Source organism: Panthera onca, chromosome E2 (assembly GCF_046562875.1).
Source record: "Panthera onca isolate mPanOnc1 chromosome E2, mPanOnc1 haplotype 2, whole genome shotgun sequence".
Lineage (NCBI taxonomy): Eukaryota > Metazoa > Chordata > Mammalia > Carnivora > Felidae > Panthera > Panthera onca.
Window position 1 is genome coordinate 18296463 of NC_138353.1, and position 139340 is coordinate 18435802.

At 52.3% G+C, this 139340-nt stretch overlaps 4 protein-coding genes, 3 long non-coding RNA genes and 1 pseudogene across 15 annotated transcripts; 3 read left to right on the top strand and 5 right to left on the bottom strand.

Annotated features, from left to right (window-relative positions):
* Positions 1–20030: 20030 nt before the first annotated feature.
* Positions 20031–37185, bottom strand: HPN (hepsin). The gene is made up of 13 exons (XM_060652176.2): positions 37005–37185; positions 36383–36452; positions 30567–30668; positions 30436–30477; positions 25209–25338; positions 25013–25135; positions 24860–24900; positions 24435–24600; positions 24155–24345; positions 21279–21374; positions 20943–21085; positions 20596–20760; positions 20031–20377 (listed from the first exon to the last, which is right to left on the bottom strand). The coding sequence occupies exons 2-13, from the start codon at positions 36396–36398 to the stop codon at positions 20339–20341; spliced, it is 1254 nt and encodes a 417-aa protein (XP_060508159.1). The 5' UTR covers positions 36399–36452; positions 37005–37185; the 3' UTR covers positions 20031–20338.
* Positions 37186–38500: 1315 nt separating this feature from the next.
* SCN1B (sodium voltage-gated channel beta subunit 1) lies at positions 38501–47492 on the bottom strand. Of its 2 annotated transcripts, none has more exons than XM_060652240.3 (6): positions 47075–47492; positions 45172–45338; positions 44151–44391; positions 39637–39778; positions 39228–39299; positions 38501–39140 (listed from the first exon to the last, which is right to left on the bottom strand). In XM_060652240.3, exons 1-5 carry the CDS (start codon positions 47112–47114, stop codon positions 39233–39235), a joined length of 657 nt encoding a protein of 218 aa, XP_060508223.1. In that variant the 5' UTR covers positions 47115–47492; the 3' UTR covers positions 38501–39140; positions 39228–39232. The 2 variants fall into 2 exon arrangements, with proteins under 2 accessions (XP_060508223.1, XP_060508224.1); XM_060652241.3 differs by having other exon boundaries at positions 39223–39299.
* A 2835-nt stretch (positions 47493–50327) lies between these two features.
* GRAMD1A (GRAM domain containing 1A) lies at positions 50328–74811 on the bottom strand. 5 transcript variants are annotated; one of them, XM_060651996.3, is made up of 19 exons: positions 74525–74811; positions 64443–64653; positions 64334–64354; positions 63776–63860; positions 63534–63637; positions 63361–63456; positions 62533–62613; positions 59222–59334; positions 58901–59051; positions 58164–58362; positions 57145–57288; positions 55430–55548; positions 55206–55348; positions 54396–54499; positions 54137–54310; positions 53952–54039; positions 52691–52798; positions 52487–52607; positions 50328–50785 (listed from the first exon to the last, which is right to left on the bottom strand). In XM_060651996.3, the coding sequence occupies exons 1-19, from the start codon at positions 74794–74796 to the stop codon at positions 50693–50695; spliced, it is 2427 nt and encodes an 808-aa protein (XP_060507979.1). In that variant the 5' UTR covers positions 74797–74811; the 3' UTR covers positions 50328–50692. The 5 variants fall into 5 exon arrangements, with proteins under 5 accessions (XP_060507979.1, XP_060507978.3, XP_060507976.1 ...); XM_060651995.3 differs by lacking the exon at positions 74525–74811 and adding an exon at positions 71769–71944; XM_060651993.3 differs by lacking the exon at positions 74525–74811 and adding an exon at positions 71091–71241.
* On the top strand, positions 71752–84512 carry LOC145713207 (uncharacterized). Its single transcript, XR_014136194.1, has 3 exons — positions 71752–71840; positions 71979–72128; positions 80726–84512. It is a non-coding gene; the product is annotated as an uncharacterized LOC145713207 (long non-coding RNA).
* LOC144614559 (uncharacterized) lies at positions 72779–74421 on the bottom strand. The gene is made up of 3 exons (XR_013552384.2): positions 74011–74421; positions 73835–73865; positions 72779–72862 (listed from the first exon to the last, which is right to left on the bottom strand). It is a non-coding gene; the product is annotated as an uncharacterized LOC144614559 (long non-coding RNA).
* A 13822-nt stretch (positions 84513–98334) lies between the features above and the next one.
* On the top strand, positions 98335–99282 carry LOC132691018 (tRNA N(3)-cytidine methyltransferase METTL2A-like; annotated as a pseudogene).
* A 6172-nt stretch (positions 99283–105454) lies between these two features.
* Positions 105455–117587, bottom strand: LOC132691058 (uncharacterized). Of its 2 annotated transcripts, none has more exons than XR_013552650.2 (3): positions 117438–117587; positions 107235–107297; positions 105455–105797 (listed from the first exon to the last, which is right to left on the bottom strand). It is a non-coding gene; the product is annotated as an uncharacterized LOC132691058 (long non-coding RNA). The 2 variants fall into 2 exon arrangements; XR_009615587.2 differs by lacking the exon at positions 117438–117587 and adding an exon at positions 117130–117237.
* Positions 117588–118505: 918 nt separating this feature from the next.
* On the top strand, positions 118506–139276 carry ZNF792 (zinc finger protein 792). Of its 3 annotated transcripts, XR_013552552.2 has the most exons (5): positions 118506–118892; positions 121811–121937; positions 122401–122523; positions 123406–126170; positions 138302–139276. XR_013552552.2 is itself a non-coding variant. In XM_060652051.3 (4 exons), the coding sequence occupies exons 1-4, from the start codon at positions 118857–118859 to the stop codon at positions 125025–125027; spliced, it is 1908 nt and encodes a 635-aa protein (XP_060508034.2). In that variant the 5' UTR covers positions 118506–118856; the 3' UTR covers positions 125028–127876. The 3 variants fall into 3 exon arrangements, 2 of the variants coding, with proteins under 2 accessions (XP_060508034.2, XP_060508035.2); XM_060652051.3 differs by lacking the exon at positions 138302–139276 and having other exon boundaries at positions 123406–127876; XM_060652052.3 differs by lacking the exon at positions 138302–139276 and having other exon boundaries at positions 121853–121937; positions 123406–127876.
* The last annotated feature ends 64 nt before the right edge of the window (positions 139277–139340 follow it).

Sequence of the window (139340 nt, forward strand, 5' to 3'; positions counted from 1 at the left end):
CAGCAGGAAGTTGTCTGGAGAGGGTGGGAATTACACACACTTCAGGATCCCAGAGTGTAGGTGAGGAGCAGCTGACAGGGATCAGGAGTGGGCGCCAGTCTCCATGAGCCCTCAAGTGCTCAGCCAAGGGCTTGTGCTTCATCCTAAAGGCAGCAGGAATCAATGCAACGCACATCCTACTGACCCTCCAGGTGACCCTACACGAGTCCCCTAACGTTCTGGTACCTCAGTTTTCTCACCCATCGAACAAGTCCTAATAGCACTTCCCTTGGCAGGTGGTTATGGGGATTGAATGAGCTAATGCATACGGTAGAGTCACTTATAGCCACCAAATGCCCACGTGCTTCCCCGTCCCAGCCCCCTTACAGGTAGGTGGGACCATGACTAGCTGTGGCCAAAGTGCTACGAGCTGTGAATGTGACTTCCGCGGTGAAGGACTGAAGACCGGGGTGGCATCACAGGGTGGAAGTGAACTTGAACGGTGCCCTGAACACTGTGGAATCTGTAGGAGAGAGAACAATCTTTGGCCGTGTTGGGCCGTGGAGATGTCAGGTCGGTTTGTTACCGCGGCGTGACCTAGACCATCCTGGCTGACCCGATAGTGTCAGTGTCAGCAGTCATTATGACTGGAGCACTTTAAGGGGGGAGGGTCCTAAGGGGCACAGTGACCCAGAGGGCATGCAGTGACTCCACTTGGGTGGCACTGACCTAGGAAGACATCCTGGAGGTGGTATTGGGCCAGCCAGTGAGATCAGGCTCAGAAAGATCCCCGTGACGATACCACTCACCGCGGGCCACCAGGGGTCTTCAGGGAGGCACAGGGAGGCATTCCGGGGCGCAGCTCCCTAGCACGGCACATAAAGTCCCTTGCAAGCCCCCTGTGGCACAGAGGTCACGGACACAGTTCTCCATGTGGACCAGAGGCTCCGTGTCCTCATGGCAGGCCCCGTAGGGCCCTTTGTGGGTGCCCAGTGGTCCACAGGAGGGCCGGTGTTGGGTTGCCTTGTCCGGCGGGCACGGGGGGCCAGGCCTATGGTTGAGCTGTGGTCATCAGAGAAGCATATGCCCTTGAAGTCGCCAAAATCATCCAAGATACCCATGTGACGGTCCCCACTGAAGCCACAGACGGTGCTAGTGAAGATCTCCGGCACTGTCCCCCCGAGGACACGGGATTTGTGAAAGGCCACGGAGAGGCCACAGGTCACGTGGACCGCGGCGGCCGAGGATGTGGAGAAGGCCCGGAGCATGACCCCAGACAGAGGCAGGGGCAGGCTGGCCTGGGACCTGCTCACCTGGAAGACAGAACAGACACCGACGTGTGTCAGGCGGCCTTGCCCAGACACCAGCCCCTCGGGGTCGGGGCTTCTGCCCCCTGTGACCCACCCTCGTCATGACCTCCAACGAATCTTCTAACATCACAGATCACATCCTGTCCCTCCCTTGCTCAAGCCCTTCCATGGCTCCTTGGTCTCCTCAGATAAAATCCAAAGTCCTCACTGTGGCCCGTGTCACCTCTCTGTCCTCATCTCGGCCCACTCAGCCCCTCACTCACTCTGCTCCAGCCACACACCAGGCCCCATTCCAACCTTCACACTGACTGTTCCCTCTTCCTGGACACTCTTCCCTCCTGTGTCTACACGACTCCCCCTCTCACCTCCTTCAGGTCTCTGTCCCAGTGCTTCCCTACCTCCCTGCCTCCACGGGCCTCTTTGGCCTCCTTCCGGGCCTTATTTTTCTCCAGAACAAACTGTATGCATCGCCTCTGACATCCTCAGGGTGCTCTCAGGGGTTTGTGTCTATTTTTTTCACCAAAATAAACAAAGTCCCTGCGCTTGGAGAACTCCTATGCTGTCCAGAGGAAGGCGGACAGGAAACATAGTGACCCCCTAGCAGGTTTGCGACTGGCATCTGAAGTGGGGGGGGGGGAGGGGGGCAGTCCTGCGGGTCAGCCCTTAACCTGTGGGGTCTGATGCCATCTCCAGGTAGATGTGTCAGAGCTGAACTGAATTATAGGACACTCGGCTGCTGCCCACAGAGAATTGGAGGATTGCTTGGTGTGGGAAACGCACACATCTGGTCACAGAAGGGCTCTGGGTGAGCAGAGAATATGCCACTCACATTTCATAGATGGGGAAACCAAGCCACTAGGCCAAGGTCAATAGTTAACAAAGGGCACAGTGGGGCTGGAACCCAGGCCTCCAAGCCCAGCACCCCACGCTTTATTGCTTCCCCACATTGCCTGTTAGAGCATCGGCTGACACACTTTGTGTGGGCCCAGTGACCATTTGCCCCACTCATGGGGTCTGGAACAAGAGTGTGAATGGAGGCCCACATCTCATGTCTCCCAGCTGCCAAACTGTTAAATGAACTATGTTCTACCCTCAACACAGAGACCTTCCTAATTCCCCGGAGGCCAGGTGTGGCTTTAGAATTCTTGATTCCGCAGAGTTTCTGGACAGGACGTGGTGCCCAGGAGAGGCTGCCCAGGCCCACTTCCCGTCTTCCCAGCCCCGGCTGTGGCCCACGCGGCAGGAGGGAGGTCTTGCATAATGATACAACCCTGTAGCCTCGGCCCACCTTGGCCGCCCCCCCCTCCTGCAGTGGGGCTTGTTGTGTGCACCTTGCCCGCACGGTCCACCCCCTGAAGATGGACGTGGGATGAGGTCACTGAGAGCCCTGGCGTTGTGGCTCCCAGAGCAGATTCTGGAAAGGGGTCAGGAGGGGGTGCAGGATCCAAGGGCACTTCCCAGAGGTCCTTGGGCTCTGCAGCCTGTGGGGAGTAGCACAGCCAGAGCTGGCGGGACCCTGGAGTGCAAGGCTGGGGCAGGGACCCTCTGCCCAGTTCAAAGGGCGGCAAAGCCCTAGTGTCTCCTTCTCCAAAGTGGATACCCCTGGGTTACCATTTCATCAGCCTGTTGTTATTTACGCTCATTAGTCATCAGGGCTCCCCGAGACCAGGACTAGAGTTAGGTCATGCCTACCTGGATCACCCCAAACTGCCCCACCGGCAGTGACAGCTGCCTTTCTTCCATGTCCATGTCCACCTGCGGGCCCACGTAGCACCCCAGGGCTCCTGCTGCCTGACCTCCATCCAGGCGGCCAAGGGTGCGGCCGGCATGTTCTGGCCAACACCTCCCGGCCAGGCCCTTGGAAGTGGTGCCGGGTCCCATTGAAGGTGTGCAGGCGGGGGTCTCCAGAGAGCCACAGTGTCCCCTAGCGCGCTGCTCTGCCAGGCTGTGGCACGACTCTCAGGGCCCACAGGCATGAGGGTGGCACCCGAACAGGTGTCCAGGCCTGTGGCACCGACACTTCTGCTCACGGGTGGCCGTGGACGGCACCTGGGTGCCCGAGATGTAGCGCCCCTGCAGGTGGCGGCCACGGCCGGTGTGCGACACTCACATGCCCGCCACCAGGAAGAACCCTTGTAGCAGAAGCAGCCGGCTGTGCGCCAGGGGGTGCAGGGCCCTGAGGAGTTAAGGCAGGCACAGGTGGCCGGGCAGGGTGGCCCACAGAAGTCGTAGTCACTGTTGGTCGGACGTGCCACACCCGGGAGAGGGAACACATGGATCGGAGGCCACCAGCCCAAACCAGAGGGAGAAAAACCTGGGATGGTTGCAGGTCAGGGAGGAAGGCAGGGATGGACCACAGGGTGCTTCCCAAACTGCCACTGTTCCTGGTTAATGCTTTCTCTCCATATGGCTTGTTAACATCATGTCCGCAGGCAACTTAAGAATTCTGGCATGTCAGGGGCACCTGGGTGGCTCAGTCCCTTAAACGTCTGACTCCTGATTTTGGCTCAGGTCATGATCCCACGGTTCGTGGGTTCCAGCCCCGCGTCCGGCTCTGTGCTGACAGCTCAGGGCCTGGAGTCCCCTTGGATTCTGTCTCCCTCTGTCTCTGCCACTCCCTAACTCGCGCTCTCTCAAAAATAAACATTGAATTTTTTTTTTTTTTTTTTAATGGTAGCATGTGATGAACAATTAGACAACTCAGGATCAAGTGCAGGAAATGTTTACAAGAGGCCTGTGAGGGACCCGGATTCTGGTTTGAGGTTTGGGTCCCCATCCCCGGGAGCAGGGCTCAGGGTCTCCCTGGGGATGAGGGGTTCCAATCGGCTGAGGAAGGTGGCATCCTAGCTGCCCAAGGCGTGAGGCCCTTCGCAGAAGGGGAAGGGGCGCTGACGGCCCCCCTCAGGCTGGCTCACCACTCAGACAGGCGGATGTCACGCAGGGCGCAGAGCTGGACAGGGGCCTCCAGCACGGCACCCGGCGTGCGGTTGCCCAGGCCACACCGGTGGAGGTCGAAGGTGCAGCCTGCATTTAGGCCATGGGCTCATCGTGCCTGTGATGTTTGCAGAAGGGCCCGGGGCAGTTCCCCAGAACCCCGCTGAGCTGCTCTCCGGGGCCTGTCCTGCAGGGCTCAGGGTCCCCAGTGTCCCGCCGGCAGCTGAGGAGACCGCGGGGACTCAGCCGGGCCCCCCCAACCCATGTGTCCTGCCTCCCCCTCCTGGCCGACCCCACCAGCCCCCTCCTCCGGCCTCTGCCAGCCTCTCCTTTCCAGACCCTGCCAGCTCCTCGTGCAGTTTTAGAAACTTGAAAAAACCCAACCCCCAGTAACAAGTAATTTTCATGCCACTGCTCCACACAAAGAAGCCGTTAGGACACGGGTTCTGGAATCGGCCTTGTTGCCTCCAAATCCCAGCTCTTCCGCTGGGATGAATTTCCAAATCTGTGCCACCCGATAAAGGAGTCACCAGCCCCCTGGGCCTGCTGAGCGCTTGAAATACGGCTAGTGTGACTGAGGAGCAAGATGTTTAAGTTAAGCTAATTTACGCTTGAATTTAAATAACCATCCAGGCTAGTGGCTGCCTCGTCGAACATCTCAGGACTAAGGTTTTGGGTATTTCCTGCCTCCTTTTCGGAAGTTGGTAGAGTGGAGTATTTAAGATCCAGGACTCTGGAGCCAGGCTGCCTGGGTTCCAGTCCCCATTTCCTACCGTGGGAAGTTGGGCAAACACTCAATCCTTCTGTGCCTCAGTTTCCCCCTCCGTAAATGGGTGTAATAGTGGTTCCTGGTACCAAGGAGCACCACGTGCTTACTACTAGTGGCCTTTCAGCCTGTCTGTCCTTGAGAGACTGCCGGCTTGCCTGCTGTTTGGCCCCAGCCCAGCATTTCCCCCAACCCAGGGCTCCCTGGCCCAGCGTGGCCACTCACCTAGGCTGTCTGTCCTGGGTCTGCCAGGCGTTGCTGACATTGGTATTTCTGGGGACAGGTGCCCCACTAGAGAGCGACTTGTCATCACTGCGGCCTCTGTGGAAATTGCCCCAGAGGCCACGGAGGCCGCCGTGGTATTTGGGCCCCACCCACACAAACAGTATGTTGCGGCCTTTGAACCAAACCTGTAGCTGGGTGCCCACCCGCAGCAGCATCTGGTCTGCCTCCCACCACATTCAGGCCTCAGAGCACTGGGTGTCCTACCCCCAGGTCCTCCACCAGCGCACGCGGTCCGTCTCCTCCTGCCACGCCCTCCCCTGCCCGGTGCCATGCACACATCCCTTTGTAACCCCCACAATAGTCACAGGGGGACAGAGAAGGCACTAAGGGACATCTCCAAGTGCACATGTCCAAGTCTGAGCTCCTCAAGCCCCGTCCCCTCACTTCCTCCATCACAGGCAGGGGCAGCTCTACCCTTCGGCCTGCAGAGGCCAGCACTCAAGTCCTCCTGGAACCCACTCTCTGTCACCCCACATCTGATTCTTTCAAAATATTTCCAGAATCCTACCACTCCTCCCCACCTTCTACTACCCTCTCCCCGATTCCAACCACGGCCACTTCCCGCCTGGACTGTGCATCAGCTGCCTCTCTGTCTACCTGCTCCCACCTGCCTCCAACAGTCTGTTCCCCACATGAAGCCACAGGGAACCTCACCCTATTTAAAATTATAACGCCCACCCTATACATACACGCAATGTTCCTTTCATGTTTTATTTTTCTAGGACTTATTACCAGCTGATATGTATTTGCTTTTTCATGTTTGCCTTCCACTTTATAATCTGAGGGGACCTGTCTGCTTTGTTCTCTGCTGTGTCCTCAGAGCTTAGAACAGGATCTGACACAAAGTCAATGTTCAGTAAAGTCTTGTTGAAAGATGGATGGATGGATGGATGGATGGGCAGGTGGATGGATGGATGGATAGATAGATACGTGGATGGATGGATGGATTGATGCATGGATGGGTGCATGGATGGACGGATGGATGCATGGATGCATGGATGCATGGATGGATGGATGTAGAGATGAATGAATGGATAGATAAATGGAGGAGTGAATGGAAGAACGGAAAGCTGGATGGATCAATGGCACGCTGCATCATTGGAGATGGTTTGATGCAGGGGAATTTCAATGAAGGGATGGATTGATGAAGGGGTGGGTCAACTGAGGCATGGAGGGATGAAGAGGTAGAGAGTTGGAAGGATCAGTGAATGGGTGGAAAGGTGGATGGATGGATGCAGCATGGGCTTGACTGGATGAGGGCAAGAGTAGGGAGCGGCCTGGACAGAGCTGAGTGGGCTTGCCTTCTGCCCTCTCAGCTGGACTTGCAGCCCTTGGGGGCCACGTGCATCTTCGGTCCCGGGCTGCTGAGCTCCGCCTCCACGGTGTAAAGAGGAAGGACACACACGGGCTGCAGTAGCTGCTATTGGAAGCATCCGCACTGAAGGAGAGGCCCCGGGGAAGGGACGTGGCCCACCGGGGTGGGCCAGGTGGTAGGTGCAGGTGCTTCGGAAGTGGACCGCAGCCCCACAGAAGGTGAAGTGATGAGGGTCTCCGGTGACCATACAGGTGCCTAGAGGGCTCTGGCAGCCCCACCGGTCACCCCACAGCCCGCAGACATCCCCAACAGGGCAGTAAGCTGGGCTGTCGTGAAAACACTCTGCTCTGTCCCTGCTGCAGCAGTGGGGGTACCATTCCCGCCAGCCAAGGTCTCCCACCTGGAGAGAGAGAGGCCACATGAGCATCTCCTGCCCAGGCGGCCGGACCTGACCGGGCACAGTGGAGCCCTGGAGCAGGCAGAAGTGTGGGCCTGGCAGCTGGACCCGAAAGAGCAGAGATTGAGGAGCTGGCTCAGCATGAGGATGGTCAGGAAGGGAAGGTGATGCTCAGAGGCAACCACAAGGCAGGCCTGGCACCCGTGACCGGCCCAGGCAGCAGCAAACTGTGATACCTGCTTCCCTCCGCACAAAGCACAGCCCATCGGGAGAGCTGTTGGGAGTAGGATCTTGGCATCTCTGGGCATCTCAGGTCAGGCTCTCCAAGAGGGGGAAAGGACAGCCAGTCCCCTTGACAGGGAGGCAGGGAAGAACACAAGGAGTCATAGAGTCCGCCCAGAGGTGGGATTAAAACGTATGCCAGTCAGTAGAATGCCAGCTCCAAACCCATCAGCACGCATCCAGCTGGAGCCTGGAAAGAGGATCTGGAAGCCCCTGTGACGCCAGGCTTCGGAACACGGCAGGAGGTGGGGGCAGTCAGGAGTACAGAAGCGTTTCTGTCTGCTAACAACGGGCTCGCAGATGAGTGCCCACCCCGCTCAACCATGACTCACCACAGAGGGAAGGATTCTTCCAGAGCCCAGTGGTGAGCCCGGCATGCGTCTGCGGGGCCAAGCAGAGGGTGCGGCCACCGCCCTCTGCGACACACAGATCCCTGACACAGATGGACACTCACGGGTCCGGGGTGCAGGAACCAGTACCTCCTCCCCGCTGACGCCGTCTGCCCCCGGTCCCCTCGCGCTGGACAGGCAGCCCACAGCCATCCCCATAAGCCTTGCTTGGCAACGTGGGTCCCGGTGTCAGCACTGGGGTCACGGTTGAAGCTCCCGCAGAGCCCACAGGGGTGACCCACATGGGGCTGTGGCAGGAGGAGGGGAAGGGGGAGGCTGTAGGTGACATCGGGGCTGAGCCACTGGCCACAGTAGGACTGCAGCACGGGGCAGAGGTCGTTCCCGTACACAAGGCTGCCTCCATTCAAGCCCACGGGGAGGCTCACCGTCTCGCTGTTAGCCTGAGGGGCGGACAGAGGAAAGGAAGGTTCAGGACAACAGGCCAAGTTCATTTGGGCCCAGTACCGCTTGGCACATGGTAGGTGTTCAAATGTTCAAATACATGTGAACTATTCCTCAGTGAGGGGGGCAAAGACCAAAGTGTAATGGTGCCCATCTCTCGTCCGGTCCTGCTCAGCCTTCTTTGCCCTTTCTCTGGGTTTCCTCGGGGAACCACCCCACCAATCCACGCAGTGGGGAAGTTCACCCCCACCCCCCTAGCTTCCAGCACCTGACCCAGCCCCAGCAGTCAGCTAGTCCACGTGACTGGGCCGGAGATGGTCACATGACTCAAGCCGGGCCAATGAGCGACAAGCCCTGGGGCTTCAGAAAGCGGTCCTCTGTCCACCAGCACTTGCTAAACTGGCCACCCTCTTCGTGGGGCCGCATGCGCTGAAAATGAAGCCACCGCAGAGGAGAGTAGGGCCCAGAAGTGGGCCCAGATTCTGGACACATTGTTTGAGCACTTGAATCCAGCTGTGCCTGAAGCCAGAGACTTTTTGTTTTCAGTTACATAAACCAATAAATTCCTTTTTCGTTCTTAAGCTGATTTGAGGTGTGTTTCTATTATTTTATTTTACTTATTTTAATTCTTTTAATGTCTATTTCTGAGACAGAGAGAGACAGAGCATGAGCAGGGGAGGGGCAGAGAGAGAAGGAGACAGAACCTGAAGCAGGCTCCGGGCTCCGAGCTGTCAGCACAGAGCCCGCCACGGGGCTCAAACTCACAAACTGTGAGATCACGACCTGCATCGAAGTCAGACACTTAACCGACTAAGCCACCCAAGTGCCCCTGTTTCTGTTATTTTAAACTGACTGTGTTCTGATGGATATAGACAGAAGAGTATCATCAGAATAGAGGTAAAAATGAGGAAACATTGGAGGGAAAATTTTTTCCCAAGGGCCTGGGATTCCTAGAACCCACATGTCCCCAGCCAGACCTGGGCTGTCCCTCTGGAGGTGGACCCCGTTCTCGTTAACCTGGATAGACACCTTTCAGATGAGCATGATGGGGCTCTGGACCTGCTCCTGCCCGCGCCCCCTCCCCCAACCCCAGTTCTACTCTGAAAAAGGGCAATGAGCCAGAGGAGCCACAGGACTCAGCAGATGGATACATGGGTGCCTGGGAACTCAATAGTCCCACCGTCGAAGATGGTGATGTGTGAGTGCCCAGATGCCAGAGGGGAGCAGGTGGCCCGTGAAGATGCCCCTCAGGGTCCCACACTTCTGCCCAGACCCACAGGAGGAGGGGGAGCCCATGGTGTGGTTGGGCAGTGGCAGAATCGCTCCCAGTGCTCCCCAGCCCAGATGGCCTCCCCGGCTACATGGTGCCTGTCCCTGTCTCCCATGGAGCAGCCACACTGGACAGGGGACACACACTCGGTGACATTGAGCCTGAAGCTCGTGTCACGCTGGCGCAGAGTCAGGCAGCTGTCGGGCAGGGCAGGCTTGGCGTACGAGCTGGGACATGTGAGAAGCCACAGACCTCGTCGTGGCTGTTGGGAGGGCAGGCCAGCTCTGGAGGGACACAAGTCACAAGGACACCGATTCACTGCCCCAAGATCAAATTCTGTTGCCTGCTGTCTCTCCAGCACCCAGCACAAGGCAAACCTCCGTCAATATTTGTTGAGTCAATGAACGTATTGAGGCCCCTCTCTGTAGTATTTATTTGTTCAACTTCGAGTACCTACTATACGCCAGGTGCCAGCCTCTGCCCGAGCTTACCTGTACCTTCCCGGACTCTGAGCCTCCATCGTCACCTTTACCCAACCTGATCTACGGCGTCCCAGTCATACCAGCCGTGGGGCTTAGGTGCTCACTGTCCTCCCGCCCCGTAAACACCGGTGCCCCACCCACTCAACAGGTGCGGCCCAGCACATAGCAGCAGGACCCCCCGGGTTGTGAGGTTTGCGCCATCAAAGGTGCGGTGGTGGCGGTCCCCTGACACCTGCCTCTTGGGACTCCACGGTGCCAGGCCCCAGCGTGCAAGGGGCATGGAGCTCCATCTCTGCCAGCTCGGGGGCGACAGTGACGTGGTCCCCTTTCCTTGTACTCACACAGCTGGCAGCAGAGGGGGCTCAGCTCTTAAGCCCCTACGGGCAAGACGTGGCCTTGCTGGGGACAGCCACAGAGAGCCCGGTACCTGCACAGAACAGGTAGCTGGTGTCATACATGCAGCCTCCACGACACGGGCTGTGGCGGGCCAGAGGCACCTCCGTACAGGGGCAGCTTGCCTCACAGACACCGACATGTGTCTGCCAGAGGCCGTTTTCAGGGCAGGATTGTTCTGCAGTAAGGAGAGATAGAAATCAGCATCAAGCGTTGGATTCAAAGCATTCTCCTCACCCCTCACTCTGACTCAGGTCAGGGTCAAGACCCCTCAGAGTCCCAGTACTGTGTTTTCCTCAGAACCATCCCAACATATACACCCACACACACACGCACACGGAGTAGGGTTGTGTCGTCTCAGACCCCAAAGCAAGAACAGATGTTTCTGTGCAGTGCACAGCCTGTGCAACTGTACACAGTAGTTCTAGACACAGCGCCCACCTTCCTCTTCACTATCTCCCTCCAGCTCACCACCAAAGCCAGGACAACACCAGGCACCCACAGGGATGTCAGTAGTTTGACAGGCCCAGGCAAAGGCAGCCAGAGCCTGACAGCGAGGCTCCCGTTGGCTGCACACTGCTCCTCCACACAGCTGTCCACGAATGGGCCCACAGAGGTCGAGGCACGGGCTGCAAAGGGGCCCGTCAGCTCTGAGAGCTGCCACAGGCCCTGGGGCCTGCATACGTAGCCTTCCTTTGGGCTGGGCGTCTGGACCATTCGGAGCTGCAGAGTCCCACCTCCTGTCAGCTGGCCTGGAACAACCCAGGCTCCAGCTGGGGTGTTTCCAGGGGGTGTCAAGGCCTTGGGCCCACACGAACCCCCCCCACCCCCCGCGACAGCGACCTCAGCTTCGGGTACCACAAGTTCCAGGCACACATCCTGGATCCACAGTTCAAGGCCGGTGCCCGTGGCCAGGTGGGTGACTGAGTACCGTGCGTGGACAGCATGCCCAGCCTCAGGGACAGAGGGGGCAGAGGAAGCAGACACCCTTCCAGCTGTGGGACAGGACACAGCCCGGGGTCAGGGGACCTCAGCAGGTTCACTTCTGGGGGAGGTGTGGGCGTTAACAGCAGACCATGTGAAAGCCCCGCTCTGGGGAGTAGGTGCAGGTGGGCAAGGAGGAGGCCGGGCTGAGTCCCGGGCAGGCACTCAGTGGGTGTCCGGTGTCCGGGTGGTGACTGCCAGAAGGTGGGAGGAGAACCAGGAGCTTGGGGTCCTGGACGCAGGGAGAAAGTGCTTCAGGGAGGAGGGAAGGGTTGGGGTGTCTCAAGCCACGGATGGCCAAGCAGGATGTGGGCTGAGGATGGGCCACTGGGGGGACGGGGTGGGGGGTGCTCATCAGGACTGGTCTGGCTGGTGTGAGCTTGAAGGCAGACAGAAGCCCAAGCAGAGAAGCGTCACAGAATGGAAGGGGAGGGGTTGGAGGCACTGAGCACAGGTAACCCTGTGGGGGGTTTTGCTGTAAAGGGTTTCGAAGGCAGGGGGCAATCGCTGGAGGGGCTGAGGGATCAAGGCAGGTTTGTTTGGGTTTTTTTTTAACAAACGTAAAGAAAATTTTTAATGTTTATTTATTTTGGAGTGGGGAGAGGTAGGGGCAAAGAGAAAGGGAGAGAGAATCCCAAGCAGGCTCCACACTGTCAGCACAGAGCCTGACGCGGGGCTCGAACCCACGAACTGTGAGATAACGACCTGAGCTGAGGTCGGAGGCTCAACCGGCTGAGTCACCTAATCGCAGCCTGTTGGAACAAGGTGAGAAGGATCCAGCAGAAAGGGGCAAACTGTGGGTGGACACAGACCAGTGTGCATCAGAGTCCCCAAAGTCTGGCTGAAACAGACTGCTGGGCCCCACGGAGTGGTGACCCGGGGTGGGACCCAAGAGCTTCCATTTCAACAAGTCCCCAGGTGTTGCTCATGCTGCGGTCTGGGGACCCCACTTCGAGAACCATCGACGCAGAGGCGAGAGAACAGAAGGATCTCTGGGTGAGGCCCGGGAACAGTCGCAGGGATGGAGCTTAGTCAAGGACCAAGGCCACCGTCACCACAGCTGCTGGGACTCAGAGGGGGCCCCAGAGGGTTCCCACTGTGTTTCCCAGCGAAACAGGAGGCGAGACTGTGGCAGCGCAGCTGAGAGTGGGGTTCGGGAAAGGAGGTGTGAGTGCTCATCCAGGAGAGGCAAGGGAGGGTAGCCGGGAGCTGGGCAGGTGGCCCCTCAAGTTCACGATCACAGATGTGAAGCCGGCCCAGGGGCGAGTGCAAGAGGACAGGGGAGCCTTCTGGAGTGGGGTTTGCCTGATGAGCGGGAGGGAGGGGAGGGTGCTGGCCGGCCGGAGTCACAGAGCCCGGAACTGGAGAAGGAAGGGCGCGGGGAAGCAGCAGTAGGGTCAGTGGGTCCGTGGGCTGGATGGCCAGTGAGGTCGGCCAGTGGCTAGACTCAGGGGCAGCCAGAGACTGGCTTGTGCCACAAGGAAAGCGGCGGTGAGTAGGGGTGAAGCTGAGGCTTTGGAGGGCTGCCCTTCGGGAGGGGCCGCGAGAGGCCTGTGGTGAGGACCCAACCCTGGGAGGCTCCACGTCTCCCGTGACCCTCTGTCTGCCTCGGGAGAGTCCGCCGTGCGATTCGCCATCCGCCCACCGTTCGTCCACCTGTCCGTCTGCCTCCCCGACTTCGTCTCACCACTGCTTCCTTCAGGCTCTTTGACAGTCCGTCCCTGTGGTGCCCATTTTCCCACTGTGCCCGTGGCTCCCTGGGTGCCCCTCCTTGCTCCACTCCTTGCCCAGCCCCCAGCCTCACTCATTCACCAGCCCGTGTCCTGTTGGGCCTCGGGGTCTCACCACCACGTCCTGGCCGTGGACCACCTGCCCCACGAGGGTCTCTGGACCACCCGCCCCACTTTCACACGGACGCGGACGCCAGGAAAGCAGGGCCAGGACAGCCTGACAGGGCGGGAGCTCGGCCGCTTCTCAGCAGTGTATGCAGACGTCCCGGTCGGGGGGGGGGGGGGGTGGGTGGAGGGCACCCCGGTGGCGGGAGGGGCCGGCAAGGGAAGGGCTGTGCACATGCGCTTTGCCGACCTGCCCGCTTCAGCCAACAGTGCACCCGGCCTTCCCGCCCACGGTGGCACCGGTGGCTACAGGCATTACTGTTCCAGAAAGAGGCACAGAGAGGCAGGAACTGGACTGTGGAGAGAGAGGGGCTGGGGCCCGGACTCCAGGTCCTGAGAGAGGACAGGACAGGGGCACCCTGACTCCTGGATTGGAGAATGGAATGGGTGGGGGGTGTGGACCCCTGGTCCTGGAAGAGGAGAAGGCTGCGGCCTCGGGCTCCTGGTGCCCGTGGGCTTGGACCCGGGAGCAGGCAGGTCTGGGATAAGAGCCCCCACCGCCTCACCACTGTAGGCACAGCCATCGGGGATCACAGGGGTGTCGGTGCGGCAGGCCCAGTACCCGGGGAGGCCACATTGCTGCTGTCTGCCACCGACGGGACGTCGGGGGTCCCGGATCCTGGGATGGCGAAACAGTCCCTCTGCTGGCCACTGTCGAAGCCCACGTGGTGTGGGATTCAGGACAGGGTCAGCCAGGCCATTTCCTCACCCTGAGGACCCTGGGCAGCCGCTGTTGTTTCCCCACCCACGTGGGCAGCCATGCCCAACCCCCCCGCCCCAGGCCATCATGGGGCTCCCACCGCTGGCCACACCCACGGCCTACTGGATGTCCTTGTAGAGAAATAGCACCCGGGAGGCACCGCTGGCCATGGAGCACCACCTGGAAGGTGTTCACCTGCAGCGGGGAGTGTGGCCTACAGCCCCGCTCCTCAGCTGGGCTCCATCTGCCCCACAGAGCTGGCTTCTTCCCGGCTCCCCCCTGTCCCAGTCCCCTGTCCACGTGGGCCTCCCTCTCGCCTGCCCTCCTTCTCTATTTTTCTCTCTCTCTTTTTGCCTCAACCCTCCCTTCCCCCAACCATCTATCCTATTCTTTCACCTTTTCTCACTCTCTGTCTCCCTGCTCTTGCTCTCTCTCTCCTTCCTTCTCTATCCCTCTCCCAGTCTGTGTCTTTCCATCTCTCTGCCACCCATTTTCTCTCTCTCACTGTGTCTCTGCTTCTCCTCTCTCTCTCCATCTCTCCCCATGTCCCTCTCATTTTTATCTCTTGCTCTTGCCCTCTGTCTGTGTCTCCCACTTGCCAGAAATCAGACTCTTTCCCCTGGGGGTGGGGCCAGAGAGCCCCAGCCTGGGCCCTTCTCCCCTCCCCCATCCTCACCTCCATCCATCCCCGGAAAAGGGAATCGGGTCCCAGGTGGCCACGAGCAGGACTCCTGGGCTGGGAGACACGTTGGGGAAGGCGTAGGCCAGATCCTGGGGGCCCGCTATAGTAACTCTGCCTGTGATTCTGCAACATACACAGCCCTGACTCGACGTGGACCCATCTGCCCAAGACGGGGCCACAAAGGCCTGGCCCAACTCCCAGGGAAATGCCTCAGGTGGGAACAGGGCCACAGCCTCCCCAGAGGACACCAGCCCATCGAGGCAGACCTGGGGGAGGTGGGAAAGGAAGAGTTGGGCTGGGGATTGTCATCAGGTCAGGGACTGGAGGGACAGGGCCCAGGGCCCAGAAGGACAGAGGAAAGGAGCAGATACAGACAGGATCAGTCAAGGACCTGTGGTCAGGGGTCAGGGCACTCACACTGGCCGTCCCATGCATGACCTCAGAGAAGCCATCATCTGTCCTCTGCAGGGAGGGCCTCATCTCCATGCTTCAGCCCATAAGGGTACAGGGGCAAGGCTGGGGACATCGTGACCTCTCAGAACTCCCAGGGAAGGGTCATGTCCCCTCAGTCCCCAAGGGCAGGGCTCACCATATTGGGAGCATGTCCCGCCTCACCTCTGATCGCCTCGCTCCAGGTCACCTGGCTCTGTGCGACCGAGGGGAAAGGGGGTTCGGCCAAAAGCTGGGGTCCACCTGCCACAGCTGACCTACCTCCAGAGCCCTCACTGCCCCCTGCCCACCAGCAGCAGCCAGAGCATCCCCATGGTGGCCTCGTGTACTGGGTGGCTGCAATGGCTTATCCCCAGGGCTGAGGTGGGGGCCCGGGAGGGGGGCTGGGGGGACTGTCAGTTCTGCTATCCATGGTTCGTGGATCCAGCAGGCCTAGGAAGCTCCCAGGGATCCTGATCCTCATCGGGTCTGGCCGGGGCTGGGCCAGGCCTGTAGGTGGGGGTGGGGCAAGGAGAGCAGACAGATGGTTTCCAGGCCCTCCCAGGGAGCAGGGTTGCCCCAGGCCCCAGGGTGCAGGAGGAGCTCCCCACTCCATTAGCAGGCCTCAGCATGAGTCAAGCGATCCGCAGACAGAGAACTGGAGCTCTGCTGCCTGGGGAGCTGACGATGCAGGGGCTTCTCCTTCGCTGGACCCCGCCGGCAGTGGGTGACAGACCGTCTCGCAGCCTCCCGGGACCGGAGCCAGCAGGTGAGGACAGACGGTCAAGGTATGCACTTGGGGAGATGGAGCGGCTGCAGGCCCGACACGGGGCCCACAGGGGGCGTCTGCAGAGAATGATGGGGGATTCTGTGGTAGAAAATCTCAGTTGAGCATTTGGGAGCATGACTGGGGGACATACCGGCCGAAGGAGAGGTGCACCTGGAGGGTGAATGAGGAACCAGCAAAGGGGGCTCGTGCTGTGCACCTTGGAGACCGGTGGGGGCTGCCTGGCAGGGGAGGTTCTGAGTGAGGCAGTGGGCCCCCATTGTCAAAGTGGGGGGTCCCTGGGACACTGCTGTAATGCCCCAAATCCAAGCCAGCCTTCACCTGGTCAAACCAGGTGGGACAGAGGGGTGCTTATACCAGGCCCTGATCTGAGTGGACCCCTCACCTTCCCCTCCCCTCTGAGGAATCTCGGTTAAGGCCTCTCATCTACGTCCCCAGAACACCCCAGCATGGGGCCCCGGGGACCCCCTGGGAGGAGAGTCCAGGCCTGGTCAGCGGTGGGGGGTGGCTGGGAGTGGGGGCACTTCTGGTCACATTCCCAGCTTTGCCCCCTCAAATGCACCACCTAGTAGAATGTCAAACCCCACAGCCCCTGCCTCCTGGCTTGCACGAGGGTTAAGCCAGCATTTCCCAACGTGTGGCTCCTGGGCTACAGTCCGTGCAGAAATTCTGAGAGCGCATAGGAGAAAGTGAGGAAGCATTGGTTATTAGTTTACTCATATTTTTCAATCTAATATTTTGTATTTATGTTGAAAAACATGCCACTGCCACACGAAACCTACAGTTTTAGAAATATCGCCACTAAAGTCAAGGCTAAGTTGGAAAAAGAGAAAGACAAAAAGAAGGAGAAGCAGAAAGACATGATCTAAATAAAATAATACAAGTGGGACCAGTGGTATTTGTTGCTGGCCTGCCTCCCCCAAGACACCCCCAGAAGAACAGGGTTTTGTCTGGTCTCCAGTTGTGTCCTCAGTGCTTAGAACCGCGCTTGCTTGGCACGTAATACGTGCTCAATAAATACTAGTCGAAGGAAGGAAGGAAGGAAGGAAGGAAGGAAGGAAGGAAGGAATAATACAAATTAAGAAAACCACACTCAAATGTCTGACTTTGAGGAAATAATGAGAGAACATACATAAAACCCTTGGAAGCACCCAGACATAAGTGCTAAAAAATATTCATACATACACTTATTATTATAAAAAATTATTATTATGTACAAGTGCACCAAATAGACATTCTGGGCAAATGCTGACTGGCTGAGCATGAAAATCAAGATATGGCCAGGGCACCTGGGTGGCTTAGTCGGTTGAGCATCCGACTTCGTTCGGCTCAGGTCATGATCTCACAGTTTGTGAGTTCGAGCCCCGCATCAGGATCTGTGCTGTCAGCATGGAACCCACTTCAGATCCTTTGTCTCTCTCTCTCTCTCTCTCTCTCTGCACCTCCCCCACTCATGCTCTCTCTCTCAAAAATAAATAAACATTTAAAAAAACCTTTTAAATAAATAAATCAACTCAAATCAAGGTATGCCCAAAGCTGAATACCACCATCCTAGGACAAACTTTTGAGATGTAAAAGCAAATCTGAAAATATATTAAACATTTCTTGCTGTCACAGCCTTATTTTCCACAATCACAACAGGCAAATCTTTCAGGCTGAACACTTCAGGGAGGGATAATTTCCCCACTTTGTCAGCTGCCAACATGCTCGTCCGGTCAATAAGTTTCTGTGGCGGTTCTAGAATGCGGGTCCCGAATTCTATCAACGGACTGAGAGTTGGGGTCGGTCTCTCTCTGCTCTTCTGAGACTGGATAGGTTTGTGATGGCTTCGACCAACTGAGTCGACCAGAGGGGAGGCTGAGGTGTAAAAGGCAGTGTTTGTGGAAAGGCTCACTGTGGAGCCCGAGACACCTGGGAAGTCCAAGTGTCCTGGGGTGGCCATGCTCAGAGGCCAGCGAGCTGATAGCTGAGCCTAACCTCTGAGCTGTTCCAGCCCCAGCACCAGACATGGGAATAAAGCAGCTCTCCTAGTCCGGTTTCCGTCTACCGACTCCTTCCTTCCCATAGATCTTCCAGCTGAGGGTCTGGACGTCACGGAGCAGAAACAAGCTGTCCCTGCTGTTCCCGTTAGACCTTCTGAACCACGGACTCCATTAGCATGACGAGATGGTTGCTATTTTACCCCTCACGATGGTTGGGGTGTTTTGTCATGCAGCAAGAGGACTGGAACAGCTGCTCACTTAATAGCTGACACATTTAAATAGTATTACTTCTTCTGCAGAAACTAAAATCCGCTCCCTACTCCCACCACGCCTTGAACGTTCACAGTGATTATTTCCGATCATCGCAATCATTGTTAATCAGGGTGGCATTTTCCTTGTAAGAGAGCTGTTGTGGAAGACTGTATGTTCCTCCTTCCGCTGGACGGGGAGGAAGCCAGCTTTACAAACCACACGCGGGGCTTTCCACCCCAAGTCATCCAGAAGGCTTTTCTATATTTGAAAGCGAATATTCAGATAAAAAGTCTATGAGCGCAAACCCCTGCTTGTGTCCCGGATAGGGTTACACCCGGTGGGCCGAATAGTTCTGGCTCCGAGATGCGTGCCAATGACACGGAAATAAGAGTGTTGATCTTCGACTTTTCTGAAGACCAAGACCTCAGCAGAACATCAAAACAGTCCTGTGTTGTCATTAGTTTTCTCATATCTGCGTGGCTCCTTGGGGAGGGGGCGAGGTGGGTGGGGACAAGAGGAGAAACTGAGGCTCACCGACCCTCAGCAAATAAAGGAAACTGGTAAATGGCTATTGAGTGGGCGCAATAATGGTCGCAGAAGCCAGCACCGCCCCATGGCTGGCATGTTTTCAGTACATCTGTTATCGACTTTTAATGCCCAGACGTCCACTAGATCCGCTAGAGCAGGGCTGTGTCCCCTCAGAGCCCCAGGGCAGGCCATGCCCTCTTCAGTCCCTTGCAGAGCAAGGTCATGTCTGCTCTGCCCAGCCCCTCCTGCCAGGGTAAGCTCCTCCAGGACTTGGCTCCACCTGCTCAGGACCCCTACGGTGGGCCATGTTCTCTCAGAAGCCCTGAGCTTCATAAAACACACGTACGGGTCATTTTTCAGCTAATTGCAAAAGAAAATTTATGTTCACGATGTGCAAGTCGAGTCCCAGATGGGATGGGTAGGATGTTCCGTTCACATGCGGACATTTGGAAAACCTGCCTGGAGCTTGCGGATGAGACGGGAGGAGGGGGTCGGGCGGGGCTGAGGTGCTCCCAAAGGACAAAGCAAAGCGATGGTGAGGATCAACCACACTAAGGGTTTGGTATCCAGGGAGTGAGGCTCGGAGCATTTTCCAAACGCTCAGTTATCCAAAGGCACTGTCCTGTGTCTATTCATGTTTTAGGAAATTGCTCGGATGGACAACACATTATAATTTTTATCACCGAAAGTCATGGGAAGCAGGCACCCGTGAGCATTTTCCTGCAGACCAGCTGGTTGTCAGCAACACATGGATAAGAAAGACCAGGGCAGAAAACACTTGATTTCTCCCAGTTTAGGGGCAGCAGCACCCCCTGGTGGCCGGCAAGCCTCCAGGAGATCTGCAGATGCTCTAGGGAACCCGGGGAAGCTGGGACCCGACCTCCAGCCCAGACCAAGGAAGGGGTGGTTGTCTCAGGTTCTGCTCACAGGGCCTGGCACTCCTGTCTCCATCCTACAGGGACCCAGTTTCCTGTGTTGGCCTATGATGAACGTCTTTTTTCCCCCACTGGGTATCCACATCATGTTTTTAGAAAAAGTGCCCCATTTTCCATTGGGGAACACCCTATAGTCAAGTCATACAGTTCTTGAGGGTCAACCTTCCTAACTCCATGCATTACGTGCAGTGATTTGATGAGGGATGAGGATATGACCCGAATCTGTCCAGAGAGAGCCAGGCCTGGACCTTGCTTAGCTACTGGTTAAGAATTCCCTTTCCACTGGGGCTGCTAAGTGGTCCGTGAAGATAAGCCTTGTATTTGGGTTGAGTGGGGGGGGACATCTCTGTCTCTGGTTGTAGTGGAGTCTTCTTGGAAATAAAGCTGGCATGGAGAAAAGTAGATCTGAGAGAAGAAATGAGGCACAGTCCCGATAAAAAAGTATATGAGCAGCTGGATCCAACAGTACCTGAAGCCGATTGCTCCAGGGCAGTTTCAGCTAAGTGAACCAATTATTATTTTTTTTCCTCTTAAGCCAGTGGGGACTGGAGGATAATGCTCCCTGCCTGATTTGTGCCAGTCCCTAACTTCTCTCTTCCCTCCCCCACAAATGTCCTCATTGCTGTTGCCATTTGCAAACTCAGAGGCCACGTTAATCAAAACCATCTTTATTATTTAAAGAGCATCCTGTCATCAGGGGCACCTAGATGGGGGTCCCCAGATGGCAGAACAATATTTACAGGGGGGTCAGGAGGGTGAGGCTCGGGTGGTCCCAGGGCTGAGTGGGCCCGCCACTGTGGAAGAGAGGAGCCTGGAGGGAGGGTACCCTTGGACCTGTGGGCTCAGCCCAAGAAGAAAAATGTCCCATTCCAGGCCCAGGGTGAACCCCACCAGGTGGGGCTGGAGCCACCTAGGCGAACTTGGGCCCTGGAGGCGTGCACTTCAAGGAGAAGCCGCAGGTCAGAGCTGGGTCACCATGCCGCTGGCTTCGGAGTGAGTCTGGGGAGAGACAGCTGGGGGCTTCTGAGGACTGAGAGGTTTCCCCAGTCCCACAGCTCCCCTCCCCTCCCCAGAAGCCCTCTGAAATCCAGCTGTTCCCTAGGCCGCCCTCTTCTAGGCCTGAGCACAGGTTTCCAGAAAACCCCGCCTTCTCCCTTTTCCCCATTAGAGTCCCAAACACTCCCGCCCTCTGGCTCCCATCTGGGCCCAACGTTCACCTTTATGGCCTGGAAGATCCACTCCCGGAAGTCACTGACTTTGGTGTAGACACCTGGCTTCTGGGCCAGGGCACAGCCGGTGCCCCAGCTCACGATGCCACACAGCCGCCAACGTGGCGTCCGAGAGATGCTATCCTCACACACGAAGGGGCCACCGCTGTCACCCTGGTGGGGGAAGGGGAGGCCTGGCTGGAGGCCGAGAGGGCATCCAGGAGGCCCTCTTGAATGGCCAGCGGCTGTGGCCACAGAGCCCCCTGGGCCTGAGATAGGGAGCCCGACCGCCCCCTGCCCTGGGTCTCCATCCACGGAGTGGCAGGGGCTAGGGGCTACCCCACACAGTCCCTCACCTGGCAGGCGTCGATGCCACCCTCAGGGTAACCGGCACAGAACATCTTGGGCTTGATCTGGTTCGCGTAGAAATCGGGGCCGTTGCAGACATCGTTGCTGATTATGGGGACTCGGGCCTCCTGGAGTACCCCAGCCTGTTGGCCTGGGGGTGTGCGGGCAAGGCTGGCCAAGGCTGGGGAGCGTGCGCGGCCCCCTTCCCTCCTGGTGCCCCCCGCCCGGGCTCCTCAGCGTCCCTATGCCCCGGGGCCCAGAAGCATTCGACCAGCCGGACTGCTTTTCCCCAGCCCAGCTCAGTCTCCCTGACGGCGGCTCCGCAGACAGAGGACGGGACTCACCGTAGTACTGTGTGTTGCCCCAGCCGGTTACGGTACAGATCTTGCCATCCACCAGGGCCTGGCCGGCAGCCGGGAGGCACACGGGCTGGATGTATTCTGTGCGAGAGACCACGTGGTCCAGCCTCTACCAGCCTGGCCCACCTTGTACCAAACCCCTGTCCGGCGGCCTCAAGCGCCCCGGCACACCCTTTCCTCGGTTCTTTTAAAATGACCACGGGAAGAGTTGCCATCAACTGAGTTAACCGTGTACAAGGCGCTTTCCTGTATCCTCCAAACTCCCATCAGCCCGGGGGGGGAGGGGAGAGGTACTGTTAGCCCATTTCCAGAGGAGGGACATGAAGCCAAGTCACTTGTCCAGAGTCTCATAACGACTCAGTGACAGAGCTAGAACTGGAACCCAGGTTGGCCTGATTCCGGAGCCGGTGTTCTTAACCACGGCCCACAGGGCCAGCCCCTGCCGAGAGGGTGCCTTTGTGAGAAGTAGGAAAAGGCATCCCTATCTTTACATACGTGACTTCCAACTGCCAGAAAATCATCACAGTAGATACACAGGTCTATGCCCACAACAGTGAGAATGGTGCCCCTGAGATGCGATGTCCTCGTGCCGTGCACAACACGCACAGAGGGTTTGAATGCTCCCTGCTGGTGCCTTCACGCGCCTGAGCCTCGGAGCTCTACGCTATAAAATGGACAGAATAATCTTTTCCCCCAGAGGGTGTGGTGAGAAACTGGCGAAGCACTGAGCAGCCCACCTGACACATAGGAAATGCTCACATGAATGAGTCACAGTAATAAACAACAAAAGCAGTGACTGCTCACACGAACTGGGTGCTCACTGTGTGTGCTGCCATCGCTCGAAGCTCTTTACTCACATTCCCCTTTTAATCATCTCAAAAACCCTAGGCGGTCATTTAATGGATCAGGGAAACTGAGGCACAGACAGAGGTGAAGCCACACACTCAAGATCCCACAGACGGCAAGCCCCGGAATCTGATCCCAAATCCTATGCTGTTACCCCCTCGGCCTCGTGTCTCGAACCGAAGCCACTCCCACCCCCTCCTCCTGTGCTTCCATGGACACTTCTTTACTTCAGTATTTGTAACCCCCAAAGACAAGGCTTTGTTTTTTAAAAAAAAAGTGTATCTGGGGCGCCTGGGTGGCTCAGGTCATGATCTCATGGTTCATGGGTTCAAGTCCCACATGCTCTGTGCTGTCAGCGTGGAGCCCAGTTTGGATCTCTCCCCCTCTCTCTCCCCCACTGGTGCATGCTCTCTCTCTCTCTCTCTCTCTCTCTCTCTCTCTCTCTCGAAAATAAAAACAAAAGAAAAAAGCAAAATGTGCATCATCCCCTTCGATGGGAAAACCAATAACACGGACCATTCAAAAGAAAATAGGCATAAAAATAAGTATAATAGAAACCACAAAACAGCCCTAGCAGCACAGCCTGGGGGTTACACGCACAGATTCCCACGCCAGGCAGGCTTGGCTCAGATCTTTGCCATTTTCCAGCTGTGGGACTTTGGAGCAGAGTTCCCTTCTCTGTGTCGGGATCTTTCCCCATGTGGGAACGCAGGATTAGAGGAAGACCCACCCTCCCCAGGCTGCCGTGGGGGCTAATTGTACTATTTCATTATCATTGTACCGTTGCCTGACGGAGGCTCATCGTCGTCATTACTACGACTTCGTGGCCATTGTTTTTATGATTAGTGTCACCACACTGTGGCCTGCTGAAAGCGGAAGCCCAAGGTCTGCTCTCAATCCAGAGGCAGGCCCTGGAGAAGCGTCCTGGCCCCCAAGGGGAGTCTTGCCCCCTGACAGCAAGAAAATGCCCCAGAGAACTGCAGAGGGGCTAACTTCTGAGTCCCTCTCTGATTCATCTGTGTATTTTAAAAGCCTTCTTCATTTCATCTTTTTAATTTTAATTTTTTTTTTATGTTTATTTTTGAGAGAGAGGGAGAGACAGACCGTGAGCAGGGGAGGGGCAGAGAGAGAGGGAGACACAGAATCCGAAGCAGGCTCCAGGCTCTGAGCTCTCAGCACAAGAGCCTGATGCGGGGCTGGAACTCACGAACCACAAGATCATGACCTGAGCCGAAGTCGGACGCTCAACCGACTGAACCACCCGGGCACCCCTCTTCATTTCATCGTAACTATATTTGTTGGTAACAGCTCTTTTGAGACATAATGCACACACCATGCAGGTCGCCCTCTTCGAGTGTACGAGTCAATGGCTTTTTAATGGGTTCACATAGAGTTGGGTGCCTGGTGATCCATTTTGGAACAAAAGAGGTCCTGTATTCTTGACTCATCCCCTCCCAATCTCCCCACCCCAGCCTCGCCCCTACCTCATACCTCCCCTACCCCCTGGTAACCACCGATCTTTCTCTGTCCCCCCACCTGCCCATTCTGGAATTTCATTTTAACGGGATCATAGAGCAGCCTTTTGGGTCTGACTTTGGTTTAGCACAGTGTTTTCAAGGCTAATCTGAGTGTCTTATGTCGGTACCCTGTCACTCCTTTCGTGTGTGGATGGACCACGTTCTGTTCATCCGTTTGTCAGACGTGTGGGTTGTCATCTTTTGCTTGTCGTCAACCGAGCTGCCTTGAACATCTGTGCGTGAGATTCTGTGCGGACATGTGTTTCCGTTTCTACCGGGCGTGTACCCTGGGGTGGAATTTGCTGGGCCCAATGGTAACTCCATGTTTGACTTTTCGAGGAATTGCCGGGTGGTTTTTCAAAGTGGCTGCACCAGTCATCCCTGTTTGACGCGTGCCCGTCAAGATCGTTTCCCTTACCCCCGTGGATTCCTATGGCTCCGTCCTCTCTCCTCCCAGCCTCTGGAGTCCCCAAGGCCAAGGCTCATCTCCAGACTTACCCGTGAGGGGCAGGGGGCTGGACAGGTGGACCAGGGCGATGTCATTGCTGTTTTCCTCGCTGTTGGGGTCTCGAAAGGGGAGGTAGCCCCCGTGGTACACCACTGCCTGCACCCCCAGCTGCAGGCCATGGGGGGAGGCCTGGGCCACAGCTCCGGCAAATACCCGCCATCGGGACAGGACCCGGTTCCGCCTGCCAGGGGACAGGAGAGGAGGATGGCAGCTGCCTGGGCACGGCCCGTCCCACGTCGCCTCTCCCCCTCAGCGCTACAGGACGCTCACTCAGGGAAGCAGTGGGCAGCTGTCAGCACCCAGTCTCCAGAGAGCAGGGACCCTCCACAGAGGTGAGCTCCATCGTAGCGAAGACTGACTTGCCACGGCCACCTGCCCAGGCTGGTGTCTTGGCCCCCCACGATGCGATCCACAGGCAGCTTCCGACGGCCACAATCTGTGGGAGAGGCGGAGTCGTCACGAGGGCCCCGGGAGGGCCTGGAACCTCAGGACACAGCCCCATCCTTGGGGATCTATGGGGACAAGGCCCTGCCATCCTGGGGGAGTCTGAGAGGACACAGCTCCATCCTTGTAGGGTTGGATATGGCCAGTGGGGGGGGAGAGGGGGGCGGGGGGGGATGCCTGATGGGACATGGCCCTGCTCTGGGTTTGGGGGGAGGGCCTAAGGGAGAGGGTTCTGAGTTTCAGGGTCTCACCTTGGCAGACGGTAGCCAGGAAACGGCCCCTGGGACAGTCACTGTGAGAGAAAGACAGGGGCAGAGGCAGAAATAAAAAGAGAGGCCAATTAAGACGGAAGAAAGGGCACCGACCGCAGGCGGGTGGGCGCCCCTGCCCGCTGCCCTCCTCACCACACGGAGATGACCTCGAGCAGCCTCCGGGCCAGCGGCAGCCTCCCCTCGTCCACGCAGAAGAAGCCCGACGTGCCGTTGGCGCCCGCCGTCCGCACGTCCAGCTCCGAGTGGCCCAGGGCCCTGGGCAGGCAGGGGTCAGGCCTGCTCCTCCCGCCCCGCGCCGCCCGCCCACCCCCCGAGGGCCGCCCGCTACCTGAGGAAGCCCATGTCCTCGCAGCCCAGGCCCGCCACCCCGGCGTTGGAGCGCGAGGAGCACAGCAGCCGCCACGTGCCCTCCGTGTCGTCGAACACCATGAGCCGGGCGTCGGCAGGGCTGACCTGCACTGCAGGGCGACAGGACGGCCGCCTGGGTCACCTCCCCGCTGTGCCCACCCGCTTGCCCGCCCGACCCTGCGGGGCTCCAGGCCAGGGTCTCCGCGGAGCCAATAGGAGCTGGGGGGCCCCTATGGGCTGGGAACCCGGGGACCTTCCTGTGGCCTCCGGGCTGCCTGAGCCGGCTGCACATGCACCGCTAGTCTGACCCTTTGCTTGGCCATTTGGGAAGAGGGAAGCGGTTTCCAGCGAGCTCCGGAGAGGATGGCGTGTGCGGCTGGATCTCCCGGGGCCATCTTTACCCCCAGGAGGGGAAAACTCAGCCAACGCGGAGGAAAGCCAAGATCTGCCCCTTGATGAAGCCAGGCTTGCAAGACCCCCAGAACTGTTGGAGAAGTAAGTTCATCATTTCCCTTTCTGTTTAACCAGTTTGTTTCTTTTTTCCTTTTGTCTTCTGCAGCCTGAAGACCCTTGACACATCAGATTGCCAAACTATCTAGATACCCTATAGTTTTTTTGAAAGAAAGAAAGAAAGAAAGAAAGAAAGAAAGAAAGAAAGAAAAGCTATCCTTTCTGCAAGACTTGTCCAAGCCTTGAATATACTAAAATCCATGGCACTTCTCCAAGTAGTATTCATTCATTCATTCACCAGATAAGTGTTAACTAGACATATACTCCGTACCCAGTCCTGTGTGGGGTGATGCTGGGGGCACAAAGATGACCTAGGCAGCCCTGGGTTGTGCCCTCACCAAGCCCAAGTCCAGGGGTGGGAAAGACAGGCAGCAGAAAAAAAGTCACTCAACCAAACACCTCATCACAAGCTGTGAGAAGAGGTGGGGTGGAGACACAGTAAGGCTGGAGAGAGCCCATGGGGGGTTCCTCATGTCTGGGGCCGGTTGTGTTGAGAACTGAAGGCCCTCTTAGCCCCTCCCAGGCTGCTCCCCACATGGCCAGAGGACCCCTTTCCACATCTAAGCCAGGTCACAGGCCTCAGGTGTATGTATTTACATTTACCCCTCAGCACGGCCTGGCTCCGTTTTGGGCAGTGGACAAATTGCCAAAGCAATAAGCGAATCAGACAAAACCCCTGCTCTGTGGAACTCAAAGGCCAGTAGGTGAGACGGGGAATGAAAGGGACAAATGAGTAAAATAGATGGTGTGTCACAAAAGGAGCCGGGGAGACAAATCAAGCCTGACAGAGGCAGGGGCGTACTGGCGTGCGGGGTGAAGCTGCCATTTTCCATAGGCGGGCACGGAGAGAGCTTCGTTAAGGAGGTGGAGTGTGAATGTAGATCTGAAGGAGGGGAGAGAGTCGGGAAGGTAGGCGAGGGAACAGAGAACTAGGCCACAGGACCTGCGAGGACAGAGAACCCAAGGCTGGTGGGGGGTGCGGTGGGGGAGGACCAGCAAGGAGGCCGGAGCAGAGTGAGCGAGAGGCAGAGGAGCTGGGAGGTAGGCTGGGTCAACACCAGGACTTTGCTTCTCCCCGAAGAGAGGGGCAGCCAGGGGAGGCTGAGCCGGGAGGCCCTGACCCGACTCGGGGGTTCACAAGCTCCCTCTGCCTGTGGGCCGTGAGCAGAGCAGTGGGGAACCTGGGGAGGGGCTGCGGTGGTGTCCAGGAGGGGGTGGATGGAAGCTGGGCCAGGGGCAGGGACGGTGGGGGCGAAGGGTTTAGACTCTGGGTCGCAGGGACAGGGTTTGCTGGCAGACTGGACGTGGCTGTGAAGGAAGGACAGGGGTCAAGGACAACTCCACGGTGTTCGGCCTGAGCCATAGAAGGATGGAGCTGCCGTTGACCAGGATGGGGAAGGGGGCTGGGGGAGCAGGTCTGGGGAAGGACCAGCTGTGACCTCCTGGGTCCTTTTCTCCCGAGCTTCCTGCATTGCTGCTGCTCCAGAGCACGTTCTAAGAAACCAAATCTGGGGCAAACTCAGTTTGCCAACCTCTCAGGAGGAAGCCGGCGAGGCCATACCCAAGCCGAGTGGTCTTCCCATAGCCCCACGGATCTGGACAAGGGAGGCAGGGCTGCGTGCTGAGATCCTGCTAGGTGCCCAGCACTATGCCTCGTGCTCTCCCTGACCACCAACAGCAGGGCCTTGCCACACCACCCCGAAGCCACAGAGATCCCCATTTTGGTCAGAGGAGGGGCTCAAGCTCGGAGAGAGGGGGTGACTTGTCCAACATCACCGGGTGAGTGAGAAGCAGAGAGGGTTCGCACCCAGGCTTCGCCACTCCAAACCCCAAGCTGTGAATGTTGCCCTAGGTGGCCTGTCCAGCCCTTCTGAGGGCCAAACAGTGACAACAGGGGGACATCAGTGGGTTGGACCATGTTATACTATGTCATATCTGGTATGGGGGGTGGCTTTTGAATCTCACAACCATCCTAGGGCATAGAGACCCCTTCTATGCCCATCTTGCGGATCAGGAAACTGAGCCTCAGAGAGGACATACTTGCCCAGGAACCTACTGCTAAGAACCAGCAAAGAATTTGAACCCAGGCCTGCCAGCCTACATACTCACTGCTGCTTCTGAGGGTCTCACCTGGACTTTCACCGGCCCCACCCTGGGCACACTTCCCCCAGCTAGCACTAAGAGCCTCCTGGCTGTCCTGCCTTAATTATGGCCTCCTGCTCTGAGGTGGGGGCAGGCGATGCCTGGTGCCTCTGCTGGATGGCGCCCACCACCCCACATTCCAAGACCAAGACTTGGGGTTCAAACCATCAGCTGGGGGTGAAAAGTTTCCAAGTGTTCCAGATAGGATGAGGCCTTAGGGAAAAAATGATCACTTTATGGATATGGGTTGGGGGAGATGCGGGGAGGGAATATCAAATGCCCCCTCCAATTATTTTTGAAGCCACGTTCTGTGCCACTGTTTCTCACTTTTCAACTCTTTATTCTTGTATGAATTATTTGAAAGAAAAGAAAAAATGTGTTCCGGGTCACCTGGCTGGCTTACTAAATTGTGTGATATAGTTAGAGGTGTGAAAATCCCAGGAAAATGAGGTGGGGATATAGTTTTGCATCTGTTTTTGTTTGTTTGTTTGTTTTGTAATTTCCCAGCAGTTTTGGAAAACCCAAGTATAACTTGAGCAGTAGTGCTGACGTTGGCCGGAGCTCTGTCTGAATCACGGCCTAGTTACTTTCCAGCTGGAGGCCAAGAACAGGGTAGTTCAATGGCAACTTGTGTGTATTCATTTAAGCAAAGACTCCCTGAGCACCGACTTAGATGCAGGACACCGTCTAGGACAGCAAACAACGTGCCCCTGCCCTCCTAAAATGCACCAGAAGTACATAATTATCAGTGTGAGGAGAGTTTTACCGCGGCAACACGGATGGTGGTGGGGTCGGGGGGAGCATGAGGTCTGGGGTGCAGGAAGGCCTTGCTCAGGAACCTTAAAGCCTGAAGGTGAGACACAAAAGCAGTATTTACCAAGTGGCTGAGAACCAAGCACTGCACGGACCATCATCTCTCATTCTCCCCCGCGCCCCTCGCCGCTTACAGATGAGGCTATTGGGACTCAGGCGGGGCAGGACCGGTAGGAGGCCCCAGAGCTCAGCAGTGACGGTGCGGAACCTTGAAACTGCTTCTAGGTGTGAGCTGGAAAGAGGTGATAAGCAAAGACTGTGGGACCGGGAGGGTTCTTCAAGGGCATGAGAGTGGACCCTGGCGAGTGCCAGACGCAAGCGTGAGGTGCGGGCGGAAGAGGGGGATGGACCCTAGGAGCCTTGGAGCCGCAACGGGTTGAGATTTTAGCCCAGCGGCAGTGGGGAGCTATGGAGGGGTTTTCGGCAGGGGCACGACCCCTCTGTCCTGCCGCTTATTCAGTGTGTGGTCTTCACTTCACTGGGCCTCAGTTACCCCCTTCTGAAAAACGGGGATGATAACAGCTCCAAATTCACAGGGTATGGTGCAAAATTTACAGCCAGGGCCTGGCAGATGTTAGCCGTCACTATGGCGAGTTGCTTGGCTATTTCTCGAGAAACAACAGAGTGTAGTTGTTCTGCACAAAAGCAGATCTAGGCTACCTGGGTTCAGATCCCAGACCCTGCCGCTTACTAGCTCTGAGACCTGCAGTAAATCACTGGGCCTTTCTGTGCCTCGGCCTCCCCACATTAAAATGAGCTTTAGGGGAGGGTTAATGAAGTGACAGCATAGAGCCCAGGGGCCTGCGCCCGGCACCTGTACATGCCAAGTGCTGAGATGATGACCAACATGGACGTAGGCTTCCCTTGTCTGGATTTTCATTTCTTCTCTTGACGTGAGCAGAGCCCTTTATGGAATTGATGAGGCTCACGGGAGTGAAAAATACATGCCGACACTTAAGTTCCCCTTTCTTCCTGCTGCTCTGGGCCACAGAACGGCAGCCCGGGGCTGGCATCTGGGAAAATTCATCCATTCATTCCACATTTAGTGTCTGTATCTATTATTAGTGTGGCCATTCATTCTCAGCTGCCTGCAGACACAGCTCTACCAGGCAAGCCTAACAGCTATTCCTGGCCTCATCATCTACCAGCTGTGTGTCCTCTCTGGTCTCATTTTCCACATCTGTAAATGGGGGTCATGACAGCAGCCGCCTCCCAGAAGAACTAGAATGGGTCGCCGAATTCATACGGCACCCCTCAGACAGGTTTTGACCTTGCCTCGCAGTAAGGAACACATTTTACATCACAGCGTAGCCCTGAACCTGTGCTTTCTGGGGCGAATCATTGCGTTGCTCCGAGCCTCAGTTTCCCCATCTGTAAAACGGACTGATAAACAGTACCACTCTCGTAAAACCGAAACAGAAGATTAACAAAACTTTTTCTTACGGAGAGAGGTACACTGTGGTATTTTCTAATCTAATCTATTTTTAAAATGCGGTTTTCAACTCCCTAATTTAATTTCACGATGCACCAAGCGGGTCATGCACTTAGAGTCTAAGAGACACCAGACAAGTGAAGTGCTTAGAACAGTGCCTGGCCCAGAGCAGGCCCTCCACACGGCACAACATCGCCGCTAACTTCTCTGCACAGGCTCCCGCAGTCACTCAGGACCTTTTTTCTGGAGCTCCCACCAGGTACATGTGTCCTCCAGGGCTTCCCAAAGGGTCCCAGCCTGCTTTACTCACCCGGATACAGCGGCTCCTGATCACTCTTGAGTAGAAAGGTCACTGCAGAGAAGGTAGAGGTGAGGGCAGGCAGGCGGCGGGGGGGGGCTGCAGGGGGCAGGGGAGGGTAGAGGCCCAGAGGCCACTCTCACCAATGGCCCAGGATGCTGCCCCGATGGCCGTCAGGAGCAGCAGTGTCCCCGCAGCGAGAGCTGCCACCTTGGGTCCGGAACAGCATGGCACAGTCCGGCCACCTGCAACAGACACCGTGCTGGAGCCACCGCCAGGCCTGTCCTCGTCACGGCAGGGTCTGGGCACGGAGCCAGCTCTTAGCCCCCAGGGCTAACTTAGCACGCCTGAGCCTGCCATGCCCTGGGCCCAGTTTCTCAGGGCCGTCCCTCCCCTACAGCGTGGACAACCAGGTGTCCAGCTCCACAAGGCTTCCCGCTGGGAAGGGGCGTGGCCGGGACAGCCGCACTCCTGCCGGGTAATGATCTCTCCTCCCCAGTGTCGGTGACACATGACAGGCGCTTCCGCACTTTGCTATCTCCTTCATCGTGTTGCACCCTTTTCTCGAAACTCTCACTTCTGATAACTCTCTCAGAGGTTCTTGTGACCCTTGACCTTTGCCCCCTTGGCAGCTCACTTCCCTCCTGTTTGGCATTTCCTCACCACCAGTCTGCTCCGGTCCCTCCGTCCTTGGGTATTCTCCCAAAGCCAGACCTCTCCCGCAGGACCCAGCTCCAAGGTCAAAAGTGCCCCTGGAGGGTAAGAACCTAAGTTTGAAAATTCGCAAGCCCCACTTTGAAATATTGGTCTTACTCCGTGCTGGCAGCTCGGAATCTGGAGTCTGCTTCGGATTCTGGGTCTCCCTCTCTCTGCCCCTCCCCCGCTCATGCTCTGTCTCCCTCTGTCTGTCTGTCTCTCTCTCTCTCAAAAATAAATAAACATTGGGGCGCCTGGGTGGCTCAGTCGGTTAAGCGGCCGACTTCGGCTCGGGTCATGATCTTGCGGTCCGTGGGTTCGAGGCCCGCGTCGGGCTCTGTGCTGACTGCTCAGAGCCTGGAGCCTGTTTCAGATTCTGTGTCTCCCTCTTTCTCTGACCCTCCCCTGTTCATGCTCTCTCTCTGTCTCAAAAATAAATAAACGTTAAAAAAAAAAAAAGAGTTAAAGAATCCATGCTATAAACAAACAAACAAATAAATAAATAAATAAATAAATAAATAAATACATAAATAAACATTAAAAAACATTTTAAATGTCGGCCTTACCCCTCCCTCCCTGGGACCTTCGACAGGTGGCATCACCTCTTTGAGCCTCAGCTTTCTCATCTATTTAATGGGCATCCCCCCAGCACTCACCTAAAAATAATACTTTCAAGTTCTCTTAAATAATAGCCAAACTCTAATCACAGGCTTATTTTCTCAAGCACTGCTCTAAATGCATTCACTTACTCAGGCCTCATTTCAATTATGGTTCCCATTCTTCAAGCAGGAAGCACTAAGGCTCAGAGAAGTGGAGTCACATGTTCAGGGTGACTCAGCCAGCAAGAGGCAGTGCTGAGTCCTGAAACCCGGGCACGTTTGGTGCTGGGGCCCAAGTGTAGAACCACTAAGCCATGCTACCTCTCCCCGTGCTATAATGCCCGGCACAGAACAAGTTCTCAATAAATGCTTTTACATTAGAGCTGTGTGGTCCTGGGCAATACCCTTCACCTCTCTGGGCCTCACTTTTCTCATTGGTAAATGGAGCTCTATTCATTCATTGTCCTGTTGGAGCATCCACTGTACCTGGCCCCGTTCTAGGCTCAGGAGACACATCCCAAAACAAAACAGGTGAGATGCTCGCTCTCGTGGGGCTCACATTCTCATATGTGTAAGGTTGAGGGGAAAACATAAACAAGTAAGCAAACTCAATCATTTCCAGACCGTGGCGAAGTCTATGAAGGAAATAATGCAGGTCAGGGCAGCAGGTGGCCTCTGGAGGGTGCTGAGGGAAGGTCTCCCCAAGAGGGGACTTTTGAGCAGAGACCTGAAGGGTGACACCAGCCATGTAAAGATCTCAAGGAAGAGCGCTGTGGGCTGAGGGAACAGCACAGGCAAAATCCTTGAGGCAAAAATAAGCATATGATCTGTTTGAGAGAGGCCACTGATGTGGCCAGAATGGCATGAGCTTGGGGGAAGGCAGGCACTGAGGCTGGGACCAACCAGGGAGGCCAGTAGCCTGAGGAGAAGGGGGGTTTTATTCCCAGTGTGACAGAGGCCCTGGGGACTAAGAGCCAACCCCTTTGGCTAGGGATTGCGGGAGGGCCGAAGATGCAGGGCTGCTAAAAGCCTTTGGCAGGGCCTGGCGTGTGCCCAGCTGTCCCTGGCACCTGCAGGCCGTCCCCGGGGCAGCAGGAGCTCCCAGCTCTCCCCTCCATGTCGTGGTAGTACAGCTGGTGGGCACAGGGCCAGACCAGCACCCAGAACGGTGCAAGGCCTGGTCCAGGATCCTCCTGGGACGGCCGGCGTCTGGGTGTCTTAAGAATTTGAGAAGCCAGCAGTTCCCGTCAAGGCATGAGAAAACAAATACTCCCTCCCTCCAAAGAGGCCACAGTGGGCCAGGCCAACCCTGGCCTCCCGCCCACGCCCGCCCACCGGCGACTCTGCCCCCAACCATCTTCCTGGTTCCGGTGGGAGGTCTTGACTCCCTGCAGCCATGAGGCTGGTCCTGGTCCCTTTGTTTTCAGGTGCCTGTCAGGGCTTTGGGCCCGGCCCGGAGGCTCTGGTGTGCCTGCCGGGGTGCCAAGCGCTGCCACCCCGTGTCTCTTGGGGCGGGAAGAACCTCCTTCCACGCCTTCTGGATCTGGGGACTTCGAGTAACCCTAAAACAGGTGCCCGTGGGGGGACAGGAGGCGTCTTCACTCTGGGTCCGCCTGTGTGAGAAGCCTCCTCACGGCTCGTCTTTGCGGAGGCAGGAAGTGTCCTCCCTGTGGGCATGAGGCAGCCTCCTTGCCCTGATTCCCGGGAAGCAGGGGAGCCTCCGGGCCTGGGAGGCAGCCTGCCCAGCCTCTGCCGCAGGCACTGCTCTCTGCCCCCCAAGGGCACTAAGGCTGCCCTACCTCAGGTCTTCTGCCCCCACCATTTGGCTGCAAACCCTCACAAGTGACATCTTTGGTTCCTTGGCTTGAAACTCAGGCTCGTGGCTCAGCCCTCATCCTACCCAGCTCCCACTTCCTGAATGGAGGGCCCTCCTTTGGCCTCCGGGATACGGCACGTGCCCGATTTTCCTTCCATTTCTCCGATGGGGCCTTCCCCATCCCCTGACCCTCTTCTTACTCCCTGAAACCTGGAGTCCATAGGGTGGCACATGGCCTCCCCCCACTCAGGCCCCCTGCTCCCATATCCGTCTCACACACCTCCACAGCCTCAGTTTCCCTTTTCTGTCCTGCAGCCTCGTAGATGTCCCCGCCCACAGGACCCTCCTGGTCTGACACTGGCCTCAATGTCCTCCCAACCCCCAGGTCCCGTCAGAGGCTCTCATCCTCAGGACTGTCCCTCATCTGCAGGATGCTTACCCCTGCCACACACACAGCTTGCCAGCTCACAGCCTGCAGGCCTCCTGAGCATCTCCTGTCCACCCTCTCCTTCCCTGCTCCCAGCCCCACCTGCGCTCAGCCTCCCTTCTGGTCCAGCCTCCACACAGAAGCCCGAAGATCTTCCTAAACACAAAATCCATCCTGTCCCTTCTTTACCTAGAACCCTCCATGGCTCCCCAGTGTCGCCAGGACAGAGTCTTAGACCTTCAGCCCTGTGGTGCCGCTGTTCAAGATTCGGGGATTGAACATGTTTCCCCAAATTCCCAGAGAGTCTTATGGGGCTTTCTTTATCAGACACCCAATAGTTTCCAAAGAGCAGTCAAAAGCCCCAGAACTTGTAAAACACAAGTCAGTATAAGAGAAACGAAGACTAACCACCAGCGCCATCTTGCGGAGAGACCCAGCACTGCCAAGGCATCAGCCAGCCCTTCAGCAGAAATAGTCCTAAGAGACGTGGCTCCGGCTTGCTCACCTCACCGCTGCCCCAGCTCCACTTCCGGTATCACCTCCAGAAATAGCCGAATTACCCATGTGCCACTGCACACCCAGCGCCTTGTCAGCCCCTGCCTTTAGCCACTCTTCCTTCTGCCTGGCACACCCTACCTATTCCCTACTCATCCTGAGTGTCGGCCCGGGGAATCGCCTCCTCCAACTCTGAGTCCCCGGGGAGCACCAAGAAGCCTGCCTTGGGCACACTTCAAAGCAACACAGATGTAGCAGCCACAAGGCAGGGATGGCTCTCAGCCCTGTCCTAGCCCCGTCCTGCACTTCCCTTACATCCTTGCACCAGGTGTTAATAAGGACAGTATCATTATCCTCGTCCCCAGTGTACAGATGAGGAAAGGAGGCCCAGAGAGGCGCAGCCACCTACCCTGGGTCACCCAGCAAGTCGGCGCAGCACCAGAACCTCTCAGCATCTGTATCCAGGTTTGACTGCCGGCTCCAGCCCCGCCAGCAGGACGCCGCGACGGGACCGGCTTGAGCTGCCCGGGGGTGCACTGGAGCCCCACTCTGCCTTGCTTCTCTCTGTAGCCAGACCATCTCCGGCCACCCCTCTGGGCATGACCTGCTTTTCTCCCCAGTTCATTCACACAGGGGCCCCGGGCCCGGGGACCCCAGGAGACATGCCATCCCTGAGGTTCCAGGCTCCGTCACCCACCTGCTCAGCCAGGACAAGTGCCCCCTCCTGAGCCACTGCGAGCCTGGGCTCGCTCTGGGCCACAGCCGTGCGGCTTGGGGCTTGATCTGCCAACTGTGCTGAGACCCCACAAGGGCAGTGTCCACACTGATCGTCTCAGCCAACACAGCCAGCCCTTCCTGCCGTTCAGACCCTCATGCCACCCTGCGAGGTCTTCGTGTCATCTCCATGCTACAGATGAAAGCTTGAGGACCAGAGAGGATAAATCCGGGACCTCCCAGCCAAAAAGTGCCACCACCTGGGACCAAACCCAGCTAGCCTGGTTGCAGGAGGAAGAGAGGGAGCCGGCCCCCACTGGAGAGGCAGGCAGGAAAGGCCGTCCCCTGATCGGGCCCCTCCAGCTGGCCCCCAAGCGTGGAAGAGGTTGAGGGAGAGGCGGGCTGTTTGGAGCCCCCACCGGGGCCTGCCAAGAGCCCTTCAGTGCCAGCCACTCGGGCGCGTGTTTTCCCCCATCGTTCCTGGAGTGCTTTCTCTGCGACCTCTCCCCTCTCCATCCATCCTGGCCGAGTCCAAAGTCCTCCCTCTGCTCTTTTGCCCACAGTGCGGGGAGGTGGGAGGAATGTCTGGAATCGGTGGGGGTCTCGGGTCCCGGGGACGCCAAGTCGGCCGACCTCTGTCATAACCGCTCCAGTTCATGGCATGTGTCTCACATGCTAAGCCCCACAGTGGTGCCTTGTGTGTGTTCCGAGCTCCCAACAACCCCTGTACGTAGGCAGGTAGGTAGGTTGGTAGCATTAGGATCCATGCTTGACCCAGGGGGAAAATGAAGCCCAGAGAAACGATGTCAGTTGTACAAGACCACACAGCAAAAAAGTGGCAGGTTCAAGTACAGGCCTGTGCGTTTAGCTCCAGAGTCTGTGTCCTTAACCATGATAGCTGGTCTTCCCACCTTAGCCCCAAGGAGAAGACGGTCCAGGGTTCGCTGAGAGATCACTGGGGTGTGAGGGGAAACTGAGGCATGGAGCCAGGCAGGTCATATGGGGTAGCAGGAAGGCGGGTGGTGGCACAGCCCCACAGAAAATTTGGTTAATAGTTAATCAGGTGGAAGAGACTTCACAAGGGGCTGGGGGTGGGCCCAGGAGGGGTGCCAGAGCAAGGGGGCTCTGAGGGGGTGGAGGGCTGGGAACAGAGCACAGAGGGAGGGGCGCCAGGCAGAGCCAAAGTTGGGACTCAAGGAAAAGGGGACTCACCCTCTTTCTCCGCCATGTCACGGCCTCTTGTTAATGATTCCCAGGCTGACTTCCTGGGCCGGGGAGGGACCTGTGGGGAGATGAACCGAGAGGCAGGGCCTGGGGGAGCCGAGCCCAGCCCTGGTGCCCCCAGTCCCAGGCGCCCATCCAGGGAGGCTGGAGGGACTGGGCCCTGGCCAGAGCACGCCGTGATCACGGACGCAGATCGGGCCGGGTTCAAGGATGGGGTCAGTGTCTGACCAGCAGCCAGGGGACGCCTGATTTGCAGGGTTGGGGTCCCCCCGTGCCTGGGCCTTGGTGAGGAGTGGGCTGAAGGTCTGAATTCCTGGGGCTGAGGGAGTAGATGAGAGCTGGGGACCTGAACTCCTGGGTCCTGGGGAAAAAGGCATTTGGGGGCTCTGAACTGCTGGGTATGTGGGAGGAGGGGCGTAGGAGCCCAGACTCCCGGGTCTGAGGGAGGCGGAGACTGGGGCCCCATCCCTGTGTCTGAGGGAGCCGGGGTTGGAGCTCCAAGGTCCTTGGAGAGACGTCTGGGAGCCCCTCTGCCGGGAGGTGGGCGCTAGGTAGGGTGAGGATGAGGGGACCCGTGTCCCGGCCTGGAACTGAGGGCCCCGGTCCTTACCCTGGGGTCCGGCAGGTGGGGGCAGAGCTGAGAGATAGTGCCCTTGTCGGGTCAGTCTCCGGGCCTGGGCAGGAGCATGGTGGCCCCGCAGCAGCGGTGGCCCGGAGGCAGAGGCAGCGGCGGCGTGGGGCCTGCTAGGCCTGGCTGCCTCACCTGAGGAGGAGGGGGGCTGGGCCGGAGGCGGGGGAAGGGGCGGGGAGGGGCAGGGCGGAGGGATCGGCAACGCTGGAGGCCACCTGGCTGGTGGGGCAGGGTTTGCAGGGGCTGGACCTGGCCGGCCTGCCCCCGCATCGCCTCCTTCCGGCCTGGAGGGGGCCCAGGTGTGCCAGTCTGAGGGGACATGGAAGCGGGGGGGTTGGGCAGACAGACAGAGCAGGCCGGGGGTGGGGGGTGGGGCTGAGGGGGTGCCCGCAAGGACTGAAGGATGGGCCTTTGAACTGGAGGCAACCAGACAGAGGGCCCCGGCTGCCCCAAGCCCACCCTGCCCCTGCCTCTGCCCCTGCCTCTGGCCCAGCCCCCGCCCTACCCACCCCTCCCCCACCTTGCCCCAGCTCAGGCCTAACTCCCTCCCTGTCCTCCCCTGCTTCCTCTAGCACCTCCTGCCCAGCCCCAAGCCTGCCACTGCCCCTGCCATTTCCTGCCCCCCATGTGCAGCTCCTGAACAAGGCAGTCCGGGTCCCTGCCCCAGCCCTGGCCCCGGCCCCCTCCCCCCCAGCTGCCTTCCTACAAGTCACGGGGGCTGGTTTGCTTTGGCAGCTTCCCTGCTGCCTACAGCAGTGACCTCTGGAGCCTGGAAGTCCTACACAGGGGGGATGGGGGGCTTGGCCCGGAAAAGGCAGCACTGAGTGCTGAGGCCCAGGCCAAGTGGCCGGAAGTGTCCACAGGCAGATACACACTGTCCCGCCAGCAGCCAAGAGCGATCCACGTCAGACCCCAGGGCCAGATAAACACCCAGACACCCAAGGGTCACCATCAGACACCTGCTTGTGGACAGCCATGCACCCAAACACAGACCACAGCTGCTCACCCCACACACTGGCTCCACTCAGAGCCACAGCCTCTCACAGGGGGTCGTGCTGGCGGGGCCCCGCTGCTGCCCAGCCCCTCATCTCCCTCTCCCTCTCCCCAGCTCCCATCACAGCAGAGACCCACACTGCTGGGAAGAGACGGCTGCATTCCCTCTCTTCTCTCCAGAGCACCTTCCCTGCCCTGCTGCCCCCTGCCCTACCCAGGGCTCCCCTCTGCCCTCCCCCACCCTCCCATACCACTCACGGTCCCCACTGCGCTAGTGACCCCCCAACCCCAACTAGTCAAGTACTAAGTGGCTGTCCCCGGGGAGGGCGAGACCCACCCACCGGCTTCTTCCTCATCCTTACCCCTGAACATGCGCAGAGAGGTCCCACTGCCTTCCCCGGGAGGGCGGCTCCCCAGGAGAACTGAGGCTTTGGGATTTGAGGGGTGTAGAGGGTGATGGGGCTCACGAGAAAGACTATGAATCAAGTCCAAGAATCTTTATTTCATGAACAAAACTACTTGTGTGAAGAGAGACGAGGCTGAACGGGCCCCTTTCTAAGTGGCCGCGATCCAAGGCTGGTGAGAGAGGGCAGGGTTGGGCCGGGGCAAGAGTGCATCACAGGGAGAGGGGACCCCAGGTCCAGCCAGAGGAAGGAGGGGAAATGTTGCTGGGGGTCGGGGTGGGCCCCAGAACCCCCTGCCCCAAACCGTGCCAGCCCATCACGACCCCCCACCGGGTGGGGGCTGGGGCAGGGAGGGGCTGGGCCCCAGTAGTGTGCATCTGAAGCGGCCAGTGTGTGCAAATCAGCAAGAAGGAGGGGTGCGGAGCCGCTGCCCCCACCTCACCGCCCCCCCTCCCAAACAGGCAGCAGAAGCAGGGGTGGGGGCAGCGGCAGTATTGCTTTACCCATCATGCATGGCGTGGGTGGGCAATGGAGCAGGAGGAAGTAGGCTGGATTGGGGGTGTGAGCCAAGCCCCCTGCCCCCTCCCACCCTGGCGGCTCCGTTGGCAGGACTCTGAGGCTCGTGGAGGCCCGGGAATGGCCAGCCCCCACTGGGGGCAGGCTGTGCCCAGATGTTCCCCATTTAGGGCTGGCTCTTCCTTGAGGTGGAGCCCAGGGCCTAAAGGTGAGGGAGAGACAGGTATCAGGGACCTAGTGGGCGACACCCTCCCGGGCGCTGCGGTCCCTGCCCACCCACCTACCTTACCAGGGCTATTCGGCCACCTGGACGCCCGTACAGTTCTCTTTGCTTTCTGAGGTGATGGCCAGGTATTCCGAGCTGTGGGGGCAAAGGCCAGATGTACAGTGACCCCCATCATCAGTCTGGCCCACCCCCAGGAAACTGAGGCGGGTTGGGGTCTCCGCCCCAGGTGTACAGGGCTCTGGAGCTAGAGAGAGGAGGAGACTGCAGGCTGGGCTCCCAGGATCCACAAGAAGTCCAGGCTGGGGCCCGGAGTCCTGAGTCTGAGGGAGGAGGAGTCTGGGGGTCCAGACTCCCGGGTCCTGGGAGGGGAAGGGGCTGGGACCTGACCCTATCCATCTCTGACAACAAACATCCCTCTCGGGGAAGCCCGGGTCTGGGTCGCCTGACCCCCCTCCCTACCGACCCCACTCACGCATTCTCTTGTGCAGCAGCCTCCGTGGCCGCGGCGATCTTCTTGTAGCAATAAACCATCTCTGCCACGAGCCATATGGTCAACACCACGATGAGCACATACATCATGATCTCCGACACGATGGATGCCATGTCTCTGTTGGCTGCAAGTGCCAGGCAGGGTTAGGTGGCAGTCAAGGCTAGGCTCAGGAGGCATGACAGCCTGAGGCGCCCCAAGCCTGCTGTGTGAGCCTGAGCAAGTGGCTTGGCCTCTCTGGGCCTGGTCTGCAAATAGGACCATGCAGCTTCCCTAGAGTCGTCATCGTTACCGTGATTCTTAATAACCAGCCTCAGGTGGGCCTTGAGGTCCCCCTCACCCTGCCTCCCTGTGTGGCTTGAGGGGGCACCTGTGTCATTCAGGTGACCATAGGTGCCCAAGAGCCGTGGCTTTGCAACCAGAAGGCTCAGGTTCAAGTCCCGGCTCTGCCACTTGCCAGCTGTGTAACCTTGGGCAAGTGACTCATCCTCTCTGGGTGTGAGTTTCTCCATCTGTGAGAAGCTGATAATGACAATAGCTCCTTCTTGGGAGTGCTGTAAAAATAAGTCCGCTTCAAAAATCCTTAGAACAGTGCTTAACCTATAGATAGAATTCAATAAATGCTTACTATTATTAATACTATTACTACTGTTAAGAGTGGGAGCTCTGGGGGCAGACTGCCAGGGTTCAGATCCTGCCTCTGCCTCTTATTAGCTGTGTGACCTTAGGTAAATGACTCCGCCTCTCTGGGCCTCAATTCCCCCTCTGTGAAACGGAGATGATGAGACTCATGCCTTCCCTCAGGGTGGCTGGGAAGAGAAAACAAGTTAATATCTGTATTAAGCACACGCTTAAAATCCAAGCACACGCTTGGATGTGCTCCCAGTCAGCACTGCCTAAATGTTGGCTATTCACTGACATTTTCCGGAAACCTTCTATCCTTTCCACGGCACTGCCTCTTGCCATTGCCAGCTTCCTTTCATTGAGCCTAAATTTAAACTATGAGGGGGATGCGTTCAGCCAGGGAACTAGAGGTGGAGGCCACTGTGGCGTCATCGGCCGGATTTCACGGGTGTCCAGTCCGTATCCCCGGGCCTTTCCTTCCTGATGGCCGGGACCTCATTTCCCCACTGTCCTCACATGGTCTTTCCTCCCCTGTCCGTGGGCACTTTCTGCTGCTCCAACCGGTGCAGATGGCACCGATGCTTTCTGGGCCAGAGTGAGGGAGGGTGCGGGCTGGATGCTTCTCCCCTGCCTCTCTGCCGGAAGGAGCTGGGGAAAGGGTTCCACCCATCATTCGTTCGTTGGTCCTTTCGTTCATTCATTCATTCATTCAAAAGATACGAGTGTATCTCATATGGTGAATGCACACTTTCAGCCAGGCTCTGTGCTAAGTTCCTTATCTGGGCATCTCTCTGAGTCTTTGAAACACCCTAAGGATAGAGAGAGTTCTGGCTTCCCATGTCAGCTGACCTCAGGAAGCACACTGAGTTGGATATATGTTGGATAAAGCTTACACCATCGGGTTCTCATCCCTGCTCCTGGAACTCAGTGCCCAAACGGATTTAGGTAATCTGGTGTCTCCTGCCCTCCCAATCAGATTAGGACAGCGACAGGCACGGCTCTGTAACCCATTTTCCAGACAAGGACACTGAGGCTCAGAAAGTGGACGGTGCTAGGCAAGGAGGCACAGCCAGGGTTGGACTCGGAGCCAGGATTCAACCCCAAGCGTTAGCAGCTGCAGGGTCTGGGCTCTTATCTGCCCTGGGAACTACTACAGCCGAAGAAAGACTTGGTAAAGGCTGCTGTATATCAAGTGCAGTTCCCATCAAGCCGTATAGACATCCCAGGAGGTAGGACTGTGGTTCCCCCACTTCACAGATGAGGAACTGGGGCAGAGGGTAATAGGCACCTTGCCTGGGGAGAACTCCGATTTCTTCAAAACCCCCCAAGTCTTCTAAAAGCTTCACCTGCCTGCCCCCAGTAGAAGCCCCCAGGTCTGAGGCCCCCGCCCGCATCTGTGCATGCCGGGTTTCTCCCTCGCCTCAGACGCTGCTCTACCTCAAGGCATTCTCCACCCGTGCTGGGTATGTCCAAAATAGAATTAGCCCTCTGGTCCCTGTTTGCTGGCTCCACTCCTGGTGGGGGGACTCCCGGGTGCTTCTCTGGTCTCCTGCAGCTCTGCCAGCTCGGCAAAGGTCCCACCACCAGCACCCACGGGCCCTCCTCTGGAAATGACCCCTTGGAAAACCCTCCTTGGGGCTATTACCAGGAGGCAGTATTGGCTGATGGGTCATGTTGAGAATGCAGTACGATTGTGGATTATAACAAAAAAAGAATATGGTAGGTGCCTGGGTGGCCCAGTCGGTTGAGCCTCCGACTCCTGATTTTAGCTCAGGTTATGATCTCGAGGTTTGTGAGTTCGAGCCCTGCATTGGGCTCTGCACTGATGGTGTGGAGCCTGCTTGGGATTCTCTCTCTCCCTCTCTCTTTGTCCCTCCCTTATGTGCTCTCTCTCTCTCTCAATAAATAAACTTTAAAAAATTTTTAAAAATTAAAAAAGAAAAAAAAGAAAAAATATGGTATGGCCAGCAATACTAACAATGCAATATAATGGGTAATGAAAGACATACTGTGGTGGGATGAGTAGTGTTAAAAATACTACAGTATGCTGGGTAATGCCGACTCTATTATAGCATAACGAGTAAAATTTTAAAATACTACAATATGATTAATTTAAAGTACTACAGCATGGTGGGTAATGTTAAAAATACTCTTGTATGATGGATTATGATGAAAACATTGTTGTATGTTTGGTAATGTTAAAGAGTATAGTATATAGTAATACGAAATACTTTAATACAGTGGATAAAAAACACTAGAGCCTGTTGGATAATGAAGAAACCACAGACTCTGGGAAAACAGCATAGCTCTGCCTATGGTAATTGTTAAGAACACCGGCTCTGGTGGGGAGGAGAATATGGTACATAATGTTTAAAAGAGGCTCTGCTGGGACGTGGGCGCACCTGACCCCCGCCTCCCCCTCGCAGGTGCGGACAGCATCCCGAGCAAGGGCCAAGCCACAGGATGGAAGAAACCCGGCTGCCTGAACGGTATCATGGAGCCTCCCTGCCCTCCTGACCCCTGGCCTCGGCGCTGATTCAGGAGACAAGACTGACACAGATTTTGTTCAGCTACAGTGTTTGGGGGCGTTCTTGCTACAGCCACTCCCTCGGGCGGGGCTCCATCTTCTACATCCGTGGGTGGCCACCCACCCAGCATCGTGACCTACACCAGCGAGTAGCTCCGACACGTCTCCTGTGTTGAATCCTGCGGGATCGCTTTGATAACAAGCGTAAAAATGCTAATTATCAAAAGAAACCCACAGGCTCTGGCTGACAGCAGAGTGTAATGAATCATGCCAAGAACAGAAACGGCAGTCACACACGCTTAGTTGGGTTCAAATCCGGGTCCCAGCTCTGTGATCTCGACCTCCCTGAGCCCGGGGTTTCCCATCTGTAAAGTGGGGGGAGTAGTAAGAGCCCCTAGCCAGGAGGGTGGGTGGGAGGGTTCAATGAGGGACTGCACGTAGGCTCTGAGGCTGGCACCCCCCTGGGGGAAAGGAAGGACGATGCACGGTCCCCGTGACAATGCGCGTGCGCCGTGGGCCCCACGGGACGTACTTGCCATGGCTCTCGGGTGGCTCAAGTTCTGGGATATCTTCCTGACTCTAAGCCAATGGGCCACTGTGCCCTGGAAAATTCCAGTTTACACCCATCAGAAGATGGTTCAGAGAAGGGATCCAAGGCAGCTGGAGCCAAAATGATGAAATGTTCAAAAACACCTTGCATCCTTGCTGTTCAGTGTGGCCCCAGACCTGCAGCGTCGGCTTTGCTGAGAGCTCGTTAGACATGTGGCCTGAGCCCCCACCCCAGGCCTGCTGGGTCGGAGTCTACACATTAGCAAGACTCCCAGCAGGTCCACGTACACAGCAGAATTTAAGGAGCTCTGCTCCAAGGGACACACTCTTATCTCTTCCCTCACGGTCACAAAGGGAGGAGGGGCTGAGGCTCTCCGACAGTCAGAACCTCCACTGTCATCCCCACTGCTGAGGCCCCGCTGCGGGCCAGGCACGGGGGCAGCTGACACCCAGCACACCTCCCCATAGAACAGTTCAGACAACGCCCTGGGAGGTGGATACCATTATCGACCTGCATCCTACAGGACAACACTTCCTCAGAGAGGGGAAGGCACAGCACAGGTGGCAGAGTTTGGCACCCGGAACGTCCAGAGGAGGGGCCTGCCGTGGCCCTTGCCTGGGGTTGAAAGGAAATGGAAGCCAGAGCTGGGGCTGGGGAAGGAGGTGCGGCTCCCCCCGCCGCCGTGGGCGTTTGCCTGGCCCAGGCGTGGAGCCAGCCTGTCCCCTACCTGCCATCTGTCCCGCCATCTGGCTGCCAGTGGGCAACAGGGGTGAGGGGGGGAGGCAGGGTCTGACTCACCTTTGTCCACCACCTCAAGGTGGATCTTTTTGACGACGCTGGTGTTGTGCTCGTAGTTCTCAAAGAAGAGCAGCCGGTAGACGTGGCACTCGTAGTCGCCCGAGTGGTTGTAGGTGACGTTGGTGATGAAGATGGACAGGTCCTGCAGGTCCTTGGTGCCCCGGCTGCCGTTCCACACCACGCGGCCCTCGAAACGCTCGTCCTCCTCCAGCTGCAGCACCTCGTTCTCATAGCGCAGGATCTGGGGGCGGCAGGGCCGGTCACTGCCTGCGCCCGGCCCCCTACCCAGACTATTCTGTCCCTTGCCCTGACACTCAGACAGTCAGTGGACACACACGCGGGCACCGTGACCTCAGGCAGGGAGGGCGCAGGGGAGGCTAGGATCAGGCCCCGGCCCGCCCCCAACGCCGAGTGTGTCCCTGGAGCTGACACGCACACACACGCACACACACATATTCCTCAGGCGTCCTCCGGAGTACCCCCCACCCCCCCTTCCGCCTTCCTGGCTTTCATTCTCTAAAGTTCTTCCCGGCCACCAGGCACACTCCTCAGGCAGGGACAGAGGGGTCCCATCTCAGCTGCTGCAGACCCCAGCTCTCCAGCAGGCGCCCCGTCGTTTGTCATTCAAAATACGTGTAACATAAAGGAGGTCAAAAAAGTTCTGCTTCTCTTCCATAATGACTGCCTGAGACATTCTTGCTGGCACTAAATAGTTCCAACGACACTCACTCTGTGCCACCCGTGTCCCAGGAGCAACAGCCACGCGGACCCTCACACAAACCTCGGAGCTAGAGACCATCACCCTCCCATCTTTCCAGAGGAGGGAACTGAGGCTCAGAGAAGCTCAGCGCCTTGCCCAAGGTCACCAGCTGGTCACTGGGGGAGCCGGAGTTCGAATCCAGGCCACCGATAGTGGCACGTTATTGAAAACAGACAAGCCACCCCCTCCTGGCCCCTGGCCCCTGCCCGCCACCAACCCCCACACAAATGCCCACCCTCCCGCAGCCGTGCGCCCGCACACCTTGACAAACTCCTCCGTGCCCTTCTGGCGGAAGGTCCACTCGGTGAAGGTCTCGGCGGTGGTCTCGCTACGGCGCTTGCAGGAGATGCACAGGATTTTGAAGGTCATCCCGTACACGGCCTCCGTCTCCGAGTCCACCTCCACACAGCCCCCCCAGGCTGAGGACACTGCGGGGACAGCAGGCTCAGGTCGCGCAGGGCCACCCATCGCCCTAGGCAGTGCCAGGCTCACTGGTTGTTGGCTCTCGGAGACCATCTGTTTCCCCTCAATAACATTATGAATGGACAGACCCAGACACTAAGCCTGGCCCTGCCACTTGCCGTGTCCCCTTGGCGAGTCTCTCAGGATCTGTGGCCTCAGTTTCCCTCTGTGAGGGGAGGGAAACCATCGTCTCTGCTTCTGGGCGTTGCTGGGCAGATTCCGTGAGTTAGGTAAGGCCCCAGCAGGGGGCCTGCCACACAGGAAGCTCCCCCCCCCCAACCCCTTAGCAAAATAGGGCTGTCACTGTGGTCAGGAACTTCAAGTCTTTGCTCTCTAACCCAAGTAGCCACCCAAGTAGCCCTTCTTAAGAAATCCACTTGCCCAGGGTGCTACAGCATTTAGGTGGTGGGACTAGAATTCCAGATGGGTTAGAAGTTCAAGGTGGCAGAGTCTTTTCTACCATTCCTGCTCTGCAAAACCAGTCAGCCCCAGACAGGGAGCCAGGAGAAGGCAAGGCCTCGGGGGGGCTAGGTGGGCACTGGAAGCAGGGCCGACCTGCGCTCCAGCCCTGTTCCCCAGGTCCCCAAGTTCTGGTGTCATCCACTCCCTACCCAACTTCCGTCTCCTGGCCCCTCTGCCCCCAAGGCTCCTCACCTCCCGACTCCTGTCCCACCTCCTGTCAGCTTCTCAAAACTCACTGAGCTCTTTGCAGCCTCAGGGACTTTGCGTCCGCACTGGATTCCAGTCCCTTTGGGTGCCTCCTCCACATTCTTACCTGCCACCCCCTTCCCAAGGCCCAACACTCATCAGCGAATGCTATGCCTCTCCAGCTCTAGCTCTGGGTGTTCTGTTGTTTGTTCGTTTGTTTTCCCCGAGTGTCTTCGTCTAGGAATCCTGGGAACTTCTTGTCCTCCTCCTCTTCCGTCTCTCTCCAACTCCTTACGCACCTCTGTGTCTGTCTCCCCTACTTCATATCTCTTAGGGAGTCTCTCTGGAGGGCCCACGGCTTTGTGTCCTCTTTCCAGACTCAGACAGCCTCTTCCGGTCGGTCTCTCCACCTTTCCCTGCCTCTTTTACACCCCGTCTCTTCCTGTGTCTACCTGTGTCTCCGTCTGGCCCTGCCTCTCTCAAGTTTCTCTCTCCAGCGCTCCGATTTCTAACTCGCTTCTCGGCGTCTCTCTGGCACCCTCTACATCCCTCTCGGGCTCCGTCTCCCCCCTTACTCCCGATCCCCAGTCTCCGCGGAGCAAGCCCGAGTACTCCGAGTGGCTGTGTCTCTCGCGCCTTTCCTTCCGTCCCCATCTCTCCCTGTGTCTCGGTCTCCCCCGTCCCAGTCTCCGGGCGCCGCCTTCCCCCACCCCCTCCCGCCGCTGTGGGTGTCACATTGCAGCCTGCGGGGCTCCGAGAGCAGCTGACTCCGCGTTTCCTCGCCCCCGGCTGGGCGCCCGCAGCCGCCGAGCTGTGCCAGCCCGGCCCCCGCCCTCTCTCGCCCACCCGCACCTCCACCGCCCTCCCCCGCCCCGCGCCCGGCGCTCCGCGCTCACAACTTCGGAAGCGGACTTAGCCGCGCCGGGGAATGGGCCGGGGGCGGCCCTCGCCCCGCCGTCCCGGGTCCCGCGCGCGAACACCGCCGCCGGGCCGCTGCCCGGGCTGTGCCCTCCGCCGCCCCCCCCCCCCCGCCCCCCAGCCACCGCGCACTCACCCAGCGCCGCGCCGACCACCAAGGCCAGCAGTGTCCCCATGGCTGCGCTGCGCGCGCTGCGCCCCCCTCCCGGGCCGCCGGTATTAATAGCGGGGCAAGAGGCAGCGGGCCCGGGCGGCGGTTAGAATGTCCCCGGGAGCGCGCGGGCGCAGCAGCTGCGGCTCTGGGACCGGCAAGGGGGGGGGGGGGGGCGGAGGGGGGGCGCGGCCCCCCCGCTCCGGTTACCGCCGGGGGCCCAGCCCCGGGGCCCGGCGTCCGGGCATCCCCGCCGCGCGGGCGGCGGCCGCTCCTCGGGCTCCTGCGCTGGCGCGCGCGGCCGGGCGCATTCGCCAGGTGCACCGACCCCGGCCCGGCTCCGGCTCGGGCGCGCTGAGGCGCGGGCCGCGGTCTCCTGCGCACTGCAGCGGCGGCGGCGGCGGCGGCGGCGGCCTGGGGAGGGAGGAGGGAGCGGGAGGGGGCGGGATGAATCACCGCGGGGGGAGGGCGCGGCCGCCCAGCCTTTGCCGCAGCGGCCCGGGAGGCGCCCGCCGCACCGGCCTCTCCCGGTGGCGCAGGGACCGCGGCTTCTGGGCATGGGCGGATGGCCCGGGTGTCCCCTACCCTTCCCGACGCTGGGGACCCCCGGCTTCGGAGTCTGGAAAAGGTCACCCCCAGAGTCCCAGGAGGGCTTAGAGGGCGTTTGAGGGGCAAGGCTTCCGACTTCAATTTATGGAGGTCATCCTCCTGGGATGGAGGGGGACTTGGCTGGGACCTCCAAGTGACCTCCCTCTCAGATCCCTGGCATCTGGACCTGAGGGGTCACTGTGCAGGAACCCAAGTGGGTGTGAGGTGGGGGGTGTCATGCTAGGGCCACGAGAATACTTCAGACTCCACCCAAGCAGGAGGGAGGGAGGGAGGGCCATGCCGGATCTACACCACAGAGGCTTCTCTGGGGGTTTGGGGGTACAGTGTTACAGGGGGTACCTTGGTCTCTGATGTCATTCACCCACCCGCGCCTCCCACGGCTCAGTCCCCTGCCCAGGCCCCTGCTGCTGTTCCCAACACAACAAACTTATTCCTGCCTCAGGGCCTTTGCCCTCTTTGCTCTTCCCTCTGTCTGCTCTGCCTCTGCTCTTCCCCCTGGTAACCAAAAGGCTCACTCCCTCTTCTCCAGCAGCTCCTGGCTCCAACGTCACCTTCCTCAGGTCTTCTGTCCATTCCCAGGAAACTGCCTCCCCTGTCCCTTACTTGACCGCAGTTGTCACTACCTGACATTTTTCTCTTCCTTTACTTAGATCTTCCTTTCACCCCCTTCAACCCTGGGATACAAGATCCCCCCCAGGTGAGGACACTGTCCTGGGCACCACTGTATTTCCAGCACCAGAACTGTGCCTGGCACATTATAGGTGCTCAATAAATATTCATCAAATGAATAAATATATGCCAAAGCTCTAGCCCTTCGCGTATGCTGGACCCATTTCTACCTCCCAACATTGGCAGTAAGTTCTACTATTATCCCCATTTTACGGAAGAAATGGAGGCTGAGAGTGGCTCACACCCTTGCCTAGGGTCATGTAGCTAGCCTCAAGTGGAAGGATCTGGAATCCTGCCCCAGCAATGGTGGGTGGTTTGTCCTTTTAGTAGGTTCTGCCAAATGGAGAGGTTGGGGGTGGGAGCTCTGGGCTGTCAGGACCAGGGTGGGAGTGAGACTTTTGGCTGGCTGCTCAGGTCCTGGCCTCTGGTTTTGGGTGGGGTGAAGTTCCAGAATCCCCCTGACCCAGTCCTGCAGAGGAAGAGGAACAAGGATATGGGGCAGGCTCAGGGCAGAGGAACAGGAAGCCAGGGACACTGGGCACCTTTGTGGTCTGGGCCTCTGTGCCAACGCCTCCTGGGCTGTGAGATTCCTCTGCAGAAAATAACTCTCTTGCCGTTCCGAGCCCTCCCTCTGGCAGCCCGTGACAGGCAGAGAGGCAGTGAGGACAGGCCTTAGGCACTGGGCAGGGGCATCTACTCACAGCCCTATAAGCCGGTGTCCACTGAGCACCTACTATGGGCTTGGTGCTATTCTAAGCACTTTACTAATAGGAACTGAAATTCTCCCCACATGATGGGTATTACCATTATTCCTAATTAACAGGTATGGTAAACTGAGGCCCACAGTGGGTGGGTAACCTGCCACGATCACATAGTTAGAGGAGAGCCTGGCTCTGCCCTTTGCCACTTACGGCCCCTCCTGCCTCCATCCAACCCTTCCTCCAGTCCTCTCCCTGAAGCCCTCCATCAAGAACTTTCTTACAGGCTGTGTGTGACATGTCAAAGGTCTCTCCTTACCCCTCACTATGGAACCAGAACAGGGCTGTGTGAGACAGACCTGGGTTCTACCTGGACCAGAGACTTTGCCTCTAAGCCCATTTCTTCATTGGTAGGTTAGAGGTCCAGATAGCCTCAACCTGGACAGGCTGTTGTGGGGTCCCGCAGGGGTAGGACCTTGCATCTAAATGTGGAGACACCATGGACTGGGCCTGCAGCCCTCGTCTTCTGCAGAGTGGCCTCAGTCATGTAACTATCCGTCTGTGTCTCATATGGAGTCGCCGGGAGACTTAAAGGAACACCAGACCCTGGCATGGAGCCTGGTGCACACTTGGTGCTTCCTACAGGACTTACTTTTTTCTCCCCCCAATTCTTCCACGATGAGTAACATTATTGGAAACTTCCTGAGCCAGGCCCTGTTGTAAGCGGCCACGTTTATGAACTCGACTATTGTAGTAGTTGTGGCTCGCAAAGCAAAGTCCCTGAACAAGCACCATGAGCATCCCTGGGAACTTGCTGGCAGTGCAGACCCTCAGCTCACCCCAGATCTGCGGGCTCAGAAACTGCGCGTGGGCTCTGGCACTCTTTCAATAAGCCTCCAGGAGATTCTGGTGCAGCTCAAGTTGGAGAACTAGTCACTTCCAAGAACGCTGGGAGACAGGTGCCACTCTTATGCCCATTGCACAAAAGGGGAGACCAAAGCTCAGAGGGCTTGACCCCGCTCCATGTTACATGACTGCTAAAAATTAGGAGTAGAACTTGAACTCGGGCCTCCAGGCGCCTGACTCTGTCCTCACAGCCTGGCACTGGACTCTGATGACACAAGGCTTGTGGAAGATGCTAGAGAATCCCAGATCGCGTCGGTGACTTAGGCCCCAGAAAATGGACCAACCCCCGCCCCCCGCCCTTCTAGTGCAATGGGAGGCTCCCACCCGCTCCCAGGGACCTCACAGGCATAGCCACAGCCATTTCCAACCCTTTATTGGGGCTCTGTCAGCCCCAAATAAATATAATACATTAAACCCAGAGCTGAGGGCATCGTGCACCCCAGAGGCACCCCCCACAACCCCAGCTGGGCAAAATAAGTTAGCGGGGGGCCTGCCGAAGGCCAGGCCAGCTCCCTGGCTAGGCAGGTGATGGCAGCTGGACTCGCACACGCTGATCTAAAGTGCATCTCGGTTCTGTGGTCCCCATGTCTGTGTGGCCCCCGGCTGGGCCACTGGGAGGGGCGGGCGGGAGGCTCCCGGCGCTCACACCGTGCCAGCAGTGGCCACCGAGGCTCTGTGTCCATCTGTCCGTTAGGGGGGTCGGCCACATGGCTGGGTGTCCTCAGGAGAAGCTGTCGTCGGGCCGTGGCTGGGAGTCGAAGGGCGGGTCTGAGACCGTGATGCCTTGATGCAGCTTCTCCAGAGAGAACTTCATCTGGGAGGAGGAAGTGGGCAGGGCAGGGGGTGAGTACCGGCAGGGGTGACGTTCCTCCCCTTCACGCAGTTGAGGGACTGGGCAGGGTCCAGAGAGGCCACATCCCCTGCCAAGGTCACCCTGTGACAATAGTGGAGCCACACTGCACCCAGTTTAACTTCCAAGGTGCTAGAGATGGAAGGGGCCCAGGTGGCCCAGGTTCAAGTTGCAGCTCTGCTACGTACCGGGTAGCCTCGGGCAAGCCCCTTAACGGTCCCAAGGTCCCTCCGCTGAAAGACGGGTCAGTCACAAACCTGCTTCACAGGATTATTTCAGGGATCCGATGGGCAAACACCTGGCACTTGGCATACAGGAAGCGCCTGATACACATCGGCTACTCTTATTCTCCGCTGTGTGACCTTGAGCAAGTCCGAACTTCTCAGACCTTAGCACCCCCATCTAATAGATGGGGAATAACAAGAGCATCCCTCTCATAGGCTGGCCACAAAGAGCAAATCAGTGGGTCACAGCAGCACATGGAACAGCCCAAATCAATCTGTGGCTGCTGCTAACAAGTCTATGAAGCTGACCCTGTGCCCTCGGCAGTTAAGGGAGGAAAATAATGGGAATTTAACTCAGGATGGGGAGGCCCTGCCATCCCTCTCTGTGAGCGATGTGACCCCAGCCTCAATGCCTTTCCACCCTGTTCTGCACGGCCCTTCCTAGCACGAGCGTCTCCCTGCAAGTATGACCTCAGGGTGCAACGAGGCCCCTAGACGCGACTCCATATCACGGTCTACGGTGACCACACGTGATTTCACCATTACCCGCCAACTTGGGCTCTGATACCCTTGGGCGTCCAGCCAATACCAGCCAGCTCTCAGCTTCCCACACACCCCCCTCCCACCTAAGGCACTAATCCAGGACCTGACATTTATGCTGACCCACCACCACATGAATTGGGCACCTACTGTCCGCAGGCACTGGGCTCACACTAATGACAGCAAACACGTGTACGGCGTTCACTCTGAGCTTGACGTTGTTCGTACGTGAACTCACTTGATTTTCACAACAGTCTTTGAGGGAACAGCAACCATCGTCCCGCTCGCAGAGGAGGAAGCCAAGGCTGGCAATGGTGAAGTCACTCGCCCAAGGTCACACACCAGAATCTGAACCTCAACATCTGAATAGATGCTGCCACCGTACTACAGACAGCGTCTGGAGCAACCCCTTCTGGAGATCTGACCCCAGCATCCTCTGGAGAAACTCTTTCCCACCTTCACGTGACCCTAGTCACCCCACAGCGGCCGTGGGGTTCAAGGACCAAGCCTCGCCTACCCCCGGCCTCTGTGACTGGCTCAGGGACGGGCCTGTGACCCTAGCAGCCAGTGAGAATGAACGCTTTCCTTTACATGTCAGCCTAGAGCTGCAGGTACCACCCTGGTCAAGGGTGGGAGGGGAGGATGCCCAAAACAAAGCCAGCCCTGGGGGTGAACAGAGTCAAGAGATGGAATGAGGGTGGCTGGATCCAGCCATGCCTGAGGTCAGACACCCGTGGATATTTTTCCTAGGACGAGGGCCAATTCTTCGATTTGTCCAGCAACCCTGGGAGCTGGGGACTATGAATGGCTTCCTCATTTTACGGAGGAAGAAACTGAGGCCCAGATGTGTCTGCCACATGGTGGGATCTGACCACAGGGCCCTTCGGCCCCAAAGCCGCACCTCGTCTAGGAGCTCCACGGAAGCCCTCAGGATCTGCCTCCACTTGTGCACCTCGACGCTGTGGAACTGCTTCTGCAGGGCTAGGATCTCCGCCCACTCCGTGGCCGTCTGGGGGAATTTGCTGTAGGGGACGCAGGGCTTGAGTGGGGCGGTCGCCTTTCCCAACCTACCCAAGTTCCCAACCCCCTCAGGCCACCCACTCACCCCTTGGCCAGGGCCAGACTGTGCCAGGACTCGAAGGTATGGGCCGTCCTTTCCAGAGACCAGAGGCGGTAAAAGAGGAGGACATTGAGGGCGATGAGGACGATGAGGCTGAGGGCAGGGGTCAGAGGTCAGAGGTCAGAACCAGCACGCAGACACTCCCATAAGTCAGCACCCACACAACCCCACCTCGAAGAGCACCACAATTACCCCCTTCTCAGAGGAGAAAGTGAAGGTTCAGAGAGGGTGAGAGACACGCCTAGGGTCACACAGTCCACAAGCAGCAAAGTCAGGGTTCAAATCCGGGCCTGACACCCACACCCCCTAACTTGCACAGCAGGCTGCCTCACTGGGAGAGCTGGGGGCACTGAGTGGGGAGAAGGGGCTGCGGCTGGGACTGAGGCGAGGGGTGCCAGGGATGCGGGATGCGGGGCCCTACCTCACACAGATCCTGAGGCGGCAGCAAGGGGGAGACAAAGAAGTGAGAGCCGCCCAGCCCTGAGAGCCGCCCCGCCCCTCCGGAAGCATGCTGCACTGCCCCGCTCTGGACGGCCCGTGCTGGGAAACTGAGGCCCAGAGTGTGTGACCAAGCTGACTGTCACTCCCCAGGGCCTGCTGGGAGCTCAGACCTCACTTCCAGGTCCTCGGAGTGCCCTGCCCCCCACGTCCCCTACCGCCCCCCAGGCCTTTGTGCACATTAGCGTCCCCGCCTCGGCTCTCTGGGGTCTCAGCTCAGGAATCCTCTACTGTCCCAGGAAGCCTTCCCCTGCCTCCCACAGCTTTCCCGTCCCGGCCCTGTCCCCCAGCACTCTGGCCTGGTGTTAGGTCCGTTAGTCACTACTGTGTCCCCAGTGTCACCCAGGTTAGGGTTGGGTACAGAAAGTAGGAATGAGATGTGTCAGTGACAGTGCTCCTTTTCCGTATCTCTCCTGGAGCACCTCATTCCACCTCCTTTGGGTGCCTGCTCCCCCAGAATGCCCTCCCTGCCCCCTGGGCGAGGGCAGGCCCTTCCGACCTCCCAGAGCCCCCAGGGCTTCCCTCTTCCAGCAGGACACGCTTCTCCATGACCCACTGAGCAGCACACTGTGTAAGGAGCTCTGGGCACCTTCCAAACATCCTCTCCTTTCGTCTTTGCCGGGCTAGGAGGTGTGCCCATGCTCCCGCTTCAGGAGAGGCCCAGAGAGGCCAGGCACCGGCCCGATGTCACACAGCCAGAATACAGATCCAGGCCTGGGTGACCCCGAAGCCCGAGCCCCTTACTCACACGACGCTGATGAGAACAAGGGCGCTGGGGATGCCTGCCCCGGGGCCCTGGTCCACGGACGGTTCCGAGAAGCGCGAGCTGAGGGAGCCTGAGGAGAGCACCACGGAGTCAGACAGACCCATCTCGGCATGACCCCCCCGAGCCCCGCTCCTCCGCCTGCCCTGCCCAGGCCTGAGGGGACACACCCGAGGTGTGCATGCCAGCCCGGGCACAGGGGTCAGGGTCCGGGTGCTGGGGCCCATCGCCGTGACCCCTCCAGCTCAGGGGCCGCTTCCGCCTCCGCAGGCCTGACAGCAATCCCCGGGCATCCTTCCCGCCTTCCTCCAGGGACAGCTTCTCGGCTTTGGCAAGCTCTCGCTCTGTGGACACAGGAGAGGCCTCTGCACGGCTGCCCCTCGCCAGGCTCCGAGCCCGTCCCTGCCCTGGCCAACCTCCGGCCCCTACCCAGGTGGTGGAAGTAATCTTCGATGCCACTCCACGAGTTCTTCTCGATCAGTGACTTCACAAGGCTCCAGGGCTGTTTCCGGTAGCGGATCTCAGAGGACACTCTGGGGTTGGGGAACAGGGCGAGGGGGCCGGGGTCTGACTCCAACCTCGCAGCCCCACTCCCCAGGGGGAGCTCTCCTTCCACCAATTCAGAGAGGGCCGGTCGTCACCCATAGACACACACCTTGACAAGTCTCCCGACCTTCGCAGCGCCCACCCACGCCGGCAGCTGACCCCGCACCTCCTTCCCGACTCTTCCATCCTGCCGCTGTGCCCCAGCTCCACACGGAGTCTGAGACAGCTCAGCACATCCCACTCCTGATCTTCCCCCGAAACCTATTCCTCCCCACCTTCCCCATCGCAGTCAATGGCAGCTTCATCTTTCTATTGGCTCACGCTGGACACCCCCAGGTGCTCCTGACACGTCTCCCCGAGAGAAGGGATTGTCTGGTTTGCTGCACCCCCACCGCCTGGAACAGTGCCGGGCACAGAGCACATAACCCACAGCCAGCAAACCACTAAACCGATCATCGTGCACTCAGCCACTCACTCGCCTCCGGCTCAAACCCCTTCCACGGATGGGGGAGAGGTCCCCGGGGCTGCCCTCGTCTACCCTCCGCTGTTCAGGGTTCAGAGAACTCAGGGACCCAGAACGTCTGCTCCTCTGCGGTGGTAACCCACGTCGTGCTGCGGGCTCGGGGTGGGGACGGAAGGGTGGGGACCCCGGGAGCAGCAGGGTGGCCAGTGAGGGGCCAGGCCGCCGCTTACCGGAGTCGGGCCTTGTTCCGGGCAAGGCCCAGGATGCAGTAGCGGTGGGCAGTGTAGAAGTAGTCCTGGTAAGGGATGCCCTGCGTCAGCACCTCGGAGTCCACCACGCATGCGCCTGCCTGCGGGCCGCGCCGGAACAGCGTCTGCGGGGACGAGGAAGGAGGAAGCTGTCAGGGGCACGCCACCCGGCCACGCCACCCAGCCCGCCGCTCTGCCTGGCCCACCTGTGTCTCCACCACGGAGGCGCTCTTGGGGCCCAGCGGGTTGCTTATGGGAATGGTGTAGGTCAGCACTCGGCGCTGGTGGCACTTGCTGTCCCCGCTCCAGGGACTCAAGGTCACATCTGGGGGAGGGAGGAACAGGATGAGGAGACCATTCTCCAGTTTCTGCCCACAGGCCATAGGAGAAAGCCTTTTCGGGTAGTTCCGGTTCTCTCGGGACTTGCCCCCAAACCCACCCCACGTCCAGGCCACCCACCTTGGTGTCTGCCCCACCTTCCTTCTAGACACCTAAAACTTCAGGTGTCGGTAATTCAGAGCTGGGACTTCTCCCTACACTTCTCACCCATGCTGGGGCCTTCTTGTCCACTCTTGCAGCCTCAGCTTCCCTCTCTGTACCAGTCCAGGCTTCTCCCCTGAGCCTCAGACCTAGGGTCCTGTGACCTCCTGAACACCTTCTCTTGGAAGTTCTCCAGATACCTCACACCCACCAGGTCCCACGCTGGCTTCCGCAGCCCCCTCAACCTCCCCTCCTCTCGGGGTGCCATCGCAGGGGCAGCCCCATCATCCCCCAGGTTCCCCCCGGAGGCCTGGGCCTGCCCTGGACACTCCCTCCCCTGGGTATCCACTTGACGTCCTGAGCATTGCTCCTGCTTCGGCCCACCCCTGCCCACCCAGGGTCCCACTGCAGCCCCCGGGAATTTCTGGCCTCTGTCTCCACCTCTGAGGTCCAGGGGGTAGCTTCTTAAAGCCAAGCGTGTGCCCTGCCCCTAACCTGCCTAGAATACTCCCTGGCTCTCCAGGGCCTCTGGACAGAATCGGAGTTCGTCAGTCTGATGTCAGTCTCTCCGGGACATAAGCATAGTTTTGAAGACCGTGGGGCCCCAACTCAAGGCACAGTCTTACTCATTCTGCAGGGGATTTACATGGTTCATTTCCATGGACAGAGGAAAAAGAAACAGAGAGAAACTACCTTCTGACTAGCCCCTCCCCAGCCTGAATCTTTCAACTGGTCCCACAGGCAACCCTTCCACGTCACCTGGCGCTGGGGCTCCACCTCGCCACACCTGGCCACAGAGGCCCGGCCTCAAGGGACTCTCCCAGCGCCTGCCTCTGGTCTCAGGACCTCTGCAGATGCCTTGCTGGCCTCCTGGGTTTCTCCTCCATCTGCTCCCCCTTCCCCAGAAGAGTTCCTCCTTCAGGCCTTGGTCTCAATTTCACATCCTTCCAGCTGCTTTTCTGGATACCCCTCAGATCACAGCTACCCCTCTGACACTCACAGTCTCGGCACATCTGTGACTTATTTGTGTACCTATTTACCTTCGTTCTCACGAGATTCTCGAGTTCATCTGGCCTGGCCTCTGCACAAACCTGACAGACTGGGCACTAAAGGTGTGATCGTGAACTTGTATTTATTAAGCGCTTACTATATACTACCGTTCTAAGGCACTTTTCTAGCATTAACTCACGTAGTTCTTAGGAGACCTGGATACGACAGGTACTATTATCACACCCCCAACGTACACAAGAAGAAACTGAGGCAGAGAGGCTCGAAACCCGGCGCAAGGCCACTCAGCTAGTTAAGAGGCAGAGCCAGTCCGGTCTCACAGAATCTGCTTCTAAGCCCGCAAGGGCACCACATCTGCACAGCAGCCACCCGCTGTCTCCTGCTTCCTCCTCCCCACCCCCGCCCCGTGCCTGCACAACCTCAGCCCCCTGACCTGTGAACTTGCACTGCTGCAGGAAGCCCTGCAGGAAGGGCGAGTCCGAGAAGAGCATCTGCTGGAGCCGCTCGGCACCCACGTGGAAGACTGAGTTGATGAGCAGACGGCCAGAGAGGTCAGGAAGCAGGGCGGCCAGGTCAGCTGGGTGACAGAGAAGGGCAGTGGATGATGCATTCCTCCCACCTCGGAGCGGCTCTGGGTGGCTGCCCCCTTCCACTCCCAGGCCTCGTACGGTGGACGGGCAGACCCACCCTCCAGGGCTGAACGCAAGTGGAGCGCCCACTGCTCGGCCCCTTTCAGCCACAGGCTGGCTTTAGGGTGGGCATGTGCCCCAGGGTCAGCCAGTCAGAGCCACCAGGATTGGTTCAGGGGTGGGCCTGGGCTCTCGGCCACAGTGATTGGCTCCGGGCTGGGCTTGTTGCCCAAGTTGGACCAAACAGACCAACCCTAGAGGTTCTGGTGCAGCCCCTGGGAAAAGCGTGCTTTTTCTCAACTAGGCTTGTCTGGGGCGGGGCTGGGGCTCTCTGTGCCCCCACAAACACAGAAGCTACCTGTGAACGAAGCTGGCACAGAGAAAATGGAAATAGTCATAATAATAACAACAGCAGCAGCCAACACTAACGGGCCTGAGCTCTTTACGGATGTTAACTCATTTTAGCATCCTTAACACCAACCCTATGAAGTAGGCATTATTACTGCCAACCCCATTTTTCAGGTAAGTAAAATAAGTCTTGAAAGAGATTAAACAATTCGCCCAAGTTACATAGCTAGGAAGCCGTGTGGCCAGAAATTGGACCTCGGCAATCTGGCTTCAGAGTCTGTGCTCTTATCTGCTCTGCTGCCTTCAAAGCACCGCTAAAGACACACAGATTTCTAACACCGCCATCTGTATGCCTTACCTGCCTGCCCACCCCCTGGATTTCAGTCCCATGAGCCAGCAAATCCCTTGCTAATGCCAGCCTGTGTAAGGTTTATCACACATAACCGAAGAGAAGGACTCGGGCCACCTGTCTCACCTTCCTCCCCTGTGGACGAGGAGGAGTTACTCGTGTCTGTCAACAGTTCCTCACTGGGCAGCAGGTCCAAGGGGCCCAGGGAGGTGGGCCCATCAGGCGGGGTAGGCTCTGTGCTCGGGGGTTCAGCCACCGGCGTCACTGTCTGGCTGGAGGAGGCGTCGGGCTGGCTGTCTGTCTGCTCCTCCTTGTCCTCCTCTGCCTGCAGAGAAAGGGCTTAATCCAGCTTTGTCCCACCGCCATTCCAGCCCGAGGGCCCCCGTGTACCCACACTGGCCATAAGGACTCAGCGCTGTAGGGAAACCAACGCTGGAGGGTCACGTGGGCACGTAAAGCTTCCAGCTGAGCATGTCACAAGGGGCCCTGGGGCTGCCCGGATAAGGGCCCCTCTCAGTCCCTACCAGGCCCATCTTGGGTGCCTGGGCCATAAGCCTTCTGATGCCCCTCCTGCCCACTGGTCCATCCTGTCCATGCCTTGTCTCCTACTTCATCTGTCCATCTGTACGTCCATCTGTCCATCCGTCCCTTGCTTCTTCTGTCTCTTAGCTTTTCCCTGTCTGTCTGCCCTTGAGCTGATCGCTCTCACTCCCCGTTTTCTTTGCCATCTTTTCAGGTCCATCCCATCCCTCCATCCATCCCCTCCCCACTGCCCCCCTCAGTCCGTCCCTCTCCCTGACACCACCACCCCCCTTCCCCTCTCTCGCCATCAGCATCCTCTCTGTCCCCCATCCTCCGCTCACCCCGTGGTCTGCATCGCTGCTGGCCCGGGAAAGGTTGGGGGTGACGCGGCCACGGCGCGAACCCACCGGGCTCGGCTCCTGGCTATTGTCAGCTGCCCCAGAGGGGGTGATGTCACTCAGGGCGATCACATCTCCCACTTCCTTGGGGTTCCTGTGGGGTAAAGGAGGGTGTGAGATGTCTATATCTCTGAGACCCCCCACACCCTCCTGGTCGCCCGGACCGTACACCCACCTCAGTCCAGCCAGGACTCCCAGGAGCTCTGCACACAGCCCCTTCTGTCTCCCCCCACCCCAGGAGCCAGCCACCAGCCTCTGACTCACCCCAGACCGTTCAGCTGCAAGGGGCAGACGTAGTCCTCATCCTCGCTGGTGAGGCCCAGCTCTGAGCCGTAGCACTGATGCACCAGGTGCCAGAGCTCGCGGGGACTCAGCGTCTGGGCAGGCAGGACATGGGGTTGGCCTGAGTTTCCCTGGGCCCAGAACCCTTGTTACCCCAGTCCCCACCAGCCCTCCGACGCGGCGCTCCCCCGGCGTCCACAAGGGGGCAGCCCTCACCCAATCTGGCTCCAAAAGGTCTGGCACCAGGAGCCAGGGCCATCTGGACTTTCCCCCTGGGTCCTCACGATACTCCCGCGTCTACAGGTTAGCATCCCCAGACTTACAGAGGAGAATATGGGGGCCCAGGGAGGGGAAACCACGCGCTGAGGTCACACAACTGACTGGGGGCGACCCAGGGATTCAAACCCAGCCGGACCCCAGAGCCAACGCACCCTCCGCCAGGCCATCCTGCCCCTATCTTCCTTAGTGCTCCTGGCCAGAGCGGCAAGGCCGACGATGAAATGGTAGTAAAAAGTTAAGAGCAGCAGCAGCAGGGGCGGCCATCCACTGAGTTGTTACCAGGCGCCAGGCACTCTTCCAACCCCCTCCCGCGCACTCACTGAATCTTTAAAAACAATTCTGTGAAGCGCTAACGCCGTCAGTTTAAGGCAATGACGCTGAGGCGCAGAGGTGCTCAAGTGGCGGGGCTGAGATGGGTCCCGGGGAGGGGCCGGTCTGGCACCCTGGAGCTAACCATTGGACGGGTCTGCCCCACAAGAGCTGACCCGACTGAGCACGGATTCTGGGCTCAGCCCTGGAGCTCTGAAGTAGGGACTGTCCCTATCTGAAGGGATTCAGCGACCTGCTGGTCACTCAGCTCCTCAGGGATGGGGCTGGAATCCCAGCGCTGGCAGGCTGGCTCCAGGCCCTGAGCTTTGAAGCCTCCTCTGCCCCCACCCTCCCTGGAGACCCTGCCGCTGCACTGTCCCTCCCCAGGCTCCTACTCCAGCACCCTGGCCCCTGAGGACGGGTGTGGCTGGAGCCGCCCCAAGGGGACAGGACAGGAGTGCAGCCAGAGAAGCAGGCTTGGCCTTCTGGGGTGCCGCAGGCCAGCAGGAGCAGTCTACCCGACACCTATCCACCCTCCCTCCCTGCCGGCAGAACCCCAATGTGTTTGGAGTGAGAATCTTCCCCACCCCTAGGGATAAATTATAACTGGCTTACATCAAGTTTTCCATCTTTCCTTTGCAACTGAGGGTGGTCATGTCACCCAGTTCTAGCCAAAGAAGTGCAGAGCCCCCCTTTAAAGGGGGTTTTCCCTCCCTGATAAAGGAAAGTCCCCTTTCTATCCACCTGTTTCTCCTCCACATCTGGGACACTCACGTGAGGGCATGATGCCTATAGCTGTAGCAGCCATCTTGCAACCACGAGGCAAAAAGCATGTGGACAAAACATCAATATGCAGAGGGTGATAGTACGGAGGAACAAACAAGAGCTTGGGTCCCTGATGACATGGGGGAGCCCTCAAATCCACCCTGGACTGCCTGCCTCCAGACCTCTAGTTACATGAGCGTCAGCTGGATATAGAACCTAACCGCAACAGGTCAGAACCCCAGCTCTGCCACACAAAAACCCTTGTGGCCATGGGCAAGTCTATCGCTCCATGCTTCGCTGGTGAAACAGGTAATTACCACGCTGCCTCGTAGGGTGGTTGTGAAGATAATGTGAATTAATTCATGTAATGCTCAGATCAGCGCCTGGCACCCAGTAGCACCATAAGTATTAGCTGTTATTATTACTTTATGAACTCAGTATCTGTTTGCTTAAAGCATGTTTGGTTGAGTTTTCAGTTACTTGCAGTCGACTGTATCCTACGTAAACTCATGCAACCACGGTAGGCACTGTGGGAGGGTCTGCTCAGGCTGGCGCACAGCAGACCACCAGAAGGCGGGAAGTCCAGGGGCACCTGGGAGGCTCGGTCGGTGAGGCGTCTGACTCCTGATTTTGGCTCAGGTCATGATCTCACGGTTCGTGGATTCGAGCCCCGCATCGGGCTCTGCGCTGACAGCTCAGATTGGGATTCTCTCTCTCCCTCTCTCTCTGCCCCTACACCGCTCTTATGTGCTCACTCTCTCTCTCAAAAATAAACTTTAAAAAAAAAAAGAGGGATGGGGTAAGTCTAAAAGCCCTTACTCAAAACCTGTGGGGCAAAATGTAATTCAAAATTAAGCAGTTTGGGGGTTTAAAAAAGCTAATACAGTGCCTACACTGTATATAGCAATACGGTACCAATAACAATAACTGTATTATGCTTAGTATTCAGTGCGGTATATACCAAAGGTTCTCAAAGTGTGGTCCAAGGATTTCTGGGGTTCCCCAAACCCTTCCAGGAGATCCATGACACCAAAATTATTTTCGTAAGTATGTTAAGTGTTACTAGCAATGAGATGTTACTCGCTTTTGTCACTGTTATTCTCATACTGGTACACGGTGGAGTTTTCCAGAGGCTACATGACATGGGATGCTGCCTTTTTCCAGGGGCCAATGCAATATGTGCTCCTGTATTCTTGTGTTTGAGAATTCCCCAGTTTCAATTTCTAATACAGTAAATATTGGTAGACATAGCCCACCTAAACAAAAGCTCTTGGCGTCCACAATTATTTTAAAAGAGTATAAAAGGTTCCTGAAGCCCTACAGTTTGAGAATCACTGGTATATTCTATATTGGATAAATATTATAACTTTATATTGAATTCCAATTATACCTAAGGTGCACCCCAGTCATCCACATTAATATTTTTTGTCCTGAAACACATGAACAGTCACACTGAGATAAATGGAGGCCTGAGCTATACAAGAAGCACATGCGGCCATTTAAGTATAAATGAATTACAACTTAAAATGCAGACATTCAGCTACACTATCCACTTTTCAAGAGTTCAATAGGCACATGTGGCCAGTGGCTACCATATTTTGACAGCATGGATGGAGAATACTTTCATCTTAGCAGAAACTTCTATCAGTGCTGATACAGACTACAAATAACCATGCTAGCTCAAGTGAGGTTTTGCAGCCACACATGCAAAGATACCTCCCTCAGCTGAGAGCAGTTTTGATTTGTGGACAATGAATAGTGAATAAAAGGCCATGGGTACGCGTACACGTGGGCAGGCCTGGCACTAGGGCCCGTGGTGGCCCCCTGGTGGAGTCCATAGATGCCGCAGGTACGGCAGGCCTGTGCCCATTCCCCAAGTTCTGGCCCTCCCGGCTCCATGATTTCCCCTAATCCCCCATCCAGGTCCCGTCCAGACCCACCTTTTCAAGCAGCGCATTCTGCCAGAGGCGGAAGATAAGGAGGAAGCAGCGGTCCCGGGCCCCAAAGGAGGTGAAGAAATGCTGCAGGAGAGAGAGGGGTGTGATGGGGTGGGGGACAGACATGGCCTGGATCTCCATCCTGATGCATCCGTTCATTCACCCCTTCATTCACTCCACAGAATGTTTATCCTATGCCCAGCTTGGCTGTGGACGATGCTGGAGTCACTGTGTTGAGGACACGGCCCCCGGCCCTGCCCCCGGAACTCACAGTCCAGGGCGAGAGACAGGTATGGCCCAAAGTGGTTGGGCTGTGATGGGGTGAAGCCCAGGGCACCTTCCCAGTCTCCTTCGGCTAGTAGGGGTGGTCACCCAATCCATGTTTGACCGACAAAACACAAAGGGGAGTCGGCTGTGAAGTCTTCCCACCGTTCCCTTCTCCCTTTCTGAGTCATTAGTGGGAGGCAGCCATCTTGGGACCATGAGGCAACAATCATCAGGACAGAATGGAGTGTCAGGGGAGGCTTCCAAGGAGAGGGGGCATCTGAGTTGACAGATATGGGAACTCACGAGGGAAGAATTTTACTAATAATATTATCTCCGAGCAGCTGTGTGAAAGGACAGACTGACTATAGGGACTGAGACGAGGGGCTGGTGTGGGGGTTCCAGGTCGGTGGTGATAGGAGCCCAGGCCAGGCCGGTGGAATGGCAAGGGGGTAAAGAGAAAGCAAGGGATCTGAGAGTTCAGGGTGCAGAATAAGCAGGGCTTGGGGCGGGAGGGGCTGGCTAAGACCAGTGACCACAGCCCCCCGAGCAGGTGGTCAGGCTCACCTTCTCGCTCTCAGTGCAGATCTGGATGGCATTGGGGATCAGCTTAGCTGTCTTTTCCTTCTTCAGACACGTCACTTCCTTCAGCTGGATGGAAATCTGAAGACGAAAGGCCAGTCAGAAGAGGCCAGGGCCCAGACCGCCCGGAGCCCCTCCTTGACCCTGAGTCGGCTCACTGTTGTTTCCCAGCGGAAGATGTTGCTGTAGAAGCAGATCCAGTTCTCAGAGAGGTAGAGGCGGCCCTGGAGGAGGATCTCGCGCTGCAAGGCACAGGAGTAATCTGAGGCGGCCGGGGGGAGAGACGGCAGACACCCGAGTCACACACGCTGTGCTGGCCAGCGAGGGCGGGGAGAGGCGCGAGGGCAGAGCTGGGAACCCAGGGCCCGGCCCAGCACTGGGTCTGGGCGTCAGGACTCACCCACAATGAGGCGTTCAGCCTCAGGGAGTTTGCTAAACAGTTTCCGGAAGTCCTCGTTCCGCTGTTTGTATGTGGGGCTCAGCATCTGGGGGAGTTTGGAAGGTGAGTACCCGGATGTGGGTTCACACCCCTACTTCTGCCCCACAAAGCCCCCAGAAGCCCCTGAGTCTCCTCACCCCCAGACAAGCTCTCTGCGGTTTCAAGTCTAGCTCACGTCTGGCCTCCACTGCCCATAACCCAAAACTAACCATGACGAGAGCTGTCATTCGTGGATTTCCACATAAGCCAGGCCCTGCGCCAAGTACCCACCAGCACCACGGACTCTTAGGGAGTGTTCCCTCCAGCCTTGAAAGGTTGGGACAGTTTCTCAGGAAACAGGCCCGGAGAAGTTAAACAGCTCACTCAAGGTCACGCAGGAAGTAAGGAGCAGCACAGAATGTGACCCTAGGTCAGCTGGCCCCCGCACCCACTCCTTGACTGCTACAGCCTGGGGCTCCCGGCCCAGCACCTGCCCCCCTCCCTCGCTCCCCTCCAGCAAGCCCCCTGCCCAGCACTTACACTGTACCAGCTCTGCATCTTCTGTAAGAGAAAGGAGCAGAGTCAGAATGAGCCCCTAACTCCCCCACCCTTCCACTTCTCTCCCCACCCGACCTGGGCTTGCACCAACCTTGCTATTGCGGATGAAGTTCCTGCTGCCCAGGCTCTGGGTGCTGGGGGTCCCAGGCACGCCACCCTTCTCTGAGGAGCTGTCTGACCCCTTCTCCACCATGGTGCCTGCTTCAGGCTCGGGTGGGGGACGGCTTGAGGGCAAGAGCTGCAGCCGCTTACGGAGAGACGGGGAGCTGCTCGGCGTGCTCCGGCCGGAGTGGGGGGTGGTGCTGGGGGAGGAAAAGAGGGGCATCAGGGGGAAAAACAGGCTAGGTGCGGGCACAGGCTTATTTTAGGAGGCCACACACGAGCCCGCTGATCCCCACCCACAAATTTCTCTCCCCTTCTCGCAGGGTGACCGAGCAGTTTCCTAACTCTGCACCTCGGTGACTTCATCCGTGATCCAGGGGAGATAATACTTGTCCTCATCTGCTTGTTTGGACAGTCAAGTCAATCAACACGTATAAAGTGCTTTTAGTAGAGTCTGGCATATAGAGAGGTCTATTTTTAAAATTAACTTATCAATTCATTTGTAGGAACATTTATGGAGTAGCCACTTTCCAGTCTGTTGCTTCAGCTAAAAAGCCTAAGCGTCTTATTTTTCCTATTCACTCTTCATTTCTCATCTATTAGCAAGTCCCACCTGCTCTACCTCCAAAATCTACTTCCGTTATTTCTATTATGCCCATTTCCCCTGCTCTAGCCCCCTAGCCCAGCCTCCACCCTCCCCCTCCCAGACACCACAGCAGCCCCCTGTCCCCATCCCCACCCCCCTGCAGAGGGTGAACCCGAGTCAGGTCAGGGACCTCCTTGTAAAGGCCGAGCCCCCCACCCCCTTGGCACCCAAGGCCCTGCTGTGGCCTGTCACACCCTCCACTCCAGCCACCCCAGCCGCCTTTTTTCCCTAAGCATCACCGACAGCATTCCCACATCAAGGCCCCTGCACTTCCGTTCCCTCTGCCCAGAACATCATTCCACAGCCCAGCCTAACAGACTCTGTCTTATTTGGCTCAAATGCTCCTCCTCCCCTGGGGGCCCAGCCCCCCGAAGCCCACCTCACACTACCTCAACTCTTCCTGTTGGCTTATTCGGTTTGCCTATTGTTGCCTCCAACTGTGTGGATTAAGGAGGTCTTGGTTGCCGCTGTGTCCCTGGCACCCAAAACTGTACCCAGCCCGCAGTGAACTCCCAACAAACAATGGTGACTACCCGAACGATCTGTGCACCGGCTGGAGCGGGAGCAGCAGAGGGACACTTGGCTCTGTACCAAGACTCCGGCAAGCTCTCTGTATCATTACTTATTCCTCCGGCAACCCTGTGCACGTGACACTATCACCATCCCTGCTTTACAGAGGAAGAAGCTGAGGCATAAAGCAGCAAACCACTTGTCCAAGGAAACACGGCTGCTTCTTTAAAAAAAAAATTGGCGGGGGTGGGGGGAGTGGCGGGGGGGGTGGGCAGGGAGAGAGAGAATCCCAAGCAGGCTCCACACTGTCTGTGCAGAGCCCAGTACGGGGCTCGACCCCACGAACTAGGAGATCATGACCTGAGCTGAAATCAAGAGTCGGACACTTAACCGGCTGAACCACCCAGGGGCCCCTTGCACAGTTGCTTTAAGTCAGGGCAGGGTTCTACCTTGGGGGCCTTCTATCTACTCCATCCCGAGTCCCTGGACCACTCGGTGCTCCTCAGACTTCCCTCTCTTGCCTCCAAGCCTCGGCACACGCTGTTCTCTCAGTGGAGACTGCCCTTTGCCTTCTTCGCCTAGTGAATTCAAGTGCATCTTCCAGGATTCTTGCTCACCACCCCTCCCTCCTGGACAGAGCCTCCCTGCTGTGCGTCCCCATTCCCACAGATCCCTGGCAGCTCCCATCCTTTCCCGAACCACCGCCCCACCACCACTCTGCCTCTGCTTCCCCCATCCCAGCCCTGACTACTCCTGGACTGTCACTGCCTGGTGACAGCTCCATTTCCCCCACAGGTCCGTGAGCTCCCTGGTGGCCAGCCTGTTGTCCCGGTCACTGCTCTGTCCCCAGGACTGCTTGGACCAGGACCCAGGGTAGGCATTCATGTCACACTTGTGAATTTGTGGAAGAAAATTGTAAGTAAATAAATGAGATAGGTGGTGACCCAAGTGACTGCCGTTCCCCCTGGACTACTGGAGCTGGCTTCTCCCAGACCTCCCTGACCCCTACCCCCTTCCCGTGCTCTGCTCCCCACCTGCAGCCAGAGGGGGGCCTGTGAACACCTGAGTCAGGTGGGGACCCCCCGACCCCCCCGCCGTACCTGACTCCAGCTAAAAGCCCAGGGCTGGACCTTGTCATCAACCCGTTGCTCACTCTTCCCCAGCTCCTGCCTTGGCTGTTCCCTCTGCCCAAACGCCCTTCCTCCCAGATGTCTGGAGGGCTCCTGAGCCTCCTCAGGTGTCTGCTCAGTGGATGCTTCTCCAAGTCTCAACTCTCTATTGAAATCACACTCCCCGCCTCTCCATCCTCCTCCTCCCTCTTCCTCTTTCTCCCCAGCCCTTCCCCCACTTGAACTTCTGGAATCTCTCTCTCCATGCTCCACAGGGGAAGGGGGTTTGTTTCCAGCTGCATCCCTACTGCCTAGAACTAGGCACAGTAGGTGCTCCGAAAGCATCTGCTCCCTGTGGACTGAATGAATGACTGACCCTCTCCCGCCCCTCAGGGAACCCAGATTCAAGCCAGTGTGAGACTTGCCCAACCCCTCAGCGACCCCCGGCCACTTGCTCCCTGTGTGACTTTGGGCAAGTGTCTGCACCTTCCTGTACTTCAGCTCCTTCCTGAATACAATGGGAATAATAATAGCGTCCACCTCACAGGGTTGTCTGGGGGAGAAAGTGAGGTAATATACAGTTGACCCTTGAACAGCATGGGATTGAACTGCACGGGGTCACTTCTATGGGAAGTTCATTCAACAGATACAGTACACTCTTGTACATGTATTTTCTTTATGTTTTGTTTTTTTTTTTTCCTTTTTAAGTAGGCTCCACGCCCAGCCTGGAGCCCAAGGTGGGGCTTGAACTCACAACCCCGAGATCAAGACCTGAGCTGAGACCAAGAGTCGGTTAAGACTGAGCCACCCAAGCGCCCCATTTTATGATTTTCTTAATACCATTTTTTCTAGGTTACTTTATTGTAATAATACAATATCGTAATAATATAATACAGTATATAATATACACAGTAAACAGAATAACGTGTTAATCGACGGTTTATGTTATCAGTAAGGCTTCAGATCAACAGGAAACTAAGTAGCTACGTTTTGGGGGAGTCAAAAGTTACACACCAATTTTCCACCGCGCGGCAGATCAGCCCTCCCTCACTTCTGTGTTGTTCAAGGGTCAAGCGCACATGAAGCCCAGCGCGTGGAAGGCACTCCGCTCTGATCAGTAGGGACTAGGACTAAAATGGAGGACAAGGACCGGCCATCGCCCCAGCACACCTGTGTCCAAGATGCAAACGCTGACCCCGACAGGCACCATATAAACACGTCAGCCTGGGGCTCAGGGCCCAAACTGACCCCCAAGCTCCACCATTCACTAAGCATGCACTGAGCACGTGCCCTGTGCCAGGCACTGGGGACACAGAAGTGAGCAAAACGGATACCTTCCCTGCCTGCAGGGACCTGACATTCGGTTGGGGAACAGAGATGACCGACAAGAAAACGTGTAAACGAAGACGCTGATCTCAGACGCTGGTCTGTGCTATAAAGCAGCACAGCTCGCAGCACCGGCAGAGCAGGAAATTGTGAGAAATGCAGATTCGGGGACCCAGGACCCACCTCCAGGTGGGGCCCAGGAGACTGGTGCATGTTCAAGTTTGAGGACCACAGAAATAAATGAGGGCCAAGTGGGCGGGTGGGTGGAGTGCGGGGCACACTTGAGCTGAGCCTGAGGACAAAGGGCAGCTCTGGCAGGGGAAGACTGTTTTAGGGACAGAAGCATGGAGTTCAGGGACAGGACAGAGCCTGGCAGGTCTGAGGAGGACTGAGGTGGCCAGCGGGGCTCGGGAAGGAGGACAGGAGGGTACAGGCCCACCTGCAGGACGCGAACCTTGGTCAGGAGCTCGGGCTTCACCCTGAGGGCACTGGTGAGCTATGCAAGGGTTCTGAAGGAGGGGGTGACCGCATTCCTCCCCTGCCTCATTTTCTCACCTCTCTACCCTAAAATGCAGACCCTCTCCCCTTGTCCTACCCTCCCACAGCCCCAGGTCTAGGGGGCTGGTCCTTAGGACTAGGCCAGTAACAGGTCCAATAACACACAGATGGGGCAGGTCTCTCACCCCCAGATGTGGCTCTTCGTAGGAGGAAGAGGAAGTGCTTGAGGGCAGGCACAGCCCTGAGGCTGCCCAACCAGACAGGCTGCAGCAGAGGGAAGGGAAGAGCCCGTCGTGGCTGAAGGACCGTTGGCGGGGGGAGGGGGCAGGGACTCGGAAGAGAACCGGGTTTTGCCCCTGCAGATACGGACTTCCTGGACCTAAACAGCCCTGAGCTCTCGTCACAGAGGAACAGACGCACACGCAGGTGTGCATAAAAGGGAAACCTGGTGTGGGTCCCACACAGCCAGCATCACAGGCAACCGTACTTCCCCACGGTGCAAGAAGTCTCCCCCACCCCACACCATCCCAGACACGTATGCACACACACCACGGAGTCACAACCGGACACACAGGCAACTTACAGTGACACCTGGAGCCCACACACGGCAGCGGTATCAGGGTGTGTTACCCTCACGCAGGACCACAGTGTGCCAGCACTGACACACGCAGCTGCAGCATGACAAGCGCGCTACAGTCACAAAGTCCCAGACATCACACACACACACTTGCATGTGCGTGATGCATACATGCAGCTGCAGAGGGTCACAGAAACCATAGAAAGTCCCGGATAAATTACATGCACACATACAGCCACGAGAAAGTCTCAAAGAGGTGAAAGCAACAGCCGCAGAGGAACAACGTCAGTAAATTTAAGTCACAGGCTCAGCTCGACTCTCCTGATGTTCACCAACTGGTGGGGAAGACAAAGGGAAGGCCTGCTCTAACGTGGCAAGAGATGGAAGTGCCAGCTATGTCACCGCCAGAGAACCCAGACACTCACAAAGCCATGAAGGACCCAGGAGGTCATGGCCACATCTTAATAGCACAGTGGCCAGGTATTGAAATAACGTGTGGGATGTGCTTTCTCAACTGCAACAGGGGAACAATGCCAGGTCTCACTGCTCCAGAGGGTCAAGGGTACACCCCAGGTCTCAGGAAAGAGGGTCCCAGGCCCACTAAAAGCCACAAGGGATTTCTTCCTCTTGCTCTTCACACACATAAAGCCCCAGAGTGTCTCAGCTGGACACACAAAGCCTAGGCACACGCAAAACTGTCACATATGAATACACTCTGGAACCTTCACACAAAGATGGAATTAGAGGTAAGTTACAGGCACAACCCCCCAACCCCAGGGGAAGCCAGCCACACATGCCAGGCCCCAGACACACAATGTCACATCTGGACACACACAGGTAACTTACATTTGTACAAAGAGCTAATGCATTCAGAGATGAATTACAGGCACACAGACAGAAAGTGACAGCTGGAAGCACCGTCCCAGACACGTACGCACACACACCACAGAGTCCCAACTGGACACACAGGCAACTTACAGTGACACCTGGAGCCACAGATGAAATGAGAGGAGAATTTCACAGACACACACACTCAACCAGGGAGGAGCACAGCTGTCTGCACACGAGGAGACCCAGACACACGTACACACACTCCAAAGTCACAACCAGATATGCACAGGTCCGACGGGATGTGATAATACTTCACACCCACACGACCACGGAAGGTCACAGGCACACACACAGAGCCCCCCGACACACACTAGAGTCACTATCAGACATCCTCAGGGAACTTACAGTAACACATGGAGCCACAGATGGAGTTTGACGTAAATTACACACACAGTCAAAGAGGATGCACAGTAGGGATACAGGCACGCGCACACACATTTCCAAGACACCTACGATTCATACTGGAAAACATACCGGGCCCAGGTAGTAGGAGGTCAATTCTGGGCCCGCAATCCCAGAGAATTTCAGGCACGAGGCCCCCACCATCGACAGTCCGAGGCTCACGGAGCCCCGCGACAGACAAGGGCGGTGGGAGGGGGCCCAGACCGGGAGGGGCTGCTCACGGGCCCGCCCGGGGGCTCGGTGGCCTGTGAGGGGGCCAGCGGGGGCTAGAGTCCGCCCAGCCTCCACCCCAGGCCCAAAGCCCGGGGTCGGCCTTGAGCTCACCCCTCACCTCCCGCGCCGCGGCCAGTTAGGCCGGGGCCCTCCCCGCAGGCCACGCTCCCCGCGGGATGAGCCCGGGACCCCCACCAAAGCCCCGCCACCCCGGCGCGTCGCGCCCCGTCGGTGACGAGCCAGCCCTGGAGCCTCCCCGCCTTCAGCGCCCTGCCCCCAGGGCGGCCCCGGCCCCCTCCCCGCCCCCACCCGGTCGCCCGCCACCCCCCACCTCGCCGACCCCGCGAGCCCCAACCCCCAGCCTCGCCTCCGACCGCGCTACCCGCAAGCCGAGCGCGCGGTGCCGCCGGCCGGCCGGCCGGCCCGGTCCTCCCGCCCGCCCGCCCGCCGCGCCCCGGTCCTTACTCAAACATGGATGCGGCGCGGCGGGCGCGCCCGGCCGCAGGGCACGGCCGGCCGAGCGGGGATGGGCTGAGCTGGGCGTCCCCGCGGGGCACCTGCCTCGCCTTCCGCGGCCGCCGCCCCCACCCGACCGCGCAGCCCGCCGCCCGCCGCCCGCGGCCCGCACAAAGGCCGGAGCCCCGGAGCAGCGGGAGCCGCCGCAGCGTCAGCTCACCCCTCCCTCCCCCGCCCCCGCCCCGTCGCGTCACCGCGCCGCCCCCGCCTGCGCGGGAAGGGGGGCGGTGCGGCCCAGAGGGAGGGCCCTCGGACCCGGGCGGGGGAGGGGCGGGGGGAGGGGCGCGGGCCGGCACCCGGCGGCGGGGGCTGGCCTAGGCCCGGGAGGCCCGGCGGGCGCCGCCAGGCCCGGAGCGGGAGGCCCGCGGCCAGAGTTGGAGATGCTGGGACGCGGAGGGGAGGGGGGTGCACCGGGGGAGGGAGGGCGACGCGGGGAACCGAGAGGAGCAGCTGGGACGCCGGAGATACCGAAACAGGAGAGAGGAAGAGAAAAGATAGAGACTGAGAATCGGAGGAGGCAGAGAAACGAACAGAGGAGAGAGAAGGATAGAAAGAGGAACAGTTGATTCAAAGGAAACCCCGCCATGGCAGTGCCTTGGCACCGGCTGCGACCCTCTCCTCTGGTACCCGGAAAGGGTCTTCGGCTCCAATTCTGCCCCCGGCCGGGAGCTGCCGGCCGCCCGGGGCGGAACCTGAGAGGTGGGACGAAGTTTCTGGGAAGCGGAGGGGTGGGGGCTGCGAGCACCGAGGAACGGCCTCTGGCGGGAACGGGGTGGGGCCCGTAGGCCGCCTCCCTCTTCCCATCCGTTTCCGCACCCCCCCCCCCCCGCCCCCCAGTGTTGGCCCAGGAGGTCCTCGACATCTGGGGACCCCTCTCCATCCCAGTCCCCGTCAGCAGACCAAGTTAGAATCCAGCCTGCCTGGCTCTTAGCTGTGTCGTGACCTTGGGCAAGTCACCCCAGTCCTGGAGATCCCACGAACTGTGTGGTAAGGGGCTTTCCCACGGGGCAGCGCTGGGGTGGGGGACAGCAGCCCTTTCACAGATGGGGAAGCCCCTCCTCAAAGACGGGAAGTGGCTTGGCCCAGGTCACGCAGCGGGTAGGCTGCAGAGTTGGCCACAGCCCTGCTGTGACGCGGTAACCTGCGTCCATCCCTGTGGGGCTGTCTGTTGGTGTCCCGGGCTCCTTGCAGGAAGACACGGAAACGTGAGTCCCACCTCACAGCTCCTGGCCGGAGGCACCTCAGCACTCCCCACCCTTCCCTATGACATTCTGTTCCTAGTCTTGAAAAAATTCCATTCCCATCTCTCTCCGCACCTTTGCAGCATCTCCCCGCACCCCCCCCCCCCCCAAAAGCCACTCCACTTCTCCATTTTGGTGGATGGCCGGCCCAAAACTTCCATCTTCCCTGACCCCTCTGTCTCCCTCACACCTACATGCAATCTCTCAGCAATCCCTGTCCACTCCACCCACAGAATCTCTCCAGAATCTAAGGACCTGGTGGCCCTTGTCACCATTCTGACTTCACCTCCGCCTCCTCCTTTTTTTGCATTCCCTCCCACCACCCATTTTTCCTCTAGCTCACCAGACACTTCCCCCACCCCCCACCCCTTCCCCCGGCCTTTGCACTTGCTGTTTCCTCTGCGTTCTTCTCTCGGATCTTAGGCGCTCCTTCCACCATCCTCCTCTGTTTCATTGCTGTCATTCTCTATACAGGTGATCCTTGAACAACATGGGTTTGAATTATGTGAATCCATTTACACATGGATATTTTTACAGTATAGTACTGCACCTGTATTTTGTCTGCTTTATGATTTTCTTAGAACATTTTCTTTCCCCTAGCTTACTTTATTGTAAGAATACAGTATATAATACAGGTAACGTACAAAATACGTGTTAATTTATTGTTATGTTATAGGGAAGGCTTCTGGCCAACAGGAGGTTATTAGTGGCTAAATTTTTGAGGAGTCAAAAGTTACACTTGGATTTTTGACTGAATGGTGGGCCAGTGCCTCCTAACCCCCCCATCGTTCAAAGGTCAACTGTACTTCTCTTTACCTGTTTCTTCTTTTGAAATACTTTTAAATTTTTGATTAGGGAATATTTATTTCAAACTGGAAAAAAAATAAAGCAATCATCCCCACCATCCATAGACGATAGATGTGGATATTTTGCCATTTTCATTTCAGATCTTATTTTCTTTTTTAAAAGAAATAAACTGTTACAGGCACAGCCAAAGGCTCAGTTGCCCATCCCTCCGTTCTCTGGTCTTACCCCCAAGGTACCCACCTCCCTGAAGCTGTGTTCCTCCTGTGCCCTTTCTCATCCTTTTTTTGACATCAGGATGCATCTATCAACAATATAGCCTATTGTTCAGTGTCTTTTGAAAGATACACACGATTAGTCTCCTACTGTATCATTTTGCAACTTGTTTTCTCCATCATCGTTGTTTCTGAGTTTTCTCCACACTGATACACAGAGCTCTATTTCATAAACCTTAACTCTTATCTAGCATCCATTGTTAGAAGAAACCACAGTGGATATTTCTACTCAGAGCCAATATAGTTCTTTCTTCTTTTCCCCTTGCAGCCTTGAACTTTCAGTTCCTGTCTCCCTGTGCCAGAGGCAACGTTTATTCACAGAAGTTTTAAGTTTCTTTTTTCTTTTTTTCCCATGAGCTACAGCAAGACATACCTTTTACACTGGTCTCCAGTACAAGAAGTACCTGTAATATGTATATAATATATATATAAATATATGTAATGTCACAAAAGTTGCAGGAAACCCCACTTATTCACTATGCCTCATACATTGTATTTTAAATTCTACCCTATTTCTGCTTGGAAAAAGTTCTGTTCGCAACACACTACCTTGGTTTCACGGCCCTTAAATGGTCATGATCCACAGTTTGAAAAACACCAGAGGGGCACCTGGGTGGCTTAGTTGGTTAAGCTTCCGACTCCTGATTTTGGCTCAGGTCACGATCTCAGTTTGTGAGTTCGAGCCCCATGTCCGGCTCCACACCGTCAGCAGGAAGCCTGCTTGGGATTCTGTGTCTCCTTCTCTTTCTGCCTCTCTCTCTCTCTCTGTCTCTCAAAAAGAAATAAACATTTTTAAAAATTAAAAAAAAAAAAAAAGGAAGGAGAAACACTGGGTGTGTCGAAAGGGGTGTCCCCTTAATAGGCGGTGCTCTGCTGAGAGCAGAGAGCTCAGAATCAGTTGTCTCAACACATAGTCCCAGTTGCCTGGTTTTATTTGTGTACCTATTTCACAACTTCAGTCCAACTGACCTTCAGCTCCTGCACCTGGACAGTGTCAGCCACCCTCGAGCACGAGTCCCTAGAGAGAGAGCACCTCTCTTTTGTCCCAACACCGGGGTCTGACCTGTCCTGGGGTAGACTCTCCAGGTCTGGGATCCTCGGCAGCCGTAGGCGCTGGGGGGTCGGGGTGCAAGGGGGTGACTCTCCATCACTGGATGGTGTTATGTGAATGGAAGGCACCTCCGGGAGCCTCCAGGTCTCAGGGGATGGGCCCTCTGCCCTGCCATCTCGTGGCTGCTGGTTCTGCCACTTGGCTGCAGGCACTGATGAGTCTGAGTCCTGGACACCACCCTCCACCGATGGGGGCCAAGGCAGCTGGGGCAGGAGCTCAGCCATGGGAAGGGCTCCACCTGCCGGCTCTGGAGCCTTGGATAACTGCACAGTCTCTGGGGGAGAAAAAAGGAAGGTGAAGGGAAGGGCCCCTGTTGAAGCCTTGCCTCTCACCACCCCGCACTGCTCCACAGCCGAACTGAGGTTCAGAGCACAGTGTAGGGGTCAGAGAGGTCTGAGTGGGAATCCCACCTCTGTCAGTGTCCTCTCTTCCTGACCCCAAGCCTCAGTTTCCCCTTCTGGAAACTGGAGATCCTGATGCCCACCTCCTATGGTGGCTGGGTTGCATCAGAGAGCTCTGACATGTGGGGTGCCCAGCCCAGGGCCTGGCACACAGTAAGTGCTCAGTGAACTTCTGTTTGTGCTCCTGAGTTGGGGGTTATTTTGTCTGAACATTCACCAAGGCCAAGCCCTGGGTTTTCTATACACCAGTCACCCTAGCTCCTTTCCACACACACCAGGCCAGGAAGGAGCCGGGCCTGAGGGGGCCCCAGAGGCCTCCGGGCCTAGGTAACGGCTGATCAAGCTGAGGAGACAGAATCCAGGATTTCCCTTCCCTGTTTGCTCAGCAATTGCCCCTCCCAAAACAAACAAAGGGAGGGTGGCCGGCTGTGGCCTCCTCAGCTGGGAGGAAGCCAGGCCAGTTCTTGCACCGCAGCTGTGACATTACAGGCCACCTGGGTCTGCGGAGATCAAATCAGTGTCTGTCCACATGGCAGAACACAGCAAGGGCTGCTTGGTGTCCAGCTGCCCAGGGAGTAGGGAAGGGAGACCTGTGGGACCCAGAGAGGGTGGCCCCTGGCTTGGGGAAGAGACCCTGACCCTTACAGGCCAGGCCCGGACCCCAGGGTCCTTCCCAGGCACCCCAATACCCTTACCTTCTGGTTTCCTCCTCCTTCTGTCCCCACGGGGTTCGGACTTCCAGGATAAAGACAGGAGACCAGGCCCTTCCCTCCCCCCAGGAGTCCTGGCTGTACCGAAGAGTCACAACCTTGCGGCCAGAATAGCATGTCCAGCTGGAGTCGTGTTCCCCTCTGACCAGCTGTTCCTGGGAGAAGGGACAGAGTGGGGGTGGGGGCGCCCGTACAGAGGAGGGTGAAGTTAGCCGCCTTGTCTTGCCCTTGTGACTGCCCCACTGAGGAAGGGGCTGTCTTCCCTAGGCCTCTGCTGGTCCTTCTCTCCACAGTGTGGCTCCTGCCTGTCCCCCATTATTCCCCCAGAACTGCTCCTCCAAGCCCAGGGGTCACCCCTGGGTGACCAAATCTGGGACACTTTCCAGTCCTCATCTTCCCGCCCTGCTTTTAGAAGCCACAACCTGGGACCGCCCTCTTCCTTCTGGGAGCTTCTCTTTGCCTCTGAGATGCCGCAGTTTCTGGCTCTCCTCCTACCTCACTGACAGCACCCCCTCACACTTTTGTGCACACCCTCTCCGCTACCCTATCTGGAGAAGCTAGTATTCCCCACGGCTCAGGTCTAGGCGCTTTTCTCTTGCTTTTCCATTATTATTGCATAATAATTGACACATACTAACGAGTGTCTGCATCATAGACGTGAGTTATAAATTATAACAGTAAATGGGCCCTTTAGCCCCCCCCCCCCAATTCGAGAACCAGCACATCACTGGTGATTGCCTTAGGCTCCTCCCCCAGCCCACCCAGCTTCCCTTCCAGAATTCTCCATCACCCCTCCTGGACAGTCATCAACCCTTCACATTTTTAATAGTTTAAAATTATTTTTTTTTTTATTTTCGTTTTATTTATTTATTTATTTTGAGTAGCCTTCATGCCCAGCTCAGAGCTCAGTGTGGGGCTTGAACTCATGACCCTCATGATCAAGACCTGAACTGAGATCAAGAGTCAGACGCTTAATTGACTGAGCCACCCAGGCACCCCTTTAATAGTTTTTTTTTAATAGTTTTTTTTTAGTCACATTGCTATACAACCCTAAACAATATATTTTTTTAGTTTTTCTTGCGTCTGAGCTCTTGAACCATACCTTGTGTCATCTGTGACTTGCTTTCCTCGCTCAACGTGAGTTCTAAGATTCAGCCATAGGGGTAGCCCCACTTATTCTGTTTTTGCTACTATGCTACCTTCCATTGTCAGAATATACCACACTTTCTTTATCTTACCTGCTCATGGACGGCAGGTTGTTTCTGGTTTTCTGCTCTGATGAATGATGCCGTCCTGACATTCTCCGCATGTGTTCCTTGCGTAACTCCCTGGTAAACCAGCATCCCAGTGATCGTCCGGCCACCCGCGTGCCTCCCCTGTGCGTGCTCGTGTCTGAGTGCTCAGGGTGTTTCTGTGGATCTTCTATCCCGCCTTTATTACTTAATTTTTTACTTTATTTTATTACTTTACTTATTATTTTAAGACACTGACTTTATTACTTTAGTGTTAAAGTAAGTCTTGATGTCTGGTGAGCAAATCTTCCTATCTTGCTCCTCTTCTCCCAGAGTCAGCTTGTCAAGTTCCAAGGGGGAAAAATCAGTAAGAATTCCATGGTTATGCTATAACCAACAATTGATATCTTTACTGACTTCTCCAAAATGTCCACATGGGGTCACTCTCCTAGTACTTAGGTCACTCTCTGGGCGTTTAGGAATTTTTCTTAATTGTGGCAAAATGCACATAAAAGTCCCCATCTTAACTTTTTTTTAAAGTAGGCTCCAAGCCCGACGCAGGGTAAAAGATCATGACCCAGACACTCCACTGACTGAGCCACCCAGGCACCCCCCATCTTAACCATTTCTAAGTGTAGAGTTCCATAGTGACAACAATACTCAACATTACGCAGCCATAATCACCATGTGTTTAGGTACTTTTGAAAAATAATTGTTCTTTTAAAGTTCTTCCATACCTTTTTTTCCCCAGTTTTATTGAGAAATAGTTGACATGCCTCACTGTATGGCTTAGGAGGTACATACAGCATGATGGTTTGACACATATATTGTGAAACGATCACAGTAGAGTTCAGCTAACATCCATCTTCTCATATAAATACAATAAAAAGAAAAGCAGGAAGAAAAGAAAAAAGAAAAATAATTTTCTCCTGGTGGTGGGAACGCTTAGGATCTACTCTCTTGAGAACCTTCCTGTCTGTCACACAGTGGCGTTGACTATGGTTGTCATGTTGTACATTGCATCTCTAGGAGGTCAGTACCTAATAACTGGGATTTTGTGCCTTTTGACCCTTTCCTCCAATTCTCCTTCCTCCCACTTTCGTATCTTTTGTTAGATTTTTTTCCTTTGGTATTTCATGTTTACAGAAGTTCTTTTGTGACAGATAATACACACACAAAAGGGCATAAAATATAAATGTATGGCTTAATATATAATTATGAAGGAAGAACACATGACCCACTACCCAGGCCAAGAAAAAATATGCCAGCATCCCCAGAAGCCACAAATGCCTTCCCAGCCAAACCCCTCTCCCTCCACCCAGTCATCCATCCATCCATCCGTCCATCATCCATCTGTCCACCCATCCACCCACCCATTGAGCCATCCGCCCATCCATCCATCCATCCATCCATCCGTCCATCATCCATCTGTCCACCCATCCACCCACCCATTGAGCCATCCGCCCATCCATCCATCCATCCATCCGTCCATCATCCATCTGTCCACCCATCCACCCACCCATTGAGCCATCCGCCCATCCATCCATCCATCCATCCGTCCATCATCCATCTGTCCACCCATCCACCCACCCATTGAGCCATCCGCCCATCCATCCATCCATCCATCCGTCCATCATCCATCTGTCCACCCATCCACCCACCCATTGAGCCATCCGCCCATCCATCCATCCATCCATCCATCCATCCATCCATCTCTGGGTATTTCAGAGCTTCCTTGGTCTATTTGTCTATCCCTGTGCAAAACCCACACTATCTTAATTATACACACATTGACTTCTTTGAAAATTCCTTCCTTTGCTTTTCTTTAGTTTTACCACTTAAGCACATATTCCCCAAAACCCTAGTTTAGTTTCTGAACTTTGTACAAATAGAATAACACCCTTTGAATTCTTTGGTATTTGGCTTTTGTTATTTAACATTATGCTTCTAAATTATTCACCTTATTGTGAATAGCTGTAATGTGTTCATTTTTAATATTGTATAGTATTGATATAGTATCAATGAAATAAGTTGTGGATAAATACCATTACTTGCCAATTATACTGATGGACAGTTGAGGGCTTCCCAGTTTGGGCTATTAAAAATAGTGCTGCTGTGAACATTCTTTTACATGTCTCGTTGCATTCCTCTTTGTCAGGCATCAGGTATCTATCCATCCATCCATCCACCCATTTATCCTTCCATTTATCCATCCACCCATTCATCTACTCACCTGTCCGTCCATCCGTTCATCCATCCATCTTCTCATCCATTCATCCAGCCATCTCTGGGTGTTTCAGAGCTTCCTTGGTCTATTTGTCTATCCTTGTGCAAAACTCACACTTTCTTAATTATATATGCCTAATTATCCTAATTATATGTATAGTTTTATAATTAGTCTCGATATCCTCCCACCTTGCTCTTCTTTAAGAGTCTCTTGGCTTTTCATGTTCGATGCTTACCTCAGCTGTGCATGATCCTTGCCTATCAGTTCACGTATAGGAGTGGGGCCCTGTGTGAGGCTCAGCCTGTAGTGTGAAACTGAAAGCGCAGTGGAAGATTGAAATAAGAAAATGTTTTGCTGAAACACATCAAGAGTCCTATGGAAAACTTGTTGGAGATGTGCCTACAGAACCCCTAGATGGACAGGTTCAGTCGGCAGCTGGACAAATAAAGATCAGCGCTGGTCTGGGCGTTCCCCAGCGTGTTGGCGGAGGTCACTCACCCCAAGAAATCTAGCTATCAAATGTCCCTCACCTCACCTGGCACATCTCTTTCCAGAACCCACCCTTCTCTCCCTGCACAGGATTATTGTCTTCAAGAAACATCAAGGTTGGCATAAGATTCTTTCTTAGGGGTTGAGGTTACAGGGGGGAATTGGGCTTGTGGTCAGTGTTGTTTTTACCTTTCCTGACCTCTGCCTTTGCAGACAGATTTCTCAGTCAAGTTCATGGCTGGTGGAGAGAAGGAAACTCATTAGAACCTAATGTCCTTGGAAACATGGGAAGGGCTGGTATGTGGAAATGAAATCTCAAACAGAGCAAGGCTACAGAAGAACACCCCATGTGCTCTCCATCCTAGAAGCTCTGTGGCCGAAAACCGCCTGCTTCTTGTCCATTATTTCTGCCTTCCCCTCATCCAGGGGAGCACCGCCCACGGGAGTCTCTTCCCAACTGGAATGAGGAGTCTGGGCTGAGGAGTCCAGACTCTGTGCTGTTTCTGTAGTATTTTTCCACATGGAGATTTGGTGTACAGATAAAATCTATGCTCACTGTTCCATTTTCTACCCCTACGTGGGTGCTCCAGAGAGTGTGGGCTTATGTATCTCTGACGAATAATAAGCAATAATGTGATGTTTGCACTCCCCAGATACTTCAAGATTTCCTGACTGTATCTATCTGTTTCCAGTGAACTGTGACTTCTGGTTTCCTCTCTGACTGTGCCCACATGGGCCTGGTAAAATTTGACTCCTTACCAAATCTCTCCCACACTCTCTGTATACGTAAGGTTTCTTCCCTAGTGTGTCTGATTTTAGCAAATTCCTTCCCACACTCTCCACCCTGGAAAGTCCCAAATTCTCTGATGTCCTCCCTTTCAATGCCTTGTTTGCATCCTGAGACTTCTCCCTTTGGGCCAGACTGAGTTCCATTTCTACAACACAGATGTGCACCAGGTGGTGACCCGCCACTGTGGGGTGGGGGTGGGGGGGGGCAAGTTGGACAGTTCCCTGCCCGCCGCCCTCTGCCTTGACCTCCCAGTCAGTGCTGTTGGGGCCTCTGTTTCTCATGAACTTCTGCTTTGTCTTTCCAGCATCTTGGATGGAAGTGTCGTGCTGCTCCCCTCAGGCAAAGACACCCAGGCCAAGACCATTTCCTGCCCTGAAACTTGGGGCTCTCTGAGGAGAAAGCTTGGTGTACCTCGAGTTGTCCGAGGATGGGCACCTTGACAAGACTAGGGACGAGTGATGAAGGTGGATTTTTGCCATCCAGAAACTCCCAAGGGTTTCTTCCTTCTCCCAGCTTCCTTCCCAGCACCTAGTTTTCCATTTTGCCTTCTGATTTTGTATATTTTACTCCCACCCAAAAAAACCAAAAGGAAGGGCCCAAAACACGGTCTAAGAAAAAGTGGCCTGTTCTCCTTCTCAAAGCCTGAAAAATCACATTTTTCTGACCATTTGGATTCATTTCCGCAAGGACTTGTTGGGACCAAATACAACATTTCCTGTAGAAAATACCTGCTTCGGGAGGGATCTGTTATGCCCGGTGGCCCTTCCATCTCTGTCTCACCTGGACTGGGAACTCTTCAAGGAAACGTCCAGATTGGGGGCTTCCTTTCAGCAGGGATGATGGGAAGTCTTTTGATAAACTGCAATGATTTCCAGGCTGCCCCCCACCCGCTGATGTACACACTGTTGGCTGCTCTCCTGGAAAATGGGGATTAAGCTACGGACAGAGACACAATCCCTGTGGTCAGTGAGTTTCCAGCCTTCCTCTGGGAAGTGTGGGAAATGCTGATGCCCACCTCAAGGGGTTCTGAGAGATTCTGATGAGATAATACAAGTAAAATGCTTAGGTTGGGCTCGAGCACACAGCGAATGCCCGATCAGTGTTTTAGTTGCTATTATATGTCCGGGGGTGGGGGGCGGTGTTTGAAAGAGCATCTGTGGCTCAGGATTTCGACAACCACACTACCAAGATGCTGGAAAGCAGGTGCTGGGGGGAAATAGGGCGAGGAGGAATGCAAGAATTCTAGAATGCTGGTCATGTCCCCAGGTTGGTTTGGCTTAGCTCAGGGTGTTTTTCCACATCACTTATTAGGCAAACTTTTAAAACGAGAAACTGACATTCCCTTGCAGAGGCCGAGGGAGGAACTAGAAAGATTTCATTCCGCTCCACAGTCAGGCCTGTGAGGCGGAGAGCCCTCCAAATATGGCAGCTTTGGTATGGTTCATTTTTTTTTTTTTCTGTTTTATGTATTGGAATTATGTATAATATGTAAATATAAAATTATGTATAAAACCTTTTTTGGTTTTATTTAAAAATGTTTTTTAGGGGCACCTGGGTAGCTCAGTCAGTAGAGTGTCTGACTCTTCATTTTGACTCAGGTCATGACCCCAGGGTCACGGGATCGAGCCCCCACTTGGGGCTCCGTGCTGAGCATGGAGCCTGCTTAAGGGTCAGTCTCTCTCTCTCTCTTTCCCCCTCTGGCCCTCTCCCCCACTCACATGTTCTGTCTCTCTCTCTCTTTCTCTCTCTAACAAAAAAGATAATAAATAAAGATTTAAAAATAAAAATATTTTTTTTAAAAGTTAGGTATAGCTAATTTAAATTTTTTTAATGTTTATTTATTTTTGAGAGAGAGAGAGACCGCAAGCAGGGGAGGGGCAGAGAGAGAGAGGGAGACACAGAATGTGAAGCAGGCTCCAGGCTCTGAGCTGTCAGCACAGAGTCAGATGCGGGGCTCAAATCCACGAACTGTGAGATCATGACCTGAGCCAAAGTTGGATGCTTAACCAACTGAGCCACCCAGGTGCCCCAAGTCTAGCTAATTAAATGGGAAACAACTCGCTTTGCCCCCGGAAGCCTGCGGAAAGGAAGGATAGGAAGAGGGAACTGGCTGCACGAGGGAGGCCCAGGCCACTGTGGGGATGGCTCTCAGAGTGGCCCCGCTGAGACCGAGGAGGTTCGCAGATCCACTCCACAAGCCTGTCAGGGCCACTCTCAGCTCTTTCGAACACTGAGCAAAACACTACCTGTTCTCAGAAATGGGAGAAAAAAATCGGTCTGACTTGGGAAAGTCTGCACGCAAAACATTTCCAAAAATTTCAGTTGGAATGTTGCACACATTAGAAGCAAGTTTAAATAGGTGTCAATAAAGCTGAATTTTAAACGACACCTGTATGCGTTTCCTGGAGCCACCAGAACAACTTCCCATGAACTTGGGGGCTTCTAACCACAGAAACTCATGGTCTCCGAGTTCTGAAGTTTGGAAGCCTGAAGTCGAGGGGTTCCGGAGGCTCCAGGGCAGGATCCCTCCTTGCCTCTCCCGGTGGCCTTGCGTTGTTCAAGGGGAATAAAGGTACTGATAAGAAACTTCGAAACAGTAAGCATGCATCTAAAATAAGAGAATGTCTACCATCTAAATTAGTAGAAGGAAGAAAACGGAAAAGAAAAACCTTCGATCCAAAACGTGAAAGAAGCATGGGAAAAGTGGAATAAAGAGAAAGTGCACGCGATATTATGGCTGAAATCTAACAAGCATATCAATTATGATAATACAAGTTAAAAGACTACTCCTGTCAAAGCACAAACATTGCCAGATGAGACCAAGAAAAACACGTAGTTACATGCTCTTTACAAGACAAATAACTGACAAATGAGGATAAAGAAAGGTTGGAAGTAAAGGGATAGACAAAGATTTGAATTTTTTGGAATATGTTTTTTTTTTTGCAGTATCAGGAAAATACTAACTGGAGGAAAGGTAGTGTAGCTGTAATATCAGACAACAAAGATGTATAGAAAAAAACACTCCTAAAATTTTTCTTTTTTTTTAACGTTTATTTTTGGGACAGAGAGAGACAGAGCATGAACGGGGGAGGGGCAGAGAGAGAGGGAGACACAGAATCGGAAGCAGGCTCCAGGCTCCGAGCCATCAGCCCAGAGCCTGACACGGGGCTCGAGCTCACGGACTGTGAGATCGTGACCTGAGCTGAAGTCGGATGTTTAACCGACTGAGCCACCCAGGCGCCCCGAAAAAAACACTTTTAAAGGTAAAGACAGCTACAACCTAACAGTATAAAAGTTCGACTCACCAGGAAAATATAACAGTTCTAAGCTTGGGTGCACTAACAAATTGTATTCAGTAAGGAAAGAATAAACATTTTTAAAACTTGAAGTATTTTTGACACACATTAAATCAGTTTCGGGTGTACAACATAGTGATTCGACAAGAATATACATTCTTTTTTTTAATGTCTATTTATTTTTTGAGAAAGAGACAGAGCATGAGCAGGGGAGGGGGCAGAGAGAGAGGGAGACACAGAATCCCAAGCAGGCTCCAGGCTCCGAGCTATCAGCACAGAGCCCGACGTAGGGGCTTGAACTCACGAACCGCGAGGTCATGACCTGAGCCAAAGTCGGATGCATAACCGACTGAGCCACCCAGGCGCCCCTAGGATATACATTCTTTATTTTTTTTTCAATATATGAAATTTATTGTCAAATTGGTTTCCATAGGATATACATTCTTTTTTTTTTTTTAATTTTTTTTTTAACGTTTATTTATTTCTGAGACAGAGAGAGAGACAGAGCATGAGCAGGGGAGGGGCAGAGAGAGAGGGAGACACAGAATCTGAAATAGGCTCCAGGCTCTGAGCTGTCTGCACAGAGCCCGACGCGGGGCTCAAACTCACGGACCGCAAGATCATGACCTGAGCTGAAGTCAGACGCTTAACCAACTGAGCCACCCAGGTGCCCCGGATATACATTCTTTAAAGCACACATGGAATATTTACAAAATTTCATCACAGTCTGACATAAAAAAAAAAAAGTGCCAATGCACTGTTAAAGTTTTTAATGGCAAACAAATTCATTCTCTGATCAAAATAAAATTGTCAGAAATTAATAACTAAAATATTACTAGGAAACTCACCTGTTTGGAAATTAAAGACACTTCTCAATAATTCACAAGTCAAATAAGAAACCACAAGAGAGGGGCGCCTGGGTGGCTTGGTCGGTTGAGCGTCCGACTTCGGCTCAGGTCATGATCTCACAGTCTGTGAGTTCGAGCCCCGCGTCGGGCTCTGTGCTGACAGCTTACAGCCTGGAGCCTGCTTCGGTTTCTGTGTCTCCCTCTCCCCCCCCCCCCCCCCCCCGCCGCTCATGCTCTCTGTCTCTCAAAATAAATAAACATTAAAAAAAAAGAAAAAGATAAAATGACAAAACTTTGGAAAGACAGATTAGGGAGAAAACAAAGTGAGAAGGAGCAAACATCCCAAATTAAAAATGAGTAAAAGGGACAAAGATACTGATATTAGATATTAAAGGGATTAGATACCGATACAGATATTAAAATGACAGGGTATATTATGATGAACTTTTTGTCAATATATTTGAAAACTTAGATGCAATGGACCAATTCCCGGGAAAAAAACTATAATTCACCAAAATGGATTCGAGAAGAAATACAAAATATAAATGGTCCTATAACAAGTAAATGAAATAACTTCAGTTACTGCTTAAAAAATTCTGCTCCCTGAACTCCCCCATTAGACCACATACACGCAAAAACACAGAGCCAATGGCTTTTAATGGGGGTTCTGCCCAACATACAAGAAAAAAGTCATTCCAATCTTAGACAAACTATTTTCCAGAAAGAAAAGGGAAGAGAGATCTTCCAACTCATAAGGCTAGCATTACCTTGATATCGACATATGCCATCTCATTATGAGAAAGGAAAATTATACTCATAAGCATAGATGCAAAAAAATCCCAAACAAAATTCTAGCAGACTGAATCCTACAGTTGGGTTCATGCCAGGAATGTAAGGATGATTTGACAAAGAAAATCAATAAATGTAATTTAACATATTAAGAGATCAAAAGATGCAAAAAAAAATATTCCAAAAAATTCAACATCGATTCATAATTGAAAACCCCTAGCAAGCTGGGGACGCCTGGGTGGCTCAGTCGGTTAAGCGTCCGGTTCTCGCTTTCGGCTCAGGTCATGATCTCACGGTTTCGTGAGTTCTAGCCCCATATCGGGTTCTGTGCTCATGGTGCTGAGACTGCTTGGGATTCTCTCTCTCTCTCTCTCTCTCTCTTTCTCTGCCCCTCCCGTACTCACACTGTCTCGGTCTCTCTCAAAATAAATAAACTTAAAAAAAAAAAAACTCCTAGCAAGCTTGAAATAGAAAAGCACTTCCTTTAACTGATAAATGGCATATACAGTAAAAGTGTTAAACCCAAAGAAAAGCTCCTAGAAAGGAGAATACAAGACAAAATGGATAGTAAGAGAAAAGATAAGAAAATTAGAGGATAAATCCAGAAATTCAAAAAAAAAAAAAAAGCAGAAAACACAATAGTGAAGAAAGTATTAAAGAAATATTACAAGAAAAAAATCCCACAACAGAAAATTGGAAGGGGCCTACAGAGTATGGAGCACAATTGTTAAAATACAATAATGATACTTCAGAACATCAGTTCTAAAAGTTTCCAGAAAGAAAAAAAAAAATCACAGTTAAAGCATGATAGGGGGAAGGACCTCTAACTATCAATCAACGGGAAACAGGATTAGAAATTCTCAGACACATAATGTCTCAAAAAATTGCCTCCCAAGCTCTTTTTCTCAAGAAGCTTCTAGAAGATATTTCCACCAAAAACAAAGAAGTGAACCAGGAGGGAGAAAATGGGGGAATCAACCTGGCAAGATGGCAAAGGAAAGTCCCAGGGAGAGAATTCTGCACTCTGTTAAAGAGCATCCATCTCCAGACTGGAGCAGAACAGTGATGTTGGAGGTTAAATTATTCTAAGTCGGGGGAGGAGAAGGCAATGTTAACTCCAGTTGTAAAGAAAAACCAAAACCTTGACTGGAGACGCTGTGCTGTGAATCCCAGCACACTACATAGCTCAGCTCTGACTAACATTTTACTAACCATAATCATAGAATCACTGAATGTTGATTTCATAAAAATCATCAAAGAACAACCTTGGGAGGATGGACAGAAGGGAAGGAAAGAGGTGTGTGGGAAAGGATGTGTGTAATAGGTAAATATGTGTATAAGAGCTAATTTATCGTCATCCAGTAAAAAGTCCGTGGGTAATATATACAATGAAAAAATCAAGACTGTGTATACACTTGCTATTTGTAAACATGAAGATTGTCAAAATCTTCGGCATTTGTAAACATGAAGATTGTCGAAATATTCCGGCGAAAAGGGAGTGGTTGATTCTGCAGAGTGGAATCAAGGGTGAGAAGGCATGGAGTGGAGGAGACAAAGGCACGTTGAATCATTTTACCTTTCCTACTATGTGTGCGTATAACTGATCAGCATGAGAATTTAAGAAGCCTGCCTTTGTTAGGCCCAAGAACTTTACTTCTAAGAATCCAAGTGATAGAACTACTAATAATGAACATAATAAACATCGTTATGCATTTTTCAACTTCCCCAGTCGGAACACTCTGTCTTTTCATCCACGCACTCACGGAAGCTTCCTCCCTGTGATCTGTGAACGGAGACACAAAGCTTTTCTCTCCTGCTGGGATGCCCTTCCCCGTGTGCTCCCACCAGCTGCCCCCACGCTTCCCTTGGCTCCCGTCGCCGGTCCTGGGTGTGGCCGGTGCCAGCCTCTTCACCTGCCATCGCTTACCTCTCATGAGGCCCAGAGCAAGAGTCAACAGAAGGCCTCCTGCACCGTGGATGCTGGACCCTGAGTCTCAGTGCCAGGGGCCGAGTGGGGCTGAGCCGGAGCCATGCCTCGGGGCTGCAGCACCGCCCTGGACAGGCCCTGCAGCCCCTTGGAGGACTCAAGGAAGAAAGTGGGAGATGGTGGGAGGGAAGCAGTGGGAGAAGGGCGAGTGTAGCTGGTGTGTGTGGCGGGGGGGAAGCCCGGGGTGGGGCCTCGGGGCAAAAACACGGGGTGAAGGCAGAGCACACCGTTCCCCATCCCTCCTCAAACATCAGGGGGTGGAGAGGGTGCCTGGAGCCCCGGGGAAGGAGAAGGGTTTCTACCCAAGAGGAGTAAGGCACTTGACAGAGGAGAGCTGGAGGGCCCTCATGGTAGGAGTCAACATCTGGAGGTTCGCTGAACTCTTCAAAGAACTTCATAGCATTTCGCTTGAGCAGGAAATCCATCCAGACTTAAACTTCCTTTTTCTGCACCATAGAGAAGAACAGGAAAAGGGCGTAGGATGCAGAGCGTCGGCCATGATTGGAGAGGATGAACCCAGCTCGCTCCCCGCGGTGTCTACACTGCACCATCCTTCACGGCTCTGGGGTCCGAGGTTGGCCCGCGCGCCACAGCACTTGCACGCCCCCGACTGGGTTGGTTTTCTCCATCGGCTTCCTCTCTCCCTCCCATTTCACTTGGCAAATCCCTCCACTTCATCCGTGATTCATTCATTCCACAAATATTTTGCGAAAGTGCTGGGGATACAACAGGAAATCAGTCCTTTGCATTCAAGAAAGCGATCATGAAATCGTTGTCGTTGTTGTTAGTCTGTGTTGAGACTTCGCTGCCCCCCCCCCCCCCCGCCCCGGGAAATCTTCTATCGAGCATGAGAAATCGTAGGAGTCAGTGGACATTTTTAATAGGAGATTGAGAATTCTAGAATGAAAAAACAAACCCTCCGTTGGGGGGAGGGGAACGGAGAAGGAAGAACAATGATAAAATACCCAGAAATGCCCCCAAACGGTGAGGAAAGGACAGTCAGAAGTCGGATATTGCCACATCCCGGAAATAGCACTTAGCAAATGAGGAAATTTCGTAAGGCGATTTCTTGTCCTAGTTCGGCCTGTCTCATCCTGCGAACTTCAGCATACCCATTCACCCCTCGGTCACCCCGTTTCCCACATCTGCACCGTTAACCCGGTCTAAGCTAACTGGGTGGGTGTAGGTAGAGTACAGTGAAAATGAGGCGCTGTGCATAAAAGTGCACCGGGACTGGGAAACGCCATATAAATGGTGAGGAGAGAGGTTTTTAAAAGTCCCTCCTAACACTGCTGAGCTCCTCCGCCCTCCAGGTACCGTCTTTCTTGAAGTCAGCTCCCCGGGTCCACCATCAGCGGAGGGGGGGGGGGGCGGGGAGGGCCAAGGCGGGGGTGGGGGGGGGGGGTGGCTGCTCAGGTCAAGGTAGGGCTGTGGATGGTGCTTGGTGGAGCAAACATTTCCTGTTCTCAAGGTGGCCGCCAGGAGGCAGCATCATGATCAGAGGGCACCCGTCAAGAAGTGTTCTCACCAAGCACCAGGCAGAGGAACTAGAGTTCCGTCGGAGGAATTGGTGTTTGAACCGGGTTTCAGACGCACTTTGAGTATGAGAGAACACTTCCTCAGCGTTTCACACTTCCACATTTGTCCCGACTTGGTCTTGCATCCCAGGAGACCCCTGACCATGGGGCTTTGCGTCCTTCTCCTGTGTCTACACCCAAGGTGGTGAACCCCGGTTCTGGCCCAGCTCGGTTCCTACACCAGGTGCTTAAAGCCAGGAATGAGCCAGACTTGCAGAGAATCTCATCCTCGGAAGCGCGTTACAATTTTCAGGGCGCCCTTTAACAATCTGGCCTCAGGGCGGTTAAAATCAGAATCTGTGGGGGGAAGGGAGCCCTTGCCCCAGGAGTTTTCAAAGCTCCCGAGGTGATTCTAACCATGCAGCCGAGGGTGAGAACTCCTGAGCTGCAGTGCCCATCCAGCTTTCATGTGCACACAAATTGCCTGGGGGTCTTGACAAAACCTAGATTTTGACTCAACAGCTCTGGGTTTGGGGCCCGAGATTCCACTTTTCTAACAAGTTCCTGGGCGTTGCTGCCGGTAAGTGGGCCAAGACCGGAGCTGGAACCCAGGCGACAGGGATTAAGGTTCTTGCGCCCTCTGGTGGTCAAAAATCTCCCTAGCGTCACCCAGCGGAGAATGATGCGAGACGCCTTCTCCAATAGATTCAATTTCTAGAATGTTTGCAGATTCTTCCCCAGAGACTGGCCACTGGCATCTTCATGTCAGAGCTGCGATAACCTGAATGCAAACCTGCCTGGACTCCTCACCTACGAAACCGTGAAGTAATAAATGGGTATCGTTCAAGCTGCTGAATTTGTGGTACTGTGTTACGCTGCAACCGAAAACTAACACAGGGAGTTTTACAGGCTTTATGATAAAAGGCCAAGTGAAACTCTCAAGCCCACGGGCTTGGCTCAGTGGCCCTGCACGATTGTCTCTGATGGATCTGTTCCCAACCTCCCACTCAATGGGAGAAGAGGCAGAAAGGATTGTATTTCTTATTTATCAGCATTACGCCTGCTGTCTTATTTCCCATGACCACACACCTCCTTTCACCCTGTGAGGTCTGTTGTCACTGACACTCGTGAAAGCTCAAGGACGGGGTGGCGGCTGGTCTGCTCTCGATGGCGGATTGTATTTTCCAAAGATGAATCCCATCCTATGTGCCCTTCTCACAATAGGACCTTCTTACAGTGGAGACACTCCTCCGTCAAGATGTGGGTTCTATTAAAAAGGGGGGAGGGGCTCCTGGGTGGTTCAGTGGGTTAGCTTTGGACTGGATGTCAGCTCAGGTCTTGATCTGAGGGTCACGAGTTCAAGCCCCATGTTGCGCTCCACGCTGGACGTGAAGCTTACTTAAAAAAAAAAAAAAAAAAAAAAAAAGATGTGGGATCTGCATTCCGTCCCCTTGAGCCCAGCAGACGCAAGACCATGGTGGGGGTGACAGTAGGTGTCTTTCAAGGCTAAGTCGTAAAAGGCAGTACACGCTGCCTCAGTTTCTCTCAGGACACTCATCCTTGGAGCCCAGGCCCCATGCTGCGAGGACACCCTAGCAGCCACATAGAAGGGCCACCTGTAGGTGTCCTGGCCAGAGCCCCCCATCCACTGCAGCGTCAACTGCAGACATGTGAGTGAGAGAGCCTTGAGAAGATTCCAGGTCCGCCTTCAGGCCGCCCCAGCTGATGCTGAGTACAACAGACCCGAGCTGCAGGCACCGAGCCCTGTCCAGATTGCAGATCTGTGAGCAATATAAACGTTGTTTAAAGCTACTAAACTTTGGCTTATTTTTGTGGGGCAAGAGGTAACTGGAACCCTCTCAGACTCTCCCAGGGACAAGACTCTGAATTTGGCCAGGTGTGGGGGGTGGCGGTGAGGAAACTCTGGTTTCAATTAATTACAGGTGAGTTACCTATTTTTCATTATTTACTATTTTTACAAGGCCATCTCCTTAGAAATTCAGTGCTTATAAACTGTTAGGAAATCAGCCCCTCGCGTGTGTTAGAAAGCCTGGCATTTTGTGTAACGTTTCTTCTTTGCCATTTAATTCACTTAAAAGTTTGTCTCCTTAAATACTTCTCAAGAGTATTTTTCTGCAGATTCTTCCCCACCTGCCGGAGGCCAACTTCTAAGGGGGCCTGCGGTGCCCCTCCCCCATCTGTCATTGGTGCCCTTGTGTAACTCCCTTCCTTGAGTGTGGGGCCTGACCTTGTGACTTGCTTCTAATGGATAGAATATGGTAAAGGTAATGGGCTGTCTTTCCCATGACTAGATGACAGACGTTGTGACTTCTGTCTTGCTAGCCAACTCCCTCAATTGCCTTCTTGGCTCATACGCTTTGACATCACAGCTTCCACGTTGGGGAAAAGCACCCGATGGCGGCCTCTGGCCAACAGCCAGTGAGGAACGGAGGCCCCCGGTCCAAGAGCTCGTGAGAAAGGAATGAACTAGAAAGCGGCTTCTTCCTGGCTGAGCCAGGCGATGAGACACCAGCCCTGGCCGGCATCTCGATGGCAGCAACAGGAGAGACCCCGAGGAGGGGACCCCAGCTACACTGTGCCCGGACTCCTGACCCACAGAAACTGGGGGATAATAAATGTGTGTTGTTCTAAGCCACTAAGTCTTGGGATAATTTGTTACGCGGCGACAGATAACGAACGTACCACCCCTCCTCTGGCTGCCCGAGCGTCACTTCTTTATCAGAATCCCCAATCACTCTCAGGCTAACAACATGTGTCTACACTCACGGCACACGACCAGGGTTCTCACCCAAGCGTGCTGACCTGCATCGAAGTGAAGGAAGTGTTTCAGGTCCCCCCGGCCAGGTGCCTTCTTTCCTGTGTGTCTGTACCTGTGTTTGCTGAGCCTGTCTTAGAACACTGACCGTCTTCCTCACCCCTGTAAATCTTCTCCCCTGGAGCCTGGGTGGATCCTGTCTGAATAAGGCAGAGCCTCAGATACATGTTCTACCCCTGAGTACTGCAAATTCACGTTCTCTCCCCCTGGGCCAGGCTGAGCTCAGACTCTGCAAATATGTGGCTTCCTCAGGATGTACTGGCTCTTCCTGTGACAGGAAGAATCATTTCCTCCAAGTCAAGGGCTTTCTTTCATTTGAGCTCCTGCCTCTCCTCTGGCATTTCTGGCCCGGGATCCTCAGATCCGAAGCTGTTTATGCTCCTTAGCGTTGGAACCTGAGAAGTCTTGCCCCGTACTGATTGATTGGAGCAGCCGGAGGGCAGGAGGAGAGGAAGTGGATTTCTGGGCTGAGTTTTGTTGGAAAAAGAATATTTTAAGGCAGAACAGTGGAAGCTGGGGCCACTTGGGTGTTTCTGCCTGGCCTCTCTGCCTCCCCTCCCTGCCCCCACATCCACGCCCTTATATCATGTAACAACATAAGCTGTTTTCCCCACAAAGGTGGCCTTCGTACCCCTGATATTTCCTTCTGTCTTCACACATTGCATTTTATTTATTTTTCTAAAGTTTTCTTTTTTTTTTTTCCTTAATGTTTACTATTTTTGAGAACGAGAGAAAGTGGGGGAGGGGCAGAGAGAGAGGGAGGCACAGAATCCGAAGCAGGCTCCAGGCTCTGAGCTGTCAGCACAGAGCCCGACGCGGGGCTCGAACGCACGGGGCCGCGAGATCATGACCTGAGCCGCAGGCCGACACTCAACCGACTGAGCCACCCAGGCGCCCCCACCCATTACATTTTAAATTTGCATTCTATAAACAGGAACCAAACACTGCACACGGAGAAGAAAAAGACCTGTTCTGGTTCTCGAACACCAGCCTTTTCCCAGGACTTTTGGGTTCACGTCTTCAGTGGTTTTCAGTGCCAGACCTAGAAGAAGAGGTGTTCCATGCTCTGGAACCAGGCATATTTTAACTCCCGCCCCACATTACAAAAAGGAATTCAGCCAGGCTGGTTAGGTAACCACCACGGAGACAGCAGTAGTGTGGACAGCCACAATCGGAGCCTGAGGAGAGACTGCAGACAAGTCTCCAAATGTCCGTGCACGTTGCTCTACGAGGAAATGCTCTGAGTTCTCCTGGGAGAAATAAGGGAAATGGGAGGCGTGCCCTTGTGTAATTTTCTTCTTTCGAACGCGGGCCTGACTTGGTGACTTGCTTCTGACCCATGGAATATGCGAGTACGAAGGGACGTCACTTCCGTGATTAGGTTACAAGAGATTGTGACTTCTGTCTTACCAGCAGCCTCTTTCAGTACCTGGCTCGCACACTTTGATGACGCAGGCCGCCATGTTGGAGCACACAGTGTGGAAGGTCTCTGAGATGCCACAAAGCACCACAGGCAGCAGAAAATAATGGTTTCTGGAGAGGGTGGATTGGCAGACCTGAGTGTTAATTTGCTCATCCGCTCAATAAATATTCCTTGAGTCGGGGCGCCTGGGTGGCTCAGTCGGTCAAGCGTCAGACTTCGGCTCAGGTCATGATCTCATTGTTGGTGGGTTCGAGCCCTGCGTCGGGCTCTGTGCTGACAGCTCGGAGCCTGGAGCCTGCTTCGGATTCTGTGTCTCCCTCTCTCTCTCTGCTCCTCCCCCGCTCACGCTCTGTCTCTCTCTCTCTCAAAAATGAATAAACATTAAAAAAAATGTTTTTAATAAAAATAAAGAAAAACATTCCCACATTTAAAAGAGCCATAAATAAAACACAAGTGCTAAAAATAGGGGTTCCTGGGTGGTTCAGTCAGTTAAGTGTCCAACTCTTGATTTCTGCTCAGGTCACGATCTCAAGGTTCGTGAGATCCAGCCCCACATTGGGTTCTGCACTGACTGCACAGAGCCTGCTTGGGATTCTCTCTCCCTCTCTCTCTGCCCCTGTCCCACTCGCACATGTACCTACCCTATGTCTCTCAAAATAAATAGGCATTTAAAAAATGCTAAAAATGCTTGCTCTTCCCATAACAAAGGGTTACATATATATAAAGAGCTCCTAAAAATCAATAAGAAAAAAAAGCAACCATCTAGTTTAAAAATGGGCAAAGAATATGAAGAGGTAGTTCATAGAAAAGAAAAAGGGAAATCTAAGGTCCCTTAAACATAAGAAGACTCACTCAGCCTCCCTTATCTTGAGAGAAATGCCAATGGCCTTCTACACACATGTAATGTTTTCCACAACAACTTGTGGTTTGGAGAAGCCAGGACACCGCAACTCACCAACTGCATACCCAAACCCAGATGACATTTGCACTTTTGTCTCCTTCCAGTATCACAGTTAGCCTCGTGACTTCTTTAATTACTATAGCATCCATTCATTTATTCACTCAGAAGATTTTTCTTGTGGCCATATTGTGTCTTGTCCTTGAGCCAAGATCTGGGGTTACGTCGATGAATAAGATGTGTTCCTTATGCTGAATGAGCTAATATAATGAAATACTTCTTACCACAGATAGCATTCACTGAGCACCCATCATGAGTCAAAACTTTTAGATTTAAGTATACGTTTTCACAAATGCTGCAAATTACCCTCCACCTTCCCGTCACCCCATGTTGTAGTTAGCAATCCGAAGCACAGAGAAATTGGGGGACCTGGCCATTTCACAGTTTTTATGGGGATTCGAATCAGACCTACGAGACCCCAAACCCCTTATTCTTCGGTGTTTGCCAATAATGGATTAAAATTTGGCCCTGACTCACTCTGGACAATCCATGCACCCCCAGGGCTGGACCCAAGCCTGGACAGAAGCCATCCCACACAGGGAGCCTAAACCGGGCAGCCAGGGAGAATTATTCCCTGGTGTTTTCTCTCGCCCACTTTCTACCCAGTCTGCTGTCCGCCCATGCTCCTTTGTAGGCATAACTTCCTCTGGGTCTGCTCTGGGTTGATTGCACTCGAGGAATCTGTTGCTCCCGCCAATAAACTCGAGCAATATTTTTTATTTGGTGGATCATTTGGCATTGACTTTTTAATTTGAGAATCACATAAGAGATGATAACAATTAACGGCATTTCTCTAGTGCTTTAGAATTTGCAAAGTGGTCTCACCAATAGGATCCCAGTCGACCCACACCCGAAACATGAGAAGCCTGAAGCTTGGAGGGAAGAGTCATGGCCCGCGTGAAAGTGGAATCCAGAGTTAGAACTCAAATCTTGAGGCTTTTCTGTAACAAAAGTTACAGGTTTCCATGGAAGAGGTTCTGTAGGAGAGAGAAGGTTTGGGAACGATGTTGGGGGATCAGCAAGGTGTGTGAAAAGAGGGGTGAGGGGGTCTGTAGAAAAGGGGGAATCTTATAAGTTAGTAGACATTTTATGGGAGAGAGAATGAAAAAGTAAGTACAGAGGGAGGCAATATCAAGACATATCTATGAAATGATGGGAGGGAGCGATGAGATTGAAATTGTAAAAGAGAGAGTTAAGACAAAGTCCTCAGAGACTCATCTATACTGATAAGGAAGGGAGGCCAGGAGTGCTCACTGCCCAGAAAAGAACATAGCGTTTGGAAGCAGGTGAGCTAGACCTCGGACCAATTCCACCTTATGAACTAAGCGCCATCGGGCAACTCTCTTAATTTATCACTTAGTCTCTTGGACTATAAAATGGACGTAATTCTGAAGGTGAGTGGGAAGATCAAGTTCTGTAACATCCTTTAAAATACGTTGTGGGCGGGGCACCTGGGTGGCTCAGTGGGTTAAGCATCTGACTTCAGCTCAGGTCACAAGCCCCGCGTCAGGCTCTGTGCTGACAGCTCAGAGCCTGGAGCCTGCTTCGGATTCTGTGTCTCCCCCTCTCTCTGCCCCTCCCCTGCACTCTCTCTCTCTCTCTCTCAAAAATAAATAAAATTGGGGCACCTGGGTGGCTCAGTCGGTTGAGCGTCCGACTTCAGCTCAGGTCACCATCTCGCGGTCCGTGAGTTCGAGCCCCGTGTCGGGCTCTGTGCTGACCACTCAGAGCCTGGAGCCTCCTTCCGATTCTGTCTCCCTCTCTCTCTGCCCCTCCCCCGCTCATGCTCGCTCTCTCTCTCTCTCTCTCTCTCTGTCAAAAATAAATAAACGTTAAAAAAAAATTAAAATAAAAAAATAAAATCCACTGCCTGGATATCGTTGTGGTTTCTACCATGTCGCTCCGATTATACTCAAGCCATCTTCCTCAGAAGCCCTTGCCCTGCATGCTTCTGGGTTACAGTTGGCCAGGAAAGCACTTTTATGAGATTTGGTTGGTGAAAGTGAAGCAGTTGTATAAGGTCTACTTTTCCTTTTTTTTTTTTTTTTTTTAATGTTTATTTATTTATTTTGAGAGAGACCGGGGGGGGGGGGGGGGCAGAGAGAGAGGGAGAGAGAGAGCATCCCAAGCAGGCTCCACACCATTAGCGCAGAGCCCAACGTGGGGCTCGATCTCGTGAACCGTGAGATCACGGAAGGTCCAGTTCTCACAAGCAATCCCTTACCCCAGAATCCCCGGAGAAGTTCTGCCTCCCTGGCTGAATGCAGACGGGTAGACAGCGATGGTGCTGTGAGTGGTTCCAGGGAACAGAAACTCGAGGCTAGGAATCTGGACCGGGTTCTCTGGCCAGACTCCACCGGATTCATGACCCCGTTTCTGACGGTAAAGGAGACGCTGGTTGTCTGTGGCATGCAACAGTAGCAGAATCGTGACAACAACGACCGCCTGTCGTGGTGGAAGGAAGTGTCGTGGTGTAATGCCTGAATTAAGCATTGATTGGCAAGGCATCCATTTCAAAAGCCGTCTGCTCCAGATCGGCACAACCAGATAAGGCAGTAGGCACCCCCACGCCCACGATGTTGTCCTTTCAGAAAACCCTGGACGACCATGAAAACGGACACGCCTTGAGTGGCCCTGCCTTCGGTCTCCCGTGCCCTGAATCCCACTCTCAGGCTTCAAATTAGTCAATACAGAGTGACCTCATGAGCCCCCAGGAACCCCCCCCCCTCAGACGCTAATGAAGGCAGAGCCCCAGGTCTGCGTTCTGTCTGCCTGTGACCTCACTCGGTGGCCCCGGCATGCCAGGACTTGGGAGTAATTAGTCTTGTTCGTCAAAGTTCCCTGATGGTTTTCACTGACGCACATCCTGCAGTCGTAACAGGAGCCACGAGATCCAGTCCAGTCACAACACGGGCCCTGCTGGGGGGAACGTCTGTGATATGGGTCTGGCGAGTGCCTCAGGTATTCCCAGCTGGGAATATCACCTTCGAAATCAAGAGTCGGGTGCTTGGGGCGCCTGGGTGGTTCAGTCGGTTAAGCGTCCAACTTCAGCTCAGGTCATGATCTCAAGATTCATGAGTTGGAGCCTCGCATCAGGCTCTGTGCTGACAGCTCAGAGCCCGGAGCCTGCTTTGGATTCTGTGCCTCCCTCTCTCTCTGCCCCTCCCCCACTCGTGCTCTCTCTCTTTCTCTCTCTCTATCTCAAAAATAAACACATTAAAAAAAACAATTAAAAAAAAAGAGATGTTTAACCGACTGAGCCACCCAGGTGCCCCCGGTTGGTTGCTTTTAAGTGCAGAAAGAAAATGAGCTCAGGGCTTTAAATTCTCAGCTCAAAGTCAAGGTAAGGGATAGAAAGCTATTAATGACCATCCTAAGAGAAATCCTTATCTCCCTTAGCTCCTGAGTTGAGATTTCTGAAAACTAAACCCACAGTCTAATCCTTTGGATGGCTGAATTGCAATACAAATCGAATCCCCAGCTTTGCATGGTGTCACGTTAAGGGAAAGGCGTCTCAGAGGTTATAAGAAAACACTAGTTGACTCCGGGGATATGCATGTGCTGTGGCTGAGTTGTACGAGAGGGAAGAGTAAGATACAGAATATTGGTGAATAGCTTGGTGGCTCCATTTAATCCTCGGTGGCTGGAACCCAGAAGAGCAGTCCTGGTGATGGTGGGATGGCTTGGCTGAGCTTCTGGAGAGGACAGCAAGAAGCCACACGATGCTTGTATGTCCCTTGGGGTTTTCAAGTCTGGGGCACCTGTCATACGTGTAGAGTCAGAACTGATGCGGCTGTCATTTGAGGGAGTTGTGGTCGAGAGCACTTGTAAAGGAGGGATCCGTATTTTGAAAGGACCAACATCAGAAACACTCCTCGCCTAAAACAGACAACTGGATTACTAGTCACTTGATGGCTTTATATACATTTTCTTCTTAAAGCTCACCTGTAGGCTGTTTGTGGGAGAGGCCTGCAGAGGCTGAGATAAGCCACCAACCAGCTGAGCCAGGAATCCAACTGGTGCCTGAGTTCAGACACCTCGATATCTAAAAAAAAATTTTTTTTTTAATGTTTACTTTTGAGACAGAGAATGAGTGAGGGAGGGGCCGAGAGAGAGGGAGACACAGAATCCAAAGCAGGCTCCGGGCTCTGAGCTGTCAGCACAGAGCCCGACGCGGGGCTCGAACTCACAAACCGTGAGATCATGACCCGAGCCGAAGTTGGTCCCCCAACTAACTGAGGCACCCAGGTGCCCCGAGAATGGTTTTAAAATAGAAGAACAATTCAGATAGTCTTGGACATAAAACACAGGCGGCTCCCGTGGAAGAAAATGTAACTCAGAAACTCAATCACCTGCAGATCTGTGCTGATGACTTCTCTGGCTTCTCAGCCAGCTCCCGAACACTCGAGGTCGGCTGTGGCGTGAGAGACACAGTCTTTCTGATTTTACAGACTAACCGGGATCCGGGACTCTGTTTACTGCTGTGAGTTTTCCTCCACGGCTGTAGAACTGGTTCAGACAAATTTAGCACAGGATCCTTGCCGGTGTTTTCCCTTTGTTCACAATCCATGTGATGAAGATCAGAGTTACCCAGCGCCCACGGCTAGTCTCGAGATTGTCACCCTCAAGACAAGATGCAAGAGGCTCTCAACAGGCTGAGCAGGCTTCTGGAGCCCGGAGGGATGATGCCTCTTCGAGATTATGGCCGCTATGACACGGCTTAGCTTGGGTTTAAAAAAGGTCAGTGTCGGGGCACCCGGGTGGCTCGGTCGGTTGAGCGACCGACTTCGGCTCAGGTCACGATCTCACAGCTCGTGAGTTCAAGCCCCGCGTCGGGCTCTGTGCTGACAGCTCGGAGCCTGGAGCCTGCTTCGGCTTCTTTGTCTCCCTCTCTCTGTCCCTCCCCTTGCTCACACTCTGTCTCTCTCTCTCTCAAAAGTAAACATTAAAAATAAACAAATAAATAAATAAACATTAAAAAGAAACGATCAGTGTCTGTCTGAAATTTCCATGTGACAGGCGATCGTACTAGAGTTTAGTTCTTCACACAAGGTGACCTGGATACACTTTTCACTACTGCCGGACCGGAGAAGGTTCAGAACATGGTGGATTGCCGATTATAAGCGACCCGACAGGAAGAGCCAACAATGTACTGAGTTTGGATTCGGTGGAAGCATCACAAGCCTCTTCTGTCCAGCGCTGGCTGAGAGGCACCTGTTCCTGACACGGGAGCTCACTGGAGCTTTCCGAAAAGAACATTCACAAACGGTGTCTTGATGGTGGGAAGTTTAAGGATTCAGACTTGAGCCTTGGATCTAGGAAAAATTGCCTTTTATTGTGCTTCATATTTGTGACGCCCTTTACCATATCCTTTCCTCAAGTTTTTAATTTTTTTTTAACTTTTTAAAATGTTTTATTCATTTTTGAGAGAGAGAGACAGAGCGTGAGTGGGGGAGGGGCAGAGAGAGAGAAGGAGACACAGAATCCGAAGCAGGCTCCAGGCTCCGAGCTGTCAGCACAGAGCCTGATGCGGGGCTCAGATTCACGAACCACGAGATCACGACCTGAGCCGAAGTTGGACGCTTAACCGACTGAGCCACCCAGGCGCCCCACCTCAAGTTTTTTCTTACTTCAAGATCTCTAAGAACTTGTCTTGCCATCCTGTAATTTACCATAACTGAAATGTTCCTGGGAATCATGAATGTACAAGGCATGAAGAATTTATTTCCAGGTGAGGGTATTATGTATGATAAAGTATCATTTGTGAGTTGCATTGAGATATTTCAGAGTTCGAGTACTTGCGCTAGACAGCTGATACATACAAGGGTGAATAAAGGTGTTGTTCAGCGAGAAGCACATCAGGAAGAATCATCTTTCTCTGGATACTTTCCCGACTCAAAAGTACTGCTTTAAAGAGCATAAAACATGCCTTGGTTACACATTTATTTGGTCATGGCCTCCACTTAACCTTAGTGCTATAGAATTTCAAGCACTCTTCCCCCTCTAGGTAACCCCTTCCTAAAGAATTTAAAGGATCTTCCCTTTTAGCAAAATTGCCTTATTTTTTTTTTAGTGGGCCCTTAAATGTTTGACACAAAAGGAACCAGAAGAACTTTATTTTAGCCACATGACGGCACAACTGAATGTGAGCATCATCAGTATCACTTCATGTTCTGTTTTTTTTTTCCAGTTACCACTTTCACATGTTTCCCTCTTGGTGGTCCATGAGTTATACAACGTATTCTTAATTTTACCAAATAAAGAATTTTCTTTCTTTTTTTTAAAGTTTATTTATTTATGTTGAGACAGAGTGTGTGGGGGGGTGTGTGCAGGGGAGGGGCAGAGAAAGAAGGAGAGAGAGAGCATCCCAAAGAGGCTCCACACTGCCAGCACTGAGCCCGATGTGGGGCTCAAACCCACGAAATGTGACATCATGACCTGAGCTGAAACCAAAAGTCAGATGCATAACTGACTGAGCCACCCAGGTGCCCCCCAAATAAAGAATTTTCAATTCTTCTTACGTTTTGGATTTTCAACTAAAAAAAATGTGGTATTTATTTAAAAAAATTTTTTTTTTAGAGAAAGAAAGAGAGCATGTACAAACAGGGGAGGGGCAGAAGAAGGAGAGAGAATCTTAAGCAGGCTCCGCTAACCGCACAGAGCTCAGCTCAGGGCTTGATCCCACGACTGTGAGATCACGACCTCAGTCAAAATCAAGTCAGACTCTTAACCGACTGAGCCACCCAGGCACCCTGAAGATGTGGTACTTATATACAAGAATGAAATCTTGCCATTTGCAACACGATGGATCTAGAGAGTATAATGTTAAGCAAAGTAAGTCAGTTAGAGAAAGAGAAATACCATACGATTTCATTCATATGTGGAATCGTTTTTAATGTTTATTTATTTTGAGAGAGAGAGAGAGAGGGCAATCAGGTGAGGGGCAGAGAGAGAGGGAGAGAGAGAATCCCAAGCAGGCTCCAGGCTGTCAGTGCAGAGCCCTATGTAGGGCTTAATCCCATGAGCTGTGAGGACATAACCTGAGCTGAAACTGAGAGTCGGACGCTCACCTGACTGAGACATCCAGGACCACTCCTCGTACGTGGAATTTGAGAAACAAAACAAATGAACAAAGATAAAAAAAGAGACAAACCAAGAAATAGACTCTCTACTATAGAGAACAAACTGATGATTCCCAAAGGGAAGGCGGGTGGGGGGATGGGTGAAACAGGTGATGGGGATTAAGGAGAGCACTTATCTTTTTTTTTTTTAATTTTTTTTTAACGTTTATTTATTTTTGAGACAGAGAGAGACAGAGCATGAACGGGGGAGGGTCAGAGAGAGAGGGAGACACACAGAATCTGAAACAGGCTCCAGGCTCTGAGCTGTCAGCACAGAGCCCGACGCGGGGCTCGAACTCACGGACCTCGAGATCATGACCTGAGCCGAAGTCGGACGCCCAACCGACTGAGCCACCCAGGTGCCCCAGGAGAGCACTTATCTTGATGAGCGCTAAGGAATGCCCAGAATTGTTGAATCACTATATTGGGCACCTGAAACTAATATAACACTATACGTGAACTACACTGGAATTAAAATAAAATAATAACAACAATAATAATAAAGTAATGAAGAGGTGCTTACTGTTCCTAGCATATAAATTAGGAAGCTATGGTAATTTGAAAAGAATGGACTTGCATTATATATGAATATGCAATTCAAAGAAATAAAGCATTCAAGTATTAGAAGAAAATCCAAAGAACATCCATTTATTTATTCTCTGGTTGGGGACAGGGATGACTTTTGGAAGACTGGCAGAGATTCCATCTAATTAAAGATCCAGGAACAAAGGGGGCACCCGGGGGGCTCACCCGGTTGAGCGTCTAACTCTTGATTTCCGCTCAGGTCATGATCTCACGGTTCTCGGGTTCGAGCCCCACATCAGGCTCTGCGCTCAGAGTGAGGAGCCTGTTTGGGATTCTCTCTCCCTCTCTCACCCCCTCCCCCAGTCACGCCGTCTCTCTCTGTCTCTCTCAAAATAAATATATAAACTTAAAAAAATAAAATATATTTAAAAAATTAAAGATCCAGGAACAAAGAAGAACGTATGTAGGAGAGGAAAGTTTTTCCAAAAACCTATTTTCTAGATTGAACAATGATCCAAATTCTCAGCTTGAAAGCATCTGCTGACTCCTGGCTGGCTCAGTAGGAAGAGTGTGCGACTCTTGATCTCAGGGGTCATGAGTTCGAGCCCCACGCTGGGCGAAGAGACTACTAAAAAAATCAATAAGTAAAACTTAAAAAAAAAGAAACAGAAAGGATCTGCTAAACTCAAATACTAAACAAACACATGACTCTTCTGGAGGAAGGCGCCTTCACCATAGGTCCCAGAGCGTTCCCATAAATATTTTAAAAGTAGAATGAGGGTCTGCCATCAAAACAACCAAGTCGACTTGCACTTCCCACGGTGGTTGACTGGGTCACTTCAGATCAACCTTGCCACAGAAGAACACTCGGAAAGCTGGACAAAATATGAAAAGTTGAAGGTAGTTCAGAGGGTCACCGAGGCGGTACAAATCTCAATTATACTGAGAAGCCAGGGTGCCTACCGTACGATTCCGTCTATTTACAATTTTCGTAAATGCAAATGACCAATCTGGACAAAATCCCTGCTAACTCGTTCTGACCAAACTGGTCAGGCTTCTCTCCTCTCCACAGGCCCTTGAACTTCAGCCCACCCTTGAGCTGAAGCGAGCATTAGAAGGCAGGACAACCTCAACGGCACCTCCCGAGGATCGAGGATCGGCTGACGGCAGAGAAAGACATTTCCTGTTCGGGTGCTTGACGACACCACTTGCTTACCTCCCTACCCCACACCTGGCTCTTTCCAGCCTCGTCTGTGCCTCCCTGTAAAAGAAATGCCATTTCCCCACAGCCTCCTCAGGTGCTTACAGATCTGATGGTCTGTCCAGACTTCTGGATAGCCTTTCTCTAGGCAAGTTTGGATTTTTATTATTTTTTTTTTTTTTTTGACAGTATTCTGGTGCCGTGACTCGGAGGGAGTGCTGGCTCAGGTCCTTCTACCGTCACCCAGGTGTTCGTGTCAGCCTCTCGTACCCCTTGTGTCCTTTCCACATTGGGGAGATCTGGCTCCACACTGTCAATCACAACCCCTAATCCAGTGCTCCAGACATGTGCCGTTGTAGCACAAGCAAGGAGTTACTTTGATTCTCTTTGAATGAAAACTTTTTTCTTTGGCTCTTGAGTGGGCATCCGATCTGCCCGTTGAACAGGAATGTTGCAAGTTTTGGGACGGGTGAGAATCTTCCCAGCTCTTGGGGGAAACCTCTTTTGTTTATTTGAATACGTGTCTAATCCCATGGGAAATTCTCACTCCCCTGGATCCCCCCTTTCCTCCTCTGTTCTTGATTACACGCTCTGCCTCGATAGCACTAACTCAGTCCGACATTCCAGAAAAAGGTAGAATTTCACTAAGGATAATTTGGAACTACAATCATCTCTCTGGAGTTCTTGGGGTCTCCCCAAATTGGTTTATCTCCAGGGGACCTTGAATCCTCAGGATCCCAAATCCCCTCTAGAAAATGGTCCTCGGGGGCGCCTGTGTGGCTCAGTTGGTTAAGTGTCCAACTCTTGATTTTGGCTCGGGTCATGATCTTATGGTTCATGAGTTCAAGCCCCACGTCGGGCCCTGCACTGATAGCATGGAGCCTGCTTGGGATCCTGTTTCTTTCTGTCTCTCTCCCTCTCTCTCAAAAATAAATAAACGTTTTTCAAAAGTGGTCTGCTAGTTTCTCCTAGTATGAAATTGAAAAATGGCCGTTTTAGGGGCACCTGGGTGGCTCCGTTGATTAAGCGTCCAACTTCAGCTCAGGTCCTGATCTCGCGGTTTGTGGATTTGAGCCCCGCATCGGGGCTCTGTGCTGACAGCTCAGAGCCTGGAGCCTGCTTCACATTCTGTGTCCTACCCTGCTCACACTCTCTCTCTCCCTCTCTCCAAAATAAAAATTAAAAATTTTTAAAAAGAAAAGAAAAATGGCCTTTTTAGTACAACCCTCATCAGGTCGTTCAACAGTCTCTTCGTACCTTACCTGAGGCCATGTAACCTCTCAGAGTTCACCTCCCCTCTGTAATTGTTACTCCCAATGACTTCCCTTTAAGGAATCTGTTCCTGTCTTTCCCCAGACACCCTTGAATACACGGGGTGAGATGATCACCTCAGTCAATGGGGACACTGCCACCTTTCTGGTGGGGTCACATACTCTACCCTCAACACCTCAGATGGCCCTACTATAATTCCTCAGTGTACACAACTCACCTCTGTAGTGAGGTTAGATAATCCCTCACATGATTGGATAATCAGTCACATGATCCATCCCTTAAAAAAACAAACAAATAAACAAACAAAAATATCCTTTCTTTGTCTCTTGGACCCCATGATGCCCAACAAAGCTTTTCTCTTAAGCCCCCCAACCTCTTTTAAGCTACGAGGCAGAGACTTGATTTCTCATTGTAATGTTAATATTTAACGTTCATCCAAGGGACTCACCTTTGAAGTTCCAGACTCCAACCTCATGCACTGTGCCCTCTGACAGCTCTGATAGATTCCTAAGGTTTTCTTGACCCCTCAGAGCTCCCCAAGCCCTTGATAAGGGCTGCATGCAGGGACACGCTCATTCACCTTCCTGACTCACTGTCGCCTAAAGGAATGGCAGGTGTAGGACGCCGCTGAGAGGTAAGAGCCTTTAAAGGTGGATGCAGACCTCGCTATGTCTCTCTCTCAATTAACTCAATACGATACCTTAAAAATGAGGTAATTTATGGTCTCAGACCTATTACTCATATATTACTTGACAAAGGGCTTCTGATCTCCACATGGAGCCCCTGCAGCACATCTATTCTACCCATAAAGAAACCTAACGGAAGGGGTTACCAGCTTGTCCAAGAGCTGTGAGCCACAAATAAAATTGTAAAATGCATATTGTTTTTTCCCAAATCGCAACACTATCTTTGCTCCTATACCCTCTGACCCTACTTATTTCGTCATTGTTGATACGCTCTGCTTTCTTCAGCAGACCCCTTTATCTAACTCCCAAATACCTCTTCACCTCGCATGCGAAAACCAACAGCATACCTGGATCGTCGTGCTCCAGGGATGTTCCAAAGTCCCCGCTTATTTTTGCCTGAATATTAAGTGTAAATCCAAAGAATCTAGCCTCCTTTTATAATTCAATCCTCAGTCAATATCCGGATGAGCTTCTTTGTTTTACTAGGTTCAGTGACTCACAGACACTTAATATTTATTAGAAGCTCCGGCTTGTGTTAACCTTAAAAATAAAACTGTTAATTATTTTACCAGAAAAACTGATTTATTCGGGAGCAGCAGAGAATTACAATTCAAGCCACGCAAGCCACAGCAAAACCACAAACAAGTCCAAAGCACAAAGGAGAAGTTGGCTCTTTCATAGAGAAAAGGGGGGTGGGGGACTTGGGAGGAGCTGTTGTAAACAAAAAGTCCATTGGAGTAAACCGGGAGTCGGAAGTGTAGTGGCTTTTCATTGGTTGAGTTGTGTGTGACAGTCTCTCATTGGCTAGGCTGTTGCTGGGCTGGGAGAAAAATCTTTCTTCCTCTGCTGGGATTGTAAAGCAGGCTCCTTCTCCTTGGCAATGCGGGTCTGTCTGTTTCTGTTTGCTCTGCAAAGGGCTGTGAGGAATGGTACAGCGTGAGAGCTCCCCCTTCTGGCCTTCCAACTCCACTTTAAACGAGACTTTCTTATAAAAAAAGATAACTGACATTTTCCTTATTCAGTTTCACATTTACGAGGAGCATAAGGTTTCAAGGGGCAAAATACAACTTTGCGGTCCAGGTGCAATATTTAGAACATGGTATCTAACCCTGAGGGAAAACCCTTGTCCTCAGAACTAGCAAGACCATCCTTCATTACCTTCAGCCTGAAACCAAAAGACAGCTCTGGGGCTTTCTAGGATTACCTGGATGTTGTAGGAAGTGGATTCCAAGTTTTTCCAACGTAGCGTCCCCTTTATATGGCATAATTTAGGAAACTATGCCTCACCTTCTACAATGGGACTCACTTTCCATGATGTATTCAAATCCTTAAAAACTTCCCTTTCCTGTGCTTCCACCTTGAGGCTCCCAAAGCATCCTTTGCCCTTCTCACTAGTCATTCATTCATGAGAGAGAAGGACATGCTTTAGGTGCTTTTTCAAGCAGAGGCCCATTGGGTATTTTAGTCTCGCTCTGGACTGTGTGGCTGAAGCCATTTCTTGTTGTAGAGCAGTCATGGCAAGAGCAAAGTTGGTTCAGGCGACAATGGATCTTGTGTTAGGTATGTACCCCGTGTGCCCAAATCCTTCTCCTAACTGAAACACCGCATTTTTTTTTTTCACCTCTCATCTTGCCTCTCTTGAGATCCTTTTGCTCGCTCCTTCTCACATTACCACCCCCCGTTGTTCGAAATCTTAGTGTCGCTGGTCTTCCTTTCCTGACTGGAGGGGACCCACGTGACTGCAAGGCAGCCACCTGAACTTAACCATTCTCCACTCCGGCCTTTCAGAGCTTCCTCTAACAGACCCAGACCTCACCTTCTCTGTTGATGGCTACTAGCTCCTCACTTCACAAGGAACATTTCAGGCAGGATCTGCCTGAATCCGTAGGTTTCCAGAACCCCATGAATATGAGTGTCAGCCTCACACCCAATCATCCCAGATAACAGAACTCATTCCAGTTGGTGGAACTTCTGGTTCTCACGCGGGCCTGCGTGTTAGTTAAGGATAGGAGAATTAGTATCTGCACAGATAGCAGATACCTTTTGAGTTGGAACTATGGAACTGAATAAAGGGAATGTCGTTTTAAATGGAGTTGGGAGGTCCCTGGGTGGCTCAGTCAGTTGAGCAGCTCACTCGTGATTTCAGCCCAGGTCAAGATCTCAAGGTTTACGGGTTGGAGTCCTGAGTTGGGCTCCACACCGTCAGCATGCAGCCTGCTTGGGATTCTCTCTCTCGTCTCTCTCTCTCTCTCTCTCTCTGCCCCTCTCCTGCTCTCTCTCTCTCTCTCTCTCTCTCAAAAATTAATAAACTTAAATAAACTAAACAAAACTAAAATGGAATTGGGAGGGGGTACCTGGTTGACTCAGTTGGAAGAACATGCAACCCTCAGTCTTGGGGTCATAGGTTGGAGTCCCACCTGGGATACAAAGAAATAAAAAAAAAAAACCCTTCAATTTAAAAAAAGGGGGGCCCTGGGTGGCTCAGTCGGTTAAGCATCCAACTCTTGATTTCAGCTCAGGTCATGATCTCACGGTTCGTGAGTCTGAGCCCCACACGGGGCTCTGAGCGCTGACGCTGTGGAGCCTGCTTGGGATGCTCCCTCTGCCCCTCCCCCACTTGCACATGCACACTCTCTCTCTCTCTTTCAAAATAAATAAATATTTCTAAAAAGCAAGGTTCCCTATAAATGAATAAATAAATAAGGCCGGAAGGGGGAGCGCTCACGCTGTAGCACTCCTCACAGCCCTTTGCAGACCCCACAAGAGACCTTCCTTGCGTTTTCCCACAGGAAGAAGCCTATTTTTACAACGCCAGCAGGCGGAAGGAAGATTTTCTCCCTGCCCGCCAACAGGGTCGCCTATGGTTTTGCTGTAGCTTGCGTGTCTTGAGTTGCAGTTCTCTGCTATTCCTGAACAAGCCCATTTTTCTGGCAAAATAATCAACAGTTTTATTTTTAAGGTTAGCGATACTTGATTGGTATTTATGACTGCACGTGGCACAGCAACTCAAAATGGGAAATGCGTGGCTGATCACTTCGAGGATTTATCGGTACCAAAAGAAGTGGACATATTTAAAACAGAAACTCATATGGGCGATAAGATCCATAAGCAAAGGGGGAACTTGCTAAAGCCAACAGCTCAGAAACCTGCCCCCATTCTACAGCAGACAGAATGTTAAATCTCCTCTGCCTACGCCCTGACCCTCTAACAGAAGAAATGAAATGCTCTCGGTCCAAAGTCCCTAAGATTAAAGGTCAATTAGAAATAAGCTGGACGTCCTTTGCATGCGGATAAACTCTCGAGACATCCAGATGGCCGTCTGGAGTCTCCTCAATCCCCTGCCTGAAATTTAGGCCATGACTTTCCCACAAGGGGAAAGAAAATCTAGAGCAGCTCCTCCACTGGTAGTGGTGGGAAAATTTTGCTCTTTAGCTGGCACAACCGGTATCCTTTTGTCCCATCTGCTGAGAACATAATCCTGGTGGAGCTGTAATGGCAGGGCAAGCGAGAAAGCCACCTCGAGCTTCCTCTGTGGGCAATTACATATCACGCAGTTGCCTGTAGGTCATGGTTATGAATATGTCTTTGTCATTATTCACGTGTTCTCTCATTGGATCAAAGCTTCCCCGTGTAAGAGGGCTACTGCTTAACCACTGTTGCTACATTTCTGCTGGAACAATTTTTCTCTCTCTGGGATGTTGCTTTTGCCCTGTCTTGACTGAGCGCATGAATGGATTATTAAATCTAAAATTGCAAAACTCTCAGAGAAACTTGGCCTTCCATGATCCGAGGTTTTATCTTCGGCTTTGATGACCTTCGAATCTCCACCCACATCAACTCTTCTTCTATGAGACACTTACTGGAGCATCTGTGAGAATTCCACACATGGCATGGGCTACAGAAGACTCTGGTCTGGTCATTTCAGACCTTCCCAAATATTGCAATGGACTGACTGACTATGCCCATGCCTTATCAACAGGTTAACACTGTTTTTCCTCCAGTCTTCCCATCTAAACTAGTCCACATATAAAACTTGGAGATTTGGCTCTCTGGAAACCTCACTATCAAAAGATTAACCTTGAACTTCGTCCGAAGGGTTCATATATGCAAGTCTCGGTTTTCCTACCTGCACCCAAGAGCGCTGTAGATCTGATTCTCCATCCCACACGTTTCTTGGCATTTCCTCTGTCCACAATCACACCTGTAAGCTCTAAATATCCCAGAGTTTTTAAACTTAATAATAGACTTTATGTTTTTGAAGAATAGTTTTAGATTTACAGGGGAAAAAATGAGCAGGTAAGTACAGAAGGCTTCTATATACCTCTCCCATATGCACATAACATCTTACATTATATGATACGTTTGTTACAATGAATGAATCAATGTTGACACATTATTATTGGATGAAGCCCATAGTTTATCCAGACTTCCCAAGCTCTTAACCTAATGCCCTTTTCATGTACCAGACTCCCATCCAGGATGCTGCATTCAGTTGTCCTGTCATTGCAGGCTCTGCTTGTCCGTGATAATTTGTCAGACGTTCCTTGTTTTTTATGAACTTGGCAGTTCTGAGTAGTACTGGTCAGGTATACTGTAGGATGTGCCTCCATGGGAATTTATCTCATGATTTTCTCATAATTAGACTGCGGTTATAGGACGTGGGTAAGAAGATCATAGAGGTGAAGTGTCATTTTCCCCACATAATATCAAAGGTACTGTGCTGTAATAGGATAGACCAATAGATCGATATATTTGGTCTTTGTCTCTGGTCACTGAAAAAACTCCTAGAACCCACGAATTCCCTGAGTGATAAGAGTGTCTCTGTTATTTATAAGGAGCCCCTTTTGAGTACACCCGAGTTTATGCTAGTAAGCTGACTTAGAAGGGATCCCTAGACAACCTCGGGTTGGGGGCTGATCACCAGACAGATCAAGTGATTTAAGGTTGAAATTTTCAGCTCCAGCCATTGATCTCTGGGAAGAAAGGGGGGAGGGGGAGTATCACAGATTAAATTCTATAAAAACTCTTGAACAAGAAGATTTGATGAGCTTCCAGGTTGGTGAACTCATCCACGTGTCCGGAGGGTAGTGCACCTCAGTTTCACGGGGACAGAAACTCCTGCACGTGGGACTCTACCAAACCTGGCCCTACGTACCTCTTCATCTGGCTGTTCATCAGTATCCTTTATAATATCCTTTATAATAAGTACTTACTTATATACTTTATAATAAGTACTCACTGGTAAGTGTAAGTCAGTGTTTCCCTGAGCTTTGTGAGCCATTCTAACAAATGATCAAATCCAAGGAGGAGGTTGTGGGAACCTCTGATTTATAGTCAATCAGTCAGTGGCACAGGTAACAATCTGGACTTGGAATTGGCATCTGAAGTGGGGACAGTCTTGTGAGACTGAACCTTTAACCTTTAGGATATTGATGAGGGAGCATGAGGCAAGCTGAGACCCCGCAAACGCCCTCCGGCCTCCCGCCTCCGGTGGGATACATGTGACAATCCTCAAGCACTCCTGGCTGCCTTAAAGCTAAGAGAAGGAGAAAACAAAGGGCTGACTGATAGAGATCACAGTCCTGCAGGACAAGAGTCTCAGTAAATTACAAGAAAAAGGCAATCTTATCAATAGCCTAACCTCCAGAAACCCATAGACTCAATTTCCTGGAGCCCTAACATCACCTTCCCCTCCATGGTGATGTAGGGAACAAAGGCAAGACAAAAATGTAATACAATTAAATTTCTTTGTAACCTGCAGCCCACTGACAAATATTTGAGATAGGCAGAGTAAAACATTCCTCCAATAAACTCCCAACTGTCTTGTCTTAAAGTTAATGCCTTACTAGAGGGAAAACAACCTTAGCTTGACAATAGCAAGACCTCTGGTATCTTCTGAGTCCTCTTTAGCATATAAAGTCCTTCTGGAAGCCTCCCTCTTTGCCTTTACCTCCCTCACTCCATAGTATATAACCAGTCACTCTTCACAACCCCAGTGCAGCTCTTTCTGCCCACGGGTCCTGTCCCCATGCTTTAATAAAATCACATTTTTGCACCAAAGACATCTCAAGAATTCTTTCCTGGCCATCAGTTCCGGACCCCCACCACCACTCTAAAACCGCATCAGATATGATGCTAACTCCAGGTAAAGAGGGTCAGAATGGAGTCCAATTTGGAGGACACCCAATCAGTGTCTGCTGAGACTTGAAGAATTGCATGGTGGTCTTGGAGAGCTCAGAAATGAATATATATACAATGTATCCAAAGTTGGATGCTTAACCGACTGGACCACCCAGGCGCCTCTGGCTGTGCTTTTTATATACAGCACCGAAAAACAACCTGTGAAAGAAAAAAACTGATTACTGGACTTCATTAAGATTAAAAACTTCTGCTCTGTGAAAGACATCGTCAATAGAATAAGAAGACAGGCTTCAGATTGGGAGGAACTTTTTTGCAAAAGGTGTATCTGATAGGGGTGCCTGGGTGGCTCAAGTCAGTTGAGTGTCCGACTTCGGCTCAGGTCATGATCTCACAGTTCGTGGGTTCGAGCCCCGCATCAGGCTCTGTGCTGACCGCTTGCTCAGAGCCTGGAGCCTGCTTCCGATTCTGTGTCTCCTTCTCTCTCTGCCCCTCCCCTGCTCACGCTTTGTCTCACTCTGTTTCTCAAAAATAAATAAATGTTTCTCAAAAATAAATAAATAAATGTAAAAAAAATAATTTAAAAAAAAAGTGTATCTGGTAAAGGACTGTGAGCTAAAACAAAGGAGTATTAACAGAGAAAGTAAACAACCCAAACCCAATAAAAAATGGGCAAAAGATGGAACAGATACCAAAGAAGATATCCAGAGGGCAAACAAGAATATGAAGATGCACACGAGATATCATTAGGGAAACGCAAATTAACACAACAATGACGTACCACTACACACCTATTAGAATTGCCAAAATCCAAAACACTGACAACACTGAATGTTGATGAGTTTGTGCAGCAACAGAAACTCTCATTCCTGGCCGATGGGAATGCAAAACGGTCCGTTTGCTTCGTAAGACAATTTGGCAATTTCTTCCGAAACGAAACTGACTCTTAGCCTACAAGCCGGCAAATGCATTCCTTGGTATTTCCCTGAAAGAAGTGAAAACTCGTGTCCACACAAAAACTTGAACATGGATTTTTATAGCAGCTTTATTCATAATTGCCGGAAACTGCAAGTCATCAAGATGTCCTCCAGTAGGTGAATGCATAAACTGTGGTACGTCCAGACGGTGGAATATTATGCAGTGCTATAAAGAAACGAGCTCTCAAGCTATTGAAAGGCTGAGAGGGAACTTGAATGTATATTCCTAAGTGAAAGAAGCCAATCTGAAAAGACTACATATGATTCCAACTATATGACGTTCTGGAAAAGGCAAAATTATGGAGGCAATAAAAAGTTCAGTGGTTACCAGGAGCTCGTGGGGGCCGAGAGGGATGGATGGATGAATAGATGCAACACGGGATTTTTTTTTTTTAGGGCCGTGAAAGTATTTTGTATGAAACTATAATGGTGGACACATGACATCATACATTTGTTAAAGCCCAGAGAAAGTGATGCAGGCAGGGCAGGTGCGATGACCCAGAGGGGGTCCCATAGGTCCAGCCAAGAGGGTGTTTGGCATTGAGCAGGATGGAAATCAAAGTGAGATTTGAGTTTATTGAAGATGTAGTGAGAACAGACACAGACAGAGCATCTGGAAGAGACTCAGGAAGGAAAAGAATAATGACTCTCCTGTCTGTTTGGGGTCTGGAGTTTTTACCGAAGAGTGTGGTCTGGTATACATGCCCTCTTGGGCATCCAGGACCTAGTCGGATAAGGACGAGTACCTGGGTGTCCTCCATAAGTCACTTATGCCCTGGTCTCGGTGTCTGGAGTCAGTTGTCTTGGAAACCTACATGAAACCCCACCTGGTCACCCCTTTAGATGTTAGCTATTTGCTAGAAGACTCCAAAGAAATCATTAACTCCTTGCCCTCTACAAGGAGGACATACAATAGGCATATATAAGCTGGGGGTGGGGGGGGGGGGTGGTCCTCACAAGAATAGAAGCAGGAAAAGGAGTTTTTTAACAGGGTCCTTTCAGTTTCCCTGTCTCAAAAGTACAACACAGTGAACTCAAATGTAAACTGAAGGTTAATTTTGTTTGATAACGATGTGTCAATGTTAGCTCATAGATTATAACAAATGCACAACACTCTGCAGATGTTGAGGGAGGAGAACCTAAGTGTACATGTGCGGGAAGAGGTATATGGGAACACTATACATTCTGTTCAATTTTGCTGTACCTAAAACTGCTCTAAATATACTGTCTATTAATTTTCAAAATTTAATCCTTTACCTTATGCCTGTTTGATAGTCTAAAATAAAAAAAGACAGGGGCACCTGGGTGGCTCAGTCGGTTAAGCAACTGACTTGGGCTCAGGTCATGATGTCATGGTTCATGGGTTTGAGCCCCACATCGGGCTCTGTGCTGACAGCTCAGAGCCTGGAGCCTGCTTTGGATTCTGTGTCTCCCTCTCTCTCTGTCCCTCCCCCATTTGTGCTCTGTCTCTCTCTGTCTCAAAAATAAATAAAATGTAAAAAAATTAAATTAAATTAAATTAAAAAAGACAGGAAATAACAAAGTGTTGGCAAGGACGTGGAGAACAAGGAACACTTGTGCACTGTTGGTAGGCATGGAAATTGACATGGCCACTGTGGAAACAGTATGCGGGCTCCTCAAAAAAATAGAAATACCGTATGATGCAATAATTCCATTAACTGGGTATTTACCCAAAGAAAAAGAAAACACTAATTTGAAAAAGATATAGGCACCCCTATGTTTATTGCAGCATTATATACAATAGCCAACATATGGAAGCAACCTAGAAGTCCACCAATAGATGAATGGATAAGGAAGATGTGGACGGAATATTATGCAGCCATAAAAAAGGATGAGTGTGTGCCATTTGTGACAACACGAATGGACCTAGAAGGTACTAAGCCAAGTGAAATAAGTCAATTGAGAAAGACAAATACCATACGATTTCATTCATACGTGGAATCTCAAAAAAAAAAAAAAATCCCAAATGGATAAACAAAAAGCAGAATCAGATCTATAAATACAGAGAACAAACTGACAGTTGCCATAGGGAAGGGAGATGGGCAAAATGAGTAAAGGAGAGTGGGAGATAAAAGGTTTCCAGTTATAGAATGATTAGGTCACAGGAATGAGGGTCGTAGCATGGGAAGTACAGTCGATATTGTGGTCACATTGTATGGGGACAGAAGGTAGCTTCCTTGTGGTGAGCACAATGCATAAACTTGTATAATCACTACACTATACACCCGAAACTAGTGTGTCAGCTACACTCAAATAAAAAAAAATAATTAAGACGAATCCTTCAGGGACATATTGAGCCATTAAAAATCTCTGACTGCTGGGGCGCCTGGGTGGCTCAGTCAGTTGAGCGTCCAACTTTGGCTCGGGTTATGATCTCGTGGTTTGTGGGTTCGAGTCCCACATTGGGCTCTGTGCTGACAGCTCAGAGCCTGGAGCCTGCTTCGGATTCTAGGTCTCCTCCTCTCTCTGCCCCTCCCATGCTCATGCTTTGTCGCTGTCTCTCAATGATAAAAAAAACATTAAGGAAAAAAAAAGAAAAAGAAAAAAATCTCTGATTGCTAATCTGAATATTTATTCGATAGCAACTTAGTGTAAAAGTTGATGCATTTGGGCTCTCTGCTTTTCTTTGCCTCCCTTCTTCTTTACCCACTACTTTAAAAGTACTGTCTACTCATTTACAACCCCCAAATTTTTCTACTTTGGAAAGTATTTTCTTTGATTTTACTTATTTTATTTAAGCAAAAAATTACAAATACTTATTTTAATCCATTAGCACAGAGTTATAAGTACCTTTACCTTCCTTCTAGACAACATAGGGAACTCGGAATATCCATCATTTTGTCCCATTTCGATTACTATGATTTTTATGGCATGCATGGCAATGCCATCATTCTAACCCCACAGGAGATAATATTTCTGTTTTACACAGAGAATGAGAGCCCACAAACACACCCCTCTCTCAGATCTTCATTCCTTTTTTTTTTTTAATTTTTTTTTAACATTTATTTATTTTTGAGACAAAGAGAGACACAGCATGGATGGGGGAGGGGCAGAGAGAGAGGGAGACACAGAATCAGAAGCAGGCTCCAGGCTCTGAGCCATCAGCCCAGAGCCGGATGCGGGGCTCGAACTCGCGGACCACGAGATCGTGACGTGAGCTGAAGTCGGACGCTCAACCGACTGAGCCACCCAGGCGCCCCACTCAGATCTTCATTCCTATCACCCTGAAGATTTCACCTGGAATCACTTTTCCTTGTTCTTAATTATAATCATTAGCGTTGAGTTTTATGTAGGTCAATTTCCCATTACACTTTTCTTTTTTGGCTTGAAGTAATCTTTTTTAAGATACCTTTTTTCTTGAGAGACACTTTTGCTATGTATAGAAATCTAGGTTGGTGGTAATTTCTTCAGCAGTTTGAAAACATCCTTTCACCGTGTCCCTGAACCACAGCTATCTAGTGGGAGGGAGAAGTGATAAGTAACCTATTTTGCTGTAGTCTCCTGGCATGAGGTTAGGTTCGGAGTGTAAATACTAAGATTGAGATTGAGGTGGTGATGGGATGGGGCTTTGGGTTGTCAGAGAAAAGAGGGGCAGCAAGTGTTCATGCGTAGGAGAAATACAAAATGAGTATTTGGTTACCAAACTGATGGATTGTTTATGAAGCCAGTTACATTTGCTCACCGATCTCTTTTTCTCTTTCTGTACACCCAGCTTCCCTGACATTTAATTTGGACCGTTGCAAATTAGTTTGGGGCAATGAAAAATGGACAGATGTAACCGTGAAATTGCGTCTTCATTATGTCTTCATTTTGTGCCCCTTCCTGGTATGGCCTCCTTGGACCTCAGTTTTCACCTCTCCAGGATTTAGTGCTCCCTGGTGGGCTACGGGCCCAGGCGGTGGTGGGCTGATTCTGTCTTGATGAGGACAAGGGCCTCCAGCCAATGGACATCAAGCTGGGATGTCTTGCGATTGTATATTTGTACCTGGATCTGGCTGCTCTGAATACGACAGGGTAGTCAGGAGAGGGGCAAGTTTTGGTTCCTGTGACAGTGATATTCTCTTTGACCAGCCTCTACTTAGACACTTCTGAATTCTCTTCTCAACTAGGCCCTGGCTTTCAGACTTCCATGTTTCTCTCTGCATTGTCTAATTGTAGCAAGAACCCTAAAGTCAGTTTGACCAGAACTACCCTCCATATCGGATCACGGGTGATATCTGACCCAGTCCCTCATTCCCCAACACCCCCCAGGTCTGATCATCCTGACCTGCCTTCAGCAAGAATCATGTTAAGTCGGTTCAGTTGGAACCCCTCTTATCCCCTGATGTATCCTCTTAGTAATTTCCCATCCCCTCCCTCCCACCTGTGCCTATAAATTCCTACTTTTCCTTGTTCTCCCTGGAGAACAAGGAAACTCTTGTTCTCAAACTCTTTCTCACTACAAACTCCTACTGCAGTGGTCCCTATACTTAACACGATAGGGCCTGTGAAGAAAGTCCGCCTTATCATTCTCAACAAGTGTCTTGAATAACTTTTTCTTTAATGCCTGAGAACCAGAGATGAGTAATGGTATCTCATCTTATGTAACAAATGTGAAACCATGTGAGTTCCATTGTCCACTTAGGCCTGAGGGCATCTAACCCTGCTGTTCTCAAATGTTGAGTCATGTGGCCTGTAAGAATCTGTCCCTTGTGCAGTAGGCCTGCCTGTAGTTGATGAAACTCTCCTGCATGATGTATTTCAAAGAATACAAAAAAATAACCAAATGGTAAAACGTGTGCTCTCATGTAAGCATTATCATCATTACCTCTGCTGCTACTTGCTGAATGAGACTCATTATTTTGACAAATAAGTTACCGTGCAGAGAACGGTCTCTGAGTTGCCCTCTCACAGCAGGGTTTGTGACTTGTGATAACAATGATGATGATGAATCTTTTTAAAAACATTATTATTTTGAGAGAGAGAGAGAGCGACTGGGAAAAGGGCAGAGAGAGGGAGACATGATCTGAGCCAAAACCAGGAGTCAGACGCTTAACCGACTCAACCATCCACGCACCCCCATAACGACTCTTAAGTATCCAGCAGTAAGCACACCCTGGGCCCTGTTACTTACCAAGACTCCTTTTTCTCAAATTGGAATCCCCTGGACGGCTTGTTCACATGCAGAACGTTGGGCCCCACCCGCAAAATTTCTCAGTACCTAGGTTTAGGCTGTTGCCCCCCAAACGAGGATTTCTAACAAATTCCCAGATGATGCTGAGAAACACTGAATTAGAGCTACATTCCATGTTAGCACACAGACCCCGCAGATCAGGTGTTACCTTCAATTGTCAGTGTGAACCTGGGCCCCCCGAAAGGTCTGAGAATTGCAGGACCAGCCTCTGTCCCCGCACGCAGAAATGGGTATCCCGTGATACACACCTGAGGGCGACTGGGACTTGGTTCCAGAAAGAGAAGTCTGGAGACAGCCCCGTTAGGAGGAAAAGCTCGCGCTCCGCTGTCACAGAGAACCAGCAGGAACCAGCGAGAAGCAGGTAACCGAGCGCGTGCCAACATCCCCCCCCCACCCGGCACCGCCCCCTCGCACCGATACCCCCACCCAGAGTCACCCTCTCGCACTACCCCCCTCAGACTCCCCCAAGTGCCACCCCCAGCACGGCCCCTGCGCTCCGCCCTCCAGTTCCATACCACCACCCCGCACCGCCCCTAAGCCCCACCCCCTCGCACTGCCCCCCGCGCCACTCCCAAGCACCGCCCCCAGAATCCCCCCCCAGCACTCCACCCCTCGCTTCACCGCCCACAATGCCGCCCTCTCCCCAATTGCCGCCCCCTCTCATCACACCCCGAGCACCGCCCCCTCGCCCCTCCCAAGCAGCGGCCCCCAGCACCGTCCGCAGAACCACCGTCCAGCACTCCCTCCTCGCTCCGCCTTCAACACCGCCCCCCTATCATCACCCACCCGCGCGCTCTCCCCAGTGCCACCACCTCTCATCGCCCCCAGCACCGCCCCAGCTCCGCCCCCTCGCACCGCCCCCAGCACCACCTCCTCGCACCGCCCCCAGCACCGCCCCAGCACTGCCTCCTCGCACCGCCCCCAGCACCGCCCCGGATCCGCCTCCTCGCACAGCCCCCAGCACCGCCCCAGATCCGCCTCCTCGCACCGCCCCGGATCCGCCTCCTCGCACAGCCCCCAGCACCACCCCAGCTCCACCTCCTCGCACCGCCCCCAGCACCGCCCCAGATCCGCCTCCTCGCACCGCCCCAGATCCGCCTCCTCGCTGAGCCCTCCAGCACCGCCCCAGATCCACCTCCTCGCACCGCCCCCAGTACCGCCCCAGCTCTGCCTCCTCGCACCGCCCCCAACACCGCCCCAGCTCCGCCCCTTCGCACCGCCCCAGCTCCACCTCCTCGCACCGCCCCCAGTACCGCCCCGGGGCCGCCCCCTCGCTCAGCCCTCCGGCGGGGCCGAGCGTGGGCGGGACGAGAAACGCAGGTCCTTGGAGGCTGAACCAGGAGTCCGCGCCTGGCGCCGGGCCAATGACAGCCCTTGAGCTCGGCGCCGCTTCGGGCCGGAACTTCCTGCGTTCCAGGCCAGCCAGTCCTAGCCCGGGCCGGGTGTGCGCGCCGGCGTCACTCGCGGCTTTTCCGGAGCCGGGGGCCGGGACCCTGCTCCGTGCCGCGCCCCAGAGACGCGGGTCCGCCCGGTCCGGCTGTGCCCCGCGTCCCGCGCGCCTGCACTAGCCGGGAGCCCGAGGGCCCGCCGCACCTGGGGCCCGGCGAGGGAGGGGGGCACTGGGGGCCCACTCGTCTCTGGCGGCTGCTCTGCGAGACCGGGTCCCGATGGCGGCGGCTGCGGCGCTCAGGGACCCGGCGCAGGTGAGTGCCCAGGTGTATGCCGCCCTACGTTCGCGTGCCCCGCACCTGGACCGCGGAGGTGGGCCTTGTCTGTCTTCTGTCGTCTCCCACCTCTCCGGGTTTTGAGTCTGGGAGCGCTGGAGGGGAGCCACGCCCGGTCCGGGGTGCTGAAGCCAGGCCGGCGATTATACAGAGCGCTTCCCATTTACGAAATCTTAGGACGCGAGGAAGGGTTTTCTAGGCACGGGAATCGGCGTGCACAAATGCCTGGAGGTGAGATTGACCTGAGTGTTCTGAGAGCAGTTGGGAGACAGTGAGCCCCGGAATGGCGGGCTGAGGAGCTTGATCTCTATTCTGACTGTGTTGGGAGCCATAGATGGGTTAGAGTAAAAGAGGAAACACCTGACTCGGGTCTTGACAGGCTCCCTGTGGATGCAGAGTGGAAAATTGACTTGGGGTAAGGGTGGAGGCAGGAAGACCAAGGAGTCCGCTATTGCAGTAGTTCGGATGAGTAGTGCAGGTGGCTGGAGGTAGAAATGATTGGGTTCTAGATCCGCCTTTTAAGTCAGGCTGACCAGATTTTCTGATGTGGAAGGTGAGAAGGAAAAGGGGTGGTTTTTGGCTTCAGCAGCTGGAAGGATGGATTGCCATCAACGGAGATGGGGAGGTTGGGTGTAGAAAGAATATTCAATATAAAAGTAGAAGTGAGGCTTTGGCCCTTTTGAGCTCTGATGTTCTAGAGACGCCTGAATGGAGTTGAGTGGGCAGGTAGACACCAATTTTGGTGTTTTGGTGAGGTATAGTTAAGGTTATGAGAGACCGAATACACAAGAGGACAAAGGCTAGACCATACATAAAAATAGAATTCTGACCCACAACCTGCAGGGACCTGCCCAGGAAACCAACCTCTTTATCTACAATAAACAACCCAGGAAGCAGCCTGCTTAAATTAGAGTTCAGGAAGCCAGATTGCTATCTCTAGTGACAATCCAGGAACAATAGCTTCTGTAACAACTGCCCCCAAATGACCAGGGCTTGATTAATAACTGACAGCTTCTGTAATTTTTGTCCCCGCTTCCACCTTGGGACCAAGGAGAGAAAGCCAAGTATGCACCCTTAACCCATCACATAGGACGCCCCATTTCTAGTTAGCCTGCCTACCGCTTCCCCGTGCCCACAGCCCCCAGTCAGGGCACATCTGAAGCCTTCCCGTTTCCTCTATAAAGCTTTCCCACGCCTCTGCCTGCCTTCGAGGTGGCCAAACATAAGTGATGGTAGCTTGCTATAGCAAGCTCAGTATAAATACCTTTGCTTTTCTTAGTTGGTTGCTCTTTGTTTATTTCCACAGTTAAAATATCTAAAATGTGGCATCTGGTATGTGGACGAGGGTGTGGCTGTGTGTCCAGTTCAGGAGGGTGAACTTTCAGGTCATGGTGGCAGTGACACTAGAGGGAAAGGGGAAGGTGGGGCCTGAGAACTGAGAACAGGGGACTATGATTGGCTTGTTTGGCATTATAAAGACAGACATGGGGGCACCTGGGTGGCTCAGTCAGTTGAGCATCCAACTTCAGCTCAGGTCATGATCTTGTGATTCGTGAGTTCAAGCCCCACAGGGGTTCGCTTCTGTCAGCCTGTCGGCACAAAGCCTGCTTGGGATCCTCTGTCCCCCTCTCTCTGCCCCTCCCCCACTTGCGCTCTCCCCAAAATAAATATTTTTTTAAAAAGACAAACGTGAAGAGTAGCGCTCGTGGTGGTGGTGGGGACAGCTGGTGGGCTGTGTAAGGAGGGAGGAGTCTGGCAGGTGGTGTAGATATGGGTGGGATGGGGAGGCTCAGTAGTAATGGAGCTATTGTTACACTGAGCCCTGGGCTGTGCTTATTCACCCCTTTGCGTTCCCAGCAGGCCTTTGTAGTGACCCTTGATGGGGCCTCGAGGTTTTCAGTTGGGCTGGGGAATTAGCTCAGGGGCAAATGGGGTCAGCTGGGAGAGCCACTAGACCCTGAGTGGGTGAGAACCAGAGTCACAGAGTGTGACTGATGAAGGGACAGGATGTGCCACACCGAAGTGGAGGAGGCCCAAGGGTATCTGATGTCTGTGTGGTTCTGCATGGCTTCGATTGAAGCCAGAAAAGGGCCGGGCGGGGAGACCTTCAAATCAATGGTCTGTGTTGCCCTTGGCAGTGGGAGCCACCCAAGGGTCTGGGTTGTTATTTGCTAAGAATTTCTGGATGCCATGTGCAGAGTGACATGTGAGGGTCCTTGGAGGTGGCTACGATGTGGGCTTGGATGGGGGAGGGTACAGTGACAATGGGGATACAAGGTGCAGTCCAGGACGTGTTATGTGTATAGGAGTGTGAGGGGCACCTGGGTGGCTCAAACGTCTGACTTCGGCTCAGGTCATGATCTCACAGTTTGTGGGTTCGAGCCCCACGTCGGGCTCTGTGCTGACAGCTCAGAGCCTGGAGCCTGCTTTGGATTCTGGATTCTGTGTCTCCCTCTCTCTCTGCCCCTTCCCCGCTCACACCGTCTCTCTCTCTCTCTCTCAAAAATAAATGGACATTAAAAAAAAATTAAAAAAATTAAAAAAAGGAGTGAGTGTGAGCCGTCGGCCCCAGGGGCCTGGTACTGGGGATTAAGGGAGAAGACTGAGTCCATGTTTGTATGTGCAAAGCCTGAAGTTGGTGGCATGGGAGGGGGCCCACAGAAGAGGGTGGGGCCCTGCACTTCAGGCCCAGAGCTTAGCTGGTGTCTCGCTGCTCACCCGCCTGTGGGGGGACTGACACGGGTCAGGTGAGGCATGAGAAAAGAGCTGACATCCGTGGAACCAGGGCCTGGGATCTCCTCTGAGTTGGGAAGCTGGGGAGGTGGGGGAGCAGGGGACAGACAGGGAGTCCTGAGGAGAGAAGCTGATCATGGAATGGACTGTCCCCATCATGGCAGGGCTGTGTGACCTTTGAGGACGTGACCATTTACTTCTCCCAGGAGGAGTGGGGGCTCCTTGATGAGGCTCAGAGACTCCTGTACTGCGACGTGATGCTGGAGAACTTTGCACTTATAGCCTCGTTGGGTAAGGCCTTCGCACCCACCCGGTGTCCCGGGCTCATTTCCGCCTGTCCCCTTTTCCTTCCCGTGGCCAAACCATGGGCAATGCTTCCTTCCCCACTCTCCCGGCATACGTGCTGCAATTTTCAGGGCTAAGCTGTGTGCAGTGTCCCCCCACCCCCCACTCCCTGAGCAGCCCCAATACCTGCTGCCCCAAAACCTTGTGGGGAAGGGGCTGGAATGAGGAATCTTGTAGGCAGCCCAGTGGATCCCGTCCGTGTCCACCTGGGTGACCATTTCCTTCGGCTGACGTTTCCTAGGGCCCGACTGCTAGGAATTCGAGGCCCTGCTGTGACCACTGGGATTTTCCGGCCATACCTCCCCAGTGTGTTCTTTTTTGTAATATTTCACTTTCTTTCCTGTGGTCCGTCAGCAGGTAGTTCACCTGGCCAAGTGCTAGCCACTCACCTGCCCCGTCTTTCCCGTAGGACTTACGTCTTTCAGGTCTCACATAGTTGCCCGGCTGGAGATGGGAGCAGAGCCGTGGGTGCCTGACAGAGTGGACATGACTTCCGCCATGGCAAGAGGGGCATACAGTGGGCCCGGCTCTGGTGAGTCGGGGATGGGAGAGCGTGTGACGACGTCAGTGCTGTCTGCAAATCATAACTGCAGTCTTTCTCGCGTTCGTCATTGTTTGGGTGCCAAAGCCAACGGGCACATCTCTCTTCGACCTTTCGTTTCCCATTCTTGACGCATCGCCCCCCTGTCATTTCTGCTGACTTGGGGCCCCTGGCTGGGCCCCACCTGTCCGGCCTTCCCATCTCACTCTTGCCACAGCTCCCTCTGTGACAGTCTCCCGCATGGACCTACACTCCTTATGTCATGATATGTGTATATTCCCTTCAGTAGTCCTTAAACACCAGCTACTTACTTGCAGTCAGATTTTCCTGGGCCTGGACACACCTTCTGCACAGGGCTCGTGTGTTACCAACAGCCAAGGCCCTGCCGAAAAGCCTTTATGGAGGAGTTGGAGGGGCGCCTGGGTGACTCAGTCGGTTGAGCATCCGACTTTGGCTCAGGCCACGATCTCCCAGTTTGTGAGTTCGAGCTCCACGTTGGGCTCCGTGCTGACAGCTCAGAGCCTGGAGCCTGCTTCGGAATCTGTGTCTCCCTCTCTCTCTGCCCCTCCCCTGCTTGCACTCTCTCAAAAATAAATAAACATTAAAAAAAAATTTTAGAGGAGTTGGAGACCCCACCTTTAGGCTCAATACGTGTGCCCCATCATTGTGTCTTTCGTCCTGGTAAGACCCCCCTGTTTTGTGACCTTGCCAGACACAGTACTGCCGAACAGAACCTTCCTCACCCTGACCTCGGGTTTCTTATCTTGCCAGCAATCCTGTGGACTCATTCCTGGGTCAGGCATGCGTTTGTCACGGGGCCGTTTCCTTCCAGCAGAGTTCTTGTTAACTTCACCAGCATTTCTCTGCTTTCAGATTTTTGCTCTGGAACAGAGGGTGAGCATAGTGCGTCTGTGGAAGGAGTGCCACGTGACCGGAATCTCAAGGCAGCTCCGCCTGGCCGGAAGGACTACTCCTGCGACATGTGTGGCCTACACTTGAAAGACATTTTGGCCCTGGCTGAACACCGGGCAGCACATCCCAGGCAGAAGCCCTACGTGTGCCAGGCATATGGGAGAGAGTTCAAGTCCAGTGCGTACCATAACCAGCATCAGATGCAGCAGGGTGTAGACAAGCCTATCGGAAGGGATGAGGACAGGGCCTCCTCCCTCATGAAGAGCTGCAGAGATGATGCATCAAAGAAACCTCTCACAGTCAGGGAGGGTGGGAAGGACTTTGCGGATGGGAAGGCCGGATCCGGCTTTCTGCCGCATCAGGTCCCTCACAGAGTGGAGGAGCCACCCCGGGACACTGGTGTCGGGGATCGTCACACCGTCCAAAGCCATAACAAGTGCAGCGAGTCTGGGAACACTTTCAGTGACAAACGCGCACTCGTTCAGCACCAGAGAACCCACGCTGGAGAAAGGCCTTATGAGTGCAACAAATGTGGGATATTCTTTAGCCATGCCTCCGGCCTCCTTCAACACCAGAGAGACCACAACAGAGGAAAGCCTTATGAGTGCCGGGAATGTGGGAAGTTCTTCAGCCAGCACTCCAGTCTCGTTAAACATCAGAGAGTTCACACCGGGGAAAGCCCCCACGTGTGCAGCGAATGTGGGAAGTTCTTCAGCCGGAACTCCAACCTCACTCAACATAAGAGAGTTCACACTGGAGAGAAGCCTTATGAGTGCAGCGAATGCGGGAAATTCTTCAGCCAGCGCTCCAACCTCATTCATCATAAGAGGGTTCATACCGGCAGAAGCGCTCACGAGTGCAGCGAGTGTGGGAAATCTTTCAACTGCAACTCCAGTCTCATCAAACATTGGAGGGTTCACACTGGAGAAAGACCTTACAAGTGCAACGAGTGCGGGAAATTCTTCAGCCACATCGCCAGTCTTATCCAACATCAGATAGTCCACACTGGCGAACGGCCTTACGGGTGCAGCGAATGTGGGAAAGCCTTCAGCCGGAGCTCTGACCTCATGAAGCATCAGAGAGTCCACACTGGGGAACGGCCTTATGAGTGCATCGAATGTGGGAAATTGTTTAGCCAGAGCTCCAGCCTCAATAGCCATCGGAGACTTCACACTGGCGAACGGCCTTATCAGTGCCCCGAATGTGGGAAATTCTTTAACCAGAGCTCCAGCCTCAATAACCATCGGAGGCTTCACACCGGGGAGCGGCCTTATGAGTGCCTCGAATGTGGGAAAACCTTCAGGCAAAGGTCTAATCTGAGGCAGCACCAGAAGGTTCACAAACCAGACAGGCCGTATAAGTGCAGTGAATGTGGAAAAGCCTTCAGCCAGAGGCCTACCCTTGTCCGGCATCAGAAAATTCACATCAGAGAAAGGAGTGCAGAGAATGTGCTTCCTCCTCCAGCACAACCGTGTGCAGTGGAGATAAGCTCTGAGGGCAGACTTTATGAGGGGGCCATCAGCCAGAGGTTGAACCTTGTTCATCCCAATGTCCACACTGGGAAGATTCCCTATGAATGCTAGTTATGTTGAAAGCTGTCTGGAACAAAGTTGCATTTTTCTCACCACGGACTTTACCAGACCTTTGTCACTGCGAGTGTTTGTGGTAGGAGCCCTTTCAGCGTTCCCAAGGACAGCGGGTCTCCAAGAGTGTGTCTCAGCCAGTCCCTGTGTTCAGACCTCTTCTTGTTTCAAGAGGGAATCCTGTGGAGCCTGAGGCCAAAGGAAGATGTCATTCCCTCCCTCTGTGACCAGTGTAGCTGTGGACATGACCCATCTTTGACCATGAAGACCTGAGCTGGATTCTGCTGGCAGCCTGCAGAAAAGGTTTCCCTTTTGTCAGGGATGGTGGATCTCCTGTGATGCTCGTGATGGATTTATCCAGACTCCACATTACCTATCCCAGCAACTACCTAGTTCACATTGCCTTATTGTAAAGCCACCTTTAGTATGTTTTGATCATTGTGAAGTGGGTTGAGGACACGGTTAAGGTCTACCAAACTAAAAGGGTCTCCAAACATTGCCTCAGAGGGGACGTTGCCACAGGATGGTGGAGAACCCCTCTCGGTCCAGATTTGGCCTCCTTTGTAAGTTGCTATACAAGGCCTCCTGGGGAAGATTGTAGGACTCTGTGGGACTAATGTGATCCGAACGGCACGAATTTTTGTGACCCAGAGATTACCCTGAGGACGGGGCAGTTGTGACAACCTCCACTGCATCTGGGAGCTGCATGAATAGGGCCCCATGTTTCCAGGGGATGCCTCACTTTCCCTAGCACTGTTAAGCAGGCACCATTTACCTGGCACCTGTCAAGGAGCCATACGCCTTGAAGTCTAGCATCTGGTATACTGGTGTCCTAACTAAGCCTTACTGGGCCCAGTTGAGAGCATAATTTGTATGGAAGCACTTGGGGTGACGACGGAGTAGGTGAGGCTGCAGCAAACTAGAGGGAATGTACCTATTCTAAAAGTGCATCCACAGTTGTCTCCTTGAATGTGACTGCAGGATTCAGGCTTTGCAGAAATTCTCAGGACCTCCAGACCTCTGTCCTATGACTTAGGCCACTGGCAGAGCAAAACGCTAAAGGTTTTGTGGCCACTAAGGCTCTCTGCACCATTCATGCCACAGCCATTGCTGCCTTGGCAGGAAAATGGGGGCTGAGCGAAGGTAGGTCTTGTATTCCAGGGATGTAGCATTTGTGACATAGCCAGCCATTTTTGCTGCCAAGGCATGAGAGAGCGCGAATAGAGTCAACATAGGGTTACCAAATCTAATTTTCTAAAATGAATGTGCAACAATTTCTTTAAATGCTCTAATGAGATAGGATTGTCATGCAACAGTTGTACATATTTGATGTGCACAATTTCATAAGTTTTTCAGTACGTGTACACTCAGGGAACCAACACCATCATGATAACGAACGTACCCGTCACCCGCAAAGCTACCTCGTGCCTTTTACCGGCCCTCCTTGCCTTCCCAGAAAACCATAAATTTACCTTTTCTTTTTTCACCATAGATTTGTTGGCCTTCTTAGAATTTTGTACAACTGGAGTTATTAAGTACTTATACCCTATATTTGGTCTGTTTTCCTTCACAGCGTAATTTTCTTGAGAATTATCCATGCTGTGTGTAGGAATAGTTCATTCCTTTTGCCACCGAGTAGTGTTCTATTGAGTGAATCCATCATAATTTTTCATGCTTTATTTTTTTAATCAAAAAATATCTGGTAAAATACACTTAACAGAACTTGCCATGGTAACTATCTCTAAGTGCACAGTTCAAGGGTATTAAGAACATTCATATTGTGCAGCCATCACCACCATTCACATCCCGAGCCCTTTTCGTCTTGTAAAACAAAGTCTGTACCCATTAAACAATAACTCCAATGTCCCCCCTCTGCTGAGCCCCTGGAAACTTCCATTCTACTTTCTGTCTCTGTGAATTTGACTACTCCAGATACCTCATATGAGTGAAGTCGTACAGTATTTGTCTATTTGTGACTGGTTTATTTCACTTAGCATAATGTCCTCAAGGTTCATCCATGTTTTATAGCATGTGTCAGAATTTCCTTTTTTTTTTTTTTTAAGGCTGAATAATATGCCGTTGAATTTCTATGTCATATTTTGCTTATTCATTAATCTTTCGATGGATATTTGGTTTACTTCCACCTTTTGGCTATTGTGAATCATGCAGCTATGAATAGGTGTACAAATATCTCTTTGAGACCTTTCTTTCTGTTCTTTTGGATATATACCTGTTAGTGGAATTACTGGATCATATGGTAATTATATGTTTAATTTTTTGAAGAGCCTGCATACTGTTTTTCACAGTTGCTCTATCATTTTACATTCCTACCAACCGTATACATGGGTTCTAATTTTTCTACATCCTCACCAACACCTGTTTTTTCTGAAAAAAACATTTTTAAATTTTTGAGTAGCATCTATCTTGATAGATATGAAGTGGTTTCGTGTTTTTATCATGAAAGGGTGTTGGATTTTGTCAAATTCTTTTTTGTATCAATTGAGAGGGTCATATGTTCTTTGTTCCGTTAATGTGGTGCATTACACTGATTGATTTTCATATGTCAAACTATCCTTGCATTCCAGGAATAAACCCCACTCCCACATGGTGTATAATCCTTTCAGTATGCTGCTAAACTCTGTTTGCTAGTATTTTGTTAAAGATATTTACATCAGTGTTCATAAGGGATACTGGTCTGTACATTTCTTATAGTATCATTTTCTGGCTTTGGCATCAGGACAACAACTAAGTTAGGAATTGTTCTCTCCAAGTTTTTGAAATTTTCTTAACAAAGATCACTGCTGCTTCTTTAATGTGCAAAATTCACCAATAAAGTCATTGGGTCCAGAGGTTGGTTTGTTGTGGGGAGGTTTTAGTTGTGTATACATTATACTCACTACTTACACGTTTATTGAGATATTCTCTTCATGATTCAGTCTCAATAGGTTTTGTGTTTTTAGGGAGTAGTCTATTTCATCTCAGTTCCATTTTTGTGTGTGTGCACGCTTGTTCTTGGTACTCTTGTAATCCTTTTTATTTCTGTAGAATTGGTAGTAATGTCTCCGCTTTTATTTCTGATTTTAGTAATTTGAGTCATCTCTCTTTTTTAGTCACTCTAACTAAAGGTTTGTCAATTTTGTTAATCTTTTTAAAGAACCTTCTTCTGGTTTTGTTGAATTTTCCCTATTGTATTTCTATTCTCTTTAATCTCTAACCCTTATTTCTTTCTTTTGTCTAGCTCTTGGTTTAGTTTGTTCTTTTTCAAGTTCTTTAAATTGTAAAGTTGTTGATTTGAGATCTTTCTTTTTTAATGTAAGCTTCCTCCTTCATACTGCTTTTGCTGCCTTTCATGAATTTTGGTATGTTGTGTTTTTGTTTTCTTTCATCTCCAAGTATTTTCTAATATTCCTTGTGATTTCTCCTTTGTTCCATTGATTAAATATGGGTTAATTTCCACAAATTTGTGAATTGTCTAGTTTGCCTTTTATCAATTTCTAACTTCGTCCTATTGAGTTTGGACAAAATACTTTGCATAGTATCTACCTTTTAAAATCTATTAAGCCTTAATTTGTGGCCTAACATGGTCTATCATAGAAATATCCCATGTGCACTTGAGAACAGTGTGTTCTCTATTGTTGTTGGTTAGAATATTATGTACATTTCCATTAGTCTGATTGGCTTATGTGTTGTTCAAGACCTTGATTTCCTTATTGACTTTTTGCTTATTATTGAGAGTGGTCTCCAACTATTGTAAAACTGTCCATTTCTTCCTATCAATTTTTGCTTTTTATGTTTTCTTGGTCTGTTACTAGTTTCATAAATGTCTATAATTGTATATGCCTTCTTACTGGACATTTTATTACAATATACAAATGTCCAAATTTGTCTCGTAACTTTTTAAAATTTAGTCTATTTTGTCTGATATTAATATAGCCACCCTTACTGTAATTGCTTATTATTTATATGGAATATGTTTTTCCATCCTTTCACTTTCAACCTACTTTTGTCTTTGGCTATAAAGTTAGTCTCTGTGTGGGGCGCCTGGGTGGGTGGCTCAGTCGGTTGAGCGTCCGACTTCGGCTCAGGTCATGATCTCACAGCTCGTGAGTTCGAGCCCCGCGTCAGGCTCTGTGCTGACAGCTCGGAGCCTGGAGCCTGCTTCCAATTCTGTGTCTCCCCCTCCCTCTGCCCCTAACCCACTCACTTTCTGTCTCTGTCTCTCTGAAAAGTAAATAAACATTAAAAATTAAAAAAAAAAAAAAAGTCTCTGTGGACAACATATGGTTGGATCTTTTTTTTTTATTATTATTTTTTAATGTTTACTTTTGAGAGAGAGACAGAGAGTGGGGAGGGGCAGAGAGAGAGGGGGACAGAGGATCTGAAGTGGGCTCTGTACTGACAGCAGAGGGCCTGGTGTGGGGCTTGAACTCACAAACTGTGAGATCACGACCTGAGCTGAAGCCTGACGCTTAACTGACTGCCTGAGTCACCCGGGTACCCCTAGTTGGGTCATTTTTAAACATCCATTCTGTCAGTTTCTGTATTTTGATTGGAGAGTTTAATCCACTTACATTTAAAGTAATTACTGATAAGGAAGGACTTCTGTCATTTTGCTATTTGTTTTCTATATGGCTTTTGGGTCCCCATTTCCTATAGTACTGTCTTCTTTTGTTTTTGATTGTTTTAATGTAAAATGTTTTAACGCCCTTCTCATTTCCTTTTGTGTGTATTCTATAGCTATTTTCTTTGTGGGTACCGTGGAGATTATGTTGAACATCCTCAAACTATAACACTCTAGTTTGAATTTATATCAGCCTAATTTCCATACCGTACAAAAACTCTGCTCCTATGCAGTTCCACCTCCAACCCTTTCAGTTATTGATGTCACAGAATTACATCTTTATCCATTTTAGGTCCAAAATATATGCTAATAATTGTTTTTTAAAAATGCATTATCTTTTTAAATCATGTGGAAATTAACGAAGTTATAGACCAAAGTTACAATAATAGTGGTTTTAAAAATTGCACTTGTATTTACCTTTACAGGTGATCTGTATTCCTTCACACGGCTTAGAGTTAGTCTAATGTCCTTTGACTTCGAATGGAAGGACTCCCTTTAGCACTTCTTGCTAGGCAGGTCTAGTGATTGTAAACTTCCTCGGATTTCGTTTATCTGAGAATTAATTTCCCCCTTACTTTTGAAAGACAATTTTGTCAGATACATGATTCTCTGTTACCATTTTTCTTTGCTTTCAGCACTTTGAACATACCAGCCCACTGTTTTCTGGCTTCTAAGGAATTTTTTTTTTAAGTTTGTATTTATTGTGTGAGAGAGAGAGAGCTAGTGGGGGAGGGGCAGAGAGAGAGGGAGAGAGAGAGTCCCAAGCAGGCTCTGCATGGACAATGCAAGCCCGATTGATGCAGGCTTGAACTCACGACCCTGGGATCATGACCGGAGTCAAAACCAAGGGTCAGACACTTAACCAACTGAGCCATCCAGGCGACCCTCTGGCTTCTAAAGGATCTGATGAAGAATCTGTGGACAATCTTACTGAGGATCCCTTGTGTTGACAGGTCACCTCCCTTGTTCCTGTCAAATTTCTCGGTCTTTTGACAGATTGTAGTTTGTCTTGATTTGGGTCTCTTTGAATTCATCCTTTTTGGAGTTCATTGAGCTTCTTGGGTGCTTATATTTATGTATTTCATCAATCCGGGGGAGTTTTCAGCCATTAAATCTTCAAGTTATCTCTCCTTTGTCTCATGTCCTGAGACTCCGACAAAGTGTGTGTTGTTCCTCTTGAAGGTGTTCCCGAGGTGCCTTATATTCTGTTTACTTTCCTTCACTCCTTTCTCTTTTGATTTTCCTGTTTTGAAGTTCACTGATTCTTCCATGTTCTCAAATCTGCTTTTGAATCCCTCTAGCGAATTTTTCATTTCAGTTGTGGTAATTTTAGCACTAGAATCTCGTTTTGATTCCTTTTTATGTTTTCTATGTCTTGTGTGATAGTTCCATTTTTGTTCATACAGCATTTCCTTGCCTTTCTCCATGTCTTCCTTTAGTTATCTGATCATCTATAAGATAGGGTTTTTTTCTTTTTTTTTTTCAATATATGAAATTTATTGTCAAATTGGTTTCCATACAACACCCAATGCTCATCCCAAAAGATGCCCTCTTCAATGCCCATCACCCATCCCCCCCTCCCTTCCACCCCCCATCAACCCTCAGTTTATTCTCAGTTTTTAAGAGTCTCTTGTGCTTTGGCTCTCTCCCACTCTACCCTCTTTTTTTTTTTTTTCCTTCCCCTCCCCCATGGGTTTCTGTTAAGTTTCTCAGGATCCACATAAGAGTGAAACCATATGGTGTCTGTCTTTCTCTGTATGGCTTATTTCACTTACCATCACACTCTCCAGTTCCATCCACGTTGCTACAAAGGGCCATATTTCATTCTTTGTCATTGCCACATAGTACTCCATTGTGTATATAAACCACGATTTCTTTACCCATTCATCAGTTGATGGACATTTAGGGTCTTTCCATAATTTGGCTATTGTTGAGAGTGCTGCTATAAACATTGGGGTACATGTGCCCCTATGCACTCCTGTATCCCTTGGGTAAATTCCTAGCAGTGCTACTGCTGGGTCATAGGGTAGGTCTATTTTTAATTTTTTGAGGAACCTCCACACTGTTTTCCAGAGTGGCTGCACCAGTTTGCATTCCCACCAACAGTGCAAGAGGGTTCCCGTTTCTCCACATCCTCTCCAGCATCTATAGTCTCCTGATTTGTTCATTTTGGCCACTCTGACTGGCGTGAGGTGATATCTGAGTGTGGTTTTGATTTGTATTTCCCTGATGAGCAACATTGAGCATCTTTTCATGTGCCTGTTGACCATCTGGATGTCTTCTTTAGAGAAGTGTCTATTTATGTTTTCTGTCCATTTCTTCACTGGATTATTTGTTTTTCGGGTGTGGAGTTTGGTGAGCTCTTTATAGATTTTGGATACTAGCCCTTTTTCCGACATGTCATTTGCAAATATCTTTTCCTATTCCATGGGTTGCCTTTTAGTTTTGTTGATTGTTTCCTTTGCTGTGCAGAAGCTTTTTGTCTTCATGAGGTCCCAATAGTTCATTTTTGCTTTTAATTCCCTTGCCTTTGGGGATGTGTCAAGTAAGAAATTGCTGCAGCTGAGGTCAGAGAGGTCTTTTCCTGCTCTCCCCTCTAGGGTTTTGATGGTTTCCTGTCTCACATTCAGGTCCTTTATCCATTTTGAGTTTATTTTTGTGAATGGTGTGAGAAAGTGGTCTAGTTTCAACCTTCTGCATGTTGCTGTCCAGTTCTCCCAGTACCATTTGTTAAAGAGACTGTCTTTTTTCCATTGGATATTCTTTCCTGCTTTGTCAAAGATGAGTTGGCCATACTTTTGTGGGTCTAGTCCTGGGGTTTCTATTCTATTCCATTGGTCTATGTGTCTGTTTTTGTGCCAATACCATGCTGTCTTGATGATTACAGCTTTGTAGTAGAGGCTAAAGTCTGGGATTGTGATGCCTCCTGCTTTGGTCTTCTTCTTCAAAATTACTTTGGCTATTCAGGGCCTTTTGTGGTTCCATATGAATTTTGGGATTGCTTGTTCTAGCTTCGAGAAGAATGCTGGTGCAATTTTGATTGGGATTGCATTGAATGTGTAGATAGCTTTGGGTAGTATTGACATTTTGACAATATTTATTCTTCCAATCCATGAGCAGGGAGTGTCTTTCCATTTCTTTATATCTTCTTCAATTACCTTCATAAGCTTTCTATAGTTTTCAGCATACAGATCTTTTACATCTTTGGTTAGATTTATCCCTAGGTATTTTATGCTTCTTGGTGCAATTGTGAATGGGATCAGTTTCTTTATTTGTCTTTCTGTTGCTTCATTATTAGTGTATAAGAATGCAACTGATTTCTGTACATTGATTTTGTATCCTGCAACTTTGCTGAATTCATATATCAGTTCTAGCAGACTTTTGGTGGAGTCTATCGGATTTTCCATGTATAATATCATGTCATCTGCAAAAAGTGAAAGCTTAACTTCATCTTTGCCAATTTTGATGCGTTTGATTTCTTTTTGTTGTCTGATTGATGATGCTAGAACTTCTAACACTATGTTAAACAACAGTGGTGAGAGTGGACATCCCTGTCGTGTTCCTGATCTCAGGGAAAAAGCTCTCAGTTTTTCCCCATCGAGGATGATGTTAGCTGTGGGCTTTTCATAAATGGCTTTTATGATGTTTAAGTATGTTCCTTCTATCCCGACTTTCTTGAGGGTTTTTATTAAGAAAGGTTGCTGAATTTTGTCAAATGCTTTTTCTGCATCGATTGACGGGATCATATGGTTCTTTTCTTTTATTAATGTGATGTATCACATTGATTGATTTGCGAATGTTGAACCAGACCTGCATCCCAGGAATGAATCCCACTTGATCATGATCATGGTGAATAATTCTTTTCATATGCTGTTGAATTTGATTTGCTAGTATCTTATTGAGAATTTTTGCATCCATATTCATCAGGGATATTGGCCTGTAGTTCTCTCTCTCTCTCTCTCTCTCTTTTTTTTTTTTTTTTTACTGAGTCTCTGGTTTAGGAATCAAAGTAATACTGGCTTCATAGAATGAGTCTGGAAGTTTTCCTTCCCTTTCTATTTTTTGAAATAGCTTGAGAAGGATAGGTATTATCTCTGCTTTAAATGTCTGATAGAACTCACCTGGGAAGCCATCTGGTCCTGGACTCTTATTTGTTGGGAGATTTTTGATAACTGAGTCAATTTCTTCGCTGGTTATGGGTCTGTTCAAGCTTTCTATTTCCTCCTGATTGAGTATTGGAAGTGTGGGGGTGCTTAGAAATTTGTCCATTTCTTCCAGGTTGTCCAGTTTGTTGGCATATAATTTTTCATAGTGTTCCCTGATATTGCTTGTATTTCTGAGGGATTGGTTGTAATAATTCCATTTTCATTCATGATTTTATCTATTTGGATCATCTCCCTTTTCTTTTTGAGAAGCCTGGCTAGAGGTTTATCAATTTTGTTTATTTTTTCAAAAAACCAACTCTTGGTTTCATTGATTTGCTCTACAGTTTTTTTAGATTCTGTGTTGTTTATTTCTCCTCTGATCTTTATTATTTCTCTTCTTCTGCTGGGTTTAGGCTGTCTTTGCGGTTCTGCTTCTATTTCCTTTAGGTGTGCTGTTAGATTTTGTATTTGGGATTTTTCTTGTTTCTTGAAGATAGGCCTGGATTGCAACGTATTTTCCTCTCAGGACTGCCTTCGCTGCATCCCAGAGCGTTTGGATTGTTGTATTTTCATTTTCGTTTGTTTCCACATATTTTTAAATTTCTTCTCTAATTGCCTGGTTGACCCATTCATTCTTTAGTAGGGTGTTCTTTAACCTCCATGATTTTGGAGGTTTTCCAGACTTTTTCCTGTGGTTGATTTCAAGCTTCATAGCATTGTGGTCTGAAAGTATGCATGGTATGATTTCAATTCTTGTATACTTATGAAGGCTGTTTTGTGACCCAGTATGTGATCTGTCTTGGACAATGTTCCATGTGCACTCGAGAAGAAAGTATGTTCTGTTGCTTTGGGATGCCGAGTTCTAAATATATCTGTCAAGTCCATCTGATCCAATGTATCATTCAGGGCTCTTGTTTCTTTATTGACCGTGTGTCTAGATGATCTCTCCATTGTTGTAAGTGGGGTATTAAAGCCCCCTGCAATTACCACATTCTTATCAATAAGGTTGCTTACGTTTGTGAGTAATTGTTTCATATATTTGGGGGTTTCCGTATTCGGTGCATAGACATTTATAATTGTTAGCTCTTCCTGATGGATAGACCCTGTGATTATTACATAATGCTCTTCATCTCTTGTTACAACCTTTAATTTAAAGTCTAGTTTGTCTGATATAAGTATGGCTACTCCAGCTTTCTTTTGACTTCCAAGTATGATAAATAGTTCTCCATCCCCTCACTTTCAATCTGAAGGTGTCCTCAGGTCTAAAATGAGTCTCTTGTAGACAGCAAACAGATGGGTCTTGTTTTTTTATCCATTCTGATACCCTATGTCTTTTGGTTGGCGCATTTAGCCCATTTACGTTCAGTGTTATTATAGAAAGATATGGGTTTAGAGTCATTGTGATGTCTGTAGGTTTCATGCTTGTGCAGAAGGTCGATTCAAGTTATGTGTGAAGGGAGTTCTCTGTGCCTCTTTGATTTCAATGCCTTTTTCCTTCCCCAGATCAGGGAAGTTCTCAGCTATTATTTCTTCAAGTACACCTTCAGCACCTTTCCCTCTCTCTTCCTCCTCTGGGATACCAATTATGCATAGATTAATTCTCTTTAGTGCATTACTTAGTTCTCTAATTTTCCCCTCATACTCCTGGATTTTTTTTAATCTCTCTTTTTCTCAGCTTCCTCTTTTTCCATAATTTTATTTTCTAGTTCACCTATTCTCTCCTCTGCCTCTTCAATCCCAGCCGTGGTTGTTTCCATTTTATTTTGTAGCTCGTTTATAGCATTTTTTTAGCTCCTCCTGACTGTTCCTTAGTCCCTTGATCTCTGTAGCAATAGATTCTCTGCTGTCCTCTATACTGTTTTCAAGCCCAGCGATTAATTTTATGACTATTATTCTAAGTTCACTTTCTGTTATATTATTTAAATCCTTTTTGATCAGTTCATTAGCTGTTGTTATTTCCTGGAGATTCTTCTGAGGGGAATTCTTCCATTTGGTCATTTTGGATAGTCCCTGGAGTGGTGAGGACCTGCAGGGCACTTCCCCTGTGCTGTGGTGTATAACTGGAGTTGGTGGGCGGGGCCGCAGTCCGACCTGATGTCTGCCCCCAGCCCACCGCTGGGGCCACAGTCAGACTGGTGTGTGCCTTCTCTTCCCCTCTCCTAGGGGCGGGATTCCCTGTGGGGTGGCGTGGCCCGTCTGGGCTACTTGCACACTGCCAGGCTTGTGGTGCTGGGGACCATGGTGTATTAGCTGGGGTGGATCGGCAAGGTGCACGGGGGCAGGAGGGGCAGGCTCAGCTCGCTTTTCCTTCAGAGATCTGCTTCGGGAGGGGCCCTGCGGCACCGGGAGGGAGTCAGACCCGCCACTGGAGGGATGGATCCGCAGAAGCACAGCGTTGGGTGTTTTCGCGGTGCAAGCAAGTTCCCTAACAGGAACTGGTTCCCTTTGGGATTTTGGCTGGGGGATGGGCGAGGGAGATGGCGCTGGCAGCGCCTTTGTTCCCCGCCAAGCTGCGCTCTGTCACCTGGAGCTCAACAACTCTCCCTCCCGTTGTCCTCCAGCCCTCCCGCTCTCCGAGCAGAGCTGTTAGCTTATAACCTTCCAGATGTTAAGTCCCTCTTGCTGTCCGAACACACCCTGTCCGGCCCCTCCGCTTTTGCCAGCCAGACCCGGGGGCTCCGCTTGGCCGGCGGGGCCGCCCCTCCGCCCCGGCTCCCTCCCGCCAGTCCGTGTAGTGCGCACCTACTCTCTGCCCTTCCTACCCTCTTCCGTGGGCCTCTCGTCTGCGCTTGGCTCCGGAGACTCCGTTCTGCTAGTCTTCTGGCAGTTTTCTGGGTTATTTAGGCAGGTGTGGGTGGAATCTAAGTAATCAGCAGGACGCGGTGAGCCCAGCGTCCTCCTACGCCGCCATCTCCCTCAGGATCCTAAGATAGTTGTTTTAAAGTCTTTGTCTAATGGGAGCTGACATCAGGGTTTTTTTATGAGACAGTTTCTGGTGATGTTTTCCCCCTTTGAACGGGCCATACTTTCCTGGGTTTTTTTGTTTGCCTTGTGATTTTTGTTGTTGTTGAGCACTGGACACTTACATTTAATTACGTGTTAACTCTGGAAATCAGATTCTTCATCTTTTCCCAGCGTTTGCCATTTTTATTTAGAAATGTTTTTAACCCTCCTAGGCCGTCTCTGCCAGGGATCAGCCTGAAGTGTATCTATCTCCGGTCTCTTCTGAGCCTGTTAACTTGACGTCTAAAATTCTCCTGTGTATGTGATTGCTTTGGAATGTCTTAATCCTAAGTATTTGACTCCCAAAAGGAGAAAAAGAAAAATGAAGGGGAAGAAATGTGCTGGCACCTAAAATCCCCTGGGAGTCACCTCAGCCAGAGGGGTAGTGGCTTGTAACAATTGGACAAGAGTTGCACAAATGGCCGCCCACTTCTGTGTTTTCACCTCTGCGGTCAGATTAGAGCACAGTTCCTCAATATTTGGAGAGTGGGGTCCTACCCAGTCTCCCCAAAACTGCATGCAAGCCGCTCCAGGGACACACAAAGAGCTGCCTGCCACAGGGCAAGGCGATAAGGGATAGGTAGCTGCTACAGTGCTGAGGACATACATTGAGCAAAATTAACTGCAATTTACTGCTTAAGGCTTCCTCTGTAAGTTGTAAGCCTTTGAATAGACCCCAGAGTTCCAAAATAGTTACAATAGACATATTCCACCAATACAACTGTTGTGTAGATAGGGAGATGACTTTCTAGTGCTTCCTATTCTACCATTTTACCAGAAAACTTACTCAAATGCACTATAATTTTTTAAGCTTTTTGTATGTTAAATAACATGAGTTTTTGGCTATTACAAACTAAGGTATGGGCATGAATGTACAGGTATTCACATGGGCCTATGCCTTCATTTCCCTTGTGATAATATCTAGGAGTACAATGTCTTTGTCAAGGGCAGGTGAATGTTAAAAATTTTTGGAAACCGACAAATTGTTTTCTAAAGTACTTATACCATGTTACTTTCCCCCAAAAGTGAATGAGTTCCAGTTCTTCCATATAGTAGCCAAGAATTGATACGATCAGTGTTTCTAATGTTTGCCATTTTAATAGGCCTGTAGTAGTAGAATCTCGCTGTGGTTTTGCCTGGCATTTCTCTAATGACTCATGACCTTGAGCATTTGTAAAATGTTATTTACTACCCAAGTGTCTTTGGTAAAATGCCCATTCGTATCTTTTGCCTATTGTTAAAATGTTGGTTGAAGAATACAATGAAACAGCAAAGAAATTTGTTGGAATTTCAGTCATTTATCAATGATGTTGGTAACTTATTTACGTAATGGGGTAATACATTTTGAATACTGAAAACGTCCTCAAAATTTTGCGCTGTTCCCAGTGGGAAACTATAGACACCATATACTTTTAAGTTGAATTTGAATTAACATAGTGTCTACTTTCTTGCGTCTTCACAGCTAATGAAAAAGTCAAGCATGAGTTCTAGTATTTACTTTGCAGCCATTTTCAAGCTACGTGCGGTCTCTGAATGTGAAGTTGGCAAATATGTGCAGTAGGACAACATTGTATCCTTTGTCCAGCATAGAGACGCAACAGATGTAAGTAACTTTATGCTAAGATTTCTAATTCAAAATTTAATTATAGATATAGGGCTACATAGGTTATCTATTTATCTGTTTTTGTAAACTTTAGTCATTTGTGTCTTTAAAGGAATTTGTTAATTTCATTTAAATTGTTTATTGGTAGAAATAGGTTCATGGTTTTCCCTTTTTCCCCTCTCAGTATTTGTGTAATTGTGGTGATGTCTCCTTTCTCATTCCTGATATTGGTAATTTGTGTGTTTCCTTTCATAACTTGATAAATCTTGCATAGAGGCTTATCTATTTTATTATTATTAAGGCTTTTGGTTTTACTCTTTTATTTTGAGAAAGACAGAGTGAGTGAGTGGGGGAGGGGCAGAGAGCGGGAGACAGGATCCAAAGTGGGCTTTGTGCTGACAGTAGAGAGCCGGATACAGGGCTTGAACTCACAAACCATGAAATCGTGACCTGAGCTGAAGTCAGACACTTAACCGACTGAGCCACCCAGGTGCCCCTTACTGATTTTCTCTATAGTCTGTTTACTTCATTGATTTCCATTTAGATCTTTATTATTCTGGGTTTTTTTTAATTTTTATTTTAAGATTTCAAGTGAACTCTACACCCAACCTGGGGCTCAAACTCATAACCCCGAGATCAAGAGTTGCATGCTTCACCAACTGAGCCAGCCAGCACCCCCCCTTTTTTTTTCCTAGTTTTAAAATGTGGAAACAGATCCTTGATCCTTTTGTTGTTGTTGCTTAATGTTTGTTTATACTTCACATAGCCTTCAGTCCTGACAATTTCCTCTTGTATTTCCTTCTAAATACTTTGGTGGGGCGTTTGTTTGTTTTTTGAGAGAGGGAGGGCACAAGTGAGTGAGGGGCAGAGAGAGAGAAAATCCCAGGAGGGGCGGGGGGGGGGGGTTGGGGGCAGAGGAGCAGGGCTCATCGATGCAGGAC

Excerpts from the sequence above, each read along its gene's own strand:
- HPN (XM_060652176.2), bottom strand. Across the intron at positions 21,375-24,154 it reads CAGCCCCCTGCCCCTCACGG|AATACATCCAGCCCGTGTGC; the intron begins GTAAGTCTGGAG and ends TCTCTCGCACAG. Across the intron at positions 20,378-20,595 it reads GGATCTTCCAGGCCATAAAG|ACTCACTCCGAAGCCAGCGG; the intron begins GTGAACGTTGGG and ends GTCTCTCCCCAG.
- SCN1B (XM_060652240.3), bottom strand. The coding sequence starts at position 47,114 with ATGGGGACACTGCTGGCCTTGGTGGTCGGCGCGGCGCTGG. Across the intron at positions 45,339-47,074 it reads GGTGGTCGGCGCGGCGCTGG|TGTCCTCAGCCTGGGGGGGC; the intron begins GTGAGTGCGCGG and ends CTGTCCCCGCAG. Across the intron at positions 44,392-45,171 it reads GCACGGAGGAGTTTGTCAAG|ATCCTGCGCTATGAGAACGA; the intron begins GTGTGCGGGCGC and ends TGCCGCCCCCAG.
- GRAMD1A (XM_060651996.3), bottom strand. The coding sequence starts at position 74,796 with ATGGCTGAGCTCCTGCCCCAGCTGCCTTGGCCCCCATCGGTGGAGGGT. Across the intron at positions 64,654-74,524 it reads GAGAGTCTACCCCAGGACAG|CACCACCCCCCACTCCGGCC; the intron begins GTCAGACCCCGG and ends TTCCTCCCCCAG. Across the intron at positions 52,608-52,690 it reads AGTCTGGCCCTGGCCAAGGG|CAAATTCCCCCAGACGGCCA; the intron begins GTGAGTGGGTGG and ends CGTCCCCTACAG.
- ZNF792 (XM_060652051.3), top strand. The coding sequence starts at position 118,857 with ATGGCGGCGGCTGCGGCGCTCAGGGACCCGGCGCAG. Across the intron at positions 121,938-122,400 it reads TGCACTTATAGCCTCGTTGG|GACTTACGTCTTTCAGGTCT; the intron begins GTAAGGCCTTCG and ends TCTTTCCCGTAG. Across the intron at positions 122,524-123,405 it reads ATACAGTGGGCCCGGCTCTG|ATTTTTGCTCTGGAACAGAG; the intron begins GTGAGTCGGGGA and ends CTCTGCTTTCAG.